The sequence below is a fragment of the Bos indicus genome, chromosome 2 (genome assembly GCF_029378745.1).
Source record: "Bos indicus isolate NIAB-ARS_2022 breed Sahiwal x Tharparkar chromosome 2, NIAB-ARS_B.indTharparkar_mat_pri_1.0, whole genome shotgun sequence".
Classification (NCBI taxonomy): Eukaryota; Metazoa; Chordata; class Mammalia; order Artiodactyla; family Bovidae; genus Bos; species Bos indicus.
The window spans coordinates 94,901,851-95,046,029 of record NC_091761.1 but is presented as its reverse complement, the minus strand read 5'-3'; the positions used below and the strand labels follow the sequence as shown (position 1 = coordinate 95,046,029).

Here is a 144,179-nt window from a genome sequence, read left to right as displayed (position 1 = left end):
TTGTGATTTAATCAAGAAGAGTCAGAATTTAGATTTATAAACTCCCCCATCTTTTATTTATTGATCCTAATTGTGTGAGAAATGGGTCCATGAAATCAAACTGGAGTTAAGTGGTTTTTGTTTTGAATCAACTGAATAAATACCAGAAAAGGAAAATATTTATATATTTTCCTGGAGTGGAAAGTAAATCTTAATCCTGAGAAGACTTATATATTATTAAATTGTTTTCCTTCCCTCTATACCTTCAGTCTCACAAGATTTTCTATACAGCAATGAAGAATGCTAACACTAGTAATACCAGTGAAAGAGGAATGCTAGTTCCTCCAGAGAATCCATAAATTTGTCCAATCCTTTGAAAATGAGTCATAATTAGCCATTAGAAAAAACTTACGTATGTATTTACTCTTTAAAGAATGAAAATTTTAGTTCCCTAATATTTTCAACTCTTGTTCTGAAGCTTGTAAGATTAAATCGTTTGGTCAAGTGCATAAAACTAGATGATGTCCAATCTGGAATAAAAGTTCAGATTTCTTGATACACAAGCTGCAAAGCAGCAGCAAAGGAAATAATGTGGAAATCAACGATGTGGCTTAAACTCCAGAAAAATCAAATTCTTGAACCTTTACTTCCTCATCCATAAAATGAGGGAGGTGGATTAAATGATTGATGCATTTCCTTTCAGCTCTAACCTTTTCTAAATGCAGGGAGGATAAGCTGATAAAACCTGTGACAGATGCAGTCATATTGCTAGAGATTTTTTATTGCCAACTTGGGGTTTCTCAACTACTTTTCTTGTAAGTCCGTATGAGCTCAGGTTCAAATTCCAGCCCTATCCTATTTATATAGCCTTTATAAATAATTTATCCTCTTATTAGATAAGAGGAAATAAGGGTCCCAAGAGATTAATAGCAGCTATATGTCAAACAGTTAAGATAATGGAGAATATACCCAAATACTTAGCAGTGCCCAGCACAGAGTAAGATGTTCAGTGCATGTCTGTGTATCTGGGGTATTTCAGTCCATCCCAGCTGACATTAACAGAATGCCACAGACTGAGTAGCTTATAAACAACAGAAATTTATTTCTCACAAATAACTGTGGGAGAGGTTTGGAAGTCCAAGACCAAGGCTTTGGCAGGTTCTGTCTGGTGAGCGCCCGTCTCCTGGTTCACAGATGGTCATCTTCTCATTGACTTCACAGGGAGAAGTGATAGGGAGCTCTCTGAGGCCTCTTTCATAAGAACTAATCCAACTCATGAGACCTCCACCCTCATGATCTAGTCATCTCCCAAAGCTCTACCTCCAAATACAATCACAGTGGGGGTTAGGTTTCAATAAATGAATTTCAGGGATGGTGAGGGGGTGAGGCACAAACATTCAGACTTTTGGATGGGGGTAAAATAATACCAACATACACATGGTAAAACCTGCTATATCCCCAGCAATTCAAATATTAGACAGACAGGCATATGACAAATGTGAACAACTATTTCCACAAAAGAATTACACACATAACTGAAAAATAGCCCCCAGGTCTGGCTCACAAGAGTTCAGCTATATATATTTAGTTTAAAAGACTTTGTGAAATGATGAGCGCAGAGGGGAAGAGGGAGAAAGGAAGAAAGGGAGAAAGAAATGACCTCAACAAAGAGGCAACCCACAGCCTATAAATCTTAAGGAATTTGGACTCCTTGCTATCTGTGTTATCTCGTCTCTGTTTCTCTTAGTTTGGTCCACAAACCACTTCCATCTAGAATGCTTGTTACAACTGCAGATGCCCGATACTCACTCATTTTTAACATGCTACCTCCTTAATTTTTATACATTTTTAGCTTGCCTTTGACTGTGTGGATCACAATAAACTGGAAAATTCTGAAAGAGATGGGAATACCAGACCACCTGACCTACCTCTTGAGAAACCTATATGCAGGTCAGGAAGCAAGTTAGAACTGGATATGGAACAAACTGGTTCCAAATAGAAGGAGTACTCAAGGCTGTATATTGTCACCCTGCTTATTTAACTTATATGCAGAGTACATAATGAGAAACACTGGGCTGGAAGAAGCACAAGCGGGAAACAAGATTGCCAGGAAAAATATCAATAACCTTAGATATGCAGATGACACCACCTTTATGGCAGAAAGTGAAGAGGAACTAAAAAGCCTCTTGATGAAAGTGAAAGAGGAGAGTGAAAAACTTAGCTTAAAGCTCAACATTCAGAAAATTAAGATCATGACATCTGGTCCCATCACTTCATGGGAAATAGATGGGGAAACAGTGGCTGACTTTATTTTTGGGGGGCTCCAAAATCACTGCAGATGGTGATTGCAGCCATGAAATTAAAAGATGCTTACTCCTTGGAAGGAAAGTTATGACCAACCTAGATAGCATATTGAAAAGCAGAGACATTACTTTGCCAACAAAAGTCCGTCTAGTAAAGGCTATGGTTTTTCCAATGGTCATGTATAGATGTGAGAGTTGGACTGTGAAGAAAGCTGAGCGTCAAAGAATTGATGGTTTTGAACTGTGGTGTTGGAGAAGACTCTTGAGAGTCCCTTGGCCTGCAAGGAGATCCAACCAGTCCATTCTAAAGGAGATCAGCCCTGGGTGTTCTTTGGAAGGACTGATGCTAAAGCTGAAACTCCAGTACTTTGGCCACCTCATGTGAAGAGTTGACTCATTGGAAAAGACCCTGATGCTGGGAGGGATTGGGGGCAGAGGGAGAAGGGGACGACAGAGGATGAGATGGCTGGATGGCATCACCGACTCGATGGACGTGAGTCTGAGTGAACTCCGGGAGTTGGTGATGGACAGGGAGGCCTGGCGTGCTGCGATTCATGGGGTCGCAAGGAGTCGGACACGACTGAGCGACTGAACTGAACTGAACTGAATTTGAGAACCTAGTCCAACTGCTTTGTGGCCAGTGCTTGAAAATGTTGTCCATAACTGAGTCCTAAAATAGCTTAGATTCCAAGCCAAGGACTGCCCACACCAAATTACCTGCAAACCATCACAACTAAGAAACCCGTTTTTAATGCATCAAAGCTAATGAGAAACAGTAAAATCTACAGCTCATGAATTTGTCAGGTATCTGGGTACTGGAAGGAATAGGTACTACTGCAAAGATGAGCCTTCTGGAATTTTCTCAGCATATTCTAAAGTGCCAGTAACAACATTTCTTTCATTCTTAACACTAATTTTTAACAGTGAACTGAAATAACACTTTGTATTATAGTGAGCGGTCAGGTAAATTACATCGACAACTGAATTATAGTATTTATTAAAGTTATTTTTACAAATTCAGGTCTCCAAACATTAAAAGGTTGTTTTTCACTTTAACATGTGCTTTGCAAATGTATATCAGCAGAAGACAGTGCTTTGGGTGAATAGATTTTAGTCTTCAAAAATGCGACTGCATCCTTCATCTCTAGTTTTTCCACCTCCCAATTATTGACCTTACCAAAGAAAGAAGAAAATAATCAGTTTGCAAGAAGATGATGACATATAAAAGCTAGTTTTGACACCCAAGGATATTGAAATAACATCAAGCCAACCACTTACAATTTATGCACATTTTAAAAAGTTTAGTTATGACTATATATACTAGGGTTGAAGAAAGCTCTCACAGTGAAAATTACAAAAACTTTAAAGGTCCTCTAAAGGGTGCAAACATTTCTTTTTTGGGATAATCTTCCTTAGAATATACATAATAGCCAATATGAAAAAAAAAAAAGTGTTACAGATTAGCTCATTAGAGAAATGGGCCATCTTAGCCTTGATAATCCAGGCATGATCCAGTTTTAGATACTGAAGTATCATAACGAAGATTCAAATGTTTACAGTTCATATTATATGCAGGACCAAATGACTGGCATTTAGATCGATCCTAACATTAATATAAACTTCTTTGTGTGGTCCTCACTCCATATAGATACCTTGAGGTTGCTCAAGTTGTAGTGTTCAGAATCAAATGAAGTACAGAGAGGGAAGAACTATCCTCTTAAAACCCTCCAGCATTTTCTAGTGAGAAATATCCTTAATGGCCTCACAATGACCCATGAAAACAAAGCTTTAATCAACATCTTTTCTTCTCCTGTTTAAGATAACCTAGAAACTGAATATGGTTTCATGTTCTTAAATAGGAAAATATATTATTTACATTTTTCCACTTAACAAAAAAGATTAAATTATAAAACCCTGAGTAAATGACTAGTAATCAACTGAGCAGGAACAAAATCATATACCAGAAATGTTCTTTTTCAAAGAAAACAATAAGCAAAACAATTATTCCAATACTGCTGGCAGTTTTTCTAGTCCTAGTAACCAACTTCAACCATAACATTCCTGGCAAAATGAACATCAGTAATTGAAGATGATTTCATTTGCAATTTTTCTTACCAAGATTACATGAAAACCCATTATTTTCAAATGCCGCATTTTCATAGCAAGGTATCCTTTGGGGTGGGTTGAATCCAAACAGTAAGCAGATTTAGGAACACAGAGTACAGCTACTCTGAAAACAAAAATACAGACTAGTTACTAATGAGATGACTGTGTACAATCTTGCTGTATTCTTGTTCTTTGGAGATTTCAAAGCTGAGCCCTCCACTGACCACATTCCTCACCGTTCCCTCCTGTTCTAGCCCTTCACTTCCTCATTATCTGGCCTGTGCAGACATTCCAGTATGTGAAGGCCACTTAGGAACAAAAAGCTTATAAAGATGTTTTATACAAACAGTATCTCTTAACCATCTTTAAGAATGGCTACATTCTTCATGAGGAAAATTTTCAGATATGAAAGCACCCATTTTAGGGCTTTCTTATAGAGGTAATCGCTGATCTAAATATAATTATTTATGCCACTAGAAGTATTGGTGTAGATAACACTAAATGGAAAATGCTCTGTTTGTACATATTGTCTCCCCAAGAGAGAAGCATTTAAAAACCAGGATGGGGAGACCAAAAACAAAGAAGAGATAGACAAGACTGTTGAAAAGATAATATCTGTATGTGTAAAAAAAACTGAAGGTGTAATTTTTTTTTCATTGTTCACGGCCTTTTGGAAAGATTAAGTTCATTGGGGGGAAAAAGACATTTGTATCCTTACTGTCTGCTGAGATAAAGAGAAAGAAATTTTATATCTTTAAAGGAACACTGATTTCTCATTTCTTCTCAGTACTTTAGGCTGAGAGCTATTACATTAATTATGCCAGAACAGTTGAATTCCAGAAAAAAGAAAAACGATCTTTCAATGCAGCCAGAGAGAAAGGCTTTCCTTAAGGGGAGATAGGCGCTACGTATAGGGAAGATAGTGGCTGAAAAAGATGGCCAAGGAGCAATCTAGATGGATTTGGAAAGGAGCAAAAGTTACAGAGCTGTGAGTGGGAAGTGATGGGCAGATAAAGAGTCTGAATCCCCACAGACTTTTTTCTGTACCTCTCTCTACGTATTCATGTCCTACAAAGCAGTAGGGGATGTAAGTCGCCTGGGGTCAGGATCCATGTCTGACTCAGCTCTGTGTGCCCTGCAGGCCCTAGCAAAGCCGTGAACACGGGGTGTGAACACAGGGTATGTGCAACACGACCTGATCCAGCTGCTTACAAGGCAGAGTGTGCTCTTGGGGAGCAGCATCAATTTATCCCAGAGACACCTTCTGTACTGTCTGAGTCAAGGCAACTACTTCTAATTAACCTCACTATGGCTCGATCCATATACAATATACCTTAATTAAAAAACTAAAGTTTTTCTACCTTTTCAAAGGTTTGACTGGTAGAACAAAATATTTATACTGGGTATTTTATTTGGGTAGAAGTCTTAATTCTTTAGGATCGCTATTTCATTATCTTGTCAAAAATTCACACTGTGCTGATGGTTTCAATTATGTCAATGTTGTTTGATCACACTGTTTAGCTTTAAATCCTAATTTTTTAAAACTGTCTGTTTCATTAAATGGCCAACTCCAACCCCACGGTCTTCAACCACAGTGCCTACATGTATACCTAAGGAGTAGACTAATGGATGAGACGTCCCTAGGTGCATAACAAGCTCCATACAAATACAAAGTCTGTGTATTGTTACTGCTATTTAATATGAAGTCTTTGAGAATTAAGATTTAAATACAGGGCTTCCCTTGTGGCTTAGCTGGTAAAGAAGCTGCCTGCAATGTGGGAGACCTGGGTTTGATCCCTGGGTTGGGAAGATCCCCTGGAGAAGGGAAAGGCTACCCACTCCAGTATTCTGGCCTGGAAAATTCCACGGACTATCCATGGGGTCCCAAAGAGCTGGAGACAACTGAGTGACTTTCACTTTCCAAAAAAAATAAAAAATAAAAATAAATACAGACAGCTCAGCAAATGAGTATGTGTAAACAAACCTCTGAATATCTGTAGAAGTTACCACGTCCACATCAGAAAATGGAAGCACTTGGCTCCGGTTAGCATCCATTCTGATTTCAAAATCTGGAAGAAAAAAAAAAGTTGATACTAATTTTTCAAACAGTACTCAGTGATTTTTTTGTTTAAAAATTACTACTACTATTACTACCAATAATGACAATGGCAACAGCTAAGGTATACCGAGCTTACTTACTTGTGTCAGATACGAGTCTGGATTTTACATGTACTGTCTCATTTGTAGGTCACAGGAACCCTATGAGGTGGGTACTATTATTACTGCCATTTTACACATAAGGAAAGAGGCTGGCGAGTGCTGAAAGCATGGCACTAGTAGGCCGGGGAGTGAAAATCCACACCCAGGTAGTCCACTCCAGGGCCCATGCTGCACCACACTAAGCTGCCGCAGTAAACTCCTAATCTTTTGTCAGAAAAAAAGAAATATAAAGTAAAACAGAAGAAACTCGTAAAAGTCCCATACCAATAAAATAATTATGTGGCAACTGTACACTTTGTGAGAAGCACCCTTCCCCCAGAAGGTCACTCAGCACTGCGGCGACCTTTGGCTGTGGACAGAAGGTCATGGGGGGCAACTGAGGCAGCACCAAGTCCAGGTCCTTGTGACAAGGAGCATCATCGAGTTTCAGACAAGTAGCCACAACATGAAGCCTGTGAACATTCCTCTCCACGTCACCTAAAAAAAAAAAAAAAAATGTAGTTAAGAAAGATATTAACGTCACATTAAAGAAATTGTATTAATGTACCTATAATTCTGATTATTTGCTTCTTATCAGGAGGGATTTTTATGGGTCCCCCAAGTTCCCACAGTGTGTAGATCAGTGCCTGTACGTGATAAGGTTTTAAGGTTTAAAATACCTTTCAAGGTGCTTTAGCCTCACTCTTCACTCAACTGATGGGGAAACCCTCCAGGATGCTAAAACGCATCCTGGTTAACTAAGGGCAAAGTTGGAGCTAGAATTCAAGTCTCCTGGGTTCACAGCTGCTTCCCCTATATTAGACTGCTTGAAAAATCAGCACATAGTATTCCTCTTCCACACTTCAACTCTGAAATTTCATTCCACTGTTTTTAAAAGGATTTCAAATAACTCTATTTCCCAGATATGGGCTTCCCAGGTGGCACAATGGTAAAGAAGCCACCTGCCAATGTAGGAGATCCAAGAGATTTGGGTTCAATCCCTGAGTCGGGAAGATCCCCCGGAGCAGGAAATAGCAACCCACTCCAGTATTCTTGCCTGGAGAATCCCATGGACAAAGGAGCCTCCCAGGCTACACTCCATGGGGTTGCAAAGGAGTCAGACACGATGAAGCAAATGAACATGGGCATAAGCCTGATACTGCTTTTCCCTTTTAAAAAAAAAATAATAATATTTATTTATTTGGCTGTTCAGTTCAGTTCAGTGGCTCAGTCGTGTCCGACTCTTTGCGACCCCATGAATCGCAGCATGCCAGGCCTCCCTGTCCATCACCAACTCCCGGAGTTCACTCAGACTCATGTCCATCGAGTCAGTGATGCAATCCAGCCATCTCATCCTCTGTCATCCCCTTCTCCTCCTGCCCCCAATCCCTCCCAGCATCAGAGTCTTTTCCAATGAGTCAACTCTTCACATGAGGTGGCCAAATTACTGGAGTTTCAGCTTTAGCATCATTCCTTCCAAAGAAATCCCAGGGCTGATCTCCTTCACAATGGACTGGTTGGATCTCCTTGCAGGCCAAGGGACTCTCAAGAGTCTTCTCCAACACCACAGTTCAAAAGCATCAATTCTTCGGCGCTCAGCCTTCTTCACAGTCCAACTCTCACATCCATACATGACCACAGGAAAAACCATAGCCTTGACTAGACAGACCTTTGTTGGCAAAGTAATGTCTCTGCTTTTGAATATGCTGTCTAGGTTGGTCATAACTTTCCTTCAAAGGAGTAAGCGTCTTTTAATTTCATGGCTGCAGTCACCATCTGCAGTGATTTTGGAGCCCAAAAAAATAAAGTCTGCCACTGTTTCCACTGTTTCCCCATCTATTTCCCATGAAGTGATGGGACCATATGCCATGATCTTCGTTTTCTGAATGTTGAGCTTTAAGCCAACGTTTTCACTTTCCACTTTCACCTTCATCGAGAGGCTTTTGAGTTCCTCTTCACTTTCTGCCATAAGGGTGGTGTCATCTGCATATCTGAGGTTATTGATATTTCTCCCGGCAATCTTGATTCCAGCTTGTGCTTCTTCCAGTCCAGCGTTTCCCATGATGTACTCTGCATATAAGTCAAATAAACAGGGTGACAAGATACAGCCTTGACGTACTCATTTTCCTATTTGGAACCAGTCTGTTGTTCCATGTCCAGTTCTAACTGTTGCTTCCTGACTGGCATACAAATTTCTCAAGAGGCAGATCAGGTGGTCTGGTATTCCCATCTCTTTCAGAATTTTCCACAGTTTATTGTGATCCACACAGTCAAAGGCTTTGGCATAGTCAATAAAGCAGAAATAGATGCATTTCTGGAACTCTCCTGCTTTTTCCATGATCCAGCGGATGTTGGCAATTTGATCTCTTGTTCCTCTGCCTTTTCTAAAACCAGCTTGAACATCAGGAAGTTCACGGTTCACATATTGCTGAAGCCTGGCTTGGAGAATTTTGAGCATTACTTTACTAGCGTGTGAGATGCATGCAATTGTGCGGTAGTTTGAGCATTCTTTGGCATTGCCTTTCTTTGGGATGGAATGAAAACTGACCTTTTCCAGTCCTGTGGCCACTGCTGAGTTTTCCAAATTTGCTGGCATATTGAGTGCGGCACTTTCACAGCGTCATCTTTCAGGATTTGGAATAGCTGAACTGGAATTCTGTCACCTCCACTAGCTTTGTTCGTAGTGATGCTTTCTAAGGCCCGCTTGACTTCACATTCCAGGATGTCTGGCTCTAGGTCAGTGATCACACCATCATGATTATCTGGGTCGTGAAGATCTTTTTTGTACAGTTCTTCTGTGTATTCTTACCATCTCTTCTTAATATCTTCTGCTTCTGTTAGGTCCATACCATTTCTGTCCTTTATCGAGCCCATCTTTGCATGAAATGTTCCTTTGGTATCTCTGATTTTCTTGAAGAGATCTCTAGTCTTTCCCATTCTGTTGTTTTCCTCTATTTCTTTGCATTGATCGCTGAAGAAGGCTTTCTTATCTCTTCTTGCTATTCTTTGGAACTCTGCATTCAGATGTTTATATCTTTCCTTTTCTCCTTTGCTTTTCTCCTTTTCCTTTTCTCCTTTTTTATTTGGCTGTACCGGGTCTCAATTGCACATGCAGGATCTAGTTACCTGACCAGGGATCAAACCCAGGCCCCCTGCATTGGGGGCGTGGAGTCTTAGCCACTGAACCACCAGGGACGTCCCTGATTTTCCTTCTTTAATAGTAAAAACCAAAAGTAAACAATTAATTTTGGTTTCAAGAGTAAATAAATTCACTACTTTGCTAACTATTTGGTTTCTTAATCTAACAGCTGTGCCCTCATTACAGACCATGGGTGGCAAAGCTTTACAGCTGCAAAAGTTGACTTAACTTGGCTTCAAATGTGACATGTAAAGATTAGAAGTATAAACACCTCTGATAGGGGCATAAAGAGCAACTTGAGCATTTAGTCTTTGTATAGGTGCATAACGTGTAAATAAAAAAAACAATGACGATGTGTTTCTTACTCCTGCCATCTGTGTGCAGGGTTTGTCATTAAAGGAGGCTCCACAGGGACTTCCCTCATAGCTCAGTTGGTAAAGAATCTGCCTGCAATGCAGGAGACCTGGTTCAATTTCTGGGTTGGGAAGATCCGCTGGAGAAGGGATAGGCTACACACTCCAGTATTCTTGGGCTTCCCTTGTGGCTCAGCTGGTAAAGCTGCAATGCAGGAGACCTGGGTTCGATCCCTGGGTTGGGAAGATCCCCTGGAGAAAGAAAGGCTACCCACTCCAGTATTCTGGCCTGGAGAATTCCATGGACTGTAGAGTCCATGGGTCGCAAAGAGTAGGACACGACTGAGTGACTTGACTTACAGGTTTGCTGGCTTAACGCATGGCCCTTGGACTTCACCATCTTTGGTCCTTTCATTAGGAGCACCTGCTCCAGAAGGTCTAACTGACACCGCTGTAACTGAGCCCCTATTCAGAATCACCAGGTAGCCTGGCACTACTGCCTTATCTCAGTCACACTGCACGCTGACATCCTACCTGACGTCAGCAGATCATCAATGATGTCCTTTTGAAGAAGCTGATTAATGAGGGCCAGGGGAAAATAGTTCATCCAGCAAAATGAACACACTGCATTTAACAGGTTTTCAGAAGATATATGGTGAAGACTACCTGTTAGAGCACTGGCCATAACTTCTAGGAACCTAGAAGGGCAGAAAGGAAACTTGGCTTACAAATATGAAGAGAAGACAAGATCATGATAGAGCTAGTGAGGTGTCACAGAACCAACGGCTTTCAGTGGATAAAACCATCAGGCTTGCATTTGCACTAGGTCTTCACACATCTTTCAGGTCAGCTGACTCTCGTAACAAATATATACATTCAATAAATGTGAGCTGCCATGGTATGTCTCACATAGGGCAAATATTTATAGGCTTTAACTCATTTAATTCCCATTCAAACTCTATGAGATAGGTGTCATTATCATCCTCATAATAAAAATGAGTAAATAGGCTCAGTGAGGTCGAGTAACTCGTCCAAGGGCACACAGCCAAGAAGCAGCAGGGACAGCCCTGAAATCCAAGCTGTCAGGGTCCAGAGCCTTTTAACCACTGTGCTAGGCTTTTATCTAGAGAACGCAATGGCACCCCACTCCAGTACTCCTGCCTGGAAAATCCCATGGACGGAGGAGCCTGGAAGGCTGCGGTCCATGGGGTCACTGAAGGTCGGACACAACTGAGCGACTTCCCTTTCACTTTTCACTTTTATGCATGGGAGAAGGAAATGGCAACCCACTCCAGTGTTCTTGCCTGGAGAATCCCAGGAACGGGGGAGCCTGGTGGGCTGCTGTCTATGGGGTCACACAGAGTCGGACACGACTGAAGTGACTTAGCAGCAGCAGTAGCAGGCTTTTATTCTCAGTAAATCTACAAGGCCTGGAATGCCACTACAGGTTTATAAGCTATTAAAATTCTGTTGCTATTAATGCTGTGAGCTGAAAGAACCACAAGCCTAATTGTACCACCTCAGCTAAGGTTACATAGGATAACTGAGCACAGATGAAGAGAAGGGAAATCAAGGTTAGTTGAGGGTTTATTAGCAGTGTCAATAAACTAGCAGGCCGAGACACACTTTGAACCCAGGTCAGTTTGACTCTTAAGGCATAAGTTATATTTCATTATATCAGAAAAAAAAAAGTAGTGCATGCAAAGTACTGTGATAGTGTACCGGAAAGAACGTAGATGGGGTAGCTTTGGGGATAGGGAGAATTTCAGTAAGTAGAAAAGATGGCAAAAGCAAAGACCACTTGAAACTAAGCACAGAAATGGGAGCCCTGAAAGTGTATCCTGTTCCGCTGTGGTAAGTGAGGAACAGGCAGGGACACTCACAGCAGGGCACGTGTGCCCTGAAGGATGAGCCACAAAGGGAAATGTCTGAGATCGACTGGGAGATCCCATGGCGGGAGGAGACAGATGACGAGAAAGACTGTGATAGGTCCTAGAGACAACAGTGAGGCAAAGGGAAAGCCGACGGGAGTCTGGAGGAGGCAGCCAGAAGGGCTGATCTGGAGCCCGAGGGGTAATCACGTCTCCCACTCCTCGTGCCCTACTTCATCTTCCGCAACACTACAATCTGTGTCATTCCCTATACGTAGTCCGCTGTTTCTTTCCCTCCTGACTTGAATATAGAGTCCTTTCTACACCTGATGCTCCTTCCATGGCTAACTCCTTTGTATCCATCTTTTAAGATCTGCTCAGGTACCATCTCCTCCAGGGAGGACGCTTGACATCTACCCTGACCTTCTACTCCACCAGGCTAGAATCCTGGCACATTCCTCCTCTATCTCTAGGTAACCTGTATAGAACTCTGCCACTTCCATGTTCATGCTCTATTTAACTGCCAACTTATGTCTACATTACCCATTACATAGAATCATCTGGCAAAAAAGGATTATGTCTTACTCACTTTTGTCTTAAGTACCTGAGCACTTGGTACAAGTTTTCTGACTAAATGAACAAATACAATTAGAGGACAAAGAGGATAATGTTATTGGAAAAGAAAGAGTCAAAAATAATGAGCTAAAAATTCACCAAGTTGTAAACACTGAATATGCACAGCTCTTTGCAGGCTGTTACTCATACCTCAATAAAGTGGAGCAGGAAATGGCAACCCACTCCAGTACTCTTGCCTGGAGAATCCCATAGACAGAGGAGTCCATGTGTTGTAAAGGGTCAGACACGAATGAGTGACCAAGCACAGAAAGTGGTTTAAAAGAAAAAACACTTGACATGGTACTTGATAAACAGTAAACAAAACAAACAAAAAAAAAACCAAGAATGAGCTGACTTCCAGAATTATTGATCTTGAGACCCCTGTGGGATCTCCGGTGACCATATACAACCTGGAGTTCAGGAGCACACTGATGACCAGACATGCAATCCGGGATTATCTACAGAGTGGCAAGTACATATCAAAAAGTGAAGAAACCAAAGGACTGGAATGACAGAGTTGAAATGTTAAATGTTTTCTTCCTAGGGCTTCAAACCCAGGAAGATATTCTAGATTTAACACCTTCTCTTTACCAGAGGCCATAACATAAATAAAATGATTAAGGAACAGAATGTGGATATACAAAGTGCTAAGTCAAATTTTCTACAACTCTCCTACCTAATCCATCTCTTCCAGTCAACTCACTTCCCAAATGCTTCGAGTTACTGCTCCTAAAACCTTTGCCTTTCCACCCTAGGAGGCCATCTTCCTTTCTCCTTCCTCCATAAAGCATTCATTTGGTACGTATCATATTGCCTTCCTCTCAATATACATGACTTGCCTCCTAAGAAGGATGGAGAACACAAACTTCTTTATTTATAGTCCTCAAAATACCAACTTCAGGGAACTGCACACTCATGGACATTCAGGAATTTCTTATTGATTAATCTCAATCTATTAGCGACTCTTATCACTCCTACTTCTCCAAAGGAGAAATGCTGAGGTAGGAGGGTAGGGTTAGATCACACTTCCTCAGTCTCAGCACTGCTGACAATCTGGCCTGGATAATTCGTTACTGCAGTGCTGACTTGTGCACAGTAGGACGCTGGCGGCATCCCCAGCCTCCACCCACTAGAGAGTGTACAACAACCCTCTCCCCCCACCTCCCCCACCACACGAAACCTAACGTCCCCAGATACTGCCAAATGTCCCCAGGAGGCAAAATCACGGCCAATTGAGAACCAGTGAGTTAGACGAAAGCAGAGCAGACAGACAAGTACAACATTCACGACTCCCCCTCAGTATGGCCTGTTCCTAGTCATGTTTTGTCGAATTTCCTAACCTGTGTGTAGCTACTTAGGGTTACCTTGGTTATCCATCCTCTATTTCCAACATAACAATTTTACTGGACCAAATTATCTCCTGGGACACCTACAGTCAACTGAAAAACTCCCTAACTACTCAGTGTTTGTTCTCTGAATTCTACAGAATCCATGGGCCTGTTTCTGGAGTTTTAATTACTACTCAGCTTAACAATGCTACTTACTCCAGTATTCTTGCCTGGAGAATCCCATGGACAGAGGAGCCTGGCACGACCCCCAGTCCATGGGGTCGCCAAGAGTCAGGCACGACTGAGCGACTAACAATTTCACACTTTTCACTTTCACATCTTAACAGTATTTGTCAAGAAGGGGCAGGAGGAACACAGGAGCCAGCTTCATAATAAAACCAAGAGTGGGTAGTAGAGGAAGGCTGAATTTGGGGAGAATCTTTTCAACCTTTATTTTCTGTCTATTCTGTGCCAGGCTCTGTGCTACGTTTAGAAACACAGGCACCTGGGTCTGACACTAGAAAGCTCTGCAATTGTGGAGAGAGGTTTATTGACAAAAAACTGCAGCTGTGTGCCAAGGTTCCACCAGAGATTCAGATAAGACACGGCAAGCACAGGAGCTCTGATGGAGATATAAGGGAAAGCACAGGACACATACAGGAAGTAAGTCTTTTTGGAACACTGGAGGGTACAGTGAGCAGCTGCTTTTCATGGCCCAGCATTTCTTTCATCACCAGAGCCAAAGAAATGGGCATGTGACCCAAACTCGGTCAATCAGATTCTCTCTTCTGGAAATCTAGATCTTGAGAAAAAACCACAGGGACAAAAAGCTGATGGAGCCAAGCTGGGCATGCATGCTCAGTTGCTCAGCCATGTCCAACTCTTTGCAACCTCATGGACTGTAGCTCTCCAGGCTTCTCTGTTCACGGGATACTCCAGGCAAGAATACTAAAGCGGGTTGCCATTTCCTACTCCAGGGGATCTTCCCAACCCAGGAATTGAACCCATGTCTCTTGCGTCTCCTGCATTGGCAGGTGGATTCTTAACCACTGCATAACCTGGGAGCCAAGCCACTTGGTGGCCAAGAAATGGCCTGTGAACCCTGCCACTGAGACCCTCAGAAGTGCCACAGTTTATTCCTCCAAGGCCTTAATCTAATAATTACTGTGTATCCGGCACTGCCTTAAGATTCTGACACAGGTTAACTCACTTAATCCTCATAACAACAATTATTAAATTGTCCAGTATGATTAGAAATAAGTCATTATTCATGCCCATTTTAACAGATGAAGAAACTGAGGTACAGGTAAGTTACAGGTAAGGTAAAGGTAAGTAGGTAACGAATGGCAGGACTAAGATTCAAACCTAAGCAAGGTGTCTCCTGGGTCTGCACTTGTAGTCACTCTTCTAACAAATGACATGTTATATACATTTCTGGTTTTTAACAAACCCTTAACTGATCTAGAGAAGGAAAGACGTTCTGGGTGGAAAGAAGAGGTCTGAAAGAGCCCGGCACATCTGAGGAATTGCTGTGTTTATTAGTAGAAATGTAGGATTGCAGTTAAAATGAAAAGAACAGAAAGTGGTAGTTTGGGACCAGATAGAGAGCTAGGGTCAAAACTGAGCTATAAACTAGGGTGCTAAGGGAGTAAGTTGGGCAAAAGTTTGAAACGAAGTCTCCTACACTGAATTATCAAATGCACTGCAAAGAACAACAACAAAAGAGCAAAAGCAAAGCGTGTATCTAAGATAAAACTGTTTACCTTCATAAACAAAGAAGAGTAAGTTTTATTTCTGGACATGGATGGGTTTGCTTGTGAGAATTCATTGAGCTTTGTAATCTTTTCTATAAATATGATATGTGGCAATACAAAAAGTAAAAAGGAACAAGTACATACTCGTGGGTCTGGCATTTGTAGAAGTGATTGAGAGAAGAATAAACATTAAGAATACCGACAAGGCTTTTCACATTTAGGAAGCCAGGTTCATCTGCTGCTTTCTTTATAAATAAGTCCATCAAACCAACAGGTCGGAAGCCAAAGTTTTCAAATAAAATGAGGAGAAAAAGAACCTAAAAAAAAAAAAAAAAGAATTGAGGGAAAACGTCTTAAGAATTACAGTATGTTATCAGCAATCTTTCCAATTTCAAACAGTTTAAATAAGCAACAGAATTGTCCTGATTGAAAAATATTCCCTTAAAAGGAGTAATTATCTTTCCCTTGTAAAATATCAAGTTAATAAGCAACCTCTTTTTATCAGCCAAGAAGCAGAGCACACAATGGTTCTCATTTCCAATGTCATTTAAAATACATCCTTTCCTACATGCTTTTCATACAAAATCTTGCAAATTACCTTTAAATATACCCCTTCTGAAGTTTTTCAAAATGACCAAGTCAATTTCAAACTGCTCTCCTTTCCAAACCTAGACACTTCCTATATTCTAATAGATAAAAGATAACTCAAAAATTTCTATGTTCAATATTAAATACTAGAAGTGAGAATAGAGCTGAAATACAATGATTAAAATAAATGTTCCACTTCACCTCTCATTTCCCTCTTTGTCATTCTTACAGTAAGGACTTTTCTTTCCAAAATCAATTTCCATAGTAAACACAATATTACCTCAACCTCCAAAGTGAACTAAGCCAGTAATCTAACATGGTTACCTCGGCTTCACTATAAAAATAAGTTTTTACCAGTTGCTTCATTCAGACGTTTTAGTATTAACACAGGCCCTGAACTTAAAGGCTCTTACCCTTGAAGAACAAAGCAAACTTTCCATACATAGAAGACAGTAATGACATTTTATTCTTCAAAACGCTTAAGCCCGTCATATTACCTATCTTTATTATTCTAAATCTAACAAAGGAAACATAGAAAGGCACAAATAATCCTTAGTACCCAACCAAAGTATCATATAATATGAAAAACAGACTTTGGCAATACAGTTTTTGTTTTGGATAGAAAGATGATCAAGATATTGAACAGTATATAATAGGTAACACTCAGACAGAAATTGTAAGGAGCTAATTTTTCAAACCAATTTAGCATTGGAATATTTTGGAATCTAAACCACTTTAAAACGATAGAGAATTATATCCACAAATAAATAAATAGATTTCTTGAAAGTTTCTGAGACTTATTCTAAACTTTAACATACTTACTTTTTTCAACTTCCAGATGTCAAAAGTTGTAGCCACATAATCTGCTATTCCTTTAAAAAGATCTATATTAATATATTGGAGGTCCCTGCAAGACTGCAATATGTTGATCAATATTTTAAAAGGACACCCATGGATGTTACCTTTAAGAATGAGTTAGAAAACAAAAATTACCAGATGATTTTGACTGTAAGATTCAAGATACTATATACCCAGCACTTTTCTTTAGAAAAACAGCACTGCATTTTGTAAAAACAAAAAATAATTATAGGTAAAAATAAACTTTAGATCTAACCATATCATCAGATATTTTTTCATATAACAGCAAACAAACAAAACAAATATAGCTCAGAACACATCAGATGCTATAAACCATGTAAGAAAAATTCCCCTTACTTGTGACTCTCTTACTGCACTCATTCAGAAGGATAATGGAACGGTGATTCATGGCGGCCAGTACCGCAAACATGTGCTGGCAATTCAAAACAGAAAATTGGTCTAATTCTTTCAAGGCTTTCATCTAAAGAAAAATAAATTTTAATTTATCATTTGTGGTAAAATAAATTAAAATCTTATATTTAAATAAAAAAGGATAAAGTTTGAGTAAAATGACTCAGACATATACAGATAAATGTATGTAAATACATACACACATAAATATCTCTATTATTCCACTTAAGCAAAGTTATACCCAAAAGCACAACAATGTCCTCCTAATAAACTGACTTTAGGAGATGATAGCAAATCACAGGAAATATCTTTTTCAAATTTTACCCAATAGAGAAAATTCACAAAGTATTTACCTCCAATTTCCTTTTAAGACCAATCGGAGCATCTTTTCCAATACTTCTCATTACAGTTTGTAATGTGAAGACATGTTTTATTTTGCAAACTTGCTCATCAACTAGCATCCTGTCATCACACACAACAAATACCACAGTCTTAGGATCTTAAAACCAGAAGAGAAATCTTAAAAGTCATTTGGTCCAGTTCCTACTTATAGGCAAGGAATATGAAGCCCAAAGAAATGAAATATCTGCCCACGAGAGTGTAAACAGTTAGTGAAAGCTCCAGGACCCGACTGGTATTCTTTTCTCTCACATTATTTTGCTATCTTTTTGCATAAACAAACATCAGGAGACTATATTAAGACATCCCAATGCATAGTCAATGAAAATGGGAATTAAAAATTATTATAAGATTAGGTGCATCAATTTTATAAAAACTTAACCTCCTTTGCAAGCTGGGCTACTGTCATGTGACTCCACACAGTGCCCAAATAACATTATGAACTGAGCATGTATCAGTTCTCCCCCAGCCCATGTCAATACTATGTTTTAAGATAATTTTAATGTTACCCACACTTTTTTTTTATAGTGAATCCTGAAAGAAGCATTATTTCTAGCTTCACCTGTTCCAAAGTCAGGATTTTAAGCTTAATAAGCTATTAAAGACCAGCTTCCCTTGTAGGTCAGTTGGTGAAGGATCTGCCTACAGTGCAGGAGACCTGGGTTTGATTCCCAGGTCAGGAAGATCCCCTGGAGAAGGAAATGGCAACCCACTCCAGTATTCTTGCCTGGAGAATCCCATGGACGGAGGAGCCTGGCAGGCTACAGTCCATGGGGTCGCAAGAGTCCGACACAACTTAGCAACCAAACCGCCACCGCCACCAACAAAGTCTTTCATCTTTGCTTTTGATTTGAGGTAAGAGAAAAAGAGAAAGCCACTTGAAGAAAGTGTAAGAGAGTTCTCACCGCAATCCTGCCAGAAGAACATCCACATTCTTGCATGGCTCCATTGTGTTTAAGATAGTTGACAAAACTGAAAGACATTTCTCATCACACTCATTGATACGTTCCTATTGAAATGTAATCACAAAAACACTATAGGTAATGAGTTCATAGTAGATGACCTCACCCAAGCAAAACCACTGAACTGATGCTTTCAACTAAAGGATTAAGTATCAAACCAATTATTCAGAGTCAGTCCACAATAAACAGCAACTTTGGAAAACCAGACATTATATGTAAGTGAACTTTTCAAATAATTGATACACATTCTTTTTGTATCAACAATTTCTTTACACTTTCAATTACCACTGAAAATGATTTGACATTGATTATATTCCTCCACTTCTGAAATAACTTTCATCAAGCATTATTTTTACCCCTTTATGAAACCGAAGGCCATCATGGTGACAAGTGCAGTAACAAGCTATAGGGCAGTTTTCCCTCCCCTAATTAATCTTACACTGCTGTGCTTACAATTTCCCTATATTCTTTCCTGAGTATCAAACTGCAACCTCAGTTGTGAACTTTCTAATTCACATCTGCTATCACATTTTACCACCACTATCTGGATCTCAAGAGGAACCCAGGCTCCCTGGATCCTTCTTTCAAACCCTTTGAATCAGGGTTATTAATTTAGTTCCAGAAATGGCCTAATTTAGAAAGTGAACAGTAATAGCACAGCTCACCTAGTGCTCTACAATTTAATCACAACTAGTCTATACACCTCACAAGAGTACTTGTAATCACACCTGAAAGATATATGCTCTTTTGCTAAAATTCCATGACCAACAAGCCACAAAGCCTCAAGTCTGAAGCAGATATTGATAAGAAATGGATACTGCTGGAAGGAAAAAAGGTCTCATTCCCATGAGAGGGTTTCCATTATAGCATTCCATCAATATCTCCTATAAAAGAAAAGACCACCTGGCTAGGTGTTTGAAGGGCAAGCTTCACTGATGATATATTTCATACCTAGCTAAAACGTCTTTGCAACATTCCCATGTTAGTGAGATACAATTATATGTATAGATAATCTGACCCCAAATACCCATTGGTCATATTTCACCAATGCAGATACTATAATGATGGGAATACTGTCCAAAATTCATTTAGAGAATCACTGACCAGGTAAAGTGACTTACTGCAATTACTTTGAAGTAACTATATAGGGAACAGAGTCTACCAAAAAACACAGATATTCTGCAGTTTAAACAAACATACACAATACAAATTAGTTACTGGTTGAAAACATATAGAAATCACAGTAATGTTAAAAGTTAAAAACACTCAAGTATCTATAAACTCAATCCTTGAATTCTATAGTAAGATAGGATACATGTCAGATCATCCTTGGGAAATTTCTATCTTAAAAAAAATTATTTAATTATGATCATTGAGTTTTGAAATCTGAAGAGCCCACTCTTAAGAGGTAAACAATTACTTAAAGGAACTATTCTTTTCCTTGGCCAACCTTGGTGTCATTTCAGTGACGTCGAAGAGGACACTGACTCCTTTGTTTGAAACTAAAAGTGATCCCCCCCATCCAATTTCATTTTTCCAATAAATTTTCCACTCACAGAGTGATCTAAATACTAACTGGAGCAGCTTGACCTTTGCTTAAAATACTCCAGTGGATCCCCACTGCCTATAGCATAAAGGCAAACCCCTTAGCCAGGCATAAAAGGCTCTTTATGATTCAGCCTTTTTCCTCCCCCCAACCTCATGCCTTGTCATGACACCAACCCCTCTCCCTTGACAACCATAGGCACAATTTCCTACCAATTCCCTCAAACTCATAACCCCAATAATCTGTACTTCTAGCCACAGTGAACTACTTTCAGTTCCCCAAACTTTTCTCCAGGTTTTGAACAGTCTTCTCTACTTGAAACACCATCTCATTGGCTATCAACCTTCTCACTGACTGCTGGCCATCCCTTGCACTCAGCTTAGACATCATCTCCTACTGGGCTTGAATTTTAGCTCTACTATGACAAGGTGTTTGTTCATTAAACCAGCAAGTATTTTATCAAATACCTACAAATGGTGACATTAACAAATATGTGGCCTTGGGCAAGCTATTTAACCTCTCTAAGCCTCAATTTCCTCATCAAGAAGAAGAAAGTAACAATGACTACTTTTAAAAGCTACATTGAGAATTATATGAGACAATCCTCCTTTCAAACCCTGTACATATCACTGCTTCAAACAGTAATCTTGTATCCTCCCCCCCCCCCACCCCCCATCACCTCTTCCCATCATGAAGGCATTCTCCCAACTAGGTTTGAAGCCCCTGGTTACACACTGTGTGTATTTTTCTTTCATTGCACTAAAAGCTCTATGTGGCCCTTATTTTGTAATTGTATTCCCAATGATCAGTGCTACAGTATCATAGCGCCTACAATGTCGTAAATGTATGAATGGATATTGGTTATTTTTGTAATTGCCTACAAAGCATCTGTTGTCCCCTCTACAAGGGCAGGAATTATGTTTTCCATATCTTTACATCCCTAGTAACAAGTGTAATAACTAATCCACAGTTGACAGCCAATGAACATTTACTGCGTGAATAAATAAAATCAGTAGTTGTGACTTTAGCCAAGTTGCTTAACATAACAAAATCTCTTTCTTCATCTGCTAGAGTAACACCAACCTCACACAGCTATTGTGAAGATTAAACAGGACAACACAAGTAAAAGGTATACAGGTAGTCAATAAATACTAGCTCCCTTCCCTTCCCTTCTCTCCTTTCAACTACCCAAACTGTTCTTGTATATTTTGTATCTCTTCCCACTTCAGCTTATTCACTATTACTCAACTCCTGAGAAGAAAAATGGGGCAAGTGTTCATAAACTTCTAAAGCAAAAGAAAGATCTTGCTAACTTAAGGTATCTAAACCATAGAATATTAGTATCTATGCAGAAACAAATGTAAACTATCATTCCAATGATAAGTTTCATTCAAGGAGGCTATAGGTCTACTTCCTATCATTCTTTCAAGATTTGCTAAACCGAGTATATTTATACCTCCTTTTGATTTTACCTGGACCACCCTCAGCAAAGTCTGTACGAGCAGCGTGTTCTGAGGAATCCCAAGCTTCACTATAGCATGAAGACTAAACAGCAGGTCTCCGAAATACATGATCTTGGCTTCTCTCATAACATGTTCACACAGCTGGTTAAACGCAGGGTGGTTAAACATCAATTGTTTTTCAAAGCGCTTCTGATCTTCCGACATCCGTTTGGCAATTGTCCACATGGCTGAGAAATAGTTACTACTAGGAAATGTAGGTGCTTTTGAAAATATATCTAACACATCACTCAGAGAATTACACTCCTGAGACAGTTTTGTACTGCTGATCAGGGCTGGTTTTCTTCTCTTGGTGAGAACATCTTCATCAGAGGCCTCCTGATGAAAGCTTTTCTTCAGTTCATTAACAGAGACAAGAAAGTGCTTTGAATCAAAGGACAGTCTTCTAGGACAAAGTAGTTTGTCAACTGTAAAGACTGTTGCCGTGTTTATGCCCTTTGTTTGACAGCCATCACCTTCTGATTTAAAAATTAAAGCATCCCGAAAGAGATATCTAGTAGATGAATGCATTTTATTACCAAAGGTATTTAAGAGGTTTCTTCGGTTCCAGTTTGAATAAGCAACATTTGGTCTGCAAAATGCCAAAGGATATAGCCTCACAGTTCTGCCTGTTGGAACTAAAGTACTGAGTTGTCTGAGGTTCCATAAAAAGGAACCCGCTCTGTTACTCATTTTCTAGTTACTGAAGTACTTTCAAAAGACTTTAAAGTTATCAAGATGACACACACGTCGCTTCTACAAATGAAAAAAAACTCATGTCCGCCGTCATTTTCCTGCAGGGGAAGGGGTTATAACAGAAATAAAAATTAAGAATAAAATTTCTACTTAAAAATACAAAATCCATTTAACAGAGACTAAAGTGGGGACCTAGGGAGACATTAACATTTACCTTAAAAGGGTAAAACCATTTTATCACATAAGGGCTTCTTCCACTTCTACTACAATGTGTATGCTGCTGCTGTTGCTAAGTCGCTTCAGTCGTGTCAGACTTTTAGCGACCCCATGGACTGCAGCCTACCAGGCTCCTCCATCCCTGGGATTTTCCAGGCAAGAGTACTGGAGTGGGGTGCCATTGCCTTCTCTGTGCATACACAGTCTTAAAGGAGCAAGGTTAGTTTGGAAGTAGTGGATACATAAATAAGTCTTAAAAAAAAAAATAATTAGTGGGTTTCTGACGGGAAAGTTTTAGTATAAAGCTTTCTTTGCAGTAAGATTTTACGGAGATGTCGGCAATAAAAATTAAGGGCTTAACCTTGATGGATAATTTTTAACATGAGGATTTAACAACAGCTAAACACGAACTGTTAAAATAAGGCCTTGGACAAGCACAACGGTTCAGGGGAGGAGGCAGCAAACTAAAGTGATGCTTGCACGTGGCCTGCGTTTGGGAGGGAGATGCAACCAGTCTCACCAGGTCTCAGAACCGGTGAGAGGAGTCCGTGCTTCCCGAGCCGGGCCTCTTAGTATGAACCCACCTTCCTCAACTTACTTCCCGGGCAACTTCTGAGACCTTTCTCCGAAAGGCAAGAAGTCTAAAGCGTAGTACAACCAACTGTTCCGCTTAAGTTCGTCCTCCACTCACCTTAGAGTAGAAGCCTGTGATTGTAGACAGGCGCGGCCATGACAGTTTCCCCGCGAACTGAGCGACTCGCGAGATTTTACGGATCCCTCATAGGTCAAAAAGTGTTTGTTCGCGGGCGGACGGTTGGAAATATTTAGAGTGAAGAAAGCCTACCGAAAAGAATGACTACTTTTTCTTAGCTGCAGGGAACAGGCACGAGGGAGACCACAGAGCTTTTAATAGCAATGTATAACTGTGCATTCCAACATCTTTCCAGCTGGGCGCCAGAGTCCGCGCTCAGCTTGCGAGTGCGCCTGCGCCAAGTCCTGGTGTGGTTACCTGGAAACGGTGGCGCCGCGGTCCTAAGCTCTGGGTCCCGGCTACGCCATGGCCAAATTCGTGCTCGCGGGTGAGTGATACCCCCGTACGCCCGCAGATCGCTCAAAACACCGACGACTGCCCACCTCCTGTGGCCGCTCCAGCTTTTATATGGGGCACCCAGGGTTTATTATGCTTTCATTCAAAAAGGTAAATTGAGCAGTGTGTACAAACACTGCCGGAAGCAGGATACAGTGAAGGGAAAGACATCCTTGCCTTCGAGGTGCTTTTGGTCTCACGGGATCCAGTAGCACGTAAACAAATAATTTTGATGGTGCTGTTAATGCAATGAGGGAAATGTGCACAGGACTCTGAGAAATGTGACACGAGCTGATTTATGAAAGTTTGGAGTAGGGAGGATATTCCAGATAAAGGGACAGAGGCTAGAAGTCCCTGGATATGGAGGAAGTGACTGGACCTGGGTCAAGAATGGGAGCAGGAGGGCATGAATAGAAACACGAACATAGAGTACTGACTTGTGGACACACCGAGGGAAGAGAGAGTGGGACAAATTGAGAGGGTACCATTGAGGTATACACACTACCATGTGTGAAATAGATAGCTAGTGATTCTTTGTGAGGACCTCAGGTGGGGATGGGTGGGGATGGGGGGAGGCTCAAGAGAGAGGGGATACAGCTGATTCATGTTGTACAGCAGTAACCAACACAACATTGCAAAGGAATTATCCTCCAATTAAAAATAAAGAATAATTTTTTTTAAAGGCTTAAAAAAAAAAAAAAGAATGGGAGAAAGAGTCAGATCTTTGCCCTTCAGGGACACCAAGCGAAGGTGTTTGAGCTGTATCTTGAAAACAATGAGGAGTCATTTAAAATTTGTAAGCAGCCTGGTATCTTAATGAGTTTGCATTTTAGGAAATCCACCTTGTCAGCAATGGAGGAGAAGGATTGGAGATGTGGACTGATATCCAGAAAACCACCAAAGAGGGTCTTACTGCAACAGGCTGTTGTACCTGTCTCCTTTCCTTCTCAGCAAGTTTCTCAAGAGTAGACTACTCTTCTATCTCCAGGTCTTAAATCTGGTTTCTACATCTGCTTCCTTTCCAAAATGGCCCTCACCAAAATCACCAGTGACTTTTACAGGAGCTGCCTGTCATTGTCTTATTTGACCTCTTGGAAGCGTCCACACAATTGACATCTCCCATCTGCCTGAAACCTGTTTCCTTTGTTTCTTTTTTCATTCAGAATAATATTTTTGAGCAATGACTGACTGTATCCTGGGAAGACAGTGGTGAACAAATGTGCAAAGAAGCATTTGTGGCAATGGCCAGGCTGGGTCCTATCGGACCAGTAGCAGTGGCAGCGGATCTTATTTAGGCCGAGACGTCCTGGAGAAAGGGATTTTTTAATCAGAGTCCTAAAAGATGAGCGTAACCTGTCAGAAAGTGAAAGTGAAGTCGCTCAGTCGTGTGCGACTCTTTGTGACCCCATGGACACCAGGCTTCTCCGTCCATGGGATTTTCTAGGCAAGAGTACTGGAGTGGTTTGCCATTTCCTTCTCCAGAGAACTTCCCGACCCAGGGATCGAACCCAGGTCTCCCACATTATAGAAAGACGCTTTACCGTCTGAGCCACCGGGTGCTTAACCTGTCAGAGAGGAAGTTATAAGGAGGAGAGTAAATTAGGCATGGGTAGCCAGGAGTCCAGAGAAGGCCCTGGCAACCCACTCCAGTACTCTTGCCTGGAAACTCCCATGGACCGAGGAGCCTGGTAGGCTGCAGTCCATGGGGTCGCTAAGAGTCGGACATGACAGAGTGACTTCACTTTCACTTTTCACTTTCATGCATTGGAGAAGGAAATGGCAACCCACTCCAGTGTTCTTGCTTGGAGAATCCCAGGGACAGAGGAGCCTGATGGGCTGCCATCTATGGGGTCGCACAGAGTCAGACACGACTGAAGCGACTTAGCAGCAGCAACAGCAGCAGCCGGGAGTAGGGCTGGAATGAGGAGCACGAGTTGGGTAATGATGGAGAATATAAGCAGAAAATTAAAAGAGATTTAATAGGGTTGAAGCATAGAGTACAAGGAAGGGACTATTATCAGTTGAGGCCAGAGTTAGATAATATATCAAAAGATTCTTGTGAGCCATGTTCAGTATTTTAAACTTTATCCAAAGTACATGGAAGGCTTTTGAAAGGAGGTACATAATCAGTGCAAAATACATTGATTCTGTATTTTGTAAATACAGAATCAATGCAAAATACAAAAATACAAATACATAATTTGCATTTTATCTGAATGTTATCACTACAATGTGAGAAGAAAAAGACTGGTTATCCAGAGCCCATTAGATACTGTAGTCCAGGAAGGAGATACTGGTGGCCTGGCCTGGAATGGTGGGCAATGGAGTTGGAAAGAACTGAATGGATTGGGGTGATGTTAAGGAGACAGAATCTATAGAACTAGACATTTAATTGGATGGAGGAAGGAAGAGTTAAAATTCTTTTCTAGCAGTAGTTTGCATAACTGGGTAGATGGGAAGTCATTGATAAAAAAGCAGAAGAGCAGGCTTCATACTGTAGTACTCCTAATACCCTTAAATAACTGGGTGCATGCTTGTTAAGTCACTTCAGTCATGTCCGACTCCGTGTGACCCTATGAACTATAACCAGGCTCCTCTGTCCGTGGGATTCTCTAGGCAAAAATACTGGAGGGGGTTGCCATGCTCTCTTCCAGGGGATCTTCCCAACCCAAAGATTTAACCCATGTCTCCAGCATTGGCAGGTGGGTTCTTTACTACTAGTGCCACCTAGGAAGCCCAAATAACTGGGTAGATGGACGTAACATAAAAGAAGGAGCATATATAGTGGGGGAGTAGTGGCAAAACTATCATAAACATGCTGAGTTTTCTGAGACATTCAGAAGGAGTTGGAAAAAATACAAGAGCATATAAAGATAGACAAGGAAATAGTTCTGAACTGGAAATACAGATTTCTACTTGAAACCAAGAGAATGGAGGAGATTATACAAGAAGAATCATAGAGAATGAAGATAAGATGCCTTGCAGAATGCTAATCTTTTAATGAATTGATAAATGAACCTAAAAGTGTAATGAGGAGGGGCCAGAGAAGCAGGAAAAAAAAACAAACAAACAAACCTGAAGAATGCCCCCACCATAGTGGGTATTTCGAGTAGAAGGGAGACAAATGCTACCAAGGGTCAATAAGAAAAGCATCAGAAAGTATCCATCGGGTTTAGTGACATGAAGGTCCTTCAGATCAGATCAGTCGCTCAGTCGTGTCCGACTCTTTGCAACCCCATGAATCACAGCACACCAGGCCTCCCTGTCCATTACCAACTCCCGGAGTTCACTCAGACTCACGTCCATTGAGTCAGTGATGCCATCCAGCCATCTCATCCTCTGTCGTCCCCTTCTCCTCCTGCCCCCAATCCCAAAGTACTGGAGTTTCAGCTTTAGCATCATTCCTTCCAAAGAAATCCCAGGGCTGATCTCCTTCAGAATGGACTGGTTGGATCTCCTTGCAGTCCAAGGGACTCTCAAGAGTCTTCTCCAACACCACAGTTCAAAAGCATCAATTCTTCAGCGCTCAGCCTTCTTCACAGTCCAACTCTCACATCCATACATGACCACAGGAAAAACCATAGCCTTGACTAGACGAACCTTTGTTGGCAAAGTCATGTCTCTGCTTTTGAATATGCTGTCTAGGTTGGTCATAACTTTCCTTCCAAGGAGTAAGCGTCTTTGAATTTCATGGCTGCAGTCACCATCTGCAGTGATTTTGGAGCCCAGAAAAATAAAGTCTGACACTGTTTCCACTGTTTCCCCATCTATTTCCCATGAAGTGGTGGGACCGGATGCCATGATCTTCGTTTTCTGAATGTTGAGCTTTAAGCCAACTTTTTCACTCTCCCCTTTCACTTTCAGCAAGAGGCTTTTTAGTTCCTCTTCACTTTCTGCCGTAAGGGTGGTATCATCTGCATATCTGAGGTTATTGATATTTCTCCTGGCAATCTTGATTCCAGCTTGTGTTTCTTCCAGTCCAGTGTTTCTCATGATGTACTCTGCATAGAAGTTAAATAAACAGGGTGACAGTATACAGCCTTGATGAACTCCTTTTCCTATTTGGAACCAGTCTGTTGTTCCATGTCCAGTTCTAACTGTTGCTTCCTGACCTGCATACAAATTTCTCAAGAGGCAGATCAGGTGTTCTGGTATTCCCATCTCTTTCAGTGACCTTCTAAAGAATTATAGGAAAAGCCAGATTTCAGTGGAATGAGAAACAGAAGTGAGGAACTGGGGGTGGCAAGTGTAAAGAACTGCTTCAAAAAGCTTTAATAGAAAAGGGCAGGTAGGAGGCAATAGCTAAGGGGAGTCACTGGCTTTTTATTTCTTAGGACAGGAGAAACTTAAATAGAATGAGTATATTTAAATATGATGGAAACAGGCCATTAGAAGCAGAACTAAGATGTTAGAGAGATAACCAATAGAAATGGAAAGGGGTGGTGTTCAGATCATAAGTGGTGAGTTTAGACCTGGACGGAAGGTAGAACCCCTCTTCCATCAAATAGAAGAAGGTAAGAATGAGTCTAAACACAGACGGGCTGATAGGTTTGATGGCAGGAGGTTGAGGGATTTCCCAACTGATGCCTTTTTGTATGATTTGGTTTAGTTTGTGTAAAGTAGAAAGCAGAATTTTCTATTGTCTTCTGATATCGCAGAAAAATACTGGAGAGAAGGAAGTAGGCCAAGTTTGTAATAGTAATTGTAGAGAACAGAAGAGAGTGCTGCTAAGGGAAACAGAGGGATCTCCAGAAAGAGTTGGGAGCCAACTGAGACTCAGTTCAGTTCAGTCGCTCAGTCGTGTGTGACTCTTTGTGACCTCATGGGCTGCAGCATGCCAGGCTTCCCTGTCCATCACCAACTCTTGGAGCTTGCTCAAACTCATGTCCATGAGTTGGTGATGCCAATTGAGACTGGTGACCATGAATTTATAATGACTCCTCTGCTTTGTTCTACCATGTTTATCCAGGGGTGCCAAGTACATGGAACTCAGGCCCAGAAAAGGCAGATTACTGGGCTCATCCAGGGTGAGGGCTAATTTGCCCGAAGCACAGTGAGGCAAGAGAATTTAAGACAAGAGCCAGAGAGTGGTCTGAATTAGTGAGCTTTGGATTTGAACTAGACAGGGAAGCCAATAGGGGGGAGTTTGAGAGGAATTGACGACTTAGAAGTCACCAGAAGGTTGAAGAACTGGTGACTGGGAGTAACCAGGGAAGAATGCCATAGAGAGAGTGCTGCCCTTGACCCCTGCCCCAGACATCCATTCAATCCCACCCACTTTAGTGGCTGTCACTTTCTCTATGTTGATGACTGCAAAATCTATATCCTAAGCCATTACATGAGGCCTTCTCTTCAGATTTGAATATGCAGCTGCCTGATGGTCATATCTACTCAGATGTACTACAGACATTTCCAACTGCACTTGGCTATAATTGAACCTTAACACCCACAATTTCTCTAGTAAGGTCAGGATCACCTACCCACGCCAAAAACTTATCCCAGACTCTAGACTCTTCTCTCTCCCTCCACTTCCACTTTCCACAGCATTCCTGCCACACATATCAGATCCTCCAGTGATTTTACCACTCCTCCCTTTACACTTTGCCTTTTTGTTGCTGCTAATGAGTCATTCATTATTAGCAGTTCATGCTTAATTAGTAACCTGGCAGTCTCTTAGAGGATCTGAGGTCTAAAATAGAACTGGAGGAGAATAAATATTCTTTAGTCTTTTTTTGCTTTCTACATTTTATTACTTATGATTCTGCTCTCCTATGAAATTCATTTTATTTTGCCAATATAAGAAAAATCAAAAGTTTATGTGGTGACAGTTTAAGCTATAACTCTATATAAATTATATTGTAACTGTGTGATTAATTCCGTAATTATATGCAAATGCTTGGGACTACATGATAATTTCCATGTAATGAAAGAAAATGTTGCTAATTTGAACTCTTTTAGGTAGAGCTGATTGCCCATATTATGCGAAAGCAGAACTTCTGGCAGATTATTTACAAAAGAATCTTCCTGATTTCCGGATACATAAAATTACACAACATCCTGATATTTGGGAGGTAAGAGGCCTTTATAGTTTGTTAAACTCACGTACACATAAAAGTGTGCTCTGGTTTTATTAAATATTAGCTAGTGTATCAGATAGCTTTCCAGTATTGAATGTTCATGTACTATTGATATTTTGATACTAATAAATCCCTACTTCTCGGGGTGAAAACATTATTCATATTTCTTCCTAATGCCTAGTAGGACAAATGAGGCTCTAATCAGTAAGTAGAATAAATTTGGCTGTTCTTTCTCCTATAAGAATCCATGTAGCCTGTATGCACTCTTTAACTTTCAGTTCTCCTTCATATTGATTTCTAATGGCATGAGGGACTTGTTTACTTGACATGACCTTCATTTGAATTGAGATGGAAATTTAGGTGAAGGAGTTTCCTTTACTGGGGCGTACTCTTGGGAACAGCATCCTGAGAAAGAACGAAGGTGGCAGGATTGTGCAGTGGGAGAAGTTAAACTGCCCTACAGCACTAACGGGCTTCCCAGGTCACACTAGTGGTAAAGAACCTGCCTGCAAATTCTGGAGGCAAAAGACATGCAGGTTTGATCCCTGGGTCAGGAAGATCCCCTTGAAGAAGGCAGGGCAATCCATGCCAGTATTCTTGCCTGGAGAATCCCATGGACAGAGGAGCCTGGTGGACTATAGTCCATGGAGTTGCAAAGAGTCGAACAGGATGGAAGCGACTTAGCAGGCATGCACAGCACTGACAGGGAGCTCAGCTGACCCTACAGCGAACTCTAAAGCTGGTATGACCCTTCAGAGATACCCCCCAGAATCAGCAAGGGGGCCAGGTTTCTATTCTCCAACAGCTAACAGTCATAGGATGTGGGCTGCCCTGGGGAAGAGACTTAACCTTAGGCAAAGGAACATCCTTTGGTTGAGGTCAATTTCCAGAGAGATACTCAACACTGAAACATCAGTAGTCAATATACCGGGTGACAGAGGGCATGAGTGCCTTGGTCACGAAGGAGGAATAGGGACGACATGTGACAGGATTTGCTAGTTCAACAGTTGTACCTTTTTGGATCCACATGCTCCATATAGTAAGTTTCACACTATCTGGGAACAGCTCTTCCAGAATTCTGGTTAACTTTATAAGGAATTATTGTTGTTCAGTTGCTAAGTCATTTCTGACTCATTGCAACCCCAGGAACTGCAACACAGCATGCTCCCCTGTCCTTCACTGTCTCCCTGAGTTTGCTCAGACTTTTGTCCATTGAGTCGGTGATACCATCCAACCATCTCATCCTCTGTCGAAGTTTAGTTAAATGATAGTAGCCTCCACTGCACATCGTTTCAGCACCATAACTGACGCTCCTCACATTTCTCCTCTTCTATCCTTTGTGGAGCCCCCTCACCCTCTGCAGATCCACGTGACTTAGTAGGTGTGGTGACTCAGACCTGTATCCTTAGCGGCCCAAGCCCTCGTGTCAATTCCTTTTTCAGGATGTGACTGCTGTGCTTGTCCATTTGCCGAAAAAACTGAGCAAGCCACTACCAAGGTGTGCAGGTATCAGTCTCTCAGCTGGTGCCTGCACCTTCGGTGGGTTGTTCCATCCCCTAATCGCACTGCTAGATGGTACCATACATGACAGGGCAAGTGGAGCTCCTGGTTACATGCCCAAAGCCATACATCCTTTCCTCTGCAGTGGGCTTCTTGGTTCAAAGTGATGTTATGCAGGAACCATGTGGTAGGTTCAATTCAGTCACTCAGTCATGTCTGACTCTTTGTGACCCCATGGACTGCAGCACGCCAGGCTTCCCTGTCTATCACCAACTACCGGAGCTTACCCAGACTCAGGTTAAACATTTTCAAAGGTGTTGAACAGGGTGCTGGCCAAAGTCTTATAAGCAATAAAGGCAATTCTCTACCCAGAATATATGTTGATTAAAATCGAGATGAATCCCTTCTCTTTCCAGGGAAGAGGGATCCAATGTAATCAGACTACAACCACCAAGAGGTGGTTGTAGTCTTCAAGGGATAGTGCCATTAACAGGAAGTCAGCATTAATGGCAGTAGCGATGGCTGCATTAGCTCTGTTGAGTGATAATTTGTTTTCTTGGGCCGTTGCATAACTTTTTCATGTCTCCATTATGCCTTCAGCTGTCTAAGTTTTCTTACTGCTGGGGTTGCTTAGTGCTTCTTTGACAGTAGACGTTCTCTGGTGGGCACTGTCCCGTCTTCTTTTATTTCAGAATTCTATCATCCCAGTTTCTAGGGGATCCAGCTCTTCTATAACAGCGTGACCTTTAACAACCATGGCCCAGAAATGACAGCCACACGGGGTTTTCTCAGTGATGCTGAGACGCTTCTCATGGGTGCATTCCTTGTCACTCTGGTGAATGTAGTGTCCTCCAGGCCCTTCCAGAGGACACAGCGGGCTAGTGAGTTTCCAGCCCTCCATTGTAACATATCCACTGTAACGAGCCCATTTTTTTCTAAGCTTTTTCATCCCTTCTTCCATGATCTTTCCTGACAGTTCTGGCATTTCCGTTTTGTCTCATCCCTTCCTCAAAGCTTTGAAGAACCGTCCTAGCAACGTGTTAGCACACTCTTCTGAGTGTATCTTTGTCAGGGTGCACTCTTGCATAGAAGAGTGACTCGCTTCGGCAAACTCTCTCATCCAGGTTTATGTTCCACTCCTGATTCAGCTCCCTCAGGGGCCAGTGCTTTACATACTCTCCCAGCTCTTGCCAGGACATCCCCATACCCCGCCTGCTGCTGAAGGCCTTTGAGGTAGAGTCCCTTTCTTCCAGATTCCCAGTACTTCACTGCTGAGCCTAGGTTGCAGCTGGAGGGACCATGGGGGACTCATCATGGTGAAAACGTCAACAAGGGAAATTCATTTCTAAGATGTTATTTGTAAGGTAGCCTCATTACGCACACCTCCAAAGGCAAGAATATTGCCACATAGTTTATACCCGTAGCAATGTTGCGCTCTTTCTCTCTGCAGGTACTGTCATTGGAAGGCCTGGTGTGTGCAAACCAGATAATGATGATTTAAACTTTTTCTCAGTAAATATCAGAAATCCCCAGATAATTTTAGCTCATTAATTCAGTCTAAAAAATATAAACTATACTCACATATTTCAAAAGCAATATCAAATTTATGTGGCCCTAAGACCAGAGACAGCTCACACAAAAGACCATTTGAGTCAGAAAATTTAGCTTCTATTTTAAGCTAAACACTTGCACTTCAGGTCTGCTCAACTTTTAATACCCTTATTTGGTCAATGAATTTGAAGAATATTCTTTCTTACTTGATTGATTTGTTACTCAACTCATCACTATTTCTATATTTGTATTTTACAGTTTAAAGATATCTAAATTTTATTATGTATACACAGAGGTGGTAAAAAAAAAAAAATAGAACTTTACTGTGTGAACTCCTGAATTGAATTCTAAGACAGATGCAATGTGTGACTTCTCATGGACAATATCATTCCATAGGAGTGGCTGAAAGATTTGTGCAAAAAGAATAGGTGGAGTCACAACAAGTCCCCTATCATCTGGAGAGAGCTGTTGGATCGTGGAGGAAAGGGTTTGCTTTTGGGAGGATATAACGAGTTCCTAGAACATGCCCAGGTATAAAAATTAAGTTGACTTATCTGTCTAAAACATTATTGATTTATTATTGTATTTTTCAAACGTCTTTCTTTATAAGGTATTCTCTCAACTCTCTTTTTACTCTATTTGGGCTTGAAACAAGAACTTTCCATTATAGCCATTTTCAGCTATCCTGGTGTTGATTTTTTTCTTTTCCAATATTTAGCTTTACTATGGTGTCACCTCTAGCATGACAACTGAGCTGATGAAGAGAGTTGCTCAAGAAAACCTGGGGACACATATAGAAAAAGAGCTGGAAAAGGAATCCCTGAAAGGTCTTGTTAACCCCTTGCAGGTCTGGATCACCAGGTGGGACCGTCAAATCCCAGGATTTGTGAGACTGGCTTTTTATGTTAGAAAGGAAAAATGATGTGGAATTAATTATATGATGGAAGAATATCTGAATGTCAAGTTTGAGATTTGTATGTAGGTATAGCACTATTACAGATACACAGTATATGTATATGCATGCTGCTGCTGCTAAGTCACTTCAGTCGTGTCCGACTCTGTGCAACCCCATAGACGGCAGCCCAACAGGCTCCCCCGTCCCTGGAATTCTCCAGGCAAGAACACTGGAGTGGGTTGCCATTTCCTTCTCCAATGCATGAAAGTGAAAAGTGAAAGTGAAGTCGCTCAGTCCTGTCCGACTCTTCGCGGCCCCATGGACTGCTGCTTACCAGGCTCCTCCAGGCAAGAGTGTATATGCATATGTATCACCTAATGTAGCCCCATATATGAGTTCTAGAGCTTCCCTGGTGGCTCAGTCAGTAAAGAATCCGCCTGCAATGCAGGAGACCTGGGTTTGATCCCTGAGTCGGGAAGATCCCTTGGAGGAGGAAATGGCTACCGACTCCAGTATTCTTGCCTAGAGAATCCCGTGGACAGAGAAGCCTGGTGGGCTGCAGTCCATGGGGTTACACAGAGTCAGACATAATTCAGTGACTAAATCACCACCATGAGTTCTAGACTACATATAGTTTTAATGTGTATGTAATATGCATGTAATGCACATACATACCGAATCTAAAAGCAGCTTTATAGCAAAGATATTTACTTTGCGTAACTGTCTCCAGCCCTCCTGCCCTCTCTCTGTGTGTCTCTTGCTGTCTGTCCCCATACCATCCTTCCCTTCCCCTTCCTTTCTCCCCTCTCCCCCATCTTCCTGACTGCTGCCTTCTTCCTCTCCCACACATGCTAGCACCGTCCTCATTCTTGGGTCTTCCCGATGCACTCATTCTCTGTAACCTCCCCTCCTCTCGATCCTGCCCCTTCTTTCTTTTTCTCTTTCTCACTTTCATCACTCTCGCTGTCAGTGCTGGGTGGACACATTCAATGTTTGTCATTGCTTTTTCTCTCTTTCTCTGCACTGTGTCTCTCTTTGTTTCTTTTGCTGTCCATCTTACGATATCTCTCCCTGTCCTTTTCCTCACTGCTTAATCTGTCTCTCACACTGCCCTTCTTACTGCTTATGTGTGTATCCTAATATACATACTCAGCTGAAAAATTATTTATTATGAAATATTCAAAATGCTAAAAGAACTGAAAATGATGTAATAACCATACATGAACCAAACACCCAGATTTAATATTTCATCTGCTTTAGATATTTTTAAAGGATTAAAATGGTACAGATGCTCTTGAAAACCCCATTGCAGCTCTCTCCAAATCCAGAATGAAAACCAAAAGTGCCCACATGTATTCCTGAAGTCCCCTAATGATAATGAGGTCGTTAGGGCTCTCATTATCAGCCGAGCTATAGAGTACTCAAATACTGGCTGAATTGTGGGTACAGATACATGACACCTTGCCTGTGTTCAACTGAATGACTAATACTTTCACACTTTCAAACATGAAATTACAGTAACATGACAGTTCTTTTAAATTTTGCTTTCTGCCTATTCTGTTTAATTGGAAAAGCCTTATAAACAAGTACACTTCTTACCGTGGGATTGTTTTCTGATAACCAAAACAAGAAGTTAGCAGTGAGAAATTTTTTGTTTTACTTTTGATTCCTGGCCTTAAAAAAATCTGTGCAGCTGTGTATGTCAATTTAAGATACTAATCAAGTATTAATCCACATGTAGAAAAATACCTGTTAAGAATAGAGCCTGAAAAGGAGCCCAAGATTTACCCATTCATAATCTGGTTTTCCATTTTTATTAGTGCATCATCTCTTGCCTGCTACCATCTAATTCCCATCTTGACAAGTGGTGAAGTGTTTGGACCACAAATGGAAATCAGCATAAACCTATTTGACAATAAGCACACAGAAGAAAAACTCATAAGCCACAAACAAGAGGCTGAGGACCTGGCGTCACCCTGCCTCCAGAGTGTGTCCATCTGCACCCAAGCAGAAGAGGCCTTCCACGGGGCCCACGTGATCATCATCCTGGATGACCACGTGGACAAGGAGATAAACAGTCTGGAAGACTGCATTCGCAGCAGAGCTCCTCTGTGTCAGCTCTACGGATCCTTGATTGAGAAAAATGCTCACAATTTTGCCAAAATTATTGTGGGAGGGAAAACCTTTGTGAATCTCAAAACTGCTTTGCTTATGAAATATGCCCCAACCTTTGCCCGCAATATTATCGCAGTGGCCTTGGGTGTGGAAGGCCAAGCGAAGGCAGCACTGGCCAGGAAACTGAAAATTACTCCCTCATGTGAGTGAGCTCAAGTTTCCATGTCTGGTTTTTAACAGATATCCCAGCAGCAGATTCCAGGAAGAACCTGTCCCCTTCTAAAATCAGTCAGGATATCAAAGTATGGAGCAGATGCCAAGAATTTCTGATTGTGTGATTTCAGCACTGTGCAAACATTTTAATTTTTGTTGTTGTTCCGTCACTCAGCTGTGTCCAGCTCTGTTGTGACCCCATGAAATGCAGGCTTTTCTGTCCATCACTATCTCCTTGAGTTTTCCCAAACTCATGTCCATTGAGTCAGTGATGCCATCCAACCATCTCATCTTCTGTCACACCCTTCTCCTCTTGTCCTCAATCCTTCCCAGGGGGAAAGATCAGGGGCTTTTCCAATGAGTCACCTCTTTGCATCAGGTGGCCAAAGTATTGAAACTTCAGCATCAGTCCTTCCAGTGAATATTCAGGGTTGATTTCCTTTAGGATTGACTGGTTTGATCTCTTTAGCTTTTATGACTAGCTGATCTTTTAACATCATTATAAAAGTTAAGAAACAAATATTTAAATAATAAGATTCCTATTTCTCAAGTAGTAATTTGAAACTTAATATTCAATTTTTTCCCCCATGAGAATAGTTATCTAAGGTCATCAGTGTTTTTTAAAACATATTCAGGGCTCTGTTAAAATGGTCCCACCCCACTTCCCAGCTGTGTGACTTAGGGCAATCACTTAACCTTACTGTACTTTATTTCCTCACCCATAAAATCAGGATGTGAGTACCACCTACCTCCTAGAATTGATGCCAAGACTCAAAGAGATAGCATTTTAGAAGGGCTTGGAGGAGTGTGTGGCACATGGTAATGGTTTGTAAGGATCAGTTCAGTTCAGTTCAGTCACTCAGTCGTGTCCGACTCTTTGCGACCCCATGAATCACAGCACACCAGGCCTCCCTGTCCATCACCAACTCCCGGAGTTCACTCAGACTCACGTCCATTGAGTCAGTGATGCCATCCAGCCATCTCATCCTCTGTCATCCCCTTCTCCTCCTGCCCCCAATCCCTCCCAGCATCAGAGTCTTTTCCAATGAGTCAACTCTTCACATGAGGTGGCCAAAGTACTGGACTTTCAGCTTTAGCATCATTCCTTCCAAAGAAATCCCAGGGCTGATCTCCTTCACAATGGACTGGTTGGATCTCCTTGCAGTCCAAGGGACTCTCAAGAGTCTTCTCCAACACCACAGTTCAAAAGCATCAGTTCTTCGGTGCTCAGCCTTCTTCACAGTCCAACTCTCACATCCATACATGACCACAGGAAAAATCATAGCCTTGACTAGACGAACCTTTGTTGGCAAAGTCATGTCTCTGCTTTTGAATATGCTGTCTAGGTTGGTCATAACTTTCCTTCCAAGGAGTAAGCGTCTTTTAATTTCATGGCTGCAGTCACCATCTGTGGTGATTTTGGAGCCCAAAAAAATAAAGTCTGACACTGTTTCCACTGTTTCCCCATCTATTTCCCATGAAGTGGTGGGACCGGATGCCATGATCTTCGTTTTCTGAATGTTGAGCTTTAAGCCAACTTTTTCACTCTCCACTTTCACTTTCATCAAGAGGCTTTTTACTTCCTCTTCACTTTCTGCCATAAGGGTGGTATCATCTGTGTATCTGAGGTTATTGATATTTCTCCTGGCAATCTTGATTCCAGCTTGTGTTTCTTCCAGTCCAGTGTTTCTCATGATGTACTCTGCATATAAGTTAAATAAAAAGGGTGACAATATACAGCCTTGAGGTACTCCTTTTCCTATTTGGAACCAGTCTGTTGTTCCATGTCCAGTTCTAACTGTTGCTTCCTGACCGGCATACAAATTTCTCAAGAGGCAGATCAGATCTTTTTTTTTTTCTTTTCTGCTTCTCCTGTGCTCCCTTTAAATACAATTCATCTTCTGACTCTGTCTCATCCTCTTATGATTCTCAAGTCTACCAGCCCAAACAGTACTAGGAACAGAATCTGTTCCTCAGCTTGTGTTTCTTCCAGTCCAGCGTTTCTCATGATGTACTCTGCATATAAGTTAAATAAGCAGGGTGAGAATATACAGCCTTGATGTACTCCTTTTCCTATTTGGAACCAGTCTGTTGTTCCATGTCCAGTTCTAACTGTTGCTTCCTGACCTGCATACAGGTTTCTTAAGAAGCAGGTCAGGTGGTGTGGTATTCCCATCTCTTTCAGAATTTTCCAGTTTGTTGTGATCCACACAGTCAAAGGCTTTGGCATAGTCAATAAAGCAGAAATAGATGTTTTTCTGAAACTCTCTTGCTTTTTTGATGATCCAGCAGATGTTGGCAATTTGATCTCTGGTTCCTCTGTCTTTTCTAAAACCAGCTTGAACATCTGGAAGTTCACAGTTCACGTAATGTTGAAGCCTGACTTGGAGAATTTTTAATATTACTTTACTAGTGTGTGAAATGAGTGCAATTGTGCAGTAGTTTGAACATTCTTTGGCATTGCCTTTCTTTAGGATTGGAATGAAAATTGACCTTTTCCAGTCCTGTGGTCACTGCTGTGTTTTCCAAATTTGCTGGCATATTGAGTGCAGCACTTTCACAGCATCATCTTTTAAGATTTGAAATAGCTCCACTGGAATTCCATCACCTCCGCTAGCTTTGTTCATAGTGATGCTTCCTAAGGCCTACTTGACTTTGCATTCCAGGATATCTGGCTCTAGGTGAGTGGTCACACCATCATGATTATCTGTGTCATGAGATCTTTTTTGTATAAGTCTTTGTATTCTTGCCACCTCTTCTTAATATCTTCTGCTTCTGTTAGGCCCATACAATTTCTGTCCTTTATTGTGCCCATCTTTGCATGAAATATTCCCTTGGTATCTCTAATGTTCTTGAGGAGATCTCTAGTCTTTCCCATTCTATTGTTTTCCTCTATTGCTTTGCACTGATCACTGAGGAGGGCTTTCTTATCTCTCCTTGTTATTCTCTGAAACTCTATATTCAAATGGGTATATCTTTCCTTTTCTCCTTTGCCTTTCGCTTCATACAAGTGACAGAAAGTCCACTCAAAGAGACAGAAGTCAGACAGAGGGTATTTTCCCACATAACAGTGCAGGGGTAGTTCTTATTTTAGGCATAGCCAGATGCTGGAATTCAAATGATGATGTCAAGCCTGGGTGTGCTCTCACTTGGCTCATCACTCAGCTCGGCTTTCCATAGCTTTGGTCTGATTCTCAGACTGACTTTCTCTAAAAAGTGGCAAAATGGCCCCTGGCATCATCGTTCAATAACCACATGGGGAGAAAAAAATACTCTCTTAATTCTTTGTATAAAATCTAGCAGAATATTTTGTCATTGGCTGCGCTTGAACCATGTGTTGTTGTTCAGTCACTAAGTTGTGTCTGAGTCTTTGCAACCCCATGGACTATAGCACACCAGGCTTCCCTGTCCCTTACCATCTCCCAGAGTTTGCCCAAGTTCATGTCCATTGAATCCGTGATGCTATCTAACCATCTCATCCTCTGCCACTCTCTTCTCCTTTTGCCTTCAATCTTGGACCATGTGCCCGTCTCCTGATGGGAGATCAGGAGATCTGTTCAACTCTTGTGATCAGAATAGGAGATTGGATCAACTGCTGTGATCAGAAATCTGGAATCTAGGTCTCGTACCCATTGATAGACTTGAGGTATGAGAACAGCTTTACCCAAACCAAATGGGCTGAAACTGGGGAGGGGTACCTTAAAGAAAAACTTGTATGCAGTTAAAGAAAAAAAAAAAAGAAATATTAGGGGAAAAAAAGCAGATGTCCACTGTAACTTTCTCTAGCGTAACTTAAGGCATTTAGAACCATAAAGGGCCTTAAAGCTTACAAGAAAGATCTTTTTCCTACTGCCTGCCTTTGAACACAACTCTCAGAGTGTGGTAACTGAAACTGCTGGAGCTGTTTTTGGGCCATGAGGGGAGGGCCAAGACAATAACATCTTTGAGCTGCTGAACAAACACCAGTGTCACTGCCTACCTCGACTTATTAATTGAGATAAGTGAACTTCCAGTTAAACTAAGTCAGAAGGACATTCTGTTACTTGAAGCCAACAGCAAACTTAGCTCATACATATGGGAAGAATTCTATCGCCATACTAGCAAGTGGTATGAAATGATAAGAAATTAAGTTTTTAAGCAAATAAGTTGATAAGTAAATGCCTTCTTTCCCCTTGGATACATTTGTAAAAAATCCACAATTATTAGAATCGTATTAAATGCCAATCCCCATTTCTCTCTAACTGCATCCTCTTCTTTTTCTTCGAAGTACGTATTATGTTTTTAGTAGTTATTTTCTCACTCACTCCCCTCCACCCCCAGAATATTGCAGGAATTTGGGCTGATTTGTTTTCTTCTGAGCCTCCCATCTAAAAGTACCTCCTACATACAAGCTGATTCAGTAACTCTGTGGATTAAGGTGTTCCTCGGGGGTCCTCTTAGTTCAACACCCCCATGTTGCAGGAAATGAACGCCATGCAGGGAGTCAAGTGACTTGCCCAAATTTTCATTCCAGTCTAGAATCAAGGACTCATTGTCAGAATCAAAGCAGATAAAAAAAAAATCCTCTTCATGGCAAGCAGAGCGTGATGTTAGGATCACAGCAGGGGTTTCATTTTCAGTAGCAGTTTCACTCAGGGAACATTTCAGTATCTCCTGAATACAGTCATGTGCCCACACCACCCACAACCATTATTAAGAATGGCCAAACCCTGGCGATTAAGGAGATGATCCACATCATTTGCAGAGTTTTAGGGAGCATGAATCTGTCTGTTTTAAAAGGACCAATTGTAAAACAAGCACACAAACAAAGGCTGCAGGCCATTTTTTATGTTATATTATTTTTAAAATTTCTTCACAGGCATCAAAGATGTGATCATTTGGGGTAATATTAGTGGAAATAACTACGTTGATCTGAGAAAAGCCAAGGTTTACAGATATGAGAGCGCTATTTGGGGACCTCCGCACTATTCACGCCCTGTTTTAAGCCTGCTTTTTGACAGGTATGGTATCTCTTTAAGTGAAGTATTCTAACAAGGTTGAATAAACATATAATAATTGTTATAATCTTTTAAAAATCATCTTAGAAATCTGTGTACAAAAATAACCTGATTGTTCATACTCAGCCTCATTTATGCTTTCTATTGAAGAAGCAAAGAAAATTCCACAGAATTTCAACCAGTCAGACCCCACCTCCAATTTATTTGATTTTGGAATTATGAATTTTTATATTTCAGATTATCCTTAAAGTGGTTCACATATTCCATTAATGTTATTGCTAAAGCAAACCTATATAAAGTGCTTAACGCAAAGACAGAGATATGTGTTCAAGTCAAAACTAGTTGAAACAAGCTTCGAGAATTAGGAATTCCGGTGAGCAGGTCCAGGCCAAGCTGGGTGCTCAGTCTCAGGAGAGACAGAATCGAGACGCACTAAGAAGCATTGTCTCTGGAGCCAAGCCACCTTGGTTGGAATTGTCATTCAGTCACTTATTAACTGTGTGACTTTAGAGAAGTTACTTAGTGTCTCTGTGCCCTGGTTTTTCCATGTGCCAACTGGAAACAGTAACAGAGTACGGGCCTTACAGAGTTCCCGGAAAGACGAAATGGATTAAGACAGGCAAGGCCCTCAGAACTGTGCCTGTCACAATCAGCACCACCATCTCAAAAAGAGTGTGGGAAGAAGCAGAGGGAGGGACGCATTTGGAACTTTTTTCTAAACTTTGCGGTACTTTCCCAGTGGTAACACATGCATCTCATCACCCCTTTCTTCCCTTCCCTTCCTTCACCCATGCCTAGAATTTGTGTCCTTGGGCTCACCTTCTTGGAGTACAGTTCCTGCGATTCTACTGAATGGCTCCCTGGCAGGGCCAGCATCTCCTGGAGCTGTTGTGCTGGCTCAGCAGGGACGGCCTTTTCATGCTTGTTCTAGTCCAGCTGGACTATTCCCTGAGTTTTTAAACTTCAGATTATAAAAACTTAAGAATTCCTTACTTCCCAATATGAGGAAGTCAGCATTTCATGATATTTTATTTAAAATGAAAGATACCCCTGACTCTAAGATAGCCTCTACATAGAATACATTCTTTAGATGAAATTGCTCTTGCAGCCTTTGGCCACTCTTCTGTGTTCATATTTATTTTATCATGGTTTTAGCTTGAAACTTTAGGACTCCTTTCTGCCCTGTTTAATTACTTGACTCTTTATGGGATTGAAGAAGTTTGAAGAGGGATTCAGTCATACTTCTGTTTTGTGGAGGTGATTTCTTGTATTTAGATGCACTGACCCAGGGAACATTCTTTTTCATTCCTAGTCCTTTCTCCATTGTAAAGTCGTTTCCTTCTCTCCTCACAGGGAGTGGGTAAACAGAGAGTTTGTGGTGAGTCTTAAAACACTGACTGCCACAGGAAGACAATTCGGAGGCATGTTAGCTGCGCACAGTATAGCCACTACGCTGAAATACTGGTGCCATGGCTCACCCCCGGGGGAGATTGTGTCTCTAGGGGTACTGAGTGAAGGTAAATCTGATTTTTTTTTGTATCTTATGATGATTAAAAACCTCAATGTATGCCTTGTGCTCCTACTTTTGTGTCCTCACCTGTCTACCTCTTTACAGGTTCTGTGAGCTATCTGGATTTTCACAATTCTATAATCTTGCATGCATGCGTGCATTCCTTCACTCGTCCATTCAGCAATGCCGCAGTAGTTTGTGTGTATGTGCTGGGAACACACACAGGGAGAAAGCCTGGCTTCTGCCTTTTAGGAAACTCACAGCAGAGAAAAGGAGAGTCACATATGTCAATGAAATCATTCCATTAAGTTTTTCTCACTGTTTCCCAGCTGAAGAAGGGAAAGCAAGTTCAGTTTTCAGTAGGCAGCAGAAAGAATCAAGACAGGCATCATAAAGGAGGGGACACTTCAGAAGTGTCATCTGCAAGTTTGAGTCATGTTTCCCTGACAGACAAGTATGGGAAAAACACCTGGGTGCAGGAGCCGCAGGAGCAAAGACACAGATGCAAGATACAAAGGGCACAGGAATGTGGAAAGCTTGCTCTCCATCCGCAAAAGATGTGTATATATTTTTATATCCTTACTATTTTAATCTGCTAGAAACTATACAGAGCACTTCTGTGTTTAAAATATAGGAAAGAAAGAATAGCTGATGCTCTACCTAGAGCGTAGGCTCTACCTAGAGTATCTCTTACCTTACAGCTTTCCATTCTCCCTGAGCAAAGCCCATTCATTCCCAAAGCTCCAGGCCTGGGTCTCACTGCTGAGCCCTGCCCTATGAACCATTGCCACCTGGATGTCATGTTGTCACTTCAAACTGACATACTCCAAATTAAACCTATTGTCTTGCTCCCCGATGTGATCCACCTCTTGTATCCTTTATGTAACTAATGGAACCATGATTCTTCCCAGTGTTTCAGTGACTATGGTGCAGCTCAAGGAAGTCTCCCCAAATCCTGCAAGTCAGAATTCATGTCTGTCTCTCTTCTGTACTCACATAGCATGTGTTCCTCTATTGGAGAAGATATCACAGCCTGCCTTTATGGATGGGCTGTTAGCCTCATATGTCCTCTCCATTAGAGTTCATCCGCTCTGAGGGCAGGGCCTTGGCTGGGTCTTCTTGTTGCTCCTTCATGGGTAGACGCTCAAAGAGTCTTGTTCAACTAAAGTGAAAATGCACGAACATCCCATCATGTGAATTCAAATCACTGTGTTACCTTTTTAGTGAATTAGGCATTTAAAACCTCACCTTTTTTTGGTAAAAAGTTTAATTAGGAAGTCCCTGGTGTAATTAGGGAAGTGGTTAGTACTCCATGCTTCCATTGCAGGGGGCATGGGTTTGAACCCTGGTCAGAGAACTAAGATTCCACATGGCCAAAAGTTTAATCTCTATAGGAATTCATCAATAAGTGCTCAATGCTGAGGGCAAGTGAGGTGAGAAGCAAGTGATCATTGTGTCCCTGAGACGGTTCCACATATATAAGCTCCCACTGCAGTATTCTTGGGCTTTCCTGGTGGCTCAGACAGTAAAGAATCCACCTGCAATGCGGGAGACCTAGATTCGATCCCTGGATGGGGAAGATCCCCTGGAGGAGGGTATGGCAACCCACTGCAGTATTCTTGCCTGGAGAATCCCCATGGACAGAGGAGCCTGGCGGGCTACAGTCCATGGGGTCGCAAAGAGTTGGACATGACTAAGCGCAGCATAGCACAGTGTGTATATATCAATCCCATCCTTCTAATTTATCCCTCCCCTCTTTCTCTTTGGTAACCATGAGTTGTTTTCTATGTATGTGGGTCTACTTCTGTCTTGTAAATAAGTTCATTTGTATCCATTTTTTTTATATTTCACATATAAGTGATATCATATGGTATTTATCTTTGTCGTACTTAGTATGATGATCTCTAGGTCCATCCATATTACTGCAAATGGAATTATTTCACTCTTTTTTATGGGTGAGTAGTATTTCGTTATAATATGTTAACACATCTTCTTTATCCAGTCATCTATCAATGGATGTCTAGGTTACTTTTACATCTTGGCTATTGTAAATAGTACTATGAATTTTGGAATGCATATATCTTTTCAAATTAGAGTTTTCTCCACAAACATGCCCAGGAGTGGGATTACAGGATCATATGGTAACTTTAGTTTTTTAAGGAACCTCCACACTGTTCTCCATAGTGACAACATTTTTGATGACTAGAATGGTGTGAATAATTTTCCTACTTGATTGAGGCATGAAAACAGGAGGCATTTTATCTGAAGGTTGCTCAGTTAGTAATAAACATTATCAATCTTTTTATTTGGAGCACATTTAAACTGGGAACTGGAATTGTGAGAAAATCACCAGCTCTCCTTCCCAGTGCTCGCTCCTTGGCTCTGTGATTGCAGTCATAAGTTGAAAGAGCAAAGGCCAGATTGGACAAGTGTCTAGGGCTCAGGGGCTACCTAGAGGCCCAAGGAAAAACTAAGGAAGCAGACAAAAGGAATCCAGACAAGGTGGGAGAGAAGGACTGCATTAGTCCTCGAGGCAGGGGCAGGCCATGTGAACCCAGCAGGGATGAAAGGGATAAAGAAGGAACAGCGAAAGTTTAGGTCCACTATTATCATTAAAAACCATGTCATTTAAAACTATGTCTGTCCTTCTCTACAGTGTCACCAGGAAGCTTTATTTATCCAAGTGCTTTTGTCTTGCTTTGCTTTGTGTTTATTCCCTGCAGGCCAGTTTGGTATTCCTAAAGGGATTGTCTTTTCTATGCCTGTGAAATTTGAGAATGGAACTTGGGTGGTTCTTACAGATCTCAAAAATACAGAAATAAGTCAACAAGCAATGACCAGAATGGCAAATGATCTAATTCAGGTAATGTCAGAATAGCCACAAGGAAACTGACTTTAATAATGGCCTTAAATGGATTCCCCTAGATCAAGGCATACGCTGTTTTACTGTGGTTTCAATTTGCATCTTATTCCTAGGAACAATAGAAGGCCATAAAAGTTTTGAGAAATCAGCAGAAGATCGCTACTTACTTGATTGTGTAATTTCTAGTATGTTAAAGATAGTAGTTGGTTACTTAAATATCCAGAATCAAGGTACATTTCTAGTAAAGAATGATTAGGTTACTAATGTGGTCATTTAATTCTCTGATTACAAAACTTTTTTGCAAAATTTTTCCACAGGAGCAACTTGTTGCACTTGGAGAGTTGGCAAATTTTCAGCCATATCAATCAGGTAATCTATTAGATATGAAATTTTATAGGGCTGCTATTAAAATAGTATTAAAGTATGTGTTAAAACAAAATCACTATTTAAATAAATCTAATCCATATTTCATCACTTTTCAGGTAAATTATTGACAAAATAAACTATAGGTATAGTGTATCCTTTGAAATAAAGTATCTGATAAGAATGCTAAAGAAATCACACCTTTAAAACTTTTCTTCTTTTGCTTGTTTATTTTTGGCTATGCTGGGTCTTTGTGCTGTGTGTGGGCCACTCTCTAGATGTGGTCTGTAGGCTTCTCACTGCAGTGGCTTCTCTTGTTGCGGAGCACAGGCTCTAGGCTTGCAGGCTTCAGTGGTTGCGGCACATAAGCTCAGCAGTTATGATACACAGGCTCAGTTGCCCATGGCATGTGCAATCTTCCTGGACCAGGGATCAAACCCATGTCCCCTGCATTGGCAGGCAGCTTCTTATCCACTGTGCCACCAAGGAAGTCCAAGAAATCACATCTTAATGCCACTACTCCCTATTCTCTTATAAACTTTGTGTATCGTGGTTGTTCTTCAGTCACTAAGTCATGTGCATGTGACCCCATGGACTATAGCCCACCAGGCCCCTCTGTCCCTGGAATCTTACAGGCAAGAATACCAGAGTGGGTTGCCATTTCCTTCTCCAGGGGGTCTTCCCAACCCAGGGACCAAACCCAAGTCTCCTACATTGGCAGGCGGATTCTAACCATATTAGTTTCCTAGAGCTGCCGTAACAAAGTACCACACATGGGTGGCTTAAAACAACAGAACTTTATTCTCTCACAGTCCTGGAGACCAGGAGACCTAAATCAAGGTGTCAGCAAAGCCACACTCTCTCTCTGAAGGCTCTAGGAAAGAATTCTTCCATGCCTCTTTTACCTTCTGGTGGTGATGATTGGCATTCTTGGCTTGTAGCTGCTTCATACCAGTCTCAGCCATAGTCTTCACAAGTCTGTCTTCCCTCTGTGTGTACCTGTTTGCAGATCTCTCTCGGGAAGAACACCAGTCATTGCCTTGGTTGTTGTTCAGTCCGTCAGTCGTGTCAGACTCTGAGATCCCATGAACTGCAGCATGTCAGGCTTCTCTGTCCTTCACCATCTCTAGGAGTTTGCTCAAATTCATGTCCATTGAGTCAGTGATGCCATCCAACCATCTCATCCTCTGTCACTCCCTTCTTCTCCTGCCTTCCTCCCAGCATTGCCTTGGGAGCCCACCTTAATCCAATTTGACCCCATCTTAACTTGATTATATCTGCTAAAACTGTATATCCAAGGAAGGTCACATTTGCTGATACCAGGGATCAGGAATTCAATATATCTTTTTGTATATTTGTGAAACTCACAATACTTACAATTACCTTTAGGTAACTTTAAAAAATAACTTTCAATAAGCTTAGTTTTCTTATTGATATTTTCTCTAATTGTGAACTCACAAGGAAGTGTTCTCATCTTTCTTTCCTTACAGAAAACCTCATCTGAAATATGCAAATACAAAAATAAATAAATAAATTCACTCAAAGAAAGAGCTTTCATCAAGTGTCTTTTGAGAGCTCAACATCCGTTCCTTCTACCATTGTTGATGGAATGTCGACCATCAGCCAGTGCTAGGAGTTAGAAATATGGGGGTGGATAAGATAGACCCATTCTTGCCTTTTGAAACCTACAGTTCATCAGGGATCATAAATTATACCAAGGGCTATAGCTGTAGTGAATCTCAGAATGAGAAGTACAGTGTGCTGTGAAGGCATTTGCCTGGGGATGTGATCAAAGAAGCTGACACAGGAAAGCATACATCAACGTGTTGGAAAAACTGCAAAAAATACCTTGTGTGGCCAAAGCCTAATGAGATGAAGCTGAGAGAGCGAGTGGAGAAGGGTAGATGAAAGTTGCACAGGCTTCTGGATGAAGAATGACCCAATCAGGTTGTGATCAGTTTGGAAAACAGATTGGAACCAAGGCGAGACTATTTGCAGAAGACTGGTATCAGGAGGGTAGCAGAGTGACACAAGGAAGAGACGATTACAGCTAAGGCTGAAGGCTGTAGAATTTTGAAAGACATTTAGGAGGTAGAATTATCAAGACTTGACTATGGATTGGCTCTGGGGAATCTCAGAAGACTCTGACTTCTTTTGGTTAAGTAACTGGGTGGGTTTATCAATATGGGGGAAAAAATGGTAGAGGAACATTATTTGAGAAAGAGAGAGTGTGTGTGCCTGTGTATATTTGTGTGTGTGTGTGTGTTAGGTGAGAGAGGATGTGTGGTGCCAGGGTACAGGAGGAATAAGTTTAGTTGCTTAATTTTGTTTTTTATTTTAATTTTTGTATTAGTTGCTTACATTTTGATTCTGAAATACCTGTGGGGGTATCTCAAATAGATACAACAGATAAGAGAACCACATACTCTCTGGAGCTCATCAGGATCTGCTGCTACTGCTAAGTTGCTTCGGTCATGTCCGACTCTGTGCGACCCCATAGACAGCAGCCCACCAGGCTCCCCTGTCCCTGGGATTCTCCAGGCAAGAATACTGGAGTGGGTTGCCATTTCCTTCTCCAACGCATGAAAGTGAAAAGTGAAAGTGAAGTTGCTGAGTCGTGTCCAACTCTTAGCGACCTCATGGACTGCAGCCTACCAGGCTCCTCCATCCATGGGATTTTCCGGGCAACAGTACTGGAGTGGGGTGCCATTGCCTTCTCCCATGAGGATCTGAACTACATTTATCAAACTGGGAGTTGCTGACTTTATATATATTGGGTTGGCCAGAAAGTTCGGTCGAGTTTTTGTAAGACTTTAAGCTCGAACCAACTTTTTGGCCAATTCAATAGAAGTGAGGCCATAAGCATGATGGAGATTGGAGAGAAAGAGAAGTCCTGGAGGAACTTAGCCTTTAATGATTCAGTAGAACAGCTGACAGAGGACTGACTGTAAATGGGGTGATCAGAGAGCGGGACACGCCCTGGAATCTGATGCCATGGAAGACCAAAAGGCATTGTTTTGGGAATGAAGGCTGGTCTGCACTGTGGGATGCTACCAGGGGATCAAATAAAATGAGACCTGTAAAGTTCCCAATGGATGTAGGACACCGAGGACATTCGTGACTTTGATGAGAGCCCAACAGTTTTGTGGAACAAAGAGGCAAAATTGAAACCAGTGTCGGCAGGGAGGACCAAGCCCCAGAAACTACAGACTTGCTGTGGAGCCAGGGTACTGAGTGCTGTGGGCCTGAGGACGTGTGTGCTGAGAACAGAAAAGGGCCCCCGTGAGGACAGGATGGAAGGTCTTTCTGGACAAGGTGGCATCTAAACGAAGTCATGAGAAAAAAGAAGGTGTTAGCTAAGATGGGGGTAAATGGAAGGGTTGGTCCATTCAGAGAGAGCAACAGGCATATACAAAGGCAGAAATATAAGGCAAAAATTTCTGAGAACTGTCAATTCATTTTATCTGTAAAATAAAATTTGAGGTGAAAAGTGTTAGAAAGTGGAAAGGTTACCTAATCTTGTTAAAACCAGTGAAGGACTTTAGGTAGGAGAGGCACAGGAGCAAATTTAAAATTTGAAATGATCACTGTGTTCATAATAGGAAGAATGTATTGGATGGGAGAGAGCGGAAGTAGTAGTAAGACCAGTTTGGGGGCTTTTTTGGCAGGTAGAGTAATTATGAGGGCCCTAACCAAGAAGTGGCCATGAAATGTAGAGAAGGGGCTAGATTTGAAGATATAAAGTTAACAGAACTTGATCATCTGAGATATAGGGTAAGAGAGAGCTTGGGATGGGATGAAGAATGCCCCAACGTGTTTGGCATCTCGACATACGGTGGAGACATTCCTTAAGACAGAACTTCCCAAACCATCAGCCACACATGGGTTGGGACATGGAGCTAGTGATCTCCTTAGCTCCAGAGACTGAATCTGGAGCAACTGGAGTCCCCAGGCTGGTTGCCTCTATTGTCTTGGTCATTTTTTATGTGTGCTAAATAATGAAAATTATTGGGAAGCTGTGGTCAAGGTAAGGGCTATAGAAGAAGAAGCAGGTTTTCCAGAGGCATCTGTGTCCAGTGGGTAAGGGACCCATGGTCTCTGGAGGCCAGGAGAGAGATCTGGGCTGGAGATGAGGCTACAGAGTCATCAGTAACTAACTGGTAGTCTTTTAGAAGTTGATAACCATGGTGACCCTGTGGGGAAGGACCTGACTGTTTGAGGAAGGGAGACTTCTTCACTGCTTGGTCTCTCGTGCCTTTTAAATTTCATTCTGCGGGTATGTTTGACACATTCAAAAATATGTGTCAGAGAGAGAGATATCTGGATGGATGGGTGTTAACATTCAACTACCATTGGAGAAGGAGGAATGCGAGGAGAAAGATCCTCAAGATAGGAATAGAAAACAAGCTTCAGAGCACAGGGATCAGATACCAACAGGAAGCATCTCTTCTGCTGAGACCTCAGAGAAGGGAGAGGTGATGGATAGGACGCAGGGAATTTTGTGGGGGGGGGTGGGATTCAGAACAAAAATGGCAGTAAGGCTAGGTACCAGTGATCAAAGTCTAGGGGGAAGCTAGGGTTGTAAGGAAAGAGGTGAAGATTTGAAATAATTTGTTAAGAGGAAAGGAAAGAAGGACAATGGAAAAAGTCATAATTTTCTTTCAGATCTAAGGTCTCAGTGGAATTTAAAGACAGTGACATTTGTAATAACTCCAGTGTACATTTGTGTGATTGCTTGTAATGGTGCTCAGCTGCCTGGATGCAGGAAAGGAATTCCAGATGTATGATTTGCAGTAAGTTCTGAAATATCAGAGAGTGCTGCCACCCCTCCACTTAGAATACAAATAACATTTGGAATAAAGATGACACTATACAGTATTCCAACAAAATTCTAAGTATTTCCATGATGACTTTATGTGGAATATCAAATTATCTTCCCAAAGTTTTTATGTTTCTCCTATTTTTTTTTTTTTCTTGTATGTGTGTGTCTTGTTTGGCTGGCACCCTAAATGGGTGCTCAGGTGATTTGGTCATTGGTATTAACATGGGAACAGAAAAATGAGTGCACTTTTGTTACTCTGCTTGGCATTTGGGTTGGAAGCAAGTGAGGCAGTGGAGAGAGGGTAATTGAAAGAAAGCTGATGAAGTAATGGACTACAGGGGGTCTCTACTGGATAAAGAAGGGAGGATAAGTAGAAATAACATTTAGAAAATCTAGGCAGGGGTAGGATAATATTGAAAACATTGAACAATCAGTGTGATACAGATTTCAACCAATTTAAGAAGTTGCTGCCCCTCAGAATTGATTAACTAGTAAAGAGAAGCTGGCAGGGTACCAAAGAATGCCCTTGGTCATACCCAAAAAGGTTTAATGAGGTCAAAGTACCAGCAGTGCAGGAAGTGCAGAGAGACCACAAGGAAACGAGGTTATGTGCAGAGGGTAGCTTTTGAGACTTGAGACCCAGTTCTGGCTGGTGGTCAAGTTGCCAGGAGTGGGCCAGACCAAACAAAGCCTCAAGACAGCATGCAGGTGGGAGTGGGTACAGAAGTCCAATGAGGAGTTGCATTTACCTTGAACTTTTGTATGCTCAGAATGTAAGGCCTTCTTTTCTGGCCTGGCAGGCAAGAGTTGCAAACTCTTCTTATGATATTGACTGATAAGGCAGTCATTCTAAACTTGACTCCATTGACTGATTGTTAGTCCTAAATTTCTCATAACCCTTGCATTGTAGAAGGTTTTCTGAAAGAAAATGACCTGATTTTATGCTATGTTTTTATTAACAAGAGTTAAGTCATATACATACATGTATTAGTCATTCAGTCACGTCTGACTCTTTGCAACCCCATGAACTGTAGCCTGCCAGACTTCTCTGGCAAGAATGGAATTCTCCAGGCAAGAATGCTGGAGTGGGTAACCATTCCCTTTCTCCAGGGGATCTTCTAACCTGGGTCCCTGGGTCTCCTGCATTGTAGGCAGATTCTTAACCATCTGAGCCAACAGGGAAGCCCCATACACACACACACACACACACACACACACACACACACACACACACGTATGTGTGTTCACTCATTTGATCATGACTCTCTCACCATTGGACCCTTGTACCTTGCCCAAAACACTGTTCCAAAGATTCCAAGATTAGCGCGTTGAAAATAATCAGAACTTGGCAGATTGTGGAAATTTCTGCTTATTATCATATCAATGAGATAATTCATGTATGAGATTTGTTTAATCTTTTCAATTAATTTAATACTTAATTTCCCTACTTTTAGAAACTGACTTAAACCAAGAAGATGTAAAGACCACCTTACCCACCAAAAATGACCATCAGGAACGTCGAAAAGTGTCAGATGGTAGGTATATCATTTGGAAAAAAGAAATGCGCTTTTATCCAAAGCTTAACATGAAATTTCAGAGAAAGGATCATCTGTTAGCTATAAAATGGAAGTTAAATCTTTCATCTCCCTCATCCTATACCCAAAAATATCATTGTTAAAAATCTATTGAAATCTTTGAAGGAAAGTACCAGATATTCACTAAGTACCTTCTAGATACTGGTCACTGTGAAAGACACTGGGGCCCATAGTAAGGCAGCTGTGGCCACACAAACACGGGGAAAGGAGCCCTGGAGAATACAACAAAGTGAACACCAAGATACACAGTGAATTAAAAAACGCAATGAAACAGGGCAAGATAGGACACAAAGGAACGAAGCAAGTAATCTAGAAACTCACAAGGAAAGAAAAGATCCTTGTAATGTGTGAAGGAGGAAATTTAATGATATTTTGAAATCTAGCTGAGACTTAAGATGGTAAAAATAATCAAATAGGCACTTATTTATTTATTCAGAAACTGTGCTGGTTTAGTCACACAGGATGAAAAAATTCTAGCAGACTGCCATACCATGAGGTACATATGTTTAACGGTTCTGTACTATAGATTTAAAATTTTGTGAAAAGGGTAAATTCCATGTTATATATTTTTATCACACACTCACGTACACATTTTGAGAGGTGCTAGGAATGTCAACATAGATCAGATTTCTTCCTTGCCCTCAAAGTGCTCACCGTCTAGCATGGGAGACAGCAAAGCAGAGCAAAAACTACCCTGTTGAGAGATAAGTGTTATGATAGAGAGAGGCCCAGGGTATAGGGAAACCACATAAAGAGTGCTAGGAAAGGGGCTTTCAAGAAGAGATAAAATGGGAACTGAGCCTCAAAGGAGGAGTAAGAATCACTCCTGTAACTTGGTGAAAGGAGGTGTGCTAATGGAGGGGCAGGTAGGGAAGAGATTGTGAAAGGTGTCCCACCAGAAGGAAAAACAGGAGCAAAGCAGGCATGTCAGGGAGTCCAGGCAGGGCCAGAAGCGTGAAACTGTTCAGTTCAGTTCAGTCATTCAGTCAGTCGTGTCCAACTCGTTGCAATCTCATGGACTGCAGCACACCAGGCCTCCCTGTCTATCACCAACTCCCGGAGTTTACTGAAACTCATGTCCATTGAGTCAGTGATGCCATCCAACCATCTCATCCTGTGTCATCCCATTCTCCTCTCACCTTCAATCTTTCCCAGCATCAGGGTCTTTTCAAATGAGTCAGCTCTTCCCATCAGATAGCCAAAGTATTGCAGTTTCAGTTTCAGCATCAGTCCTTCCAATGAACATTCAGGACTGATCTCCTTTAGGATAGACTGATTGGATCTCCTTGCAGTCCAAGGGACTCTCAAGAGTCTTCACCAACACCACAGTCCGAAAGCATCAGTTCTTCAGCGCTCAGCTTTCTTTATAGTCCAACTCTCACATCCATACATGACTACTGGAAAAACCATAGCCTTGACTAGATGGACCTTTGTTGGCAAAGTAATGTCTGCTTTTGATATGCTGTCTAGGTTGGTCATATCTTTTCTTCCAAGGAGTAAGCATCTTTTAATTTCATGGCTGCAGTCACCATCAGCAGTGATTTTGGAATCCAAAAAATAAAATTTGCCACTGTTTCTCCATCTATTTGCCATGAAGTGATCGGATCAAGTGCCATGATCTTAGTTTTCTGAATGCTGAGCTTTAAGCCAACATTTTCACTCTCCTCTTTCACTTTCATCAAGAGGCTCTTTAGTTCCTCTTCATTTTATGCCATAAGGGTGGTGTCATCTGCATATCTAAGGCTATTGATATTTCTCCTGGCAATCCTGATTCCAGCTTGTGCTTCATCCAGCCCAGTGTTTTCTCATGATGTACTCTACATATAAGTTAAATAAGCACGGTGACAATATACAGCCTTGACGTACTCCTTTTCCTATTTGGAACCAGTCTGTTGTTCCATGTCCAGTTCTAACTGTTGCTTGTTGACTTGCATACAGATTTCTCAAGAGGCAGGTCAGGTGGTCTGGTATTCCCATCTCTTTCAGAATTTTCCACAGTTTATTGTGATCCACACAGTCAAAGCATCAAGTTGGTTCTTTGGCAGCATCAAATTGTATTCAGATGATAATCAGGGTAGCAGGGACAGAGCAGGGAATCCAGAAAGGATGGAGAGAGCCGAAAGAGATAGGTAGAGGCCATCAGCTGTTCCGCGCTGAATGGTTGATGGTGGGCTCCACAACATGCCTGGTGGGTGGCTGGACAAAGCATGAAATGGATGGGGGCAGACTTGATGAATGAATCTAGCTCCGTCTAGAAGTTGGTCAAGCTGACCAAATCACTGTCCAGAGGAGCATGGCAAATTCAGTTCCGCTCAGAATACGTGTCTTAAGAGGTTCAGTCAGACAGTGTCTCTACGTATCTGGGTAACACCCAGCTGGTGATAAGCAATGCCCATGGAAAGCGGGAGTCCACTGGGGCCCCTGTGGGAGGACTGAGCAAACACTATAAGGTCTGTCATGAAGGGGATGACTGGCAGCTTCCCAGGACAGAGGAGGAAAAGCCAAATTGTGGAGTCTTTGCACCAGAACCGTATAAGTTGTTCATTAAAATTTTAAACTCTTAGGCTTAACTAATTCATAAAAAATGTTAGTAGTGGTTAAGTGGGGAAAATGGGGTTGAATTTGGGTTGTTGTGGGGCTATTTGCTTAATGAGCACTGGAATCAGTTATAACAGTATGGTGCTTTCCGTATTGAAAGGTGAACTGTGAAAAAATTTAGTAGGTATAAAGTGGATGTAATAACTAGCATTTTTTTGAGCTAGAATAAAATAGATAATAAAAGGAAAGTAAGAAGAGCTGAAACTAAATATTCTATTTAGTTCATTTTTCCAGTAAACTAAATAGAATATTAATAGCAAGTAAAAGGTATGTAGAAAAGAGAAGGGTAAGAATAAATTAGAAAAGGGTATTTTCTCATGTAGCTTTTTGTTTCATTACATGCACACAAGTGCAGGTATTGATCTGGAATGTAAAAAAACAAAAATTTATAGTGGGTAATGGTCAACAAAGTTTGAAAAGCACTCACATAGAACATCTCGTGGGCTGTTAGTTACGTTCTAAACCCACCATGTTTTACCTAATTTTTTTTCAGACTATAAAGACTTGTTTACTCATCTAATGCCAGATGATGAAAAAGATCTAATTTTGTCAGATGGTGAGTCTGTCGAGTGATAAACAATCTCCGCAGTGCTGATGATCATGACAGAAATCATCCAGTCTCAGAGAATGACCTTGTGGTCAGAAAACACAGTCCAGCAACTAAAGTAACTTTGAAAGGACTCTTTCTCATACTCATAGATGCTTTGAAGGAGAGAGAAAAAAGATGGAAGGAAATTTTATTTTAAAACCAAAATTGCTTCCGTGTCATAATCACGTCATCTCTCCTCAGATACTCTAATTTCAGCTCCAGCTCCCATGGCTCATTCTTCTCACCTTTTCTTCTCAATTCCTCATTACAAAACTCAAAATAGCTGTCATGCCAAGTCAGGATCCTTCTCAGAATGTGGGTGAAAGGAAGACCCTGACAAGCCCAAGTTAGAAATCTCTTTATCAAGGGAAATCTGGAAAATTTTATACATACTTACATATATGTATCTTGTATATATTTGTATAGAGGCTTATATTTTTTAAAATCTGCCTAAGGAGTTGTATATCCAGAAGATAATAATAACCTATTTTGTTTCCATCTTGACTACTTCTTTACTTAAAACTGTCTGTACAGGAGGGAGCCGGCAAATGCTGAAACATTGCCAGTGACCAAAGTTTCACAGGGAGGTTGGTAGACACTTCCCTGAGATGTTTGGCTAGAAACCCATTTGCCCCTGACAGTGGCTTATCCATGACACCATATAAAAGTGATCTGTAATCCCATGTGTAAAACAGATAGCTAGTGGGAAGCTGCTGTATAGCACAGGGAGGTGAGTTCAGTGTTATGAGATGACTTAGGGGGATGAGATGGGGAGGCTGACTCGAGACGGAGGGGATATGTGTATATATATAGCTGATCTAACACAGCAGAAACTAACACAACATTGCTAAGCAATTACATTCCAATAATAAACAAGCAACCTGACATCTTGCAGCTTTCAAAGAAGGCAAGGCATTCTGAGAACCTTGGAGTAGGAGGGAAAAGATAGGGGAAAATGAGAATAATAGCAAAAATGAATATACTTTAAATACTAAAAGTGCCATTCTTCTAATTGTCTACTGCATTGGATTTTTTAGATCTGGTTCCTCAAACTGGCTCTGAAAAGCCACAAAGTCAAGAATGCACAAATAGTAGGTGGTAGACAGACATTCACATTAAAAAGTGATCTTTTCTGTTATAAATAAACTGGGTAGAAGAGCTCAAGTGTCCCTGTGATACATGATCCCACATCCCTAGGACTCAGCCTTGTTTGCTGACTCTCTGGAGCCTAGCTTCCTACTTTAAAACCAGGGTTATGACAACAGAACCCTTCCCTCGGAATGCAGAAGTAAGGAAGCAGACACAAATACACCTGCAGATCCAGATTCTCAAAGTTCGTAACTGAGTTGTTAACAATATTTTACGCAAACAAGGCAGACATAGATTTCTTTGTGGTTAGCCAACTCAGGATATTCACTTATGGCCTCACATGCATGCATGCGTACTCAGTCGTGTCCGACTCTTTGTGACCCCATGGCCCTGCCAGGCTCCTCTGTCCATGGAATTTTCCAGGCAAGAATACTGGAGTGGATTTCCATTTCCTTCTCCAGGGGATCTTCCTGACCCAGGGACTGAACCCACGTCTCTTGTGCCTCCCGCATTGGCAGGTAGGTTCTTTTCTAGCTGAAAATGTTAGAATGGGGAAATGTTAGCACTTCTATTTCTATATCCAATAAGATGAACAGATCCATTGCGACTTCCATTCTGAAAACGTGCAGTGTGGTAGGCTTTGGAGTGGCCATGGGGAATTAGAATTGATGCATAGAGGAAAAGCAGGGCCAAAAGGGGAAATGAAACTGACAATTTATCTGCAAGCAGAATTCAGAATGAGAAGCAAAGGCGCCAAGAGGGACTGCACATAGAAATAGACTAAAGTCAGGAAAAGTGGCCAGAATTTAGTTTTGCTACGTGAAAATATCTAATGATGATCATTGGTTTGATTTCCTTCATAGGGTCCCTCTCACACATGCAGTTCCTCAGCTATTGAATCAGCTTGAGTATAGGAATCCAGTAAAGGAAAGGAACAGGGTAGCCAAAGAAAAGCCAATGAAAACATGTCGACCAATGTATTTTTAAGACAGTTACATCCTTTCAGGGATCCTCTGGTCAATCAGTAAAGAGTCTGCCTGCAATGCAGGAGACCTGGATTCAATCCCTGGGTCAGGAAGATCCCCTGGAGGAGGAAATGGCAACCCACTCCAGTATTCTTGCCTGAAGAATTCCATGGACAGAGGAGCCTGGTGGACTACAGTCCATGGGATCACAAAGAGTCGGACACAACCGAGTGACTTAACACTTTGACTTTCATATCCTTTCATTACCTTCCTTTCACAGATTCTGAAAGCAAGGCTACAGAACAGTAACAGATCAAATCAGGCCAATTACAAGATTATTTGGTAGTATAATAAATATGGAAAGACCATCAATATCTACATTTTGTTGTTGTGTAGTCGCCAAGTCCTGTCCAGCTCTTTCCGACCCCATGGACTGTAGCCCACCAGGCTCCTCTGTCCATGGCATTTCCCAGGCAAGAATTCTGGAGTGAGTTGCCATTTCCTTCTCCAGGGAATCTTCCTGGCCGAGGGATCAAACCCATGTCTCCTGCATTGGCAGGCGGGTACTTTACCACTGAAGCACCAGGGAAGCCTGAACATCTATATTCAGGGAAGAATAATTTGAAAGATTTGCTTCAGTCTTTAGCTAATATTATGCTAGACAGTTCAATAACAGTGACAGCACACACACAAAGTCAGTTCAATCATTCTGTATTACCTGGATTCATTGATGTTTGCTTATTGCTGTCTCTGCTCTGCTCAGTCACTTCAATTATGTCTGACTCTTTATGACCCCGTGGATTGTAGCCCACCAAGCTCCTCTGTCTGTGGGATTTTCATAGAAGAACACTGGAGTGGGTTGCCATTTCTGTACTTTCTCCAAGTAATTTGGTACCAACTGCTGTTTTTTGAACTACGCTAAAATAGAATTGTCAGTCATTGCATCCTTGCTTATACATCCTTCTGAAAGAACCTATTCCTCCCACAGACCAACCCTAAGACATGGGCCTAGGTGGCCACGTTTGCTCAAATGTCCTTACCACATCAGCCTCGACTAATTGGGCCCAAATGGACACACCTGACTCAAGGAGAAACAATCAGAGCTTTCTCTTGCTCTCTCAAGAAATTTGAACTCAGCAAAATGGATGAGTGAGTTGGTGTCTGAGTGATAGCAATGGTGGTGAGCAAAAGGAGGCCACGAGGTTCTGTCCGTGAGGTCTTTAGATCTGGTCAGGTTCACGACCTTCGTGAGACCCAGCTGTGCACTGTTTCTCCTCGGTATAAGTGTCATTATAACAAACCACACTGTTAGTCTAAATTGAATGGATTCTGTTTCTTGATGCCGCATGTACCCCGGGTAAACTATATTTTGAAAGAAAAGCACAGTCTTACACCTGGGCTTCCCAGGTGACACAAGTGGTAAAGAACCCGCCTGTCAATCAGGAGACCTAAGACATACGGGTTCAAACCCTGAATCAGGAAGATCCCCTGGAGGAGGGCATGGCGACCCACTCCAGTATTCTTGCCTGGAGAATCCCATGGACAGAGGAACATGGTGGGCTACAGTCCATAGAGTCGCAAAGAGTGAGACACGACGGAAGCGATTTAGCACACTTGCATACCTTATAATTCTATGGTTTAAGAAAAATTATAGTCTTTTATTAAAGTAGTAGTAGTCACACCAGTCTGCTCATATATTTCAAGCTTTTGTTGTTGTTTAGCTGCTAAGTGTCTGACTCTTCTGCGATTCCATGGAGTGTGGCCTGCAAGGCTTCTCTGTCCATGAGATTTCCCAGGCAAGAAGGCTGGAGTGGGTTGCCATTTCCTCCTCCAGGGGATCTTTCCAACCCATTGATTTAACTTGCATCTCCTGTGTCTCCTTCATTGACAGGAGGATTCTTTAAGTTTTGAAAGACCAAGAGTCATGTTAAAAACTGCTGGTTCTTGTGCTTTCTCTATAGTTTTCAATGGTGCTTATGGTACAAATTACTTTCTGAAAATTCAGGGAGATTTCAGACGCCTTCTGCATTGCTTCTGTACTGTCATAATAAAATGTATGATTTTAAAGCCATGGCTAACTTTGGCTTTTTTTTTTTTTTTAAGTCAGCGCCTTATTTATAGTGAAGAAAACTTAATGTTAAGGACTTCAAGTGAGGTCTCGTGCCCTAATTCTACCACTCCACCTGCCTCTTCTCGTGGGGTTCTCAACCAAAGCAGTGAGACCACCAAGGACAGTAGCTGGAGGAGGACTTGCCTGTCCTCAACACACAGCGGGGCATGTGACAGTTGCCCCCCAACATGCAGGGTTTCTTCATGGTGAAACTGAACTAGACTGGAACGTGTAACTCAGAAACTGCAGCAAAGCATCCTGTTCTATTCACCTGGAGGCAGTTTTGCCCATCAGTTATCAGCCAGAACTAGGAGGGAAAGTCAGTGAATACAACCATGGACGCAACACCACCTTTCAAGCCAGCGGCCCTGCCCTTCAGTGAGACTCTTCCCAGTGGGTGTCAAGCGCTGACCGGTCAGATGATCAGCTGCTTCTCCAATAGGTGGACATCTAGGAAGGGGTTAGAGAGAGCCCTGGGCAGAGCTTCTCCTCTCCGGGGACACTCTAGGAAACATTCAGCCCCATCTCCAGCAGGCTGTATTTCCCAGTATGAATCAGAACTCTCACTTGTTCGAACCACTATGGGGTGACAGGATGCTCTACGATAGACTCCCATAGGTGAAGAGAACGAAGTGATTTTAACCACTATACCTAGCACCACACATCTGCTGAAAATTAATATAAGATACAGAATGATGGGAGGAGGAAAGTATCTGTGTTTGCTGTTGGTTTAAAAGTAATGATTGTGCCATTTCAAAACTAATATCTTTCAGAGAATTACTATTTTGTTGTGTTTGTTTTTCAACTGCTGCACTGGTTCTCACAGTAGCTTATTACATGTAATGAACCAGGCTGGAAAATTTTCAAGTCTGGTCTTCCCATTAGGAGTAACTTTAATATGAGATTATTAAAAGATAATTTCTCCATGTTATTAAAACTGTCCAATAAAGGCATGAGGGAAGAATATTCAGTCGGAATTTTAGAATATGACTCAGATAAAGTCATTATATATATAAAGTGGTTACTTTATTGGTAACTGAAGTATAGATTAAGTACATCCTGTAACTGTAGCAGGCACTCTTAGTTGCCCTCTCTACAGCCTTGCTCCCTTTCTCCTGATTCACTGAACTCTGATTTTGTTGGCATGGTCAATGGGCCCAACCTTAAGCCATGAATCTTGATAGATCTAATATAGTCTCATTTACCAGTGATTGGTCTAGGGGCAGGCATGTGACCCAGTTTTGTACAGTAATACATGAGGAGAAATCGTCTTCCAGAGGGGCTGTATGTGTGAAAGAGGGGTGAGGTGGGGTGGGGCGTGGAGATGGCGAGGGCAGAGAGCAAGAGAATGAATGAATGATATGCAAGAAGAAAGCACTTTGACTTCCACCTACTTCCTTCCTGTTTAAAATGTTCTGCTGCTGCTGCTGCTGCTAAGTCACTTCAGTCGTGTCCGACTCTGTGCGACCCCATAGACAGCAGCCTACCAGGCTTCTCCATCCATGGGATTCTCCAGGCAAGAACACTGGAGTGGGTTGCCATTTCATTCTCCAACGCATGAAAGTGGAAAGTGAAAGGGAAGTCGCTCAGTCATGTCCAACTCTTAGCGACCCCATGGACTACAGCCCACCAGGCTCCTCCGTCCATGGGATTTTCCGGGCAACAGTACTGGAGTGGGGTGCCATTGCCTTCTCCCAAAATGTTCTTCTACCAGAATGTAATGTTTGCAGCTTGAAGGATCATTTTGTGGCAATAAGGACTGACGTCACTGGTAGGATACCACCAGGAGAGTAGAAGTATAGCAAGAGAAAAAACCTGATGCATGAACCCAAGGCCTCAATGACTTCCAAAGACCTCAGAGCCAACCTTGGATCAACTTCAGAGTTTCTGTCAAACAAATGACAACATAGTTTAAGCTCCTGTTGTGGTTTCTGTTACTTAAACAGCCAAAAGCTATATAACTTAATGGAGAAATAGCTTTTATTTTGTTATTGTTATTGGAAATAAATAGGAAATATATTTAGATAATTTAGACAATTCTCCCACTCAGGTTCCAAAGCTGTATTGACTTTCATATTTTTAGTGTTCTCAGTTCCAGTTGGTAAATGTTACCAGCCTAGTTCAGTCCTAGACCAATAGTTTTCGGTATTAGCATGAATCAGAATAATATGTCAAAAACACATTGCTGGGCCCCATCTGCAGAGTCTCAGATTCAGCAGGTCTTATGTGGGGCCTGAGAAGCTGCATTCTTCACAAATTCCCAGGCGGTGCTGATGTTGCTGATCTGGGGACCACACTTGGATAACCACTGTCCCAGCTAATGGGCAGTCACCTCCTAAGTCAACCGCCTCCCCAGTTCCCTTTATCCACGCCTATAGTCCTGAAGCTGTGGTTTTTCAAGTAGTCATGTATGGATGTAAGAGTTGGACTATACAGAAAGCTGAGTGCCCAAGAATTGATGCTTTTGAACCGTGGTGCTGGAGAAGACTCCTGAGAGTCCCTTGGCGGGCAAGGAGATCCAACCAGTCCATTCTAAAGGAATCAGTCCTGAATATTCATTGGAAGGACTGATGTTGAAGCTGAAACTCCAATAGTTTGGCACTTGATGTGAAGAACTGACTCATTGGAAAAGACCTTGATGCTGGGAAAGATTGAAGGCAGGAGGAGAAGGGGACGACAGAGGATGAGATGGTTGGATGGCATCACCGATGCAATGGACATGGGTTTGAGTAGGCTCCAGGAGTTGGTGATGGACAGGGAAGCCTGGTGTGCTGCAGCCCATGGGGTCACAAAGAGTCAGACATGACTGAGTGACTGAACTATAGTCCTGACACTCACTTTCTGGCCACAGGATTCCACTTACCAGCCCAGTGTTTTAGGACTTTTTCATGCCACCCAGATTGGTCTGCACAATCCTCTGAGCTTTAGTTTTGCTGCTTCCCCATGCTCTCACAGACCACTGGCCCTACCTAGAGTCTTATCTCGCTGAAGCCTCCTTGGGTCTGACACAGTGGGGTGACCTTCCTTCTCCTGGACAAATCACTTCTTTTTATCTGAGAAAGAGGGAAATTATGGAATTCCAACAGACAGAAATAAATTAAACAGCCTTTTCCTCCCTCTACTCCCCGCCAGGTGGGAAATAATGTTGTATATAACCTTCATTTGCTCCTTTCCTGGCCTTAACATGAGCATCTTTACCTCTAAAATGGTCCTTGCCCAGAGCTGAATGCTTACTCATTCTGCAGAGGACACAGAAATGTTACCCACGCTGACAGCTGAGCTGCTGGAAGCAAAGCCTGTAACCCTCCCAAGCCTGAGCAGCTGCTCTGTGCCTTTGATTAATTTCTTCTGGGCAGAAATTATAAGCCCTCAGAGATCTCTGATCACAAGCTTCTCACTTCATTGGTCCAAGGAAGCATGATTTCTATAAAAAGGGCCGTAAGCAGGGTTTTGCAGAGGCATGGTTTCCTTCTTTCCTTTAGGTACAATACCTGTCTCAGGGAAAGTGGCCTCAGGCCCTAGTGTCTCTTGCCCAAGAACAGCAGGCAATAGTCACTCAAGTAATGCCACCAAGTCAGCTTTTCATCCACAGCCCCCAGAAATCATTGCGATGATTGAAAAATCTCGTGATGCATCCTCAGTCCTCACACGGATTTGACCCATCAGCAGTGTTTGACATGGTGGATCATTTCCCTCTCTTCGTATCACTTGCCTTCCAGTGCAGGGCACTCCCATGGCTTTCTTCCTACTTCATCCCATGAGGTGCCCCACTTTTTCTCTGTATCCTTTGCTAATTCCCCCTCTTCTCTTGTAAGGTTGGAGTGCTCCAAGAGTCTATCCTTGGTTATCTTCTCTATCTACACTCATCTGTCAATAATTCCATTTAGTTGCACGGCTTTACATTCTGTCTGTGTGTAGGGAACTCTCCAACTAATATCTGCAGACTTTCAGCTCTTCCAAAGTTTACACTTCTCTGTTTTTCTTCAAATTCCCAGTTAAATGGCAAATAGGCAAATAAATTGACAAGTCCCAAATTTCTCTTTTATTCCAACATTTCGCACCTCAGACTTGTTCCTCCCACAGAATCTCAGTGAAGGAGAACTTACCTTCCAATTGCTCAAACCAAAATCACTGGAATCATCCTTTACTTCTCGTTCCCTCACGTTCTACATCCAATCTCTTAGGAAAGTCTATTGGCTCTAACTCCAAAATATTCTCCTGTAAATCAGATAGTATTGAAAGGGAGCAGGACTGTATGGTCCTTGCCACCCCAGCATGTCTTCTTCCTGGCTTTTGTGAAAGAATAAGTTTAATCAGAGAAGTGAGAAATGCTGAGACAAAGGAAAACAGTCAAAGGAGACTAAATGACAATAACATAGTCATTAAGCATAGTCAGGGGTGGCTACAATCTGTGGGGTTACAAAGAGTCAGACATGACTGAGCAAGTAATACACACACAAATATATATACCAAGTGCAATTCAAACATACTTAAGGCTTCCCTGTAGCTCAGCTGGTAAAGAATCTGCCTGCAGTGCAGGAGACCCAGGTTCGATTCCTGTGTTGGAAAGATCCCCTGGAGAAGGATATGGCCACCCACTCCAGTATTCTTGCCTGGAGAATCCCATGGACAGAGGAGCCTGGCAGGCTATAGTCCATGGGGTCGCAAGAGTTGGACACGACTTAGCGACCAAACCACCACCGCTACCAGGGACCTTTAGTTCTTTCTCAAGCGCTATAGATAATATTCTGGGCCATATCTTGTGAGCTGTCTTATAGATGCCAAAACACTATGTGGAGAAGTTAATTACAGGGTGACCAGACTGTACCCAGGACATGAGTGCCACAATTCTGAGAACTGACCACAAAGAAATGGGAACAAATGGACCCTGGAACTAAGGATTAACTGTACCTAAAACAATCAAGATGATGCTGGTCAGACCTCCGATGATCAATTTGAAGATGACTGTTAGAGATGATGGTGCTGTTTCTGCATGTAACCCCTCACCCCTGTCTATAAAAGCTCTCACTCCCTGCTTGTCGGGCGGAGGGAGGTTGGCCTTTGGACAGATGTCTGCCACCCTCCCCCCTCCCCTTTCCACCAACCTGTCCTGATTATTGGCTTTTGAGTGCCAAGCAGTCAGACCCAGAAATTCCTTTTGGTAATAGTATCTCATCTATGTTTAAAAACTGTAGAGGCTCTCAATTTACTTCAGGGTAAAGGTCAGAGGATGAGATGGTTGGATGGCATCGCTGGCCCAATGAACATGCACCATTGAGTTCATGTCCGGGAAATGGTCAAGGACAGGGAAGCCTGGCATGCTGCCGTCCATGGGGTCGCAAAGAGTTGGACATGACAGAGTGACTGAACAAAAATAGAAAGTCAGATCTTTGCAATGGCCTCTCCCCACCCCCACCCTCACCTTTGCATCTCTCATCTCTCCTTGGAGAAGGAAATGGCAACCCATTCCAGTATTCTTGCCTGGAAAATTCCACGGACAGAGGAGCCTGGCAGATCACGGTCCGTGGGGGTCACAAAAAATAGACACGACTGAACGACGAACATCTCTCCTATTCCTCTCTTCCATGCTCTTCCCACTCGGCTCTGGCCACCCTGGCCTCTTAACTACAACTTACATCTGCCAAGTACTCTCCCTCCTCAGAGACTCTACCTGGCACACTCTTTCTCTAAATGGTGCTTAGCCAACGCCTTCACTTCCTTCAAGTCTTTGCTCAACTTAATAGAGCCTATACACGCCGCCCTATTTAATACTGTCATACTCAGCAGTCTCAAATCTCTTTATTCTGCTCTACTTTTTATTTTATTCTATGGCACTTATAATAATCAGTATTATTATTTGTTCATGTATTATAACTAATTACAATGTCCATCTCCCATCTAGGATGGCAGCGTCATCATCTGTTCTCTGATCTTTTCTAAGCACCTTGAATAATGCCTGAGACATAATGGTGATCAGTATATGTTTTTGTCCCTCTCTTCTAAATTCTAATGGCAATCATTACTATTTTTTGAAGTATATGTAAGTCTCCGAGGAAGTGAGCTAGTTTTCTTCTAGGGTGATATTACCTAGGTAGAATCCAGCACCAAAGTCTCTCTTCAGTCTTGCACAATAAGAAGGATAGTTCTCAGGCACTATTAATCTCCTCAAAAAACCAACCAAGACTAATGATAGAACTCGAGTGCCAATTTATAAGTCTTAGGTTTAAAATAGAACCATCAAGGATACCAGATGTCCACAGTCCTGAGAGTGAGTTTACTTCCTATGCAAGCTACATGGGGACACCGAATATAATCAGAAGACTTGGAGTCAGAACAAGGAAAAGTTTTTAGATGAATTGGAAATCTGAAAACTTCAGACTCTAATTAACTTTATCTCCACAGTAGAGCCATATGCCATATGGAGTGTTTGAGACCACGGGCAGAGTACTCTCTTCCTACACAGTGCTAACTAGTCTCTCCTGACTGACTTATCCAACACATTTCTTGGGTGCTTATGATGGCTCATACAACATGGCAAACAAGTACTCAGGATACAGAGAATAATTCTGCTCCTAATTCTGATGCATGAGGGTCTTTCCCACCACTAAGGTAGTCTCTGAGATCAGCTGCATGTCCTATGATTCAGCTCAGTTCTTACGCTATCTACCTGGAGATAGGCTCAGATCCCGCAGGCTGAGAGCTCAGTCCCAACACACACACACACCACTTCAGACACCAGTCAGAAGGTCAGACTGTCACCAGTGCTTCTGACCAATGGCTGTATATCAGCAGTTTCAGTGACTCCCTCCTTGGGTGAGATTAATCTCCTAGAGCATCTCACAGAACTCAGGGAAAGAATTAACTTAATAGATTACTAGTTTGTTTAAAAAAAAAAAAAAGATATAACTCAGGAGCCAGATGGAAGAGATACACAAGGCAACATATGGGGAAAGGTTATGAAGCTTCCATGCCCTCCCCAGTATGCTACTTTCCCCAAATCTCCACGGGCTCATCAACTGGGAAGCTCTCTGAGCCCCATCCCTTGAGGGTTTTATGAAAACTTCATTGTAGGAGTGATTGATTAAATCATTGTTGCTGTTCAATTGCTCAGTCATGTCTGACTTTGCGACCCCAGGGACTGTAGCACCATCTCTCAGAGCTTGCTCAAACTCATGTCCATTGAGTCAGTGATGCCATCCAGCCGTCTCATCCTCCATCATCCCCTTCTCCTCCTGCCTTCAATCTTTCCCAGCATCAGGGTCTTTTCCAATGAGTCAGGTCTTCGCATCAGGTGGCCAAAGCATTGGAGCTTCAGCTTCAGCATCAGTTCTTCCAATGAATATTCAGGACTGATTTCCTTTAGGATGGACTGGTTGGATCTCCCTGCCATCCAAGGGACTCTCAATAGTCTTCTCCAACACCACAGTTAGTAAGGTTCAATTCCTCAATTCTCAGCCTTCTTTATGGTCCAATTTTCACATCTGTACATGACTACTAGAAAAACTATAGCTTTGACAATACGGAACTTTGTCAGCAATGTAATAGCTCTACTTTTTAATATGCTGTCTAGGTTGGGCATAGCTTTCCTTCCAAGATACAGGTGTCTTCTAATTTCATGGCTGCAGTCACCATCCACAGTTATTTTGGAGCCTAAGAAAATAAAGTCTGTCACTGTTTCCTTTGTTTCCTCATCTGTTTGCCATGAAGTGATGGGACTGGATGCCATGATCTCAATTTTTTGAATGTTTAATTTTAAGCCAGCTTTACACTCTCCTCTTTCACCTTCATCAAGAGGCTCTTGAGTTCTTCTTTGCTTTCTGCCATAAGGGTGGTGTCATCTGCATATCTGAGGTTATTGATATTTCTCCCGGCAATCTTGATTCCAGCTTGTGCTTCTTCCAGCCCAGCGTTTCTCATGATGTACTTTGCATATAAGTTAAATAAGCAGGGTGACAATATACAGCCTTGACGTACTCCTTTTCCTATTTGGAACCAGTCTGTTGTTCCATGTCCAGTTCTAACTGTTGCTTCCTGACCTGCATATAGATTTCTCAAGAGGCAGGTGGTCTGGTATTCCCATCTCTTGAAGAATTTTCCACAATTTATTGTGATCCACACAGTCAAAGGCTTTGGCATAGTCAATAAAGCAGAAATAGATGTTTTTCTGGAACTCTCTTGCTTTTTTGATGATCCAACAGATGTTGGCAAGTTGATCTCTGGTTCCTCTGTCATTTCTAAATCCAGCTTGTATATCTGGAAGTTTTCAGTTCAAGTACTATTGAAGCCAGGCTTCGACAGTTTTGAGCATTACCTTGCTAGCATGTGAAAAGAGTGCAGTTGTGAGGTAGCTTGAACATTCTTTGACATTGATTTTCTTTGGGAAACTGACCTTTTCCAGTCCGGTAGCCACTGCTGAGTTTTCCAAATTTGCTGGCATATTGAGTGCAGCACTTTCACAGCATCATTTTTTAGGATTTGAAATAGCTCACCTGAAATTCCATCACCTCCACTAGCTTCGTTAGCAGCGATGCTTCCTAAGGCCCTTTGACTTTGCACTCCAAGATGTCTGGCTCTAGGTGAGTGGTCTAGGGTAACCATCATGGTTACCTGGGTCATTAAGATCTTTTTTGTACAGTTCTTCTGTGTATTTTTGCCATCTCTTCTTAATATCTTCTGCTTCTGTTAGGTCCAATTTTCTTGAAGAGCTCTCTGTGCTGCATGCTGTGCTTAGTCACTCAGCATGACTGACTCTTTGCTACCCTTTGGACCATAGCCCACCAGGCTCCTCTGTCCATGGAGATTCTCCAGGCAAGAATACCGGAGAGGGTTGCCATGTCCTCTTCCAAGGGATTTTCCCAACCCAGGTCTCCCTCATTGCATGTGGATTCTTCACCCTCTGAGCCACCGTCTTTCCCATTCTATTGTTTTCCTCTATTTCTTTGCATTGTTCACTAAGGAAAGCTTTCTTATTTCTCCTTGCTATTCTTTGGAACTGCATTCAGGTGGGTATATCTTTCCTTTTTCCTTTGCCTTTAACTTCTCTTCTTTTCTTAGCTATTTGTGAAGCCTCTTCAGACAACCATTTTGCCTTTTTGCATTTCTTTTTCTTGGAAATAGTTTTGATCATTACCTCTTATACAATGTTGCAAATCTCCACCCATAGTCCTTCAGGCACTCTGTCTATCAGATCTAACCCTTTGAATCTATTTGTCACTTCCACTGTATAATCATACGGGATTTGATTTAGGTCATATCTGAATGGCCTAGTGGTTTTCCCTCCTTATTGGCTATTGGTAATTGATTCGGCCTTCAGCCCTTCTCCTCTCCCTTGAGGTCAACGGAGTAGGACTCAAAGTTCCAACCTGCTAAAAGGGTGGTTGGTTTCTCTGGCAACCAGTCCCCTATCCTTAAGTGCTTTGGAAAGTCACCTCATTAACATAACCAAAGACAATTCCACACTTTCATCCCTTAGGAAATTCCAAGAGTTTGAGGAGCTCACTGCCAGAAGATCATCTGGAGGAGAAAATGTCAAGGCAGGCTGCAGTCCATAGCATCACAAAGAGTCTGATACAACTAAGCAACTGAGCACTGAGCATGCCAGAAAGGGAACAAAGGGACAAAATCCAAATATACATATTTCTTATTATGAATCACAGTTATCTCACAGAGATAAACAAAAGATCTCTTATTCCTGCCTCTGAGGAGTTTGTTTTCTAGTAGAAGCCAATATAGTAAGTTAACAAATAAAGAACCAAGATGACCACAGGTTGTGCTAATAGTTATGAATAAAATGGAGTTATGGGTTGAAGCCACTTCAGATCGGGTGTTCCTGGAAGACCTCAGGGTTTCCCTCATAGCTCCACTGGTAAGGAATCCATCTGCAATGCAGGAGACCCAGTTCAATTCCTGGCTCGGGAAGATCTCCACTGGAGAAGGGACAGGCTACCCACTCCATCATGGCTCAGTCAGTAAAGAATCTGCCTGCAATGTGGGAGACTTGGGGTCAATCCCTTGGTTGGGAAGATCCCCTAGAGGAGGGCATGGTAACCCACTCCAATATTCTTGCCTGGAGAATCCCCATGGACAGAGGAGCCTGGTGGGCTGCAGTTCATGGAGTCACAGAGTCAGACGTGACTGAGTGACTAAGCACAGCATGGAAGACCCCAGAGAAGCCTGAAGAAAGAGTTTGTACCCTTAGATCAATATCTCCCTTTCCCTGCACATGTCCTCCCAACCCTACCGTCAGCCCCCAGCCTCTGTAACCACCACTCTACTTTCTGTTACAATGAGGTTGACTTTTTTCTTTTCTTTTTAAATTCCACAGGTGAGATCATGTGACATTTGTCTTTCTGTGTCTGTCATTTCAAATTCACATAATATCCTCCAGGTTCATTCATATTTTTGCAAATAGCAGGATTTCCTTCTTTTTTAAGGCTAAGTAATATTCTGTTGTATATATACACATCCCATCTTCTTTATCTATTCATCCATGGTGGAACATTTATGTTGTTTCTGTATCTTGCCTGCTGGGAATAATGCTACAATTTACATGGAAGTTCAGATGTCTCTTTGCGATAGTGATTGCATTTCCTTTGGATATATACCAGAAGTAGGATTGCTGGGTAACAAGGTAGTTCTATTTTTAAACATACTGTTTTCTATAATGGCAGTACAGATTTATATTTCCACCAACAATGCCCAAAGGTTCTCTTTTCTCTATTTTTTCTTGAGTCAACTTTGGTAACTTTATTTATTAAAAGAGTTCATCATGTATGTAAATATGTATATAAAATTATCCTGTAATTTATGTAAGGGACTACCTACACATTTTAGGGTGTGATGTGTCAAGGATCTTCTTGTCTCTTGGGAGTTAGAGTCTTCAGATGTATGTATAAAGAGCTATCAGATATCAAACAGAATACTGGCTGCTTCAAAAAATTGTTTCCATCACAATAAGGAACAGTCACCTGATTAGTATGGAGTCTGTCCAAATCAGGGCAAGTTGTGTTGGTACAGGCAGATTGACCCCTCTTCTCACCTGCTTCCTCAGGGTGGAGCTACTCTGTTTCAGAAGGTAAAGACATTGTGAATTACAAAATTGTGATTTACAGGCACTATGGCCATACTGGGCTTCCCAGATGGCAATACCAAGAAAGAACCTGCCTGCCAGTGCAGGAGATGTTAGAGATGCAGGTTCAATCCCTGGATTGAAAAGATTCCCTGGAGGAGGGCAAGGCATCCCACTCCAGTAATGTTGCCTGGAGAATCCCATGGACAGAGGAACCTAACCGGCTACAGTCCATGTGTTGTAGCCACGCGTTCCAGGAAACAAACTCACTCAAAAGGACAATGCAGATAGTGGAATGCATAAACCGGTGGGCCCAAGGCAGAGTCTCCTCTTAGCCAAGGACCTCAACCAGTTTTTGTGAAAACCTTATATAACCTAAGTGTACACGCCCAAACCCACCTCCCCAAATTCCCTGGCAATCAAAGTTAACCCGTGATTCATATGCCTTAAGCCTAGGTAGTTAACAGGGGACAATTATCAATAGGCCTGTGGTCATACCCCAATAAGCATAATAGAATGTATGATTCTATTCGGTTACACAGATCATTAGGGTATTCTTTAGGTGATGGAGAGCCCTGGGGCTCTTCCTTCTGGGGGCCTGGTTTTCCAGTAGATATGTTGTTTCCATAGATACTGGGCATATAGCTCAAAGTCCACAGTCTGGCCCAAGATGGAGTTCTGCTTTCAAGATAGAGCCTGTTCTGTTTCCTCCTTCGTTATAATAATTGTTTTAGGAGCATCAATTGTGTTACAGGGAAGAGCCAATGCTGACTCTATCTTGGATCTGTTACTTTAGCCTTTGCGTCCTGTTGCTTTTGTCCACTAAAAGGGTACCGTTTATACATAATCTCCTGCCCCAGGGAAGCCTACCCCTTTGCCTGAAAATTAATTCAAAGTGCCTTTGTTCAGGACTACATCCACCTAAGGATGGCTACAGGAAGGAAGAAATTACCGCATCCCCTCCTAGAGGCTTGTCATTCTAGGAGATACTTGCAAGATTAATAGCCTTTTTACTTTGTTTCCTCACCTCCCCCCATCTCCATTCTATATAAATGGTATCCAGACCCCTATAAGATGTTGTTTTGAGAGATTCATGCTGAGAATACGAATAAAGTCATATTCCTTGCCTCAACACTTCATCTCTCAGAGCAGAGCGAGGTTGGACTCGGTGACAGTTGGGAGCGAGGACCCCCTGATGTTCTGGCTCTCTGGGCACTGCTCTTGGAGTAATGTACCCATGCTTTGCATTCCAGCCCTTCTGAAAGACAGGTCTCCAGCCACCTGGTGACGTTAATGGTAAAGTTCTAATATATTTGGGTTCATATGACATCATTTTTAAAAACAAAACCTTATTAGGATTACAACAGGTATGTTTTTAATTTGAATTTAAAAAGTGTGTTTTCAGATTATACTTAAAACTTAAGAGGAAATGTGCATTCATAAATTATTATTATCCTTTTAAAGTCATATTTGGTGCCTTAAAAAATCTATAGCTCTATCTCGGTATTCCTAAAAGAACTAATAATCAAATGAATTAGATTCTATTCCTAGGTCACTCTTATTACCTGGGATGGTTAGTAAGGTGGCTATTACCCAGGATGTGGGGCCATTCTTACTGTCTCCTAATCTCTATGGTAACCCCTGCTCTGGACAGCACACAGAAGAAGTTTTACTTGTCTCTCCCACACACACGCAATCAATACGAAATAGCCCTTTGAAACAGAGATGTAGGAGTGGCCTTAAATTATTCATCATCTTTATTACTAATGAATGCACTTCTGTGAGCCCTTAAAACAGGGCAGCCTCAACGTCAGTTTCTTGTGTCATTGCTGGGCAGTCAGAACCGGACATTGACTCTCCATAGGAATGCCACGTCTGGCCATCTGTTAGTACTCAACTTGTCCTTCTCCCGAACCTGCTGAGTAACCACTGCAGAATGTTTGACTAAACTGATTCCCCAAGGACACTGAGGAAGGTAAGGACCTGGCATGGAGGCAGATACACTGGATTTCCAGGAGCATTGTTGATAAGATGCAGGCTGGACCCTTCTGCACCTACCTGAGGACTTCAGAATGGGCTCAGGAAAACACCAAAAGAGTTCTAGCCTGATGGCCCTTGCTACAGCTTTTCAAAACAAATCTTACTTGACTATATTTGGAACTTTCCTGGTTTGGGGCAAGTCTGGTATTATAACTGTTGCTATCATATTTTTAAAGAAATAATGTAAATCAATTTTGTTTTGGTATCTCTCTGTAAAGTATTGCTTATCTGCCCAATAATTTGTACCTTAATTAATACACTCATTAGAAGAAGAAGAAGAGAAGTCCTTTATAAGCCTAATTATCATATAACTTTTTAAAACATTTTTCAACTGCTCATATTTAGAAATGCCTTACTCTTAGAACTGCTTAAGGTTTTATTATAAAATACCTTACTCTTTTTGTTGAAAGCAAACATGCTCCATATACACACACGCACATAAATGCACACATATATGCAATAATATGTTCAAGTAGATAATATTTTTCACATATTTAATGTATAGACTTATTTAATATGGTGCTATTAGAAATTCAAGCATTGAGAGCTTCAAATTTTGTCCTTCAAAATTCGAGTAGATTTCTGCTTTTTTGAAGTGAGCTTCTAGTCCACTCTTAAAATTATAATGTCTCAAAAGTTTTAAGTATTCGCCTACAGCATGATGACTATAGCTAACAATATTGTATTGTTTTGAAAGTTGCTGAGAGAGTAGATCTTAAAAGGTCTCATCACAATAAAAAAAAATGTATAACTGAGTATGATGATGTTAAACCTATTGTGGTGATCATTTCATAATATATACATATATCAAATCATTATGTCATATACCTTGGATTAATATAATGTTGTATGTCAATTATATCTCAGTTTTAAAAAAAGTTCTAAGTATTCACCATATTAGTTTAAGGATCTGTTTCCAGGTTCTGAGATACAGCTCTAAATCCCTAGAGATGGGACCCATATAAAAAGCCTCTCCCTGCTTTCCTATTTTTTATCCTCCAGGAGATTTCGGGTCTCTGAACACCTTGTAGTCATTGTGCCACAGGTAAAAGGACTTTGCTTAATTGTCTGTTTGCTTCCTATCCCACTTGATCACTTCAAAACCTCCTGCTTAAAATATTGGTTTGTTTCCAGTTACAAGGACCTTCTTCCCAACTGTCATGCCAGGAAATTCCTAAAATGGACCCAGATAAACAAGGTAAGTATTATTGTTAAGTTTCTGAGCACAGTTTGCAAACAACACAGACTTCCAAGTTGCAAAGGATTGACATTTGGCAAATGCCTGGCTGATAAAAAAACTGTTGGGGATAGAGAAGATTTTTTCCTTTTTCTAAACAGAAATTCATAATATGTTGATTATTTGGTCTGTGGTCCCCAAAGCACCAAAAATAATTTAACAAAGACTTGATCTCAATGTAATTTCATTTTAAATTGCTATTCAAATATACAAAATAGCTTATCTCATTTATATATGTCTTCATTTTTTATAATTAAAATGACATCATTGTAGGTATTTTAGTTTCAGGGGTAAGTTTACAGTACTACGTGAGGCCAAAATTGGGAAAGAGACTTCCCTGGTCGTCCAGTGGTTAACACTTCACCTTCCAAAGCAGGGGGTGTGGGTTCAATCCCTGGTTGGGGAGCTAAGATACTATATGCCTCATGGCCAAAGAAACAAAACATAAAACAGAAGCAATATTGTTAACAAACTCAATAAAGACTTTAAAAATGGTCCACATCCCCAATTGGGGATGGGGGAGCCTGGTGGGCTGCCGTCTATGGGGTTGCACACAGTGGGACATGACTGAGGTGACTTAGCTGCTGCTGCTAAGTCACTTCAGTCGTGTCCGACTGTGTGCAACCCCATAGACGGCAGCCCACCAGGCTCCCCTGTCCCTGGGATTCTCCAGGCAAGAACACTGGAGTGGGGTGCCATTTCCTTCTCCAATGCATGAGAGTGAAAAGTGAAAGGGAAGTCACTCAGTCATGTCCGACTCTTAGCGACCCCATGGACTGCAGCCTACCAGGCTCCTCCATCCATGGGATTTTCCAGGCAAGAGTACTGGAGTGGGGTGCCATTGCCTTCTCCGAAAAAAGCTCACAGCTGTTACTATATGAATATTTGACATTTGATATATGGACAGGGGAAAACTGATTCCCTCTTCTTCCAGCATCTCTGAATGCCAGGGTAGACCCACGATCGGCATGTGATAGTTTTATTCCAGGATCTAGTAGCAGCCTTATTCCTCTGGCTAAAATCTAGATTAACTTGGCTTGTTTTATATAAAATTCTACACTCTCCTAAGTTATTTATCTAAAACAGCATTCTGAATATTTCCAATTATCTTTGGATTTCTAAAATTGGGCCTTCATACTAGTTAAGCTTCACACAAAGCAGTAGATAATGTATTCAAAGCCCACTTTTCTCTCCCTGAGGGGGTTTTCTTACATCTAGTATGTCTGCACCAGAATCACTGGAGGGTTTTTTCAAATACTGGGCTCCACCTTCAGGGTTTGTGACTCAGTAGATCCAGAGTGGGGACTGAGAACGTGCATTTCTAACTAGTTCCCAGGCCATGCTGATGCTGCCCACCTAGGACCACACTTGGAGGACAACCGGCCTAAAATGTCTCTTTCTGGATCATCCAACTACATGAGGGACTGCCAAAAGGAATTTTTATTCCATTCTTAGTATCTGTAGAAAATGACACATATTTATTCGGCTAAGTAAAAATATGAGTCGTTTAAAGCAAAACTTGTTTCCCAGTTAAATTGCTTCCATGAACAAGACCATATGTAGCTTATGTTATTATTTCTTTGAACATTGCACATTATTTTGCTTATAGCTTTGGGTCTGATACATCCAGCAATTTCTCTTCTTTTCTTGAGTTTTCTCCTACCAGCAAGAGAAAAAAAAAAAAAAGAAGAAGAAAAAGCCTTGAGGAAGCAGGACTGCTGGTGAATCACCTGGGATGCTCATTCATTTTCCCCATGTACTCTATCACAGCTTGCCATGTTATGCTGCATAGCTTCATCAGATGACACTGCAAAACATAATTTGACAGGAGTGTGATGGGCCAGATGGTAGAGTAGCCATAGAATCACTCTTCCACCACAAGCAGCATCTGGGAACCTGCAGACATCCTAGTCTGCTGATTCTGTGTTCATTTGGTGCATCTGAGAGGAATCAGGGCACAAAATTTGGCCACTCTCCAAAAGGAAAACCAATGTTGTACATTACATTTTTATAAGTCGTTTCCACACTATGGTGGCCACTCTCCATGTGTTTTCCTTCTCCAGACATGGAGCAGAGAGGTGTGATTTCTTCCTTTCTCTAACACTGGACTCTTAACTGAAAGCTGCTGCTGCCGCTAAGTCGCTTCAGTCGTGTCCGACTCTGTGCGACCCCAGACAGAAGCCCACCAGGCTCCCCTGTCCCCAGGATTCTCCAGGCAAGAACACTGGAGTGGGTTGCCATATCCTTCTCCAATGCATGAAAGTGAAAAGTGAAAGGGAAGTCTCTCAGTCGTGTAACTGAAAGCTAAGCCTTTTTAAAACATCAGGAAATAGTAAACAACAAAAGGGTTAAACTGTAGGTCTCTGATATGGTTATACCTGTTCAAAAAAGAATTTTAAAAATATGGAGGCTTTTAAAATAAGCTATCTTGTTTAATGACAGTTTTCGGCACAGCCCACATTCCCCAGAGGTAGGTGTCTTTGGGGCTTCCCTGGTGGCTTAGATAGTAAAGAATTTGCCTGCAATACAGGAAAACCGACTTCATTCCCTGGGGCGGGACTCATGATTGTATATTGATCTTTGAATCAGTGTATGTTTAGAAACAGGCCAGAGGTGTGCTCCAAGGCCTCAAGGGTGGGTCTGCCCTGGTTCAGTGCCATAACACCCTTGAGTGGCTTAGAATAGTGCCCAGCACTCAATGTAACAGGTTAGGACTTCAAGCCACAACACTCAAGGGCAAGAAACAGCTGCTTGTTTGTTTTTTACTTTTTGGCCTCACCCCATAGCATGTGGGACCTTAGTTACCTGATCAAGGACTGAACCTGTGCCCCCTGCATTGGAATCACGGAGCCTTAACCACGGGGCCAGCAGGGAAGTCCCGAAACAGTACTTTGTGAACCAAAATCAAGTCATTATCGCTTGGTGTGAAATTTAGACTGAGTTGTTTGGGAAGCAGCCATCTCATAACAGAAATAGCTCAGATTTTAATCCTGAAAATCTGGTCTCAAGTGTTCAAAACATCTGGTCTGAAGTGGCGTCGTGGTTGCCACTCACCCTGCTCTTTGCCTTTGGCTCTGGGGTCCGCTTGAAGACATGGGACTCCATGTCAAGACTGGACGCAGAAATCCTTGCCAAGCCTAGTGGCTGGTCTCCCTGGTTACACCATACAGTCATTCCCTCCACCCAGAAAACTGCTACTAATAGTAAGAGCAGCCCTGGAATCAGCCCACAGATTTTAACCCCAGTTAGGCATCTCCCACTTGCCTGTCCAGGTATTAGCATCTCTTCCACCCCAGGGAAAAAGAGAGTCATAGCTAGAACAACACTAACATCAAGATTGGTTTTCAAAGGCAAGGGAGATTCTAGAATGTCTGGATGTATATGGGTTAGGGCTGAGGGGCCAGGACAAAGGAAGAGGTTGAGATTCTGGCTGTGGGGGATCCAGTCAGGTGATATTTACCACAGAAAAGTCCCTCTCAGAGGCACCTGACTCTTCTGACCATCCTGCATCTAGTCAAGTTTCTTCTGGTGAAGCAGTGCACCTATTTTGTTGTGGAAGAACAACATCCCCCTGATTTTAGTCCATGTAATTGTAGTAGTGTTTATTCTACTCCTGTGCATGGATGTAGTAGTTTTGATTCTCTCCTGTGCATGGATGGCATTGATTCTTGGATGGGCCTTTCATACTAAGGCCTGAGTGGGTTGAATTTGGGGTGGCCCCCTAAGCACTGGCCCCTTAAAAGATGGTAAGGAGTTAAGAGAACTTAAGCCTTGGAACACACACAGAAATGGACATGGCAACATTGCCTTTTCATTCTCTTAATTATTCCACTGCTGTGAGAACAAGGAACGAATTAAAATCACCATAATTTATCCTGCTACCTGTTTTTGAATCAATGAAGTCTCCCTCCTTCCCCCCAATAATTCCTTGTTTTGTTTTGTTTAGGGCCTACTGTGTTTCTAGTCACAAACACTTCTCTAGCACACAGACCATTTACTCCCAATTGCCTGAGTTTTATGGTAATCAGCTGATGATAAATTTGAAAATAGCTTTATTTTCCTCAAGGCATCTTCCCTTCAGCATAATCAATACAAGTCAGTCCTGGACTCAAAGCTTGTTTGCATGTGAAATCTTGCCTCCAAGTAAGCATTAGGGTGTAAAGTCTATTTAATTGAAATTTGTCATCACAGGAAATATTAGAGATGCCATGTTGCTTGGCAGTTCTTTCCAAAGTGTGTGACTGGTCACCTCTCTCAATGGCTGCTGTAACAATTTCAAATCTTCATCATTCCTCAAGTTTTCTGCTCACTATCTCCTCCTAACTCTGAGTGAATTTGTTCCTCATTTCAAAAAGAAAACAGAAGCCCTTAGAGTGCCCTCTTCTCCCTAGCCGTCATCATCTCCATATTTTTCTTCCTCTCAAGGAATGAGCTTCTCCCCAGAGCTAATTCCTTCACCTACGTATCTTCTCCCAACCATTGCCTCTACCTCAGGGATTGTATCAGTTAGCTATATTTCAATTGCTTGTGGGAGAAAATAGCTCAAAGAGGCCTTATTACCTTTTATATTAATGACCCAAGGGAGGACTAGCTTGCTGTGGTCCTAGAAAAAGTCACTAGGGTGTGACTTTTCTCTGTCTCCCAGTTCATCTCTACTCTTCTTTGTGTGCTGTTTGCACGCTCAAGCTATATACCCAGACGAGAGAGTAACTACCACTTCAACCTCTGATTCCAAGTTCAAGAGGAAAAAAGTAATTCAAACAAAGAGTCCTTGATCCAAGTTTCATTGGTGTATTCCTTGCCTGATTTTGGTTATGTGCCCATGTCTGCAGAGGGCAATGATGCAGTCACTGATCAGATTGGCCAGGCCACATGCTCCCCTTGGAAACAGGAGCGTTGGAATGAACACAACTAGAATTTCATGGGCTAAGATTAGGGGGAGATTGTTCACCAGAAGAAAGATGAATGGATGCTGAATGGCTAAGGTATGTGCCCTTATATGATTAGTCTATACACAGACTTTGCTGTATGAAATACCACCTGGATCCCGCTTCTTGGACCCTCAACTTCACCCTCTCTCCTGACTCCCTGTTCTGACCCAGTCACATATTCTGGAATCTCTCCTGCCTCTGAAAACAAGATTTGGGCTCTCTTCAGAGTAAGGCTCTTGAAAGAGTTGTCTTTTTACAACCCTGTGCAGTTGATTTTGGCCCCCACATTCCCATAAAACTGTTCTTAGGCAGCCTTCAATAGTCAGGTTAATCATACACAGAGGTTACTTTTTAGCCCATGGTTGATCTCCTTGTGGCTTCCAGGTACTGAAGCATTGACATGTCTCTACTTTCTGAAACGCACCTTCCTTGACCTTTGTACCATCGCTATCTGCTGGTTTCTTTGGCTTTCCCTTCTAGTCCTTCCTCTTGGGTTTCTCTTCCTCCTGTTACTTAAGTGATTATGTTTCTCAGGCATACTGTTACTTAGCCTAATTTTATCTTCACTTAAAGCATTCTTCTTAGATAACCTAATAGTTGAACATGCTTTTGCCCAAAGCCAGCACTGCTGACTCCTAAATTCTATCCCATCCCAAATAGCAACCCTGACCTCCAGACACAGAATCAAAAATTGACACCTGTTCAGCACCCTGAACTGCTCTCCTCTCCCAGCCAGTATTCTCCTAATCTGAGCCATGTGTAGCTATCAATCTCTTGAAATATGGTTAGTCCAAAATGAGATGTGCTACAAGTATAAAAAAGACAGTAACAATAGAAAATATCTTAATAATTTTTATGTTGGTTACATCAGTTCAGTCAGTCACTCAGTCATGTCTGACTCTTTGAGACCCCATGCACTGCAGTACTCCAGGCTTCCCTGTCCATCACCAACTTCCAGAGCTTGCTCAAACTCATGTCCATCGAGTCAGTGATGTCAGCCAACCATCTCATCCTCTGTCGTCCCCTTCTCCTCCTGCCTTCAATCTTTCCCAGCATCAGGGTCTTTTCCAATGAGCCAGTTCTTCGCATCAAGTGGCCAAAGTACTGGAGTTTCAGCATCAGCATGTTGGTTACATGTTAAATAATAACTTGGTAGATCTATCTAACCCAAGATAGATAGTCGTGTCTGACTCTTTACAACCCTTTGGACAGTAGCCCACCAGGCTCCTCTGTCCATGGTGTTTTCCAGGCAAGAATACTGAAGCAAGTTGCCATTCCCTTCTCCAGGGGATATTTCTGACCCAGGGATCAAAACTGTGTCTCCTGCATCTCCTGCATTGCAGGCAGATTCTTTACCCACTGAGCAAAGATTAGATTAAATGAAATACATTAAAATTAATCTCACCTGTTTCATCTTAAAATGTAGCTGCTAAAAATTTAAGCTGACATATTTGACACATATTGTATTTCTCCTATTGGACAGCAATACTCTAAAAGGTTCTCATGGCTATTCATGATGCTAGGAAATCTCTTTAAGCTTCTTATTTTCCCCACCGTGTGGAACCTTCTGGCTCTAGTCCAGCATTCTCTGATTCTGACCTCTTATCTTTCACCTGGCCTCTGCTTGACCTCCAAGACTTTTCAGAAAGACACCTTGACCGACATGTATACCTGATTATTCAGATCACACTAGTTCCAGGCTCTGCAGTCCAAGGACCATGCCCTGCATTCCTAGCTCAGGCCTCGAGGGCCAAGTCCAGGTTTCACATTTCTGGATTCCCAAGTGTCTGAGAGGGGGTTCCAGCTGCCTACTGGACATCTCCATTCAGATGTCTTACAGAAACCTCAAACCCAGAGGTTAAAAATGAACCCCCCTTCCACCTCTATGTGCAAACTTTTTCCTCCCTCATTATTTCCTACACTTGATCTCCCTCCCACAACCAATCAGCCACCAATCCCTGTCAATTTCACTAGCAAATTATGCCTCATATTTCCCTGCAATTTTCTCTCCCTAGCTCCATTCAGATCCCTATCATGTTACAGAAAGTAAAACATTAAACCCCTCTCATAATGTACTCCTGTCCCCAGATAAATAAAGTTTGATAGATAGCCTTCCCTATTGTGTTTATTGGGTTCTTCTTTTCTATTTTTTATTATTTACAAAATAGGACCATACTAAATTATAGACATATTACCATGGATTTAGGCTTATAATCATGCCTTAAAAAGTCTTTCAACCTCAAGCTCGCCAAAAATTTCTTCCTTTAATAGTCTTAGAGCTTTAAAAATTCATGTTTAACTCTGTAGTACGTTCTGGGGTTATTTTTGTTTATGATCTGAACTAAGGTACCTATATCATGTTTTTCCAAAGAGTTATGCATCCAGTGGTCCCAACATTATTTACTAAATAAACTCATTTCCTCATTGGTGTAAACCACTGATATAAACCACCAATATAAAGGGAAGTTGTTGATTCTCATTGAGTTAAAATATCATCTTTATCATATGCTAAAACTCTTTGTATACATAGGTCAATTTCTGATTCTTTCCTATTCCTTTACCCTATCTTTTCCTGAAATAAACACACACTGCATTTATTCTTACAGATTAATTTTATATTGTTTTGTCAAGTTCCAAATAATAGTTGGAATAGGGGTTGGAACTGCCTTAAATTTTGGGCTTCCCTTGTGACTCAGTCAGTAAAGAATCTACCTGCAATGTAAGAGACTGCCCTCAATGAGGAGATCTGGGTTCCATCCCCCAGTTGGGAGAATCCCCTGGAGAAGGATATAGCAACCCACTCCAGTATTCTTGTCTGGGAAATCCCATGGACTGAGGAGCCTGGGGGGCCACAGCCCTTGAGGTCATAAGAGTTGAACACAACACAGGGACTAAACCACCAACCACTACTTTAGCTTAAGTCTATAGATTCATTTGGGGTAGAATTCACATTTTTATGATATTGAACATTCCTATCTAGGAATATCCAGGAATGGAGGAAATAGATGTCTCCATGTATTCATATTATCTTTAATGCCTTTCAATAAAACTTTATAAGGTCTTGTACATTGTTTCATGTACTTTAGACTTTTTTTGGATGTTAAAATTACCTGTTCTAATTATTGTTAGTTTAAAATAATGTTCCTCAAAGTATAGTTCCAGGACTGAAAGCACAAGCATCAACTGAGATTAGAATGCAATTCCCAGATGCCCTCCAGACTCTGGGTAAGATCAGCAATCTGAGGCAAGATATATTTGAAAACCACTGATATAAAAGGAAGTTATTGATTCTCAAGCAGTCGTCCTAAATCCAGCCAACTTGCAGATGATCATCATGAATTATCTAAATAGAGATCATCCATAAATCTCTTCCTTCCTGAAATTTATAGCTCTTATTTTTATGTTTCTGTAGATTAGAATTCCAAAACAAGGACAGCAAATAAATTCCTATTATATTATTACGTACCAGCTCCAATGGACTGATACTGACATTCTGGAGGGCTATCCTTCAAGATCTAGCCAAGAGATTCTGCCCTGTCTGGCATAGTTTGGAGGGGACAGAGTTGGCCCTGATGCCCTGTGGTTCGTTTCTCTGCTTCAGACTAGTGCTGGATCATAGTGGTGACTTGGTGGGGTGGGGCTGATTTTTTTCCTAGTTGAACTGGGGTATCTTCTATCACATTTATTAAAATTTGCCTTTTATTTCTGACATTTTAAGTATGTTTCCGTCTCTTCTGAGATCATGTACCATGTATCATGTACCAAGATCAGTTTTTAAAAATCAGAGTGGCTGATGAATTTAACCAATATATTCTGAGAATTCACTGATTCAATAGTTTTTTTTCCTTCTTTTAATATATAAACCAACTGTTGAACAAATTTTAAATTCCTAAAATAAATCTTTCTATATACTGGAACATAATTTTAATATGTTCTTGAAAATGTTTGATAATATGTTTTATCTTTGCTTTCATCTTATATATGTTTATTTTTTAATATATCTGATTTAGGGGATATTTAGATGAGACATTAGACTTTTGAGTTGATACTGGAACAATTCCATATTAGACAATTTTCCTTAGCCAGTTACACGAATTTCCTTCAAAGTTCAACTCAGAATTTAACTACTTTCTCTCAGTTATAACAGTGTAATTTTTTCAATAAATCTTTATCAGATATTAGTATTTCAATTATGCCAGTGTCCTAAAATAAACTGGGGAGTTTTCTGAGTGTTTCCAGTTTCCAGAAGAGTTGATTAAAAGTAATTCCTCTATCCCTTGAAAGTTTAAAGGAATTTGCCTGCAAAACCCTCTCTTCTTATGGTTGTTTATTTTTGAAGACTGTTTCTCCTTAAAAATCTTCTGTAGTAACTAATCTTTCAGCTATTTTTAGTATATTTTGATGATGTCTATTTTCTATTCATATATGTTTTCAAATTTGTTGGTATAAAATTATACAGAGCATTTTTCCATTTTAAAATATTCTCTGTAACTGTAAATATAAAGATTTTCTCATTTCTAATGTTTTATATGTTTTCCTTCTCTATTCTTGTCAATTGTTTGCTTAATTTACTTTTCTTACCAAAAAGCCAGTTCCTATTTCCCACCACCTCCCCACCCTCCCCCAATTCTATTACTATTCTGGTTTTGCAGGTTAGGTACTTATAATATTGATATTTAGTCATTCTTTTTTCATCTTTTTAGCCCCTAGATAGTGCTTAATTTCAACTTTGATTTCTAAATTGACCTCATGACATTTAGAAAATGTTTAAAATATGTTTCACAATGACAATTAAAAAAATCTTTTCATTGATTATTTCTAGTTTTATTGCATTGTGGGCCAGAGAATGTGTCATTTCTCTAGTTCTGTAATATTTCTGCTACTTTTGAAATTCATTAAATTTTCCTTGTGGCTGAATCACGATCAATCCTATCATCTGGACCTGAGTCATTGAAATAAATTCTTATTTCTAGTTTCACCAGTAATCCATTCTTCACAACTGCTGGAGTGAGATTTATAAAGTTTGTATCAATCCCCACAAGGACTTCCCTGGTGGCTCAGTGGTAAAGAATCTACCTGCTAATGCAGGAGATGCAGGTTCCATCCCTGGGTAAGGAAGATCCCCTGGAAAGGAAATGGCAATCCATTCCAGTATTCTTGCCTGGGAAATTCCATGGACAGAGGAACCTGAGCAGCCTACAGTCCACAGGGACACACGACTTAATGACTAAATAACAACATCAATAAATTCCCATGCTTGCAAGAAAACTGCAAGCTCTTTAATGAACTCATACCAACCTACCCCATGCCCTCACTCCCCCAGCTCTCTGTTCCAGCCATCCTGATCTCCTTGGTCCTTATACCCCTGTGCCTTTGCACCAGCTCTTCCTAGACCTGGGAAACACCATTCCCCCAAACCCTTCACCCAGCTTAATGCCCTGAAAATTCCCTATTTCTCCTTCAAGAGTCAGCTCTCACTTCATCTCCCCTGAGAAATTATCTGTCTGCATTCCTATGTGTTTAGCCTATTATCAGTTCAGTTCAGTTCAGTTGTGTCCGATTCTTTGCAACCCCATGGACTGCAGCATGCCAGGCTTCCCTATCCATCAACTCCCAGAGCTTGCTGAAACTCATGTCCACTGAGTCACTGATGCCATCCAACCATCTCATCCTCTGTCGTCCCCTTCTCCTACTGCCTTCAATCTTTCCCAGCATCAGGGTCTATTCAAATGAATCAGTTCTTTGCATTAGGTGGTCAAAATATTGGAGTTTCAGCTTCAGCATCAGTCTTTCCAATGAATATTCAGGACTGATTTCCTTTTTGATGGACTGGTTGGATCTCCTTGCAGTCCAAGGGACTCTCAAGAGTCTTCAACACCATAGTTCAAAAGCATCAATTCTTTGGTACTCAGCTTTCTTTATAGTCCAACTTTCACATGCATACATGACTACTGGAAAAACCATAGCTTTGACTAGATGGACCTTTGTTGGCAAAGTAATGTCTCTGCTTTTTAATATGCTGTCTAGGTGATCATAGCTTTTCTTCCAAGAAGCAAGCATCTTTTAATTTCATGGCTGCAGTCACCATCTGCAGATCAAAAAAATAAAGTTTGTCACTGTTTCCACCGTTTCCCCATCTATTTGCCATGAAGTGATGGGACTGGATGCCATGATCTTAGTTTTCTGAATGTTGGGTTTTAAGTCAACTTTTTAACTCTCCTCTTTCACTTTCATCAAGAGGCTCTTTAGTTCTTCTTCACTTTCTGCCATAAGGGTGGTGTCATCTGCATTTCTGAGGTTATTGATATTTCTCCAGCCATCTTGATACTAGCTTGGGCTTCATCCAGCCCAGCATTTTGCATGATGTACTCAGCATATAAGTTAAATAAACAGGGTGACAATATACAGCCTTGACGTACTCCTTTCCCAATTTGGAACCAGTCTGTTGTTCCATGTCCAGTTCTAACTGTTGCTTCTTGACCTGCATACAGATTTCTCAGGAAGCAAGTCAGGTGGGCTGGTATTCCCATCTCTTGAGGAATTTTCCAGTTTTTTGTGATCCACACAGTCAAAGGCTTTGGCATAATCAATAAAGTAGAAGTAGATGTTTTTCTGGAACTCTCTTGCTTTTTCTATGATCGAATGGATGTTGGCAATTTGATCTCTGGTTCCTCTGCCTTTACTAAATCATCTTGAACATCTAGAAGTTCACAGTTCACATACTGTTGAAGCCTGGCTTGGAGAATTTTGAGCAGTACTTTACAAGCTTGTGAGATGAGTGCAATTGTGTGGTAAATTGAACTTTCTTTGTCATTGCCTTTCTTTGGAATTGGGATGAAAACTGATCTTTTCCAGTCCTGTGGCCACTGCTGAGTTTTCCAAATTTGCTGGCATATTGAATGAAGCACTTTAACAGCATCATCTTTTAGGATTTGAAATAGCTCAACTGGAATTCCATCACCTCCACTAGCTTTGTTCATAGTGATGCTTCCTAAGGTCCACTTGACTTTGCATTCCAGGATGTCTGGCTCTAGGTGAGTGATCACATCATCGTGGTTATCTGTGTCATGAAGATATTTTTTGTATAGTTCCTCTGTGTATTTTTGCCACCTCTTTAATGTCTTCTGCTTCTGTTAGGTCCATACCATTTCTGTGCTTTATTGAGCCCATCTTTGTAAGAAATGTTCCCTTGGTATCTCTAATTTTCTTGATGAGATCTCTAGTCTTTCCCATTCTATTGTTTTCCTCTATTTCTTTGCATTGATCACTGAGGAAGGCTTTCTTATCTCTCCTTGCTATTATTTGGAACTCTGCATTCAAATGGGTATATCTTTCTTTTTCTTCTTTGCCTTTAGCTTCTCTTCTTTTCTCAGCTATTTGTAAGGCCTCCTCAGACAACCATTTTGCCTTTTTTGCATTTCTTCTTCTTGGCGATAGTCTTGATCACTGCCTCCTGTACAATGTCATGAACCTCTGTCCATAGTTCTTTAGGCACTCTATCAGGTCAGGAAGCAACAGTTAGAACTGGACATGGAACAACAGACTGGTTCCAAATAGGAAAAGGAGTACGTCAAGGCTGTGTATTGTCACCCTCCTTATTTAACTTCTATGCAGAGTACATCATGAGAAACGCTGGACTGGAAGAAGCGCAAGCTGGAATCAAGATTGCCGGGAAAAATATCAATAATCTCAGAAATGCAGATGACACCACCCTTATGGCAGAAAGTGAAGAGGCACTAAAAAGCCTCTTGATGAAAGTGAAAGAGGAGAGTGAAAAAGTTGGCTTAAAGCTCAACATTCAGAAAACAAAGATCATGGCATCTGGTCCCATCACTTCATGGCAAATAGATGGGGAAACAGTGGAAACAGTGGCTGACTTTATTTTTGGGGGCTCCAAAATCACTGCAGATGGTGATTGCAGCCATGAAATTAAAAGACACTTACTCCTTGGAAGGAAAGTTATGACCAACCTAGATAGCATATTCAAAAGCAGAGACGTTACTTTACCAACAAAGGTCCGTCTAGTCAAGGCTATGGTTTTTCCAGTAGTCATGTATGGAATGAGAGTTGAACTGTGAAGACAGATGAGCATCAAAGAATTGATGCTTTTGAACTGTGGTGTTGGAGAAGACTCTTGAGAGTCCCTTGGACTGCAAGGAGATCCATCCAGTCCATTCTAAAGGAGATCAGTCCTGAGTGTTCATCAGAAGGACTGATGCTGAAGCTGAAACTCCAATACTTTGGCACCTCATGGGAAGAGTTGACTCATTGGAAAAGACCGTGATGCTGGGAAGGATTGAGGGCAGGAGAAGAAAGGGACGACAGAGGATGAGATGGCTGGATGGCATCACCAACTCGATGGACATGAGTTTGGGTAAACTCCGGGAGTTGGTGATAGACAGGGAAGCCTGGCGTGCTGCAATTCATGGGGTCACAAAGAGTCGGATACAACTGAGCGACTGAACTGAACAGATCAGATCTAATCCCTAGAATCTATTTGTCACTTCCACTGTATAATTGTAAGGGATTTGATTTATGTCATACCTGAATGGTCTAGTGGTTTTCCCTACTTTCTTCAATTCAAGTCTGAATTTGGCAATAAGGAGTTTATGATCTGAGCCACAGTCAGCTCCTGGTCTTGTTTTTGCTGACTGTATAAAGCTTCTCCATCTTGGCTGCAAAGAATATAATCAATCTGATTTCCACATTGACCATCTGGTGATGTCCATGTGTTGAGTCTTCTCTTGTTTTGTTGGAAGAGGGTATTTTCCATGACCAGTACGTTCTCTTGGCAAAACTGTTAGCCTTTGTTCTGCTTCATTTTGTACTCCAAGGCCAAATTTGCCTGTTACTCCAGGTGTTTCTTGACTTCCTATTTTTGCATTCCAGTCCCCTATTATGAAAAGGACATCTTTATTTGGTGTTAGTTCTAGAAGGTCTTATAAGTCTTCATAGAACCGTTCAACTTCAGCTTCTTCAGCATTACTGGTTGGGGCATAGACTTGGATTACTGTGATATTAAATGGTTTACCCTGGAAATGAACAGAGATCATTCTGTCATTTTTAAGCGTGCACCCAAGTACTGCATTTCAGACTCTTCTGTTGACACTAATGGCTACTCTATTTCTTCTAAGGGATTTCTGCCCACAATAGTAGATATAATGGTCATCTGATTTAAATTCACCAGTTCCAGGCCATTTTAGTTCATTGATTCCTAAAATGTTGATGTTCGCTCTTTCCATCCCGTTAAAGCTCTATTATAGACCTACATATTTTGTTTCTCCCTTGACATTGAGAACTCCTGATTTTCCGCTTGCCCTCAGTACCCAGCATAATACCTGGGACCTCATGGGCACTCAAATCTTTGGTGTTTTGTGTGCATGAAAGGGGGCAAATTAATGAATAAATAAATATGAATAGCTATTTTTTTTTACTGTTTCCTATTTGTTATATCTGTTCTTTTTTATTTTTTTATTATTATTAATTTTTTTCACTTTACAATATTGTATTGGTTTTGCCATACATCAACATGAATAGCTATTTTATGCTGACTTAACTGCAGACGTCTCTATAAGCAAGCTTTCACACATAGTAGAAACTTGAGAGATACTTTCTAAATTTGTGGTGGTTTTTTTTTTTTTCTACAACTATTCCTTCAGACATTCATTTAACAAATATATATCATGTATTCCTTTGAAGACACAGATGATTCAAGGCAAGAAGATCCCATCAAAGTTTGGCCATTAGAGAGAAATGAGCATAAGACAAGATAAAGTAGGCCTCGGGCTGGGAAAGAGGTCAGCTGTGCAGTGTGGGAGTGCTGAATCAGAGAAAGAGTAATCACGGGCTTTCATGGGTCACCACCACCCTTTCTATCAGCATCATCTAAAATAATAGCAAACACCTGTAACATCAAAGTGTGAACTGCAACCCATTTTGGGGTCATGAAATCAGTTTAAATGGTTAAACTAGAACTTTTTTCATGTTTATGTAGGTTATTTATTTACTTATTGTAAATTTGAGAATTTTAAGTCTAGATAATATGAGTTCAGCGGTCAGTGGCATTTAGATTTTCCTTTTTCTAGAAATGAAGACTAATCATTTCAGTCTTAACCAATCAAAAGTTCCTTTTTTAGATTGTTACATGTCTCTTAAACAAAAATCCAACTTGAAAGATCAGTGAAACAAATTAAATTGTAGGTCCTTAGCAGAAGGAAGAGAGATAATTATCTCTATTTTCTTATTTAAATCATGCAAATACCCCAGGAGGAATGTAATGTGATCCCTATTAATCTGATGAATACACTGAAGATAAAAGTAAATTAGTTTCCCCAAAGGAAAAAGGAAAGAATGGACCTAGATATGGTTCCAGCACTTTCTCTTCTCTACACTGTGAAAGGGGGGAATACATACTCAGTGCCTGGTAAGTGCTCAGAAATGCTAGCCACTATTGTAGTGATGTTGGTGATGGTAAAAGAAGGTATATTAATAATTCTTTTCTGATTATAAAGTAACGTGCTCTTCACCAAAAATTTAGGTAATATTGACAAGTAGGAAGAAAATAACCAAGAATTCTAGCATTCAAAGATATACACTGTTAACAATTTTGATGAATGCCACTAGCAATTAAGCTCCTCGGGGCAAGAATTTTTATCTATTACGTTAACTGCTGTATTTCAAGAGCCTGGACTCCTGCCAGGGTCATATAGCAAGAACTTGATAAAAATCTGCTAAATGAAGGGATGGATAGATTTTCAGTCATTTTCATAGATGCATTAATGTGTGTGTACATATGAGTAGAATATGTTAACAATTTATATTCTACAGATAGTTTTTTGTCTTATTGTTTTGTTTCGCACGGTCATTTTGTTTTTATATAAAAAGCGGATAGCTTCATAGAGGAGTCCTCGTTGGCGGACTGCTTACTTAGTGTAGGGGGCTCAGAGGATGCTCTCTAGTGCCACCTGCAGGCTAGGACAGTGTTGCTGTTTACGTCGCTAAATTGACCCTATGGACTATAGCCTACTAGGCTCCTCTGTCCTTGGGATTTCCCAGGCAAGCATACTGGAGTGGGTTGCCATGCCCTTTTCCAGGGGATCTTCCTGACCCAGTAATCGAATCCATGTCTCTTATTTCTCTTGCATTGGCAGGAGGGTTCTTTACCGCTAGCACCACCTGGGAAACTTTTTTTTTTTGACCGCACCTCATAACTTATTGGAGAAGGAAATGGCAACCCACTCCAGTACTCTTGCCTGGAAAATTCCATGGATGGAGGAGCCTGGTGTACTACTGTCCATGGGGTCGCAAAGAGTCAGACACAACTAAGCGATTTCACTTTCTTTTCTTTCATAACTTATGGGATCTTAGTTCCCTGACCTGGAATCGAACCTGGGCCATCGGCAGTGAAAGCACAGAGCCATAACCACTGGACCACCAGAGAATTCAAGGACACTGTAGTACATTATTATTTGCTCCCAGGTAGGAAAGAGCAATGGGCCTCCCTGATGGCTCAGCACTAAAGAATCTGCCTGTAATGCAGGAGCTGCAGAAGACGTGAGTTCAATCTCTGGGTGGGGAAAATCCCCTGGAGGAGGGCATGGCAACCCACTCCAGTATTCTCACCTAGAGAATCCCATGGACAGAGGAGGCTGGTGGGTTACAGTCCACAGGGTCGCAAAGAGTCGGACATGACTAAAGCGACTTAGTACTAGTACTAGACTTTCCTCACCTGCAAAATAAAGTAAGGCTACTTGGCTTTCTTGGCTTTCCAGGTGACTCAGTGGTAAAGAATCTCGGCTCTCTTGGCTTTCCAGGTGGCTCAGTGGTAAAGAATCTGCCTTCCAATGCAGGAGATATGAGTTCAATTCCTGGGTAGGAAAGACGCCCTGTAAAAGAAAATGGCAACCCATTCCAGTATTCTTGCCTGGGAAAATTCCATGAACACAGGAGCCTGGGGGACAGGGGGTGCAGTCCACAAAGAGTCAGATACGACTTAGTGACTAAGCAGCATAATGTGCTTGCTCAGATTTCCTTACAAGATTTATCTAATGGGAGAGTCCTTTATCTATGATATTTCATGTTTTCTTTACAGATGCTCTTAATAGTATTGAGAATTCCACTTACAGAACAGCCTTCAAATTACGATCAGTGCAAACCCTGTGCCAATGTAAGTACAGGCTTTCTTGAAACATTGAAATAACCTGACCCTACTGCATAAAGTAAAATGCACAGAGAACCGAAAACTCCCCCATGTGAGTGACTGCTGAATCCAGAAGGTTGGACCTGTGCATGTACCCCACTTGTAACAGAGAAGATGAAGTGGGTAAGATACTCCTGTGTACTCAGTCCACATGCAGCTTTGCTAATTGTTTATGGACGAGAATTTTAATTCTTAAAAAAAATTTTCCTACTTTGTTTCTGGAATTATTATTTTTTGTTTGTTTATTTTTCAGGATACCATTACTGATGCAAAATAAAATAACAAGATAAGTTAGTTTAATCTAACTTGTAGATTCAAATATAAACATTTCTAAATTCCCCCTACCACTTAATATTTGCATTTTGAAGCTGTTCCCCCTCTTTCTGAACCTGCAAAAGTAAGTTTTGATGAATAATCCTCAGGCCATAAAGTTTAAAAATTTCTTGAGAATTTTCTTAACTGCTCTTTTGCATTAAATTTTATCTGATTGAATGCCACTGTTTTTTCTCCTATATGGTTATAACTAGGCAAAATATGGTAAAATATAGTAATACGTTTATCCTGTAAGAATTCTCCAAAACAAAATGACTTGGGTCCTGACTATGAAAAACAATAGGCATTCAGCATATCTAAATTATTGATTTCTAATAAGTTTTATATAGCATTTAAAAATCATGTGAAATGATTTATGACATTTATTACAGCAGATCTAAATGAAATTTTTAACATATATATATACACATGTATATATAAAGGTTGAAATTTTTTTATCTATTACTTTCTGCCTAATAGGTTAGATAGACTAGTGGTTTCCAAATTGCTTCACAGCGTAGACATGGGTGTGAAGTAGGATAAGAAAGCGTCAGCCAGGCAGGAAAAGGAAGTACAGGCAAGCCAAGAAAACCCAAAAGACAACCCAAAAGTTGTTCCTACACCAGAACAATTCTGTTTTTCTCTATCTTTCATACTGCACTTATGTGAAAGAATCCCTTTGAAGAAGGGATTCTTGGCCTAAAAATTTTTTATTCATGGATATAGACCAATCACTAATTCCAGAAATTCACACAAAAAAGAATACACTCAAAAAAATTCACCCTCAATTATACTGTTTTCCTGGAGAATGTCTCCTAGTAAAGATAGTTAGCAGCCAATGTTATATGAGCCTCCATCATTAATGCCTATAATTGATGCAATGTAATTTGAGGATGTACCTTTTTGAACTTTTATTATACCTGGCATCAAAAACAGTGAATATAAATAATACTCATGGGAAATAGTAACAGTACACACAGGGAGAAGTTGGAAATTTCTACCTATAGAAGATAGCCACACAAAAACTGGAAAACAAAAAGAAAAGTCCCAGACACCAAGATAAAGCATATCGTGAGCTCCAGGCAGCAGGATCTGGGGAGCTAGAGAGCATTGCTACACAAATCTGGTGGTGAGATTAATGGACACCACTGTTATCTGTTTTGCTGTAGTATAGAACTCTCAGCAGAAGACACAGCATCCTGTGTACAGCAGGCCAGGCCGAGGTGATAGGTTTTGCGATTGAATAATAATAAAAGAGTTTGCAGCCTCCACCACCTGCAGCCAGGTTTTTATTAAAATCACATCCCCAAACCTACCCCCTCACTTCCTTAGACTCTCCCCTTAAAAGTGGTATCAGAGAACAAATAAAAAATTTTATTATATTTGCTAGATTTCTCATCTGTGAGGTTGATTTACGAAGTAGACAGAAACACGGGGTTTATCACTGCACAAGCTGAAGCGTTTTAAATGCCAGCAGCTCTTGGTGCCACTGACATCCCCATCTCTCAGATGGCACGAGTGGGTGTTTATTCATTTTGTCTGTCATTCTCCATCTGCAAGAAACCATAGGGTTGATTCTATTTCATTCTCCCTTATCTTCATTGCCTTGTAACATTTTTAGGAGAATGTGATAAAAAAGATATGTAAGAAATAAACCATTATTTTTTGTAAGCAACTTTGGTTTTATTAAGTGCCTTCCAGGATAGTAATACTGACAGGGCCAAGATCAAAAAAATAAATATTACTAAGGCAAGGGTGAGACCTAAAGAGTCTGATAATTCAGCAACTGTTCTCTTATAAAGATCACTGGGCTTTTAAAGTAACGCAATTGTGTTTTAACATACAATATTCCTTCTTGAGCTAGGCTATGCACCAGGAAAAAAAGTTATGTAAACATGCATGGTGAATTTGCTCAATCGACTTAATAAAGAGTATAAAAAATGTTTCCCCCAAGTTTTCACCAGTATTCTAATTTCCTCAGAAAGCTGTTTTCAAGTTTTTCACTTCTTTACCTTTTAATTTCCTACTTTAAAGTCACATCTTAGAGGTTATACTGGGAATAATATTCTAACTTTCCTTCACTAACAAACGCACTTTTCCAAAATCAAATCAACTGTCAGAATAGGAATGCCTGAATTATGTACAAGATGGTGGCTTAGATGGTGAAGAATCTGCCTGCAATGTAGGAAACCGAGGTTCAATCCCTGGGTCGAAAAGATCTGGAGAAGGAAACGCATTCCAGTATTCTTGCCTGGAGAATCCCATGGAGGGAGGAGTGTGGCAGGCTTAGTCCAGGGGGTCACAAAGAGTCAAACACAACTAAGCAACTAATACACTGTATCCAAATTGTGGTCATATGTAACTCTCTTAAAAAATAGCTGCCATTAAAAAAATGTCTTATAGACTAGATGATGTTTACTTTTTTGAAGCCTTTTGTTCCCATCACAGATGATGCAGTGTTTCCTTTGCTTCCTGCAGTGGACTTGATTGGCAGTTCTCTGATTCAGCATGTCCTACGACATCAGAGTCTCTGGGAGGCAGGAGAAAGCACCCTCTCCGTTCAGCAGCTTTTTCAGGCTCTGCAGGAGATGTTCCAGAAAGTCAGAGTGGAAAAACCAGGACAGATGCACCCCAGGGCTTCAGAACTCACTCTGAGCCTTCTCACTACAATGTATGACAGGTGAGGATGAAGAGCTCAAGCTGTGACCTAATAGGGGGTATGCAGTTGCCTCTGGTCATTGACAAACTAAGGATGTCTAATATTTGCTCAGGGTTTGAGGTCTAAGAAAGCTTCTTTGTTTGTTTTCCTCAAATGTATTACTCATTCAGAAGGGGAACAAAGAAGTACATGCTTATCAACCTCACTAACATAAATGATTCATGCAAAGCAATAAGAAGGAAAATCCACATTTTCATACAAACTTCATTTCCACTCTAGAGAAGCATACACACCTTTTTCTAGGGCAATTACGCATCTATAGATACTGAAAATTACACTTTTTCTTGTTCAGTCTCTAAGTCATGTCTGACACTTTGCGACCCCATGGACTGCAGCATGCCAGGCTTCCCTGTCCTTCATTATCTCCTGGAACTTGCTTGAACTGATGTCCATTGAGTCAGTGATGCCATCCAACCATCTCATCCTCTTTCACTCCCTTCTCCTCTTGCCTTCAATCTTTCCCAACATGAGTCCCCAGTAATTTATTTCTTTGTTTATTTCTTTATAACCATTCATCAGTTTCTGTTTGTGGGATAAGCTTGAATAACCTGTGCATAAATGGCTGACCTCTTGTCTTAGTCTGTTTGGGTTGCTATACAAAAATACCATAGACCAGGTGACTTAACAGACATCTGTTTCTCACAGTTCTGGAGACTAGGAAGTCCAAGATCAAAGGCAGCTGCAGACGCTTGGGTCTGGTGAGAAACCACTTCCAAGCACTCAGAGATCCATCTTCTGGCTGTGTCTTCACATAGTGGAAGAGAGTGAAAGAGCTTTCTGGGGTCTTTTTTGTAGTAACAGTAATCTAGTTCATGAGAGTCCCACCTTTGTGACCTAGTCATCTCCCCATATCCTACCTCTAAATAGTCTCTCACTGGGAGCTAGGATTTCAACATATGACTTGGAAGGTACATAAACATTTCCACCTTATCAAAGGCTTGATTATGCATGCTCTGGAGTCAGTGGTGTTGTGTGTGTGTGTGTGTGTTTCACTGAACTCGAGTTTATCACTTTTTTTGCTCCACTTCAGCTGTGTTTATCTTATGTGGTCTTGACCCAGTTGGCCTCGTCTTGTAGAACGGACTTTTAAAAACTCGCAGTGAATATAAAACATCTGGAAAGTGCAGGAAAGAGTAAGGAAGAAGCAATATCACCCCCACAGCCTGCATCCTAGAGACAAGGACAGTTTAACCATTTGGCAAATTCCTTACTAGTTTATTGTTTATTTTTTGTCCTGCAAACAATATATAAATATGTTCTCAGGTGATTTTTTTTCTTGATTTCAGCCTCCTTAAGCATTAAGCTTTTGGCTGTCCTTTCTATATTCAACGCCTGCCTCTAACAACCCACTTGCCTTTGATATATTGTTCTGTAGCTTTCCTAACTGCATAGCTGGTGAGCACAGCGAGATGAGGCTCTAGGTAGTGACCTGAGAAGAAGCAGATTTTTTTAACATACAGATTTGCTCATTCTGCCTGCCCTTTGGTCCGTGTCTCTGTTGTTTGGTTTCTGGACCTGTGAACCCTAAAGACAATGAGACCACGTGGTCCAGGAAGAGAGGGCGCACCCCTGGGTCCCCAGTGCCTAGGGTAGTACTTTGTATCGAGAAAGCACCCAATAAATATTTGTTGAACACATGAATGAAGAAATCATGAAGGATGAAATATTTCTATTCAGTTATTTGTCCTGTCAAATTCTAGATATGGGAAAACAGACCATGAAGAGCGTGAACTTGTTACATGATGTCAGAAATGTTCATTCATAGTCATGGTTTTTATAAGAATAACCCTGCCTTTCCCATTCTTGCCTCTGTTGTTTTTTTTGTTGTTGCCATGCAGCACAGGAACGGGTTTTATCAAGCTTGCACCTGCAGCAGCTGCTCTGATCACCCTCTCAGGGGACAGTCCTCTTACAAAATACACAGGTAACGTAAGTAGGGGTTTAGAGTGTCTGAAGTGTGGTGACCACCAGACCTCTCCAACACGTGACCTTCTTCACTCACTCCTGTATCCCCACTACCACACAGCTCTGGTTCAGCATGTACCCAGCAAAACTTAGAATTTTCCAAAATGTTGATCTGTGTGTTCTAACTATTCATAATTTGTTATATTTATTTGTATAGAGATTATTCAGACACCAGTAGTTCTTATTCTCTTAAGGCAGTCCCTACTCCCATCACCATTCACCAAACTCATGGTGTTTGTCATCAATGTGCTCAATTATCAAAAATTAGAAAAAAAAATAGAAATGTGAGTGGCTCTTCACTACTTTTCAAGTTACTTAGTTTGGGAAGCTTTCAAAATAGCAAGCGGATAATCAAGAATTATAACTTTCTCCTCTTTCCCTCTTTAAACCCGCAAATTAAGTGTTTAGGATTCAAAGCACATGCTCTTCAAAGATATATGCAAGTATTCAATTAAAGGTTTCTCTTCCCCCTTATATGTCTAGCTCTTTTTCAGCTCTATGCAGAAAATAACAGGGGAGGTCATGATTTGGGAGCACGCATGACTCGAAGGGTTTTGAGAAACCTACTAACAGATCTACAACAGGTAAACCTCTAATGCTCAAGAGTTCTAAATGTGTTCCAGTTATATTTGTCATATTAATTATTAAAGGGTCTTATTCTTTACAGTGTCGATTCTATCTTGATATAGTTCTCCAAGCAATCTTTCTCTTCTCTAGCCATTGGTAATATCTGAGTATAGTCTGACCTATTGCAATTATTTCCTAACTGGTTTGCCCAACTCAAGCCTCTCCTTTCTCCAATTCTTCCTCCACACAGCAGCCAATGACTCTTCCAAATGTCAATGTAAGTGTCTAAAATTCCTCATTGGCTATTTCTATCTATAGAATAAAACCTAAACTCCTTAGTATCACAAGCAAAGCTTTCTCCAATCTTCTACTTTCAAAAAGAGGTAAAATCATGATACTTATACATATTTAAAATTAATGCAAACAAATAAATATTTGTAACTCAAAGTGAAGAAATATAAAAATTTATTCAGTTTTTTATTTATTAACTGTAAGAGGGCTCCAGTAAGATGTCACAACAAGTTGAAAGAAATAACTAAAGAACAGACAAACTGATAGATTAAGAATGTTGTAATGAATTTGCAGGTGGACCCAAGAGTGGCTTGGGTAGGGGTGGGAGTTGTTGCTCAACCAGGAGAGAATTCATTTTGCATGTCCATAAATAGAAACTATTTGCACTGTGATCAGTTGTCAACAAATTGACATTAATCTCTATAAAATTATAAGGGAGCCTGGTCAAAGAGAGTGATGCACATCTCTATAGGTTCAGATAATCCCCAATGAAAAGCTATCCAGTGGTTTCCTTTGTGTATTCCACAGTGTTTTAATTTTTGCTTATACTCCTTCCAGCTTTGTCTGTCCTGCATATCAAAATCCTTGCTGTACCTGACACGGTCCACTCCTGGCTTGCGCAGGCACATCTGTCCACAACACCACTGCCTCTCCTTTACTTGACAAATACTGTTTGTCTTTCAGGTTACTCAAAATATTAGTCACCTCATCCCTGAAAACTTCTTAAACTCCTTGTAAATAACTTTGTTATAGCAGTTGTCAAATTTTATTGCAATCATGTCTTAGATATGTGATTTTCCCACTAGGCTGCTTCTCAAAGGCAACGATTATATCTCAATGATCTTTATGTCTCCAATAGCTTGAAAAGTGCTTGATACTAAATCTTCATGTGTGCATGCGTTATGTGCTAAGTCATGTCTGACTCTTTGCAATCCAGTGGACAGTAGCCCACCAGGCTCTTCTGTCCAAGGGATTTTCCAGATAAGATTATTGGAGTGGGTTGCCATGCCCTCATCCAGGGGATCTTCCTGACCCAGGGATAGAACCTGCATCTCCTGCAGCTTCTGCATTGCAGGCAGATTCTTTACCCATGAGCCACCAGGGAAGCCTACTAAGGCCTTTAACAAGTGCTTAATGAACACATAGATGAAATGCAACCCTGAATACTCAATAGTTGATTTCCATCATTTTCTATGCTTTAAGAATTAAAAAGAATATATTTGAATCAGTTCTAATGAGGTGGATGAAACTGGAACCTATTATACAGAGTGAAGTAAGCCAGAAATAAAAACACCAATACAGTATACTAACGCATATATATGGAATTTAGAAAGATGGTAACAATAACCCTGTATGCGAGACAGCAAAAGAGACGCAGATGTATAGAACAGTCTTTTGGACTCTGTGGGAGAGGGAGAGGGTGGGATGATTTGGGAGAATGGCATCGAAACGTATGTTTCAATGATATGTATAATATCATATAAGAAATGAATTGCCAGTCCAGGTTCGATGCAGGATACAGGATGCTTGAGGCTGGTGCACTGGGATGACCCAGAGGGATGGTACAGGGAGGGAGGTGGGAGGGGGGTTCAGGATGGGGAACATGTGTATACCCGTGGCAGATTTATGTTGATGTATGGCAAAACCAATACAATATTGTAATTAGCCTCCAATTAAAATAAATAAATTTAAATTAAAAAAAAAGAATGTGCAAATATAACATTGTTTTCATCCAATTAATAAGGAATCTAACCTCCTTAATGTAAATATGCTTCTTAATTGTAAAAAATGATGTAACCAAGCAAGATCTTCTGCAAATGAGTTATGTAGGCTCTGGATTATTTTGTGTACAAGTGATTACTGTCTCTGTATCTTTTACCCCTGCTTTAAGGATGCCTCTGTTATTCTTCAAGCCCCTGTAAAATCCTTGAACTAGGTTTTCTGCACTGTGAAACTATAGTAATTTTCTGTCATTTCCCCCCTGGTTCTGGACTGTAGGGAAGAAAAAAAATCTTTTTCCCTTACCCATCTTAAGTTCTGTGTCTAGGGTCCTGTAAATTAGACTTGTGAAAGAATTAACAAGAGAAAAACAAACCAAAGTTTATTCATGTGTATGGTGCATGGGAACACCCAGTGATGAGTAACTCAAAGAAGTAGATAAAACTCAGGCCTGTAAGCTATTTTACGGTAAACAAAGGAAAAGGGACTCTGGGCTTCTAGGTGGGGGAGGCAAGTTTATGAGAAGATGATCGGGAAATAGATCATCTATGGTGAACCAGGGTTGTTTAGTACGGTTTGTTATGCACATTTAAGTCTGTGATTTCTCCACTAACAAGGGTTTTTAAGAGTCCTCTTCTTCCTGGTAGGTAGAGGGAGATACTATTGGTAAAAATAAATTTACTGTATAAATGTAAGTTACCTTTACAAAAGGAAAACCGGTGTCCTATTTTTAGTGCTTTTTCTGTCTCTATTGGCTCTCAATGACTTTTAGTTCAAAATAATACATATGCCAAGGAGCTATATTTGGGGGTGGCATATTCTGGTACCCTGGAGAACCAAGGATTCTGAACCGGGGATTATTACGGTAAGAGTGGGAGGTGGGTAAGGAGAAAGATTATCAGACAAGGAATATGATTTAGGAAAACCTACCCAAATTACCTTTGCAGGAATTTCCCTGGTGGTCCAGTGGTTAAGACTACACTTCCACTACAAGAGGGATGCGTTTGATCTCTGGTCGGGAATATCCTGCATGCCTGGCATGCACTGCAGGCCATGCAGTGCTGCCGAAAAATAAAATTAAATAAATAAAATATAATTACTTTTTCCAAAAAAAAATAAAAATTAAAAAAGTTACCCTTGCTTTGATTTGGTCTTAATATTAAGAGTTTATGTTCATACTGATTGCAATAATTAGTATTTAATTTATTGTGTAAATTTTAAACAACGTTTAAGATACTCATTTTTCTTAAGTGGAGCAATGATCTTTTTTTCATTTCTAAGGTTCAAATCTCAGATGTAGTTTTCAAAGAGCTCTTCTGGTGGTTGCCCCAGCACATGGATCCTGTCACCAGTTTTCTGCTGACTCTCAGGCATGTCTTAAGAAGCTACTGCCTCAACAATCCCCGCATTCTGGGGGGAGACTGGGAAAATCTGCCCATCCATTTATGCAATCAGTCTAGTTAGACTGAAGTGGTGAAATGGATGTGATGAAACAAGATGGACGGAGGGGCATCTTCCTTCTGAAATCCTACACCACTTCCTCACTAGTACAGCTGGCCCCAGGCTGGCTCCCCACCCAAGAGGCCCTAAAAATCTGCCCTTGTTTCAGGCTCAACCAAGGTCAATGAGCTGCTGAAATGGCAGCTCCTGCAGGGCTGTCTCCCCCTCATGCATCAGTAGGCTCCTGAGAAAGCTGTTAGGAAGGTGGAGATTTGCATAGCAAATTATCATCCCATTGACTTCCATTAAGAACACCGAGATGGGTTCCCATAGAGAATTCCAGGCCCCTCTGTGTGATCCCACCCCCTCCCCCCCGCCCCCCCCCCAGAACCCTAATTATCATTTCAAGTGGTGTTCTGCCTATACTGCAGGCCCTCTAGCCAGATTTAATTCTTCCTTAGATTATCTGCAAGAAATTAGTCAAATGGGCACAAAATCTTTGTGCACACACTTAAGAGCCAAAAATGTAGGTTAAAACCCACAACAGAAGTGAATTTTCTTTTGACTCATATCAGAATCCCAGAACTGGCTAGTGGATCCTATCTGATTCAATTTCCTTACTGTACAAATGAGGCTAAAGCCCTTTCCCAGGGCTCAAGTTATCATCCAAATAAGTGGTTCAGTTAGTTCATCAGCATTCACAGGCCAAAGTAGGGGTAATGAGTTATTTTTTCAGACAAAAGCCAAATAACACATCATGTTTAGTTCAGCTGGTGATGGGGTTATTATTAATTTAAAGTACAAGCCATCTTGTCACAATTACACAAATGTTTGTTGACTTCTGCCTGGCTAATTGTCAGCAAAGTGGTTCTAAGTGCCACTTTCCTGATTAGAAGAATGTTTATTCGAGTTGATGGACTCAGCAGGGGGGTCTTTGAAATTACTTCTGAGCTTGGGAGCAATGCCTGCTGACAATCTGTGCTGTAGAAGGCATCAGACATGAAATTAGGACACGTGACCAAATGGGCATAAATGGAGGTGACAGGTACATGTATCTGTGCATATAGTTAATGTCAGGGCCGAGTCCCTGGCCATCTCAGCAGTCACAGGGGGTTCTCAGTCCCTTAGTTAAACTCCTTAATGTGACTGAGTGAAAGATAGAAACCACTGAGTGAGGTAGTGTTAAATCAAGCCATTGGAATACAAATCAGGTCCAGGTGTGACAAAGCTTTGGAAGAACCCCTCAACAGAGTAAAGAGTCTTGGAGGGAGATCTCATGTGTATAGTAATTCTCATCTATTTTGTTTGTTTTACCTTGAGCAAAATATCAGATCTCAATTATTTCTTGTTGTAAACAAGGATAATAACTGCCCTGCCTTGAAAATTGGCATTTATTAAAATAAGATGATGTGTGTTTGAAAAGGTTTTTCTTAAAACTGCCCTGAACTTTAAATGATATCATTGTTATATGTAATTCGTAGGTGAACAAAGGCAAGTTCAGTTCTGTCACTCAGTCGTGTCTGATTCTTTGAGGCCCCATGGATTACAGCACGCCAGGCCTCCCTGGCCATCACCAACTTCCAGAGTTTACTCAAACTCATGTCCATTAAGTCAGTGATGCCATCCAACCATCTCATCCTCTGTCATCCCCTTCTCCCGCCTTCAATCTTTCCCAGCATCAGGGTCTTTTCCAATGAATCAGTCCTTCGCATCAGGTAGCCAAAGGATTGGAGTTTCAGCTTCAGCATCAGTCCTTCCAATTAATATTCAGGATTGATTTCCTTTAGGATGGACTGGTTGGATCTCTTTGCAGTCCAAGGGCAAAGAAAGGTTAAATAATTTAACTGGGGTCACAAGAGAAACATGGAAGCCCTCCCTGTATTGCCCTCATTGCCAGAACTTCTTACTCTTCTCGTCCCAGCCCCACTTCTCCCCACTTGTTCACTCTTTGTCTCTATTCATATACTGCACAAAATCCACACATGTCTTATTTGCCTAATTGAAACAGTTCATCCAGTCTCATACACCAGTTAGGTGTGACTCTTTGGTCAGAAGTGCCACTGCTCGGGTGTGACTAGTGGCCACCATTTCTTAATCACTGACACAGGGTTTCTTGCCTCTTGTAGATTCCAACTGTTGTTGGGGAAAGTCGTGCTCTGTGCTCTGTGGAGAGTGCTACACGCAGCTGTTTCCAAGGGGTGAGTGCCACGCACATGTCCTTGGGAACTGGGGGCAGATACAGCTGCTGACCCATTTCAATCACAGACCTACTACTCCACAGGCATCCCAGACAGCCTAATTCAGGAGGTAGACTTGCCCCACCTTTGCATGAGATAAGCTTCAGCAGAGTCAACAGAAACAGAGCCAGAAGAGAAGATGAAAATACATTTTCATCTCTACAAGAGACTACAGTCATGCTTGGAAACATATTTGACTGTGCCACTGTTTTTCAGGTGTTGAGCCCAGTAATCAAAGAAGAGAAATTCCTGTCTTGGTTGCAGTCTGAGCCTCCCATCCTCTTATGGATCCCAACCTGCTATCGACTGTCAGCCACTGAAATGGCCACTCACCCTTTTCGGTGTAGAATCTGCAGGAACTTTCCCATCACAGGACTGAGGTACAGTCACTCATCACTGTTACACAGACCATCACTCTCCAAATGGATCTAGAGTTGGAGCTTCTTCTCTCCAGATTCTTTTGGTTGTACTATTCACACTTTCAGAACTCAGCTGATTTGGCGGGGGGTGGGGGGGGGTGGGGAATAATAATTTCCTGTATGAGTGATCCTGCTTATATTTTATTTTACCTTCTATAATTAATGGAATATTAAGTTCTAGTAACACATACTCAGACCGGTAGATATTTTTATTCCTTAAGGGGAAATTTTTTTGTCTTTTGTTACCAAAACTCTTTTAAATATTTTATAGTTAACCATAACAATAACAACAGTTTACATTTTTTGTTCTTTAAAAATATTTTTGAAGTATAATTGATTTACAGTGTTGTGTTAATTTCTGCTGTACAGCAAAGTGATTCAGTTATACATACAAGCATTCTTTTCCATTATGGATTATAGTATATTGACTATGATTCCCTGTACGATAGGACCTTGTTAACATTTGTTAAATGCTAAACAAATATTAGGTTGTGTGGTTCACATGGATCATTTGTGTAAAGCATTATAACTCCATATACAAAATGGTGTTATCATGCCTAATGGTGGTATTATTATTATTTAGCAGAGACGCTAAATAACCTGAGCTTAAGCTCACATGGTTAGCAAGTGGCTGAGGCTGTGGACTGAATGCAGAGCCCCTGCTCTGCAACCGTGATGCTCTGCTGCCTCCTCGTGGAGGCGACTGAGAACATGCCTTGAAACCAAAACAAATGATGAGGCTTTATAGGAGCTGCTCATGCCAGAGCTTCTCTTTTCCTGGAGGAAAAGGCAGATTTGAAAGCTAGGTTTGGACACAGGAAATTCAGATCTTTCCATGGCTTTTAGATGACACTCAAAATCCCATCTTAGGAAAAGGGTGTTGTAGGTTTCCTCTAAATAAAACAATAAAGAAGTAAAACTTGTGTTATTATTAAAGATGGGGAGGAGAGAAGGAAGCCAGCAAGTGGGGGCCAGGCAAGTGGGTGACCATCACCATGGTGGGTGAACACAGGTGTAACAGGGGCTAGTGATGTGGTGAAACTGACGAGCTAGGACAACCCGGGAACTCAAAACTGGTTAAAAAAGGGGGTATGCGCAGAAGGGGCAGGAGAAGTGACATAAAATAGGTCTGATATAAAATAAGTCTGTTGAGCTCACTAAGAACTGGAAATCAGGTTTTCATTTTGCTGAGAAAGTGAATTGATTTTGCAGAGAATTCTGAGGACACAATGAAATTTCATTCACAGAAACTCTTCACAAATAACACAAGTTGAAACAATAAAACATACCAATGGCCCCAACTGTTGGTAACCAAGCAAGCTACACCAAAGAAATATCCACACTACAATGAAAAGTAAACTCTTTTTTTAATTGGGCAGTGGGAAAACATTAATATGATTTTCTATATTACAAGTATATCATAATCATTTACTCAATAAACAAGTATTACATAGCAGTTACACTATATCCTGTACTGGGCCAGACACAGAATTCGTTTTTGCGGTTACATAAAATACAAATTTAACATTGATATATTTTTTTCAAAATCATTATGTATAACATAAAGCATATATTATTATTTTTATTTTATCAAGGACTCTTAGAATGTGAATGACTTGCTCAGGTCACTCAAAAAAAAAAAAAAAAAGATAGCAAAAGCATAGGGCCAAATATGCCATATTGTTAGTTTTAGGTTGTGTCCCTACCTACTAAGAGTAAGATTAAGCTTCTTCTTAGAAACACCTCTGTGTGGCCCATCTTTTGTCCTAGAAATCTAAGGCAATGTATAGTTCTCATACATGCAGATAGCTGAGTCATCTGGGCATGACCATGAGCTTCTCTAGACCACAATTTCTTTGTAAGCAAGAGAAGGATGGGTGAATCAAAGCATGACTTAGGCTTCTCTTAGCTGTAACCATCTGAGCTTATTAGAAAGTGCTTGAATACATTATAGGTCTGACCTTAAACCTGTGCTTTTGGCTCTCAGAAAACCACAGCTATAGCATCAAGGCTTTTACTTTGAGTGAGTGTCATAAAGTCATCTTAGAGCAGAAGTGTTCATAGATCTGGAGGTAGCAAGAAGAGGGCAAGACTTGGCCTCCTAAAGTCAGAGAGAAAGACCAGAGATTGTTCCTAAGCTGAGGGTCCAAGTTTAGCAGGATGTGTCACACTTATACTCCTGAAGAGCCATGTAATTTTGAAATGAGATTAGGGGGAAATAACGGGGTTCTTTGTGAGTAAAAGCATCAACAACAGACCAGCTTGTTATCCACACTGTACCCTTTCTTATGCCTCTGTCGGCAGTTTCAGAGCATGGAGGAGCGAAGCCAAGGTTAGGGTCACCATATTGTCCTAAGGAACCAACTGCAACCATGCCGTAAAGCCAAATAAAGCAGCCAGTAAAGATGGCTCATCACATCATCTTATTAAAAAATACTTCATGTTATACACTTCACGTCTCCCTGAGTATGCATGTTGAATAATTTTCAAAGTTGTGTAAAACTTTACAAAGGCCTTGGCTTCCCTGGTGGCTCAGATGGTAAAGCGTCTGCCTGCAATGCGGGAGACCCTGGTTCAATTCCTGGGTCGGGAAGATCCCCTGAAGAAGGAAATAGCAACCCATTCCAGTACTGTAGCCTGGAAAATTCCATGGACTGAGGAGCCCGGCAGGCTACAGTCCATGGGGTTGCAAAGAGTTGGACACGACTGAGTGACTTCACACTCTTACAAGGCCTAGTGGTCAGGATTTACTAGCCCCGTTTTCCTCCTTGAAGAAATGAAGACATTCATTTAACTCAATCAATAAATGTTCATTGAAAACCTACCATGTACCAAGTATCTTCAAAACCATGAACTTAAGTTTCTGTTTCAAGGTCCTCTAGTAATGGTGGCATGTGACTCTAAGTCAAGTTTCCTGCCTTTGTATTCTATTTTATATATACATTTGGTGGTGGTTTGGTGATTTAGTTGCTAAGTTGTATCTGACTCTGTGCGACCCCATGGACTGTAGCCCACCAGGCTCCTCTGTCCATGGGATTCTCCAGGCAAGAATACTGGAGTGGGTTGCCATTTCCTTATTCAGGGGATCTTCCCAACCCAGAAATTGAACCCGGGCATCCTTCACCTGCAGGCAGATTCTGTACCAACTGAGCTATAAGGGAAAGCCTTATATATACGTGTATTTATGTATTGTTTACTTACTTGATTTAACCAGGTCTTAGTTTCAGCATGCAGAATCTTTTAGTTGCAGCATGTGATCTCATAATTGTGGCACTTGGGATCTAGTTCCCTGACCAGGGATCAAACCCAGGCCTCCTCCATTGGGAGTGTGGGGTCTTAACCACAGGACCACCAGGGAAGTCTCCTCTGGGTGGTCTATTACATAGGTTAAAATAGCTGGCTCTCCATTTGGATGGTATCCCTGGCCTCAAAGCCCAATTAAACCATTACCAAGTCATCGTGTAACTTTGTGCGTTTGCTTAAGATCTCTTTGAGTTTTAAGAACTGATTTAAAGAAATCGGTTTCTTCAAATGAGGGTAACAATAAGAATGCCTTCCCTTAAAGAACTTTCATGGGGATTTCATGGGGATTAACTATGTCAATGCATGTCCCCTGCCTGCTGCATAGTGAGGGCTCAAAAATGTTTTCTGTGCTACTATGATAGCCCTTCAACACTCTATTAATACCCCACTGTGAGTCTAGGTGTCAGGGACAGCAGTGAACAAGGGCCGTGAGCATTGGTCTCATGGCACTTGAATTCTCCTGCTTTGCCTTCCAATGACTTTGGTCAAAAACCCTTCTGCCATCTGGCCTCAGGAACATTCCAACCTTTTATTCCTCTGTTCTTCAGAGTTATCTGTAGGTCTGATAGATGTGACAAGCTCTAAACCCTTCTTCACCCCAGTCTGCATTACCTATACCTCCTCTTCTTTCTACCTGGGATTTCCTTCACCTTAATCTCCCACCCAGCATTCTACACCCAGCATGAGCCTCACTTCTTCCATAAAAACTAATCAGATCATCCCACCCCCAGGTGTCTTCGCCTCTCTCTCCTACTGCATTTATTTTCCATGCCTCTCACTCTGCACTTTATCACATGGTACTTAACCTTGCTAGTTAGTGTACCTTAAGTTTCACTATCATGTCTTTGCAGCAAGATACAAAACTTGAAGAGTATAGGAATCTTGTCATAGTTTTACTTTTGTAAATTTGGAAACAGGAATTGAAAACTTAAATGCTTTCTGGGGCAAGGCAAGTATATAAATGAGGGGAAGAGGCTAGGGAGGAACTGTCCTAAAGGAATAGCTGCCACCTTGCCCTCGCTCATTGTTGCCACTGATGAGGAAGACACGACTTTATGTCACAGAAACTGTAGTTGAATATCAGTTAAAATATCAGGGGAAAAGGTATAGATAAAGAAGGGAACCCTCCTACGCTGTAGGTGGGAATGTAAATTGATATAACCATCATAGAGAACAGTATGGAGGTTTTGTAAAAAACCAAAAATAGAGCTACCATATGACCCTGCAATCCCAGTCCTGAGCACATATCTGGAGAAAAACAAGTTCCAAAAGGATACACGCACCCCAATGTTCTTTGCAACACTGTTTACAATAGCCAAGACATGGAAGCAACCTAAACATCCATTCACAGAGGAATGGATAGAGATGTTTTGTGTGCATATATGTATAATGGAATATTGTTTATATAATGGAATATTATATATATATAATGGAATATTGAATATATATTCCATATATAATGGAATATTACTCAGCCATTAAAAAGAATGAAATTATGCCATTTGCAACAACATGGATGTACCTAGAGATTGTCATACTGAGTGAAGTAAGTCAGATAGAGGAGAAATATTGTATGACATCCCTTACATGCAGAATCTAAAAAGAAATGATACAAATGAGAATCCCATGGACAGAGGAGCCTGGCAGGCTACAGTCCATGGGGTCACAAAGAGTTGGACACAACTGAGCAACTTTCACTTTTGGGAGATACATGTACACACTACTATATATAAAATGGATAACCAACAAGGGCCTACTATATAGCACAGGGAACTCTGCCCAATGTTATGTGGCAGCCTGGATGGGAGGGGAGTTTGGGAGAGAATGGATACATGTATGTGTATTTCTGACTCCTTATGCTGTCCACCTGAAACAATCACAACATTGTTAATTATCTATCAGTTCAGTTCAGTTCAATTCAGTCGCTCAGTTGTGTCCGACTCTTTGTGATCCCATGAATCACAGCACGCCAGGCCTCCCTGTCCATCACCAACTCCTAGAGTTCACCCAAACTCACATGCATTGAGTTCGTGATGCCATCCAGCCATCTCATCCTCTGTCGTCCCCTTTTCCTCCTGCCCGCAATCCCTTCCAGCATCAGAGTCTTTTCCGATGAGTCAACTCTTCGCATGAGGTGGCCAAAGTACTGGAGTTTCGGAAAAAGTATAGATCCCTGATATTTTACAAACGGTATGATCCTATTCATCCTTGAAAGTTACTAATTCTTGACTGTGTGGTCTCACCAGCAAAGCCCCCAAAAAGCACACCATTTTCCCTGAGTGCCTAGAGACACCCTTCCTTAGCAGAATGTCTCAATGTCTCCTCTCCTCTGACAGGCGATTTAAGTAACTGTTCGTAATAGAGTCTGCAGTGCTGATGTGTTAACAAACTTGGCTGTGTTTGTCACTCAGTCTTGGCTGTTAGAGAAGGAAATGGCAACCCACTCCAGCACCCTTGCCTGGAAATCCCATGGACGGAGGAGCCTGGCAGGCTACAGTCCCTGGGGTCGCAAAGAGCTGGACACGACTGAGCGTCTTCCCTTGGACTTGGACCTTGGCTGATGAGGAACTCCCGCTCTTCACTGTATTCCTTCCTATGTACAAATTTCTAAAAAATGACACATTTATTTTAGATTCTTTTATCTATGATTTTATTTTTCCCAATACTACATAGGAACGCAGGTCCAATATCATCACATCTCACAAATTCTCAAGAGAATTTAGAATTCTAACTTTTTGGAAATCTTCCAGGTTTCTGTATGTTGGCAATTGCATTGAAATTACTCAAACACTTTGTGCAGCTACCCAAAATGTGGCCGCAAACTTCATAGTGTATCCTAAGGGTTGTTGCACACAGTCCCATGCATATAAAAGACACTTGGTATTTTTTGGTGGGAGAGAGGATAAATCAGGCCTCTTTACTATAGTTCGTTGACAAAATTATATTTATTTAATGTCATATTATAAAAATGACAAAATAAATGATAAAAAGAAGATCTAGCTGTATACTCACTCAATAGCTCAGATACCTCTTATTTATCTTAGGCTGCTCCTTCTTCTGAATAATATTTTCTTTGCTCACCTATTAATAGTGATGTAAGTCACACTTCCACTTTAATTGACAGATACCGCTGTCTGAAGTGTCTCAACTTTGACATCTGCCAAGCGTGTTTCTTATCTAGTTTTCAGGGCGAGTCCCACCAGAAGTCTCATCCCGTGGTTGAGAACTGCATCCAGGTAACATCTAACGCAATGTACCAAACTATTCATAAGTCTTATCTGTGAGAGCTAAAGCAATGAAAAAAACGTTCCCATCAGGAAGACCACAGATTCTACTCCTTTCATACATTACAATATTTAAGATTAAAGAAGTGGCAAGCTCAACCTTATATATCTCTCAATATACATATACTTTACACTGTAGATTTTAATAAAACGTTTTGGAGACGATAGACCAGAGTCTAATCTGAAGCCACTGACTGGGTACTATGTGCAAGAAAATATCTGAGGAGTAAGAGGGGAGAGGCATTGGAAATGGATACTGATTAAAAATTTAAAAACTCTGGTTTGGTTAAAAAAAAAAAATGATGCAATGAGGCCTCTAGCTGCTATTGCATTTCAGGAGAAGTTTTCTTTTTTAACATGTCTTTTCCTCAGCACTAAAATTCAAGTATATTTCCCTTAGTAAAAATAAAAGAGAAAGATTACTATCTCAGTTTTGACTGGAGCCAGTATAAAACTAGATTTTATAGCTGACTTTCAAAAAAATTTTAAAGACAACTATAAATATGCAGGAAGAGAATTCAGCTCATGATAATAACAAAGAGAAATGGGATACTTTTAAGGCAGAGAGCATTTAAGATTTTCCGGAAATCGCTTAGTAGAAATCAGTTTCTCCATGCGGTTGGCCTTGCTCTCAAATTCCAAATAGTAAAAGGTGTTGACTAATTACCTTTACTGTGGACAATTTTCCCTCATGATCTCTTTACCATGTATGGCCCACAAAAGTCAAGTGCCTCAATCTTGCCAAATAATTTTCAGAGGATATTGCTTTACTAAACTTCATTAACTCGGATTCTCAGGTTTATTAGTGTAAGATCCTCCCGCATGGGGAAAAATAGGTCTTATCGATGTTAGACTGACACCATGTGGTCATTTTGTTATTACACTTTAGATTTTAAGAGTTGAACATTTTAAAACTTCTCATTGTTTCCTTTTGGCTTACACGTGGGGTCCATGGATGGACTTCAGGTGGCCTGTGAATCCACTGAACTTTTATGGAAAATTAAATTTATGGACATTTTTCTGGAAATAAATTTCCAAAGAAACCCTCCAATTAGCATCCATAGACTTAGTTCTCTTTCACATCCTCTTTTAGTTTTAGAATTCCACATTCCAGAAGAGAAGTTATTGTGGAAGTTAGCGGGTATTTAATTTAGAAATGGATAGTGTATGTATGTGAATAGAGAGAGAATGTGAAGAAGTTCAGATAGGATGGAAGTAAGATGATTTTTCTGTGGACATAAAAGTGAGTGAAATAATTTCAGACACTTTTATGGCAGCCAGTCCACCCAAGTAAGGAAAGAAGACCACGTTAAGGCTGATCTGATGCCCTTTGTGCTGTTGGCCATTCCAGCAGATGTCAGCAAAGGATGATACAAGACTCATCCTCAGGACCCCCAGAAACAATCTGCTCCAAGGGCGCTGTAGGAGGAAAGAAGCTTCGAGAAGGCAATGGCTCCTGGACAAGGTGAATCCAAAGGATATGGCTAACCATGCACAGGCCAGGTGAGTGGATTCCCGCACGGTGGCAACCCGGAGCCTGGTACTGGGGTTATGCAGCCAGCCCAGGGAATCTGCAGCAGGGGAAGGGGTAAGATGCCATTCCCCTCTAGAAACAACCTTTAATTTAAGTAGAACAAGAGACAACACTACCTTTAAGTGGCCCATCCCATCATTTAGTTATCCCAACTAAAGACCCCAGACAGACACAGATTTTTTTTTTAACCTTATAATTTTTTTTTAATTTAAATTTATTTATTTTAATTGGAGGCTAATTACTTTACAATATTGCATTGGTTCTGCCACACATCAGCAGGAGACTTTTAATATTAGAGGATTTGAATAACTTTCTCCAACATCTTTCTTTTTCATTGGTTTACTTTGGAAAGCCTAATTCAGAATTAATATTTTATGTTAAAAAAGGAAAAGAAAGACACATTCCATCACTCACAACCATATGCTGTTCACATTTCAGTATTACTAAGTCAGGAATTATGCTGTGGATACAGATTTTCATTCTTTTTTCCGTTTACATTAAATGGAGAGCATTTGTCCTGTCATTGGTGCTAGTGGTAAAGAACCTGCCGGCCAATGCAGGAGACGAAAGAGAGGTAGGTTCAATCTCTGGGTCAGGAAGATCCCCAGAAGTAGGAAATGACAACCCACTCCAGTATTCTTGCCTTGAGAACCCCATGGACAGAGGAGCCTGGTGGGCTATAGTCTATGGGGTCACAGAGTCATACAAAACTGAAGCAACTTAGCATGTAGCTTCCAAAATATCATTTCAATGACCTCACTCACATCCTTATAAAGAAGTGCCATAATTTAGAAGTAATCCCTTAACATTTTGATTCTTTTCAAATTTTGCCCCTCACTAAAATTCTGTAGTCAACATCCCTCTATGTGCATTTTCCTATATGTTTAATATTTCATTAAGTAAAACAATTGCATTAAAAGTTGTGAATTTTGTTAATCCTCAAAATTCAGAATGCCAATCTGTGTTCCAAAGGGTTACTCAAAGGACACCCATCACCCTGGTAACTGAGATCGTCCATCACACACCTGAGTACCAGCCTAAAGACGACCTTTTAAAAATCATCATGACCTTAAAGTTTGAAGTCACTATTTCTTTATAATTTGAAAATTTAAATTTCAAGAAAAAGGCACTGTTTCCATGGGCTTATGATCATCAAACTTTTGGGAGGAAAACAGCCAGGATAATCCATGCACTCTTATTTTATCTATCAGAAGTGTAAAAATAGATCACTTTAATCAAATTGATATTCAATTGTTAATTTCTTCTGTAATTCTCTAAACTTTTCTCAGACATCTATCAGCATATTTCCATTTCAATCCTAGACCCTATTTCTGTGGTCACTTTATATTTTGGTGTAATTTAATATATTTTTATAGCTCTTTGAAAGGAAAAATACATATTGACTTAGAAATTAGATACCATGCCTATACCTGTACCACATTTACCTAGCAGGTGGTTATCACTGGATCCATAAAGTCAGAGAATTTGGCTAGCTCTAATTCATCTCTTTTTTTGGCTGCACTTGGTCTTCGTTGCTTTTGCGCGGGCTTTCTCTAGTTGCGGTGAGTGGGGGGCTACTCTTTGTTGTGGTGTGAGGGGTTCTCACTGTGGTGGCTTCTCTTACTGTGGAGCACAGGCTCTGGAGCTCTGGCTTAGTAGCTGTGGCACAGGGATTTAGCTGCTCAGTAGCACGTGGAATCTTCCTGGACAAGGGATCAAACCCATGTCCACTGCATTGGCAGGCAGATTCTTATCCACTGCGCCATCAGGGAAGTCCTGGATATCATCTTGATGTATATCTTTAATATAGCACAAATAATTTAAATTTAAAAATAAAAGCAAAGATATCAGGTACCAATTCGTCTGCCTTCTTCAAGCCATTTATTTCACTTTTCCCTGGTAGAGTAACACTAAACTCTGACGATTAGTCAGCTGGATTTATTGCATATTTGAAATCTTCTCCAAATCCCTCCATTCTCATAGTTAGAACACCAAGATCTATGCTCTCATTTGCATTTCTTTTGGCCACAGAAGCCTGGCTGATCTTTAAAAAAAACAAAATAAGATGGTGTTCCTCACGCACTTATTTCCCCCAAACTTAGTGTAGGCCTTAAGCCCATCCATTAGCTTCCCATTGTTTTTAAGCTAAAGACTGAACATTTTAAGATGACTTAGAAAATTCCTGCATATTTGAGCCACCCTGGGGACCTCTCCAGTGCAATTCTCCCCTCCACACCTCTGTTCTCCAGTTCTGTCCCTCCCTCCTCACCATAGGACTAAGCTGTATCCCCCAATCTCAATACTTAAAACCTTTACTTTAAAGAATTGGTATCTTTAGACTGCCTCTCTGTAAGGCTGGACTCCTTACCTCTTAAATACTAGCAAAACGTCTATTCAGATGTCATCACATCCTTAAGGCCCTGCCTAACTACCTATTTATCATTTTAGCCTCTGTTCCCACTCTGGCATTCCCAAACCTCCTCCCTTGTTTTATTTCTCTTCAAAAGTATTTTATCAGCATCTGACATTCTATGTATTTCACTTTTTTCTTTTTTTTGCTTTAATGGAAACTCCATCGGGGGAGGGAATTTTTATTGTTCCCAGTTGTATTTCCAGAATTTACAACAGCATCTCAATATGATAAATGCTCGATAAATGTTTGCTGAATAACTGATGGACTGAATAATAAAATGGGTGGATGCATGATAGAGGAACTGATGGATGGGTGGATTGATAACATGGGTCTCTTAGAATGGAGAATGAAGTGTCACAAGGAGTAATTAATTATGCAGTGTTGGAAGACATTAGTGATGTTTAAACCTGGGACAGAAAGACAAAGAAATCTTGTTCTTAGCCAGCTCCGTGAGTGGCCTTGGAGACTTTGTTTTTTTCACCTGATTATAGAGATAACTTGTTCTTCCTTCTCCCAGAGTCATGTTTGTGGAAATAAGATGAAGAAAGGGAATTTCAAGCCCTATGCCAAGCTAGGACTTGCCAACATCCATTGGATCATAGAAAAAGGAAGAGAATTCCAGAAAAACATCTACTTGTGCTTCATTGACTACGCTAAAGACTTTGACTGTCTGGATCACAAAAAACTGTGGAAAATTCTTAAAGAGATAGGAATACCAGACCACCTTACCTGCCTTCTGAGAAACCTGTATGCAGATCAAGAAGCCAACAGTTAGGACCAGACTTGGAACAGCAGACTGGTTCAAAATTGGAAAAGGGCTGTACACATCTGTATACAACTGTATACATCAAGGCTGTACATTGTCACCCTGCTTATTGAGCTTATATGCAGAGTACATCATTAGAAATGCCAGACTGATGAAGCGCAAGCTAAGATTGCCCGAAGAAATATCAATAACCTCAGATATGCAGATGAAACCATCCTTATGGCAGAAAGTGAAGAGGAACTGAAGACCCTCTTGATAAACATGAAAAAGCAGAATGAAAAAGCTGGCTTAAAACTCAGCATTCAAAAAATGAAGATCATAGCATCCAGTCCCATCACTTCATGGCAAATAGATGGGGAAACAATGGAATCAGTGACAGATTTTATTTTCTTGGGCTCCAAAATCACTGCAGATGGTGACTGCAGCTATGAAGTTGAAAGACACTTGCTTCTTGGGGAAAAAAAAAAAAAACTATGACAAACCTAGACAGAATATTAAATGCAGAGACATTACTTTGCTGAAAAAGGTCCATCTAGTCAAAGCTATGGTTTTTCCAGTAGTCATGTATGGATGTGAGAGTTGGACCATGAAGAAAGTTGAATGCCGAGGAATTGATGCTTTCGAGCTGTGGTGTTGGAGAAGACTCTTGAGGGTCCCTTGGACTGCAAGGAGATCCAACCAGTCCATCCTAAAGGAAATCAGTCCTGAATATTCATTGGAAGGATTGATGCTGAAGCTGAAGTTGCAATACTTTGACCACCTTATGCGAAGAGCTGGTTCATTAGAAAAAACTCTGATGCTGGAAAAGATTGAAGGAAGGAGGAGAAGGGGATGATAGAGGACAAGATGGTTGGATGGCATCAGTGACTCGATGGACATGAGTTTGAGCCAGCTCTGGGAGTTGGTAAAGGACAGGGAAGCCTGGCGTGTTGCAGTCCATGGGGTTTCAGAGTCAGACATGATGGAGCAACTGAACAGCAATATGCAGAGCTAAAGGTTCTTAAAATGTCAATGTGTTATATTCTGTTCACCAGAAAGTACCAGCCTCTTAAACACATAAGTGAAGTGTACCACAGAGTAATCACTTATTTTCTTATACTCTTATTGGATTCTGTAAAAATAAGTGTACTATGTCATAAATGATTGTATTTGTCTGTTCATTAGATGTAAATTCTCTGTGAGCAGGGAGTTCTCTGTTTTGTTTTTTTTTTTTTTAGTCTTTTTTGTCTGCAATAACTCAAGATGGTAAGATGCTTTAAATAGTTTTTGAATAAGGAAAAGAAATTAAATGCAGTTGTATAAAATGAAATATGCCTGACCTTAAACTAGTCTACGCTATGCTCTTTTAGCTATGTTGGTAATAAATACACATCTGCACTTACCCTTAGTATCTGACCTGGACAGGATGACCTGGGAGATTTTCTGTAGTCATTCCTGAACTTCTTTACATTCTCATTTCTAGATTATCAGGAGGGATAGGAATGGACGTTTTGTTCCTCTTGTTGGTTAATTAGCTCTATATCAACTAAGCAGTTGAAAGAGAGAGGGCACAGAGAAAAAGCTGAACTACTTTGTTCTTATTTTTTTTAATTAGATTGAATAACTGACAACATTTTCTAACAAGATTCTCCTCAATGTCACACCTGATGGTTAAAAATTATTAAACCTCTCATAAAATTCTACTTTTATAGCAGGCTCTCCATTCAGTGTAATAGATCTGAAGTACCAATGTATGAGCGTACAACTGAACCAGTAGAAACACCAGCCACAGAGACCTTCAAACAAATGCCTCAAAGACTATCTCGGGCTCAGCAAACCAATGGCAGCAACCCACATCACCAGGTGAGACCAAAGAGGAAAAGAACAACCAAAGCACAATTAATCTGGACTGGCATTGATGTGGTGAACTGCCATGGGCCATTCCTTAATTTGGGGAATATTTTCAAGGTGCTAATATGATCAAGGAAAAATCTAGGAGTGTATTTCTTTTTTGAAGCTCATTACAAGCTGTTTTTATTGTCATTTGAGCTTCAAAATTATCAACACAGCTAAGAACTAGGTCAGTAGGTTTTCCTTCTTCTAATCCACCATTAGGAACATATTTCTTAAAATAGCTTATATCCAGTCATAAAGTGCTACATATTTATTGTAAAGTTTGGAAAATTCAGAGACAAGCAAAGAGCATAATTAAAATTGCAATCAATCTCTAACTATTGTTAATATTTTTGGTTTGTTATTTTCTCTGCAAATATTTCAAATATAGTTTACATCATACTGCAAAATGTATTGATTATGTAGTTCTATAACTGTAAGTTATATTGTGGGTATTTTCTCATTGCTGTTACAATTCTTCAAGAACATCTTAATGGTTGTATACTTTTTACTTAAATGTAAAAATTCAATATTTATCTAACCCATCCTCTGTTGTTGGATATTTGGGTTATTTCTAACTTTTGCTATAATTTCAAAATTTACTACTGAAATCTTCGTAACTTGATCTTTGTACATGGCTCCCCGCTTATTTCATGAGTGTATATTTTGTAAAGTGGAAACTAAATGAGAAGTGGGAACATTTTAAAGATTCTTCATACAAAATTGCTATTTAGAAAGGATATACCAAATTACACTCCTAGTGAGTTCAAGTAACTCTCTGAATCTTTGTTAATATTGACTATTAACATTTTAAATTTGTTAAGTTTAGGAGGAGGATATAGTTTATTTGCCATAATTTCTATTTCTCTGATTAAGGGTGAAATGAAACTTCCTTTTCCCCACATAGTTTAGAAGGTAGTTATATTTCCTTTCTGTTGGTGTCTGCTGCTCATTTGTACTGATGCATCAGCTTGATTTATTAATGGATTTTAACTTTTTAAATGTTAAATTTAACTGTGCAGAACCTTTCTTTATAGTTATTTTCTTTAATCTTATTTATAATGTGACTTCTTATATAGACATTTTTAATTCTTATGAAAGTGCTCTCAATCTTAACATTCCTGACTTTTTACACAGCTTTATACTAGGAAAGTTTTTACCATTAAGAAATCAAATGACTTTTTAGGTGTATTTGTTTTAACACTATTTGATTGTTTTTTAACATTTAAAGTTTAAATATACCTGGCTGTTATTTTGATACATGTTAAAAAGTGAGGGTATTCCCTTACTCTTACTTTGCATTTAAATAACCAGTTTTCTCTCACTTCAAATGAATCTTTTCCTTTTTTAAATTCTATGTAGTGGTTTCTTTAGTATATATTATAATTTTCACCATTTTAAAGAATGTGTTTTATTGCCATCTATTTGGCTCAATTGCTTTTAATTTTATTTTTAACACAAGAATATTTTTTAATCATTCTAGCTTTATGATACCATTAGCATATTATAGAACAAAGTTTTTCTTTTTCTTCAATTCAAAATGTATTCATTATGATCTTTCACACCATCAATTTAACTCACATGGGATAATTCACAAAGTAACCCAAAGTTGATAGTTTTCATTTTTGTTTGCTTGTTTTTCCTACTGAGATAAAATTGATATAACATTACATTAGTTGCAGATGTACAACATAATAATTCAATGTATGTACAACTGTGACATGCTCACCATTATTCTAGTCAATGACCTCCACCACACATAGTTACAAAGTTTTTCTTTCAATAAGAATATTTAAGATCAACTCTCTTAGCAACTTTTGAATATACAACTAACTATGTTACTAACTATAGTCACCATGCTGTATCAGAGCTAATTTATTTTTTAACTGGAAGTTTGCATCTTCGGATCACCTTCATCAATTTTGTCTGCCTCTGACACCCTGCTTCAGCAATCACTGGTCTATTTTTGTATCTATGTGCTCAGTTTTTCGGTTTGGGGTGTTTTTTGCTGGGTTTTTTTTTTTTTTTTTTTTTAAGACTCCACATACCAGTTAGATCATGCAGTATTACTGTTCCTCTGTCTAAACTATTTCAAATAACATAATGCCTTCAAGGTCCATCAATGTTATTGCAAGTGGCAAAATTTCCTCCTTCTTATGGTTCATTTATATATTTTATATATACACAGATAGATATAGATACATCACATTTTCCTTATCTGTTCATCCATCAGTGGACATTTAGGTTGCGTCCATGCCTTGGCTATTGTAAACAATGCTGCAGTGAGCATGGGTGTGAGAATATCTTTTCGAGTTACTGTTCTTGTTTCCTTTGGATAAATATTCAGAAATGGACTGTATGGATCATATATTAGTTCTATCTCTGATTTTTTGAGGAATCTCCAAACTGTTTTCCATAGTGGCAGCATCAATCTACATTCCCATCAATAGTGAACAATGGTTTCCTTTTCACCAACACTTGTTACTTCTTGTGTTTTTGATAGGAGAAGGTGATGGCACCCCACTCCAGTACTCTTGCCTGGAAAATCCCATGGACGGAGGAGCCTGGTGGGCTGCAGTCCATGGGGTCGCTGAGAGTCGGACACGACTGAAGCGACTTAGCAGCAGCAGTAGCAGCAGTTCTAATAGGGATGAAGTGATATCCCATGTGGTTTTAATTTGCAAGTTCCTGATGAGTGTCTTCTCATGTTCCTGTTGGCCATTTGTATGTCTTCTTTGGAAAACTGTCTATTCGTAGAAATTCTGTTCATTTTAAAAATTAGGTTATTTGTAGTTTTTGTTAGTGTGCTAGGTCGTGCGTGTGTGTGTGTGTGTCTATCTATGTGTCTGTGTGTCTGTTGACATTTTTTCTTTGACCTTTGTGTTAGTTCAAACTGCTGTCTTTGTTTTCAGTGGTCCCAAGGCATCTAGAATGAAAAAGTAGGAAGTCAAGAAATACCTGGAGTAACAGACAAATTTGGCCTTGGAGTACAAAACGAAGCAGGGCAAAGGCTAACAGAGTTTTGCAAAGAGAACGCACTGGTCATAGCAAACACCCTCTTTCAACAACACAAGAGAAGACTCTACACATGGACATCACCAGATGGTCAATACTGAAATCATTTTGATTATAATTCTTTGAAGCCAAAGATGGAGAAGCTCTATACAGGCATCAGAAACAAGACTGGGAGCTGACTGTGGCTCAGATCATGAATTCCTTATTGCCAAATTCAGACTTAAATTGAAGAAAGTAGGGAAAACCACTAGGCCATTCAGGTATGACCTAAATCAAATCCCTGATGATTATACAGTGGAAGTGACAAATAGATTCAAGGGATTAGATCTGATAGACAGAGTGCCTGAAGAACTATGGATGGGGGTTCATGACATTGTACAGGAGGCAGGGATCAAGACCATCCCCAAGAAAAAGAAATGCAAAAAGGCAAAATGGTTGTCTGAGGAGGCCTTACAAACAGGTATGAAAAGAAGAGAAGCGAAAGGCAAAGGAGAAAAGGAAAGATATACCCATTTGAATGCAGAGTTCCAAAGAGTAGCAAGGAGAGATAAGAAAGCCTTCCTCAGTGATCAATGCAAAGAAATAGAGGAAAACAATAGAATGGGAAAGACTAGAGATCTCTTCAAGAAAATGAGATATACCAAGGGAACATTTCATGCAAAGATGGGCACAATAAAGGACAGAAGTGGTATGGATCTAACAGAAGCAGAAGATATTAAGAAGAGGTGGCAAGAATACACAGAGGAACTATACTAAAAAGATCTTTATGACCCAGATAATCATGATGATCACTCACCTAGAGCCAGACATCCTAGAATGCGAAGTCAAGTGGGCCTTAGGAAGCATCACTATGAACAAAGCTAGTGGAGGTGATGGAATTCCAGTTGAGCCATTTCAAATCCTAAGAGATGATGGTGTGAAAGTGCTGCACTCAATATGCCAGCAAATTTGGAAAACTCAGCAGTGGCCATAGGACTGGAAAAGATCAGTTTTTATTCCAATCCCAAAGAAAGGCAAAGCCAAAGAATGCTCAAACTACTGCACAATTGCACTCATCTCACACGCTAGCAAAGTAATGCTCAAAGTTCTCCAAGCCAGGCTTCAACAGTAGGTGAACTGTGAACTTCCAGATGTTCAAGCTGGATTTAGAAAAGGCAGAGGAACCAGAGATCAAATTGCCAGCATCCGTTGGATCATGGAAAAAGCAAGAGAGTTCCAGAAAAACATCTACTTCTGCTTTATTGACTATGCCAAAACCTTTGACTGTGTGGATCACAACAAACTGTGGAAAATTCTTCAAGAGGTGGGAATATCAGACCACCTGATCTGCCTCTTGAGAAATCTGTATGCAGGTCAGGAAGCAACAGTTAGAACTGGACATAGAACAACAGACTGGTTCCAAATTGGGAAAGGAGTATGTCAAGGCTGTATATTGTCACCCTGCTTATTTAACTTATATGCAGAGTACATTAAGAGAAATGCTAGACCAGATGAAGCACAAGCTGGAATGAAGATTGCCGGGAGAAATATCAATAATCTCAGACATGCAGATGACACCACCCTTATGGCAGAAAGTGAAGGCAAACTCAAGAGCCTCTTGATGTAACTAAAAGAGGAGAGTGAAAAAGGTGGCTTAAAACTCAACATTCAGAAAACGAAGATCATGGCATCCGGTCCTATCACTTCATGGCAAATAGACGGGGAAACAGTGGAAACAGTGGCTGACTTTATTTTTTTGAGCTCCAAAATCACTGCAGATGGTGACTGCAGCCATGAAATTAATAGATGCTTACTCCTTGGAAGGAAAATTATGACCAACCTAGACAGCATATTAAAAAGCAGAGACATTACTTTGTCAACAAAGGTCCGTCTAGTCAAAGCTATGGTTTTTCCAGTAGTCATGTATGGATGTGAGAGGTGGACTATAAAGAAAGCTGAATGCCAAAGAATTGATGCTTTTGAACTGTGGTGTTGGAGAAGACTCTTGAGAGTCCCTTGGACTGCAAGGAGATCCAACCAGTCTATCCCAAAGGAAATCAGTCCTGAATCCCCATTGGAAGGACTGATGCTGAAGCTGAAATTCCAGTACTTTGGCCACCTTATGAGAAGAACTGACTCACTGGACAAGACCCTGATGCTGGGAAAGACTGAAGATAGGAGGAGAAGGGGATGACAGAGGATGAAGGATGGCATCACTGACTCAATGGACATGTGTTTGAGTAAACTCTGGGAGTTGGTGATGGACAGGGTGGCCTGGCATGCTGCAGTCCATGGCATCACAAAGAGTCGGACATGACTGAGAGACTGAACTGAAGGCATCTGGAGTGTGATGAGACAGGTTAGACAGAAGCCACTGCGTTAGACAGAAAAAATCAGAATGGTGGACTATGGTCCAGACCTTTCCTTTCTTCTCCAGGCAGAAGCTGAATTGTTCTTGTATTGTTGTTCAATCAGTGTATCTTGATGGGAGGGAGGATCCAGGGCTTCCTTTTCCACCATCTTGATGGCATCACTCTTATTTTTAAAGTGGTGATGTTGTTCAGTCACTCAGTCATGTCTGACTCTTTTCAACCCCACAGACTGCAACATGCCAGGCTTCCCTGTCCTTCACCACCTCTCAGAGCTTGCTCAAACTCATGTCCATTGAGTCAGTACTATTATTAAACAACTATTCTTCTAGGAAAACTTTAAAATCATTTGTAAGGTGCCAGATTAGTCTGTTAGTATTTCATTTAGGCTTGCATTAAACCTATATGTTGTTGTGGGAATATCTGTCATCTTTGTGGTATTTAGGTCTCTACTTTTTTCAGCTCTCTTTCTAGCTCTCAGTAAAAGGTTATATGTAGCTTACTTCTTATCATTCTGTGTCTCTCCTTGGGGACACCCTGGGTATCACACATTTGTTGCTATTGTGAATAAAGGTTTTTCTAATTTTACCTTTTTTGTAATTAGATCGATTATGGTTATGGATTTCTGAATCATTATCTTGTAAAGAAAAGCCTTTATAAACCCTTAGTAATTTTAAATATTGGTTTAGCTTGAACCTCTTGCTTCTAGGTAGGCAATCAAAAGGTTTGTTTCAGTCTCTTTCTTTCTAGTATCTAAACCTCTCATTTCTCTTTCATGTCTTCAGTCCTGAGAGGCTCCAGATCTTTTACAACAAAATTGAGTAATGCAAGAAATGATGAGGCTTGTATCATTGATCTTAAGTTGGATCAGCTTTAATGGGGCTTTTTTCTAGCATTTCTTCATTAAATACTATGGTGTTAGTTGTCTGTTTGAGATTCTTTCTAGTATGGGGAAAGTCATTTTCTTTTTCTTTTTTAAGAAGTTTTTTGGGGGGATGCAGTCAGAATTGATTTTGAATTTATTTGTTTTATATTCCATGTTTTCTCTTCTTGGAAGCACTGCACCAATAGCGTCCCTGATAGTAAATATTCCTGGGATTGTGGGGACTAAAAGCTAAACTTGTTCATAGTGAATTATTCTCTAACTACACTTTAGATTTTATTTGCTCATTTTTTATTTAGAACTGCATTATTTATGAATCAGAATAGGCTCTCTTTCTCACTCAATATGATTTTTGTTGGTTTTGAGCATTTGAGATTTGGTAGCTACACATGTGGCTGCAGTCCATGGGGTCACTAGGAGTTGGACACGACTGAGCGACTTCACTTTCACTTTTCACTTTCATGCATTGGAGAAGGAAATGGCAACCCACTCCAGTGTTCTTGCCTGGAGAATCCCAGGGACAGGGGAGCCTGGTGGGCTTCCGTCTATGGGGTCGCACAGAGTCGGACACGACTGAAGCGACTTAGCAGCAGCAGCAGCAGCTACACATAAGCAACTACTTATTATTCATCTTAACAATTTATCTAACATAAGGACCATTTATTCTTTAGACCAAGTTCAAGAGTAAAAGCTTAGGACATGGGAAACTTTATAATATTTAGATAAAATTTTCAGTTCACAGTTTAAGAGTTAAATAGACAAAGTTCAAGAAAGCCCTAGGACATTGGAATCTTTATAATATTAGATAAATTTTTCTGTTTCTTCAGGCTTAATAATCTCTTCATACTTCTTCATACTTTCTTCAGTTAACTTTGATAATTTAATTTTCTTGAAAAAATTATCTGCTTCACGATTTTCAGTTTTAATTAAGAAAGATATTTTAAACTTATCATTTCATTCACTTTTCAAATCTTCAAATTTCTTTTAATTCAACTCAAATATTCTCAGCTTTTACCCCAAGAGAATAAAGTGGCATTTGTATCAGAAGGATCAAACTAAATATGTTAGGAAGACCTGTAATACCCTCAAAATACAAAACTGCATATCTATCTTTGGCCTATTTAATACACTTAATTGCATAGCTTTTCCTGAAGACGATAGATCAGGTTAATCTGATGTTCACAAGGATCAAGTACATCATAACTTTTCTATCCATTAAGAACTATGAATTAATGGCAACAGTGGTACATGCAATTAATTACAGTATAATTTGTATTGCCCGTTTGCAGCATTTTTAGAAGACTGCATAGTGACATCCTTAAGGAAATACAAACCTATCCTCATTTACATGTAGCTGAGGAACGTGAATTTTCTCTTACCTGTTGTCCCCTAAAGAGTGGTCAGTTCCAACCCCAACACATGCTATCTGTGATGTACAACTGTCTTGCTCACTGTCTCAGTAAAGTTTAAATTTGAGAGGACTCTGCCTATTCAATTTTGATATCTTTAAATTACTCCAGTGTCCATAGATAATAAGTCTCCTCCCAAAACTTCAAAATAAAGCTTACATACAGACAAGGCTTTCTTCTGCCCACAATTCCTTAGTTTGACAACTCAGTATTCTAAGATTCTGTGTATTATAATTTAAAAGTCGGGGAAGGGGGAAAATTAGTTCATCTGTACATAAAGAAAATGTTCAGGAATTTTCAAAGGGAAGAGTTGAGAGAGGAAAGTGAAAGAAACATAAGAGAGAGGAAACTTAAAAAAGCAAAATCCCAGTGAAATACTTTTCATCAAAGGGATTAGAAGTGCTTCTTGTTTTTTAAGCATACATTCTGCAACTACTTTATCGTGTTTTCAATCAGTTGTTGATGTGCCCTCCCATGTGTAACTCCACTCCTAGGCGTTCCTTTCATCATCGTAATCAGTACAGTCAGACCCTAAGGAAGGTCTTCAAAATATGATCATCTGTGATGTTTTTCAATCAAAGAGAAATTAGAGTTCCCATAATGCAGTTGTTTTGGGTAGGAGTGCGAGTGGAGAGGGCCTTGTGCCCACAAGGAATGGCTGTGCAGCTGCCTCTGGATGATGGTCTTTCAGGTCTGTGTGTGTTTTCGTCAGCAGCTGAGCTGCCTAGACTACCTCCAGGCACACCCAACAAGGCTGGCTGGAGGGCCTGCAGAGAGCTGGAGTTATGCATGGGGGGACAAACGAAGAGCTGCTCCACTTTCTGCTCTGAATAAAAGAGGAAGAAAAGTCATTTTCACAAAGCAGTATGTTTCATTTTTTAAATTTTTATCATTTTTAATTGGCGCATAATTGCTTTACAATGTTTTGTTAGTTTCTGCTGTACAGTGGAGTAAATCAGTTATATGTATGCATAAATCTCCTCCCTTTAAAGCCTCCCTCCCACCCCTGCCCCCGTCTCACCCCTCCAGATCATCTCAGAGCACTGAGCCAAGCTCTCTGTGCTATACGGCAGCTTCTCACTAGCTATCTGCTTTACACGTGGTAGTGTATATATCTGAAGAAGGGAATGGCAACCCACGCCAGTATTTTTGTCTGGAGAATTCCATGGACAGAGAAGCCTGGTGGACTACAATCCACAGGGTCGCAAAGAGTCTGACATGACCGAACACTAACACTCACTTTGCAGTGTATATGTATCAATCCTACTCTCCCAGGTCATCTCGCCCACTCCCCCACTGTGTCCACACATCCATTCTCTACGTCTGCGCCTCTATTCCTGCACTGAAAACATTTAAAATTATACAAACAAGACTTGGATCTGTTTGCCTTATATTTTAAAACAGTTAAAATTACAGATAAGGGTAAAGTCCTTTTCAGCCACAATTCCCAGCTCAAATCTGGTCCCTAGTTTTTTGCTGCTGTTACTGCTAAGTCACTTCAGTCGTGTCCGACTCTGTGCGACCCCAGAGAAGGCAGCCCACCAGGCTCCCCCGTCCTTGGGATTCTCCAGGCAAGAACACTGGAGTGGGTTGCCATTTCCTTCTCCAACGCGTGAAAGTGAAAAGTGAAAGTGAAGTCGCTCAGTCGTGTCCGACTCCTAGCAACCCCATGGACTGCAGCCTGCCAGACTCCTCCGTCCATGGGATTTTCCAGGCAAGAGTACTGGAGTGCTAGTTTGAGGTTATCAATTTGGGGTATATCTTGCAGACCTTATACTACACATACAACTATTCAAATATTCATGTGTGTGTGTGTGTGTGTGTGCCCAAAAGGGACAAATGGCTATTATCTATTAAACTTAAAATCTGGGGGAAGATTTGGGAGAATGGCATTGAAACATGTATAATATCATATGTGAAAGGAGTCACCAGTCCAGGTTCGATGCACGATACTAGATGCTTGGGGCTGGTGCACTGGGATGACCCAGAGGGATGGTGTGGGGAGGGAGGAGGGAGGAGGGTTCAGGATGGGGAACACATGTATACCTGTGGCGGATTCATTTTGATATTTGGCAAAACTAATACAATTTGTAAAGTTTAAAAATAAAATAAAATTTAAAAAATCTGGGGGAAAAATCTTAAAACCTGGAACTTGCACTTATATGCACAAGGAGGTATGAACCACTTTGTTCACTGCAACACTGCTGATTAATTCTGAAAAGCTGGAAACAGCCTAATATCCTTCCATTGCAAGTGACTAAATAAGTCATGATACCTGTTCTCTGGATACATCATGATACATCCATATGTGCTAACTTTTAATGCTTCTCAATTGCAGGATGGTATGTATCATATGATAACATTGATATTAATGATATAGATTTCACTGATTCACTGTGACCTATGCTAGGCATGTAGAAATTGTTCGAATATTTGAATGAAGAAGTAGATAGGCACGAGTCACTCAGAAGGGCCACCAAGAGAAGGTACCCAACCAGAGAATGTGACTTCAAGTCTGTAGCTCACTTTTTTCCCCTGCCCCACCCTCTTTCTCTTGTAGGCTATTCTATGGAAGAACGTCCCCCAGTGCCCAGTCCCTCTTCAGATTATTTATAGGGAGGAGAGAAGGTCACAGAGTATAGCCACAGCTGCCTATCAAGGTAGAATAATGAAATCTAATCTCCCATCCAGACCTGTTGACTGGTACATGGTGCCCCAGGAACCTGGGCCAATCTGGGTCAGGTCAGGACTGGCTCTTAGGGTGCAGTTCAGGAAGCAGCTAAGTTTGGTAAGAAAATCCTGTATGAGAACTGAGCTGATGATTATTAACTCAAAGAGACTCGGTGAATGCAAAGAGAAATGATGAATCTCAGTGCACATGAAATGGAAAGATAAGAAACTTTCAGTAGAAGGTACAAGTGAAAGATTTCTTGAGCCAAGAGAAATAAAATAATCCAGCTGCTTTTTGCAGATGCCTTTGGGGAAGATGTTCTGGGCAGCAACGAAACTCAGGCAAAAGACTATTGTGACTTATTTTTAAAACCTAAAAATTTTACTCATGTTTGTATATCTTTAAAGAAAAGTGTCTCATGTAAAACTGAGATGATGTGATTGCACTTTGAGCATGCAAACACTCGCCACTTTTTGAAAAAGAAAAAATTTTGAAATATCATTATCGTGTTATTATGAATTTTTAGGAATATGGATTTAATTCAAATCAAAGACTTATCTTCTCTATTTCTTGCTTCTCTAGACCATATTCAGCATTAGGAATGAACTGTGGAGGACCCACAAATCCATTAATGCTCTCCATAGAGACAGAAGGTAGGAACCATGTATGTGGATAAATACTAACAGCAGAGACACATCAGTAGCATTACACTTTGCTTTTATAGAAAAAAATTTTGCAAAGTTTTTACTGCATTGTTTCTAATCTGGAAATAGTCCTTAAATGGAGAAATCCTGTGATTCCATGTGAAGGTAATGGGGAGATTTGAGTGGTTAAGCATAACAAAAACCACATGGATAGTTAGATTGTTTTAGGTTTTAATTTATTTTATTCCTTGAAATTTGCTTAAGCATTTTCAGTGAGGTATTCTGTGTGCCTCTTGTGTGTCTTACCTGCTTCTATAGAAATCTGTATACCTTCTCTAGCAGCATCTTTCTCGAAAGTTTATTACGTATGTTGGAAACTGTTTACCATCTTATTGTGTCTCAAAGGCAGATCATTCTTGGAGTCCCTGTATCCTGTTGTCATTCCTTTAGAAGACAGAATTCCTGACCCTCAATAGGAAGGACCCCCGAGGGAAGATCTTTGTTTGCAGGCACAATAATTGGTATCTTGTAGATGCTCAGAAAACTAATGTATAAATATATGCTAATAAATATGTATTAAAATAAAAATGCTGTCAATAAATTTATTGAGCATTTAATATAGCTTCATCATATATATGCCCATATATACATAGTGAGATGTGCTTCATAATATAAAAATATGATAGATAAGGAGCATTTAAAAATTCTATAATAATTCATTAAAAGAAGCTTAACAACACTTTTAAAAATAATTTAATGTTAAAAACAATGTTGATCTTTTTTATCTTTTTCGTGATGTCAGTTCAGTTCAGTTCAGTCACTCAATCATGTCCGACATGTCTGACTCTTTGCGACCCCATGGACTGCAGCATGCCGGGCCTCACTGTCCATCACCAACTCCTGGAGCTTGCTCAAACTCACGTCCATCGAGTCGGTGATGCCATCTCATGCTCTGTCATCCCCTTCTCCTGCCTCCAATTTTTCTCAGCATCAGGGTCTTTTCAGATGAGTCAGTTCTTCACATCACGTGGCCAAAATATTGGAACTTCAGCTTCAGCACCAATCCTTCCAATGAACACTCAGGACTGATTTCCTTTAGGATGGGCTGGTTGGATCTCCTTGCAATCCAATGGACTCTCAAGAGTCTTCTCCAACACCACAGCTCAAAAGCATCAATTCTTCAGTGCTCAGCTTTCTTTAGAGTCCAACTCTCACATCCATACATGATCACTGGAAAAACCATAGCTTTGACTAGACAGACCTTTGCTGGCAAAGTAATGCCTCTGCTTTTGAATATGCTATCTAGGTTGGTCATAACTTTCCTTCCAAGGAGCAAGCATCTTTTAATTTCACGGCTGCAGTCACCATCTGCAGTGATTTTGGAGCCCAAGAAAATAAAGTCTCTCACTGTTTCCATTGCTTCCCCATCTATTTGCCATGAAGGGATGAGACCGGATGCCATGATCTTCGTTTTCTGAATGTTGAGTTTTAAGCCACCTTTTTGACCCTCCTCTTTCACTTTCATCAAGAAGCTCTTTAGTTCTTCTTCACTTTCTGCCATAAGGGTGGTATCATCTCCATATCTGACGTTATTGATATTTCTCCCCTCAATCTTCATCCTAGCTTGTGCTTCATCCAGCCTGGCATTTCTCATGATGTACTCTGTATATAAGTTAAATAAGCAGGGTGACAATATACAGCCTTGACGTACTCCTTTCCCAGTTGTTCCATGTCCAGTTCTACTGTTGCTTGTTGACCTGCATACAGATTTCTCAGGAGGCAGGTCAGGTGGTCTGGTATTCCCATCTCTTGAAGAATTTTCCGCAGTTTGTTGTGATCCACACAGTCAAACGTTTTGGCGTAGTCAATAAAGCAATAGATGTTTTTCTGGAACTCTCTTGCTTTTTCAGTGATCCAACGGATGTTGGCAATTTGATCTCTGGTTCCTCTGCCTTTTCTAAATCCAGCTTGAACATCTGGAAGATATGGTAAGTAAATTAGAAATAAACTTAAGGAAAATAGTATAGAAATAAAAAGGCATTTTTGAAACACAAAATAAAGAAATAAAAAGGAAACTTTGAAGTTTAATTCTTAAAATAACTGAACCAAGAATTCTGTCTTAAAGAATGACAGCAGGATACAGAAACGCAAGGAATGATTTGTCCTTTGAAACACAATAAGAGTATCTCAAGCTATTGTGTTAAACTAAATGATTCCATTTTATATACTTCATACACCTTTGGTCTCCTAGTCAAGTGTCTATCAACACAAAGAATACCAGTGTGAACTTCACTAATGAGTAAAATCTATGTGAAGGCTTTATCTTTGTTCCTGTGTACACCATTGTGTTCATCAAAGATTTGAATAAAATAGTAGAGAGCATACTTCACAAATGTGTGTGACGTGATACCAAAAGGCATAAATAATATGTCAAAATAGAGTCTTAAATCTCTAAGATGCTGCAGTCTGGAATGGTGGGGCAATTAATAAAGACTAAATTTTAAAAGATTAAATGTAAATCCTGTAATTATAGGCCCAGGTTCACAGTAAATAGTGTGGAAAGGCCTGAGATAATATAGTCAACTGTAAGTTTAATAACAGCCCACATTGTGTCACTGATTATTTAAAGAGCAATGTAGTCTCAGGCTACATTACAAGAAAGAGTATCATCCAATTACTAGCTAGCTATTTGTTACTCTCTACTAGGTGCTGATCAAGGAAAGTAACTATCACGACTTTGTACATGATTAATTTGCCTTGTGAATATTTGTGTTCTGTTTGAAGGCCTCCTACATGGGAGATTCAAGCTCCTTAACTTCAGAAAGCAAAACTACATATAAAGATCTAATTTATAAAGACTGATTTCAGATCATTTGAAGGGAATTATTTCTCAAATAATCTGAACCATGTTATCAGTGAATATTTGCCCAGAAATATGGGCACTAGGTAAATTATGTTCACCAGAAACTATGATAATTTCTCCATTAAAAAAAAAAAAAAAAAAAAAACAGAGTCAGAAAAGAAATTCAGGCTTTCCCCTGCTTTCACCTGGATTGTCAAAGATGAGAATGTGTGTCTATGAGCTGTTCAAACATGGTGGATGGGCCAGAAAGGAGGAAGGGATTGGCAGTGACTGGCAATACAGGAGAAAATGGATGTCATTACTGGTCATAACAAGCACAACACTGTACATATAGAAAATACTGTCTAGAGAAGCTTTTGGAGAATGTTTCTTTGTTGTCTGCTATATAAAATCTCTTAGCTGACTCTCTTCTGAAAAGTGCATCATAAAGATGTACTTGAAATTCTAATTACAATCAAAGATGTTAAAGTCAGACTCTTGTTCCACCTGTGTGGCTATCTGGAAGTTTGAGGGCCATCTTTTAGAGATGCCTGCTTTGGATATGAACCCCAGCTAAATTCCAAGACCTCTCCAATATCTGTGGCAATTAAAAATTTCAAAGGCTCTAACACTGAAAATGTTTGTTTTGTTTCCTACCAGGGAGCCAATTTCCACAAATTCCACAAATAGAACAGTACTGATCAAAGAATAAGACTGTACTTTAAAAAGCCAATTTTAGTTGTATATGTACTTTGTAACAGGAACTGTTTTAGGACTGGGTTTGGGGATATGACAAGAAGTGAAATAGAAAAAAAAAGTTGCCAGAATAAAGACACAATAAGTAAGTATTAAGTAATAGAATAAGTAAAATAGGAGTGAAGTAACAAGTAAACCAGGTAGTGTGTCATAAAAGTGACTATCCAGAAGTCTGAAGGCTCAAGACTAAGTCAAAATCTAGGACGTGTCATGTTCTGTAGCAATTAGATGTGGCAAAAATCCATGGAGACAAGGAGATGGGAAGGACGAGGGAAGGAGATGGGAGACGATGGAGGTGAGGTTGGGGGTTCTGGTTTGCAGTTTCAAGTAAAGCAGTGAGGGAGAGCCTCACTGAGGGTATGATGGTGAGTGGAGGCTTAAAGATGATGAGAGGAGCAAAAACCTAGGGGAAGGAGGATTCCAGACGGAGGGGCCCAAAAGAGCCAACTCTGAGGGGAGTTCAAGCAGTTGCCAAGAGCTCTGTGTGACTGAAGGGCAGTCAGTGAGCAGGAGAAGTTAGAGATGAGGTCAAGGAGGGAAGGGAAATCCTGGCCATCTTATCAAGTTTTGGCTGCCTCTGTAAGGACTCTGGTTTATTCTAAATAAAGAGGGAGGACTTTATTCTAAACACTGGCGGACTTTGAGCAGAGGAGTAACATGACCTCCCTCATATTATGAAAGAATTACTCTGACTACTTGATTTATTCTGAAACCAATGAACAACTAGACTTAGGATGAGAAGCCAAGACAGACCCAGAATTCACAAATTGCATGATTGTTCCTTCCCTTGTGGTCTTGGTCAGATGTTAGGTACTTAGCCATGACACGCATGCCGTCATTCTAAATGGAGTATTTATGGACAGAAGGATAATGAATAAAGTCAATATTCACATTTAAGGAGCTGCTGAAGGTATGCTGTCAAAAGTAGTCCATAACAAGCATGATGAGTTTCTGAAAACACCTCTAAAAACACTGAAATTCTTGGGAGAACTGCATATATAGTAGACATGAGAAACAGCTGTACAGGGTGAACAGGTTAAAGCAGGACTAATGAATGTTAGGTGTTATTAGTCAAGTCCAGGCTTCTCCAGCTCCTTCTCCCACAGAGAGGACCCGGGGTACATTTCGCTAGGGCTCTTGCATCTTGCTATACTGGTGTCTTGCCCTTCCAGGCCACTCAGACCTGTCCTCTTTGCAGGCTCCTTAAAAAGCGGTTAAACCGATACAAAGACAAGTTGCAAGCCATATACGCCTGCCAGGAAGAAAAAAGTTGCAGATATGATACAAAGATTCACGAACTCACAATCAATCAGGACAGTCTGGGGACCAAGCTGCAGCTAATGGGACAGGATCTACAGGTATAGAATGTGGGAGACACTAGCCATTTGGACCATCTGGAGGTCTGACCTAGAAAAGGGCTGAGAGTGGGCTGCAGCATGAGGCTCTTGCCCCTCAGTCTGATCAGCCTCCTCCCTTTCCCACTTTTCTCCATACCCTAATCAACTCCCCCTTTCATCAGCCAGACGATATCTTCCACTTTTATGAAGGTGGTACCACTGGGAGAGAACAGCATGGGTACCATTTACAAACAGTAGACTTGGGGCAAAGAGGTACTTTGTAGCATTGATTCTTAAACCTTTAGTCTCAGCACCCCTTTTAGAGTCTTACAATTTTTTGAGGGTCCCAGAGAGCTTTTGTGGGTTATATCTATTGCTGTTTACCCTAATCAAAATTAAGACTGATAAGTGGCTTTAAAATAAGTTTAACTAATTTGAAAATGAAAATATAAACCTATTATATAATGTAATGTTTTAAACAGTAATTATATATTCTTGTGTTTGTGTGTGTGTTAGTTGCTCAATCATGTCCGACTCTTTGCAACCCCGTGGACTATAGCCCACCAGGCTCCCCTGTCCATTGAATTCTCCAGGCAAGAATAGTGGAGTGGGTAGCCATGCCCTCCTCCAGGGGATCTTCCCAACCCAGGGATTGAACCCAGGTCTCCTGCATTGCAGATGGATTCTTTACCATCTTTACCATATGGGAAGCCCATATATTCTTATACCTGTATTTAATTGGAAGACTGGCGTTGTTTTATGTTTTTTACCAAATCTATTTACTGTCTGGCTTCACAAAGACAGTTGAATTTTTTCTGCTTCAGCATTCAGTCTGTTGCAAGATGTTTTGGCTGAAGTATGTGAAGAAATCTGGCCTCACACAGATTTGTAGATGAAAAAGAAAGAAGCATTTTAGTAGCCTTTTCAGAAAATTGGAGATCTTCCTTGATACCAGATCAAAACATAATAAATGATTGTTTCATAAGAGAATGGTTGCAATATTGAATCTGAAACCACATGTCTTTTACACCCTGTTTGATTAAGACACAATATTCTGTTGTGCTTTTTGAATGAATCTTCTATCTAGGCATGATTTTGTACCATCATACATTGGTCAGTTGGAAATTTACCAAGCTATGCTGAACTTCCTAATGCTCACCCATTTCATTATACAAGATTTTAAAAATCATATTCATTAATATTACCATGAATCTTGTCAGAAAAGTCTTTAGGAATTGGAATGGAGGCAAGCTCATGGTAGTGGATGAAAGTTTTCCAAAATTCTAATGTTTGCTTAAAAGCTCAGCTATTAAAATTGTCCTCAGAGAACATTGTTTTCCTTACTGTAATAGTCTCACTTCATTCATTTTTGAAAAAGATGTTTGCCAAATACCAAAGCCTAATTCTTTTGCATAAGAGACAATTTTTATATTTCAGTAAACATCAGAAATGTTTTATGCATACATCACATTTCATCACATACAATATTAAGGAGACATGTTACTGAGAAAAACAAGAATTTTTGCTACACCTTCAAGGATATACTTTTTTCTTTTTTATTGGAGTATAGTTGATATACAATGTTGTGTTCATTTCAAGTATATAGTAAAGTGATTCAGTTATACATAAATATATATATTCCTTTTCAGATTCTTTTCAATAAAGGTTATTACAAGATATTGAATATAGTTCCATGTGCTTTAGAAAGGATCTCAGGGACCTCCAGGAGTCTGTGGACTACACTTAGAGACCTGTGCTTTACAGGCTGCACATTCCCTAGATTTTATACCTATGGCTTATTTTGAAACCTAAGTAGATCATTATGAACTTTTTATTGTAATATTTTTATCTATCAATACAATATATCATGACATTTTCAGATACTCCTTTGATATTTTAGAACTTGAACTTTCAGAACCTAGAGTTTTCCAAAATTCCTTATGATTATTCCCCATGATCTTTTTAGAATCTAAACTGTTCTCACTTTTGTAGACAGTTTTAGGGTGCCATTGAATTAGTAGCATAAAATAAATTTGCCAATAATGTAGAGACAAAAAAGAAAATATTGCATTAAAATTTCCTATTGAAATATTGAAATTTAAAACATAATGAAAAAGTAAGAAAAATGTTAATTTCTTCATAAATAAAATTTTCTTTACCCAGGCAATGTTGCAGCCCCTCCATCGTTCATCTTTTTCCTGGCAAAATGTGATTGCCAAGGGTGACCATGGAAGGGGTGAAGAAAGATTTCAGAAAAGGGGAGGAGATTCTTCCCAGATCAAGGGTTCCACTGAGGATGGTTCACAACAGGAAACACTTCCTAGGTCCACTGTGATTAATGGAAGCCACCGAGGTCCAGCTCCTGCAAAACATGCTCTGCCAAACTCAGAATTACCAGAGGCCACCTCAAAGCCGAGGCCAGTGCAAAGCCCCAGGGCACAAAGCCGAGCACAGAAGACCTCAAAGGAAACCTCTAGTGCCCTGCCCAGTTCCCAGGAAGGACGGCTGCAGGACATCCCCCAAATTCCTCCTATCGAAATGACCAGTCTTGCTCTGGCACCAGTGGAAAGGAAAGGGGCAATGAACATCCAGGAGGGGAAGGATGAGCTAGAGGAAGAAGAACTGCAAGAACTGTTGTCAAAACTCACAGATGCCTGCACTCTAGAAGCGCCTTCTGGTAAGATTCTCACAATCACTAGAGATTGTGATGGCCAGGGGGTCAGGCTGCCTTTTAAAACACTTGAGTCCATAATATTAGCCCAACAGCCACAATTCATCTAGTGAGTAACTGAATTGTGAGTCTTTTGGACAATAATATCCTCTTTGATGGAGTAAGTGGCAACCCACTTCTGTATGCTTGCCTGGAGAATTCCATGGTAGAGAAGCCTGATGGGCTCCAGTCCATGGGGTTGCAAACAGCTGGATGCGACTGAGCAACTGAGCACACATGCACAACCTCTTTGAACTTGATTTCTAGTATTGCCTAATTGATAGTGTTATTGTGAGCCTTAGAGGTGATAAGCCATATGAGATTGTATTATAGCACCTGGCACATACCAAGAACTCAATAAATGGCTATTATTTTGTAGTGGCAACTGTCATTATCAATAGTACTAAAACATATGTAACTGGGCAGCCTGATGTGACCCTTTTAAAATGAGAGTAAAAACATTTTAGGGGTGGGGGGCGGGGGGGACACAAAAAATAAATAAATAAATAAAATGAGAGTAAAAATTATAGTCTCTCTCTGGAGGATAATTGATGAATGTTTTTACAAGTAACACTATCATCATCACCCTTATAAGCTGTGCTTGTTGCTAAATCTGAGGGTTCTTTTTATTAATACTTCTTTATTATAGCTATTTCTTCTGTTTTGCAGTGACATTGTCTTATTTATAGAAGACTTTGTCATCTTAATATATCTATATCTGTATTTACATCCCTTTCTTTTTAAGATCTTTTATGTTGGAATGAGTCATCTAGAGACCAGCGATAAAACAAAGGTTAATATTCTCATTTTTTTGCATCAGAGAAGACCTTCCCCACATATTTCTGAGTTGATGTATTAGCTTACTAGAACTGCCATAACGAAGAATCACAGATCAGGTGGATTAAACAATTAAATGTTTTTCCTCACACTTCTGGATGCTAGAAGCTGGAGATCAAGGTATAAGCAGCATTGTTGTCTTCTAAGGCCTCTCTCCTTGGCTTGTCAATGACTGTCTTCTCCTTGTGTTTTCACACCATTTTCCTCCATGCATTCTCTGTAATGGACTTCCCAGGTGGCTCAGTGGTAAGGAAACTGCTGCCAATGCAGGAGACATGGGTTTGATCTCTGAGTCAGGAATATCCTTGGAGAAGGCAATGGCAACCTACTCAGTGTTCTTGCCTGGAAAATTCCATGAATAGAGGAGCCTGGTGAGCTATAGTTCCAGTTCATGGGATCCCAAAAAGACTCAAACCCAACTTAGTGACAAAACAACAAAATGTCCCTATCCAAATTTCTTCTTTTTTATAAGTCCGCTCCTCCTATTGGGTTAGGATCCAGCCACACAACGTTCATTTAATTTAATTAACTCTTTAAAGACTCTATCTAGAAATATGGTCGCACTTGGAGATAGTGGAAGTGGGACTTCAGTATAAGAATTTAGGAAGGGAAACACGATCGCAGTTGGTGAGCTGTAAGTGGGAACGTGATAATGTCAGTTATATATTGAACTTGGTAGAGCTAAGTCAATGAAGTAATTACTGGGTAATTCTAAAAATATCTACTGTGAAGACAGCTGGAGTTATAATCGTGTATTAGAGAAAGTAAAATCACAAATATGCCAGAAGTATGCTCAGACTGCCTGAGACAAAGACTAGATGAGAACTCCTTTTGCCTGATTCTTAGGCCAACACAAGATTCCACCCACTTATTTCCATCTAAACATCACTGGAGTCATGATGAGTATTCTAAAATAAAGTCAATATCCACTAGACCTTTTTAGGAAAATTTCACATTAAAATGTGGTTTTTATTTTAGAAACTCTTCTAGGATTTCACATACTCATCCCATTTTTATTTTTTGTTTTTGTTTCTCCAATTGAATTTATGAAAGCTATTGATTTTTAAAATATTAAAAATATTGGGTTAGCCCTCACAAATGTGGTTTATTTCAGATTCTTAACAGACTACATCTGCTACTCATATTTGGGAGACAATATCCCAGCTCTGCATACTGGTGTAAGATGGTGGAGTAGAAGGACATGTGCTCATCTTCTGCGAGAACTCTGAAACTACAACTCACAGCTGAACCATTGATTGGAGAATGTTGGATCTTGCCAAAAAAGATACCCCACATCCAAGGGCAAAGGAGAATCCCCAGCAAGATGGTTGGAGGGGCAAAATCACATTTAGAATCAAACCCTTTACCCGCCAGAGATGTTCAGAGGGCTCAAACAAACCTTGTGCCCACCAGGACCCAGAGATGCCACAGAGACTGAGCCAGAACTGTGTCTGAATGTCTCCTGCAAAGGTACAGGTCAGCAGTGGACTGCCACAGGGCAGGGGCTCTGGATGCAGCAGACCTGGGTATGGCATAAGTCCTCTTATTAACCCCACCACAGAGCCACCAGAACTTACACGGGAAACAGACTCTTGGAGGGCACAAACAGAACCTTGTATGCACCAGGACCCAGGAGAAAGGAGCAGTGACCCCACAAGAGACTGACCCAGACTTGCCCTGAGTGTCCTGGCATCTCCAGCAGAGGTGCAGGTCAATGGTGGCCTGCTGCAGGGTTGGGGGCACTGAGTGCAGCAGCATATATATTGATATATCTATATATACACCCATCATTAGATCATTAAAAGGGAAATCATAAAAAGGCAAAGTTTATTTTTAAATTCAGATTATGTAATAATGTAAAAAGATACGATTAGCATTATCCAATCTCGTAGATAATATAAAAAATATATATCTCAAAAAATCTACCTGTTTCCATTTACAGTAGCACCATTGAGATGCTTCTGCAGGAAGCCTGAATTATTATACAAACATGCTTATGATATTAGCACAAAAGTACACCTTTCCCTTTTTGTTGTTATATTGCATTGTATACTTTGTGATAATTCAGCAAGTACTAACTCTAAGGTTTAAATTTATTGTTTTATTTCTTTTACATCAATTTAATTTCTTTGAGGTGTTTAAGCATAGGATCTATGTATACCTTCATGGCTACTTTTTACATTTGTTTAACACTGCCATTCTTTACTCAAATGTTTCTTATTAAGTTTTTATCCTCGTTCAGTGATGTATCGACTATAATCCTGTTTGCAAACTCAACTTAGCCATCGTTGATATGGATATTAAAAATACCCCCTGTAATTTGTACATAATCTATGCATGCCTACCAAAATCACACCAAATGTAATCAGAGACAGAAATGTGATAACCACACTTATGAAGATGTGGAAAGACAAACAAACTGAATTAAGGTATTGGTCATTTTTATTTTATTTCTATCTCTGTTACAGATGCATCAGATAATAGCAGAAAGTTTCTAATCATTTTACTGCCTTAATTTTTAATTTTTTTATTTGAGAATTGTTAGAAAAACCAGAAAGATCTATAGTTTGTAACATACTGATTTACTCAGACTATCAATATATTCACTCAGTGTTGTGATTATCCTAGTAGCTGACTAGCCTTCTGAGTTGGAGCTTTGCTAAGAAGTCAACATATTTTGGAAATTAAGATGAACTTTATATGACTATACCTGCCAGTGCAGGAGATGCAACAAAAATGGCAAGCTTCATGGTCGGTTTGGGCATGCTGCTGCTACTGCTGCTAAGTCGCTTCAGTCGTGTCCGACTCTGTGTGACCCCATAGACGGCAGCCCACCAGGCTCCCCCATCCCTGGGATTCTCCAGGCAAGAACACTGGAGTGGGGTGCCATTTCCTTCTCCAATGCATGAAAGTGAAAAGTGAAAGTGAAAAGTGAAAGTGAAAAGTGAAAGTGAATTCGCTCAGTCGTGTCCGACTCTTAGCGACCCCATGGACTGCAGCCCACCAGGCTCCTCCATCCATGGGATTTTCCAGGCAAGAGTACTGGAGTAGGGTACCATTGCCTTCTCTGCAGTTTGGGCATAGTTGTTGACATAACTGAATAGAGTCATTCAGTATCAAGATCTAGGATAGTAGAATTTCAGGAGACTCAGAACTTACTGGAAAAGAAGTGTATAGAAGGGTCTCCCCAAACCTCTTTAAATTCCAAATGTTGGATTGAAAATCAGCGGCAAATGATTTGTTCAAACTTGCAGTAAAGAAATTAGATTTGAAAGAGCATCTAACACTATTTCTTTTTATAGTGACCAAAAAAGGACAGCATACTCTGGTCTTACTTTCTCATTAAATTATTTTCTTTTCATTTATGAGTGAAATTTCCTATGTAAATCTCTGAAATTTTTTCCCCTACTTCTCTTCCATCTCCCCTTGCCTTCTATTTACCACAGCATGTTTCAAGGATGAGAAGGCAAGGCAAGGGAGTGATGATGGGGTGAGGAGGCGAGGTTAAGGGGGATGTGGGAGAATTATTCCATTTCCTTTCTTTCCCACCTAGAACCATCATCTAAACTATTATTTTAAATAATCAGAAAATGAAGCTTGAACTTCAGCAGATTGTAGAAAAATAAAGAGCAGTGCTTAAGCAACTCTGGATCTTTATCTCAAGTATTTAGAAAGCAGACTTCTCAAAAGTAGCCATGAAGGTATATGTAGATATACTGCCTAGGAATCCTAAGAGTATGTACTGAAGTCTTGGTGAGTCTTTCTCTCTTTGTCATACATACATGTACACACATACATGCATACATATGAAAATCCTTGATAGGAAATGGTACACAGAATTCTAGCATTAAGCTCCATGAAGGTAGGAAAAAATGTGTCTAGTTGGTTCATCATTCATTTATTCAACAAATGCTAATTGAACTTTATGTGCTAAGAACTGTGTTGGATACTGGGCATTCATTTAGAAAGGGGTAGATTTATGTTTTTACAAAACTGACATTGTGTGGAAAATGACTTGAAGGGCAAGAGGGTTTGTAAATAGACGGGATGAGAGCCTGTTGTAGTCTAGGCAAGTGACAATGGCTTAGCCTGGGTGGAAGGTTATATACTTACTGCAATGAGGAAAGCTGGGAAAGCTGAGACAGAGGTCAACACATCAGGAGTTCTGTTTTGAACACATTAAGTGTGAACTGCTTGGAAACAACCAAATGGAAATATCAGAGGCAATCAACATGTACAATCTGGAGCTCAAGAGAGAGGTCTTAGTACAGAGTAAATATTCAATATATATTGGTTTGCCTAATTAATTATTCTTATAAGGAAAGCACGGGCTCAGTATTTCCATTGCCAGAAAAGTAATACAGACTAGATAATCTAATATGTTTAAACCTCTGTACCCATTATTTTGATAGCCTTCTCTCACATCCTGAATTCATTCAGAGCCCAGATAGATTGTTAGTTACATTCAGGTGAATTACTTTCCCACTGCAGTTTCCTCTGGACTGCTGGGTGACACTAGTGGTAAAGAATCCACCTGCCAATGCAGGAGGTGTAAGAGGTACAGGTTCGATCCCTGGGTCAGGTAGATCACCTGCAGGAGGGCATGGTAACCTATCCCATGCTGAATTGTCTGGAGAATTCCATGGACAGATGAGCCTGGCAGGCTACAGTCCACAGGGTCACAAAGAGTTGGACCTGACTGAAACAGCTTAGCATGCACCCATGCACACTGATTTCATACATGTTCCTGTTATAGAAAGGGGACCCCTTCCAGGGCCCAAAAGTGGGCTCTTGTATAACACATGGAAGTGAATTATCTGAGGAGACACACATGCTGACAAAGCAAGAGACTTTATTGGAAAAAGGTGCCCGGGCAGAGAGCAGGAGGGTAAAGGAACCTGGGAGAACTGCTCTGCCATATGGCTCACAGTCTTGGGTTTTATGGTGATGGGATTAGTTTCTGGGTTGACTCTAGCCAATCATTCTGACTCAGGGTCCTTCCTGGTGGCACATGCATTGCTCAGTCAAGATGGATTCCAACAAGAAGGATTTGGGCAGGTAGTAGGACATGTGCCTCTCCTTCTGATCCTACCTGAACAGCCTTAATGTGCTCCTTTCCCAATTTTGAACCAGTCCATTATTCCATGACTGGCTCTAACTGTTGCTTCTTAACCTGCACACAGGTTTCTCAGGAAGCAGGTAAGGTGGTTTGGTATTCCCATCTCTTGAAGAATTTTCCACAGTTTGTTGTAATCCACAGAGTTGAAGGCTTTAGCATAGTCAATGAAGCAGAAGTAGATATTTCTCTGGAATTCCTTTGCTTTTTCTATGATCCAACGGATATTGGCGATTTAATCTCTGGTTCCTTGGCCTTTTCTAAGTCCAGCTTGTACATCTGAAAATTCTCAGTTCACATACTGTTGAAGCCAAGCTTGAAGGATTTCAAGCATTACCTAGCTAGCATGTGAAATGAGCACAATTGTGCAGTAGTTTGAACATTCTTTGGCACTGACCTTCTTTGGGGTTGGAATGAACCTTTTCCAGTCCTGTGGCCACTGCCGAGTTTTCCAAATTTGCTGGTGTATTGAGGGCAGCACTTTCACAGCATCATCTTTTAGGATTTGAAATAGCTCAGCTGGAATTCCATCACCTCCACTAGCTTTGTTCATAGTGATGCTTATTCCTAAGACCCACTTGACACACTCCAGGATGTCTGGCTCTAGGTAAATGATCACACAGTCATGGTTTTCCAAATCATTAAAGCTTTTTTCATACGGTTTTTCTATGTATTCTTGCCACCTCTCCTTAATATCTTCTGCTTCTGTTAGGTCCTCACTGTTTCTGTCCTTTATCGTGCTCATCCTTTCACAAAATATTCCCTTGGTATCTCCAATTTTCTTGAAGCAGTCTCTAGTCTTTCTCATAACACTTTTTTCCTCTACTTCTTTGTACTGTTCATTTAATAAGGCCTTTTATCTCTGCTTGTTATTCCCTGGAACTCTGCATTCAGTTGGGTATATCTTTTCCTTTCTCCCTTGCTTTTTGGTTCTCTTCTTTCCTTAGCTATGTGTAAAGCCTCCTTAGACAACCACTTTGCCTTCTTGCATTTCTTTTTCTTTTGGATGGTTTTGGTCACTGCCTCCTGTACAATGTTATGAACTTCTGTCCATAATTCCTCACGCACTCTGTGTACCAGATCTAATCCCATGAATCTATTTGTCACTTCCACTGTATAAACATAAAGGATTTGGTTTAGGTCATACTCAACTGGCCTAATGATTTTCCGTACTTTCTTCACTTTAAGCCTGAATTTTGCAATAAGGAGCTGGTGATCTGAGCCACAGTCAGCTCTAAGTGTATATCTTTGGCTATTTTAACATTTCAAGGGACTGGAACTTAAAAAAAAAATAACAACTAAATTTTTTTTAATGTATGAAATGGAGTGTCATTTCTCTATTTTTTATTACTGTATTTAAAGTTTTTATAACTATGGGCTGAGAAACAGAATATTCTAAAACAAGTTTGCCTCTGGACAAGATTTTATTTGGGCAATAGAATATTATTTATTCAAGGTTCTTGTAGTTCTGGAGCAGTATTAGAGAATAAACAGTAAAAAAAAATAAGGCATGAACCCTCTCCTCTTATGTTCAACAGGAAACAGCACAGATGGAGCCAAAATAAATCATGTAACTGAAGTGTATAACTAACAAAATAAGCCTTTCTAAGTTTTTGTTTCCTGCAATCTTATTTTTATTAATTACACAAACAATATTATACAACATGTTCATCATAAAATTAAAATGACCAAGTGCACATGCTTTTTAAAAATGAATTCACCATCATGATCTGGCACCTGTTTCTCAGAAGTAAAAACTGTTGGCAGTTTAGTGAATTTTTCTTCAGACTTTTTTTCTTTGCATTTATGTGTCTCTACTTTCTTAACATAAATTAGATTGAACTTGTTTTTGCTCTTTTCACTTGCCAATGTACCTTAGACATTGAGCAATGTCATTTATAAAGTGCTACATAATATCCCAGGGTATAAACATACAGTAATTTACTTATTGGTGTGTAATTAAGTTGCTCCCAATTTTTTATTATCATAAGAATGTTTTGGTGAGTATCCTTATAGCATATATATTTGTACTCATATGTAAATACGTTTGTATGATCAATTCCTAGAAGTGGAACTTTTAGCCTAAAAATTATGCATATACATTTTTTTGGTTGATAACTGCCAAACTGAAGATCTTTCTACAGCACGATTCCTATTACAATAGATCATAGGGGACCACTCAAACCATTAATCAGTAACTATAGAGCAGAGGTCTCAAAGCATCATCCCTAGGCCAGCATCAGTATCACCCAGGAGCCTATTAGGAACACAATTTATTGGGTCCCATCCCTGATATACTATAGCAGTCTGAGTTCTCCAGAACTGATGTCTCCTTTTGAGTCCAAAAGCAGAAGAAAATTGATGTCTCTGCTGGAAAACAATCAGACAGAAGGAATTCTCTTACTCAGACCTTTTCTATTCAAGCCTTCAATTGATTGGATGAAGTCCATCCACCTAATCAGGGAGGGCACTCTGCTCTGCTCAGTCTACTCATTCAAATGTTAGCCTCATCCAGAAACACCTGCACAGACACACCCAGAAAAATGTTTTACTGAATATCCAAGCACCACAGTCTATTCAAATTGACACATAAAATTAACCTTCGTATATACTGAATCTGAACTCTGAGCCTGTGACCTAGCAATCTGTTTTAATACTCTCCAGGTGATTTTAGGTTTTCTTTGGTGGCTCAGATGGTAAAGAATCTGCCTGCAGTGCAGGAGACCCAGCTTCAATCCCTGGGTCAGAAAGATTCCCTGGAGAAGGAAATGGCAACCAACTCCAGTATTCTTGTTTGGAGAATTCCACGGATAGGGAGACTGGCAGGCTACAGTCCATGTGATCATAAAGAATCAGAAATGACTGAGCCACTAACACAACAAACAAAGGTGATTTCAACATACACCAGAGTGTGAAAACCGCTGCTCAAGAGTGGGATTTCTGGCTACTCAGAATTTTGCTTGAACCTATGGGAAAATTCTCTTTAAGGACCACAACTTGTCTCAATTGGTAACTGATCATGGTAAATGATACCCATCTCATTTTCAGGCTAGCTTAGAGAAAGGGCATTGCCACCAGGAACTGAAGAGAGATGAATTTTAGTTCTTCTCTGTGCTAGAACTTTATTAAGATCAGTTTAAGGACCTATAGGTGCTTTCTCTGCAGGACTTTCCTGTTTGTTGATTTCAGACCTGCAATCTTCAGTAAACCTGGACCTATATTGTGGAGCTGAGCGAGTGTGCAGGGCTTTCTCTGCCCTTGTTGATCAGATTACCTTGACCAACCTGAAGTGAAAAGGAACCCAGATTCCAAGGCCCCTTAAGGTGATGACAAAACGTGTTTTCAAAATCTGTACTGACTACACTAAACATTCTACCTCTTTCTTAATAGTCTGGTATGAAGCACGATGAAAATTTTATTTTTTTAATCTCTCTACTCTTGTGTCTTAGTTCTTCAGAGTAAAGCCTTGGGAGTGAGGAGGGGTAGAGGGAAATGGAAAGAAGAGGCAATTCAAATCTAGTTGTGCTGTACTTC

General features: G+C 40.6%; 3 protein-coding genes across 5 annotated transcripts; 2 read left to right on the top strand and 1 right to left on the bottom strand.

The window, feature by feature from the left end:
- Positions 1 to 1,057: 1,057 nt before the first annotated feature.
- On the bottom strand, positions 1,058 to 23,642 carry FASTKD2 (FAST kinase domains 2). Its single transcript, XM_019975858.2, has 12 exons — positions 23,514 to 23,642; positions 21,884 to 22,704; positions 18,809 to 18,912; positions 17,858 to 17,966; positions 17,451 to 17,574; positions 17,058 to 17,197; positions 15,792 to 15,964; positions 10,614 to 10,777; positions 6,873 to 7,085; positions 6,373 to 6,457; positions 4,398 to 4,512; positions 1,058 to 3,454 (listed from the first exon to the last, which is right to left on the bottom strand). Exons 2-12 carry the CDS (start codon positions 22,601 to 22,603, stop codon positions 3,335 to 3,337), a joined length of 2,067 nt encoding a protein of 688 aa, XP_019831417.2. The 5' UTR covers positions 22,604 to 22,704; positions 23,514 to 23,642; the 3' UTR covers positions 1,058 to 3,334.
- A 50-nt stretch (positions 23,643 to 23,692) lies between these two features.
- On the top strand, positions 23,693 to 59,724 carry MDH1B (malate dehydrogenase 1B). Of its 3 annotated transcripts, XM_070770854.1 has the most exons (13): positions 23,693 to 23,901; positions 29,868 to 29,980; positions 33,434 to 33,568; positions 33,756 to 33,898; positions 35,753 to 36,249; positions 41,119 to 41,260; positions 42,611 to 42,774; positions 45,491 to 45,630; positions 45,948 to 45,999; positions 52,270 to 52,350; positions 55,502 to 55,564; positions 57,148 to 57,204; positions 58,640 to 59,724. In XM_070770854.1, the coding sequence occupies exons 1-13, from the start codon at positions 23,880 to 23,882 to the stop codon at positions 58,648 to 58,650; spliced, it is 1,620 nt and encodes a 539-aa protein (XP_070626955.1). In that variant the 5' UTR covers positions 23,693 to 23,879; the 3' UTR covers positions 58,651 to 59,724. The 3 variants fall into 3 exon arrangements, with proteins under 3 accessions (XP_070626955.1, XP_019831424.2, XP_070626960.1); XM_019975865.2 differs by having other exon boundaries at positions 57,148 to 59,724; XM_070770859.1 differs by lacking the exons at positions 45,491 to 45,630; positions 45,948 to 45,999 and having other exon boundaries at positions 57,148 to 59,724.
- A 9,827-nt stretch (positions 59,725 to 69,551) lies between these two features.
- DYTN (dystrotelin) lies at positions 69,552 to 143,978 on the top strand. Its single transcript, XM_070798396.1, has 13 exons — positions 69,552 to 69,626; positions 77,042 to 77,309; positions 91,129 to 91,203; positions 94,027 to 94,228; positions 96,106 to 96,191; positions 96,716 to 96,816; positions 102,376 to 102,447; positions 102,703 to 102,866; positions 109,333 to 109,444; positions 110,847 to 110,995; positions 131,844 to 132,003; positions 134,146 to 134,659; positions 143,835 to 143,978. Exons 1-13 carry the CDS (start codon positions 69,552 to 69,554, stop codon positions 143,936 to 143,938), a joined length of 2,082 nt encoding a protein of 693 aa, XP_070654497.1. The 3' UTR covers positions 143,939 to 143,978.
- The last annotated feature ends 201 nt before the right edge of the window (positions 143,979 to 144,179 follow it).

Bases quoted from the DNA above. Each gene is read 5' to 3' on its own strand.
- FASTKD2 (XM_019975858.2), bottom strand. From the start codon at position 22,603: ATGAGTAACAGAGCGGGTTCCTTTTTATGGAACCTCAGACAACTCAGT. The intron at 17,967-18,808 runs GTGAGAACTCTC...GTGTGATGACAG, and splicing joins GTTCTTCTGGCAGGATTGCG to GATGCTAGTTGATGAGCAAG. The intron at 3,455-4,397 runs GTAAGAAAAATT...TTCTTTGGTAAG, and splicing joins TGGGTTTTCATGTAATCTTG to GTCAATAATTGGGAGGTGGA.
- MDH1B (XM_019975865.2), top strand. From the start codon at position 23,880: ATGGCCAAATTCGTGCTCGCGG. The intron at 29,981-33,433 runs GTAAGAGGCCTT...ATCATTCCATAG, and splicing joins AACATCCTGATATTTGGGAG to GAGTGGCTGAAAGATTTGTG. The intron at 46,000-52,269 runs GTAATCTATTAG...CCCTACTTTTAG, and splicing joins TTTTCAGCCATATCAATCAG to AAACTGACTTAAACCAAGAA.
- DYTN (XM_070798396.1), top strand. From the start codon at position 69,552: ATGGAGTTATGGGTTGAAGCCACTTCAGATCGGGTGTTCCTGGAAGAC. The intron at 102,867-109,332 runs GTACAGTCACTC...TTTAATTGACAG, and splicing joins TTTCCCATCACAGGACTGAG to ATACCGCTGTCTGAAGTGTC. The intron at 134,660-143,834 runs GTAAGATTCTCA...TGTTGATTTCAG, and splicing joins CACTCTAGAAGCGCCTTCTG to ACCTGCAATCTTCAGTAAAC.